The 107436-nt window shown below is 41.9% G+C and overlaps 4 protein-coding genes, 1 long non-coding RNA gene and 1 other non-coding gene across 12 annotated transcripts; 2 read left to right on the top strand and 4 right to left on the bottom strand.

The window, feature by feature from the left end:
* Window positions 1-4414: 4414 nt before the first annotated feature.
* On the bottom strand, window positions 4415-35543 carry LOC147267802 (vitamin D3 receptor B). The gene is made up of 10 exons (XM_086198860.1): window positions 35082-35543; window positions 34710-34784; window positions 18734-18881; window positions 17683-17813; window positions 16176-16372; window positions 15158-15257; window positions 14354-14534; window positions 11868-12019; window positions 10727-10843; window positions 4415-10099 (listed from the first exon to the last, which is right to left on the bottom strand). The coding sequence occupies exons 3-10, from the start codon at window positions 18877-18879 to the stop codon at window positions 9846-9848; spliced, it is 1278 nt and encodes a 425-aa protein (XP_086054986.1). The 5' UTR covers window positions 18880-18881; window positions 34710-34784; window positions 35082-35543; the 3' UTR covers window positions 4415-9845.
* Window positions 35544-44759: 9216 nt separating this feature from the next.
* trnaq-uug (transfer RNA glutamine (anticodon UUG)) lies at window positions 44760-44831 on the top strand. The gene has a single exon. It is a non-coding gene; the product is annotated as a tRNA-Gln (tRNA).
* Window positions 44832-45237: 406 nt separating this feature from the next.
* On the bottom strand, window positions 45238-76358 carry LOC147267799 (tensin-2-like). 4 transcript variants are annotated; one of them, XM_086198856.1, is made up of 27 exons: window positions 75792-76358; window positions 66849-66954; window positions 66724-66761; window positions 56245-56277; window positions 56116-56165; window positions 55843-56026; window positions 55564-55614; window positions 55309-55431; window positions 55161-55225; window positions 54451-54534; window positions 54129-54241; window positions 53985-54045; window positions 53545-53620; window positions 52766-52895; window positions 52099-52164; window positions 51866-51982; window positions 50425-51774; window positions 50150-50300; window positions 49183-50048; window positions 48972-49103; window positions 48244-48336; window positions 48044-48121; window positions 47778-47855; window positions 47471-47639; window positions 47257-47325; window positions 46980-47009; window positions 45238-46847 (listed from the first exon to the last, which is right to left on the bottom strand). In XM_086198856.1, exons 1-27 carry the CDS (start codon window positions 75900-75902, stop codon window positions 46703-46705), a joined length of 4569 nt encoding a protein of 1522 aa, XP_086054982.1. In that variant the 5' UTR covers window positions 75903-76358; the 3' UTR covers window positions 45238-46702. The 4 variants fall into 4 exon arrangements, with proteins under 4 accessions (XP_086054982.1, XP_086054983.1, XP_086054985.1 ...); XM_086198857.1 differs by lacking the exon at window positions 46980-47009; XM_086198859.1 differs by lacking the exons at window positions 66724-66761; window positions 66849-66954; window positions 75792-76358 and adding an exon at window positions 63356-63435 and having other exon boundaries at window positions 56245-56294.
* On the top strand, window positions 58913-61397 carry LOC147267800 (uncharacterized). The gene is made up of 3 exons (XR_015112075.1): window positions 58913-59038; window positions 60722-60883; window positions 61096-61397. It is a non-coding gene; the product is annotated as an uncharacterized LOC147267800 (long non-coding RNA).
* Window positions 76359-81205: 4847 nt separating the features above from the next.
* Window positions 81206-94758, bottom strand: eif4ba (eukaryotic translation initiation factor 4Ba). Of its 3 annotated transcripts, XM_086198850.1 has the most exons (15): window positions 94636-94758; window positions 92938-93078; window positions 91832-92037; window positions 90330-90446; window positions 90119-90173; window positions 89873-90019; window positions 89454-89585; window positions 89166-89348; window positions 88665-88923; window positions 88455-88543; window positions 86539-86791; window positions 86380-86417; window positions 82865-82994; window positions 82361-82433; window positions 81206-82163 (listed from the first exon to the last, which is right to left on the bottom strand). In XM_086198850.1, the coding sequence occupies exons 1-15, from the start codon at window positions 94646-94648 to the stop codon at window positions 82086-82088; spliced, it is 1914 nt and encodes a 637-aa protein (XP_086054976.1). In that variant the 5' UTR covers window positions 94649-94758; the 3' UTR covers window positions 81206-82085. The 3 variants fall into 3 exon arrangements, with proteins under 3 accessions (XP_086054976.1, XP_086054977.1, XP_086054978.1); XM_086198851.1 differs by lacking the exon at window positions 82865-82994; XM_086198852.1 differs by lacking the exons at window positions 82361-82433; window positions 82865-82994.
* A 1694-nt stretch (window positions 94759-96452) lies between these two features.
* Window positions 96453-100724, bottom strand: LOC147267797 (keratin, type I cytoskeletal 18-like). 2 transcript variants are annotated; one of them, XM_086198854.1, is made up of 7 exons: window positions 100174-100724; window positions 98581-98663; window positions 98192-98348; window positions 97382-97546; window positions 97167-97292; window positions 96844-97064; window positions 96453-96692 (listed from the first exon to the last, which is right to left on the bottom strand). In XM_086198854.1, the coding sequence occupies exons 1-7, from the start codon at window positions 100612-100614 to the stop codon at window positions 96653-96655; spliced, it is 1233 nt and encodes a 410-aa protein (XP_086054980.1). In that variant the 5' UTR covers window positions 100615-100724; the 3' UTR covers window positions 96453-96652. The 2 variants fall into 2 exon arrangements, with proteins under 2 accessions (XP_086054980.1, XP_086054981.1); XM_086198855.1 differs by having other exon boundaries at window positions 96816-97064; window positions 100174-100722.
* Window positions 100725-107436: the final 6712 nt, after the last annotated feature.

Genomic DNA, 107436 nt, shown 5'->3' with positions numbered 1-107436 from the left:
TGCTCCATGTGAGGGATTCACACTATGAATGTTTGAATGAGGTATTTAATATGTACACAATCAGTGTAGTAATTTGTGAGTTATTGGTTCAAATCAAGTGTGTCTCCATGACTGTTACTTGGCCAAAGATCGGCTCAGATCATTTTCAAAGATAAATTTATACATAAAAGCAGGTAATCACAAAGTGTTCTCAATTCTTCTTTTCATGAATTAATGAAATCAGAGCCATAAAAAACACGACCCGACTGGAGTAAAATTCTGTTGCGTGCGCGTTTTGTGTGTTGTGTGATATACATGCTTTGTATAAATATAGGGCAGGAAAACACGGAGGAAATGTTTGTTGGCTGTTAATGCAACTTTGAGCCATTATTTTCCAGGAGAACACTACCCTTTCTCTCTCTCTCTCTCTCTCTCTCTCCTCTCCTCTCTCTCTCTCTCTATCTCGTCTCTCTCTCTCTCCTCTATCTCTCATCTCTCACTCTCATCCTCTCTCCTCTCACTCACTCTCTCTCGTCTTCTCTCACACACACTATCACATCACACCTCACACACCACCACACACACACACACACACACACACACACCACCACACACACCACACACACACTGCTTCTTGCAGCTCTGCCCTCTTCCTCTTGCCTGGAAAATAAGGAGGGCACCAGAACAATGTGGAGCTCAGGGGGGAAGAGGACAAAAACAGCAACATACCGATAAAAGGAAAACAGTCTTTATTCTCCGATTTTTTTTCTCTCAGAGGTTTTTACCAAGTCTTGTACTTCTGTCAAATGTGGCACTCCTGTTGCACATCAGCTTCATAACAACAGGATTACTCACACTGCATGTTTGCATGCTATGCCACTGTTAGCACAACATGTGACTTCTCCTCTCATCAATGCAGGTTTGTTAATGTTCTCTCTGTATATATGTATTTTCTCTGTCTCCACCTTCAGCCTTCTACTGAATGTTATTTTGCCCCATAGAGGGCCTGAGAGTAGAGAAACATCCATGGGCCATGCATGCGTTCCTCACATTCTGAAGCTAAACCACATGGCTGCTTTAGCCCTAATGATATTTGGATGACTAGCATAACGGGCATCCAACTTCCATTGAAGTGGGCGCAGAATCAGTGGAGAAGTCGGCCTTTTAGTCGATGCATTGCATGACCTTCGTGTTATTAATCTAATAGCATCTCTTTTTTCCCTCTTAATCTTCTCATCATGCCTGGCTGTTTAGTTTGAAATAAAACTCCCTCTCTCTCCCTCCCTCACACACTCAAACACACACACACACACACACACACACACACAGAAAACAACACGCCCTTGTTATTACTGGAAAGTAACAACTGACATCCCGCTGCAAACGGGTATGTACCATATGAACAGTCATGCCCCAAGCTGGGATGCATAAATACAATCCTACAGTTACATTTCCCTGCGAGGTGGCGGTCTATCAGCCTGTACATGCTCAGTTTACGATAATATGAGGGCCCCACCCATTGGTATTAATACCCCTGAAGACAGATATACATGCACTGGAAGACCACCCTACCGTGATCGTGCGTGAAGCTACTCTGTGGTGCGTGAGTATGTCTTTATCTGGTAGCCATGACATGTTTGCCTCACCCCAAAGACCTAACGAAGTCAAGAAGTCTTCCAAATAACTGCCCTGGTGTAACCCTTGATGCTCTGCCGAGCACACAAACACACGCACACACACACACTCCAAGAAGTCGCACAAACAAGCAGATTGTCTATGTTATCATACATTTTATCAGTTGTCTTGGTTTTGTCACTTAATCATGAAACTTCACTTGAAATAAGTCGCATTTAATTTGTATCAGTGGATTCCACGGGTAAACCACATCGAGGTTAATTGCTTTGTGGAACACAGTTCTTAAAGCTGCATTAATGGATCTTCAAAATAAAAAACAACTGTTGGTGAGACATGAAGTTTCCAGTTAAGATACCAAACACTGAAATATTAGCAGAGGTTTAAAATTCGCTTACCTGAAGAATGGATGTCCAACAGTTCTGTCTCTAACTGTGGTTCAGTTTCTCTCTCCTCCAACTCCTGATGGAATCTCCTCAGCTGTTAAATGTTGTCTATTTGACAAATTTATAACCAAACACAGGGATTTTTCATCAACATAAGAATATTTGTTAAGGTGGCTTTAAACCCCCCCCCCCCCAAAAAAAAAGGAATTTAAAAAGAAGAACGAAGGGTATATGAAAAACAGTTATTGCTTAGTTAGCGGTCAGTAATGCATCCGTTACCAGTGAATTATGGTCTGGTAATCGTGTTAATGATGTACAGCAAAGACAGATGGAAAATCTGGGGAAGGTTAGGTTGAAGTGTTAAGATGTAATGTAATGCTTCAGGACTTTAAAATGACGGTCAAATAGAGCATTAATAAATGGTTATTTATGATCAAGTAATACTTAATCAGCACTCACGTGGCATTAACAAGCCATTATCAGTGCATTAGTGCCGCAAAGTGTTACTGAGAGATGTCAGTGCGTAGGAAACATGGGAGACATGCAGATGCTATTTATTCCTTCCCAATGTTGATTCCGAACGTGTGAGATATGGTTGGTGATCTTGTCCTCGTGTGATGAAAAATACACACGTACAGTTGATCTAACTAGCACTAATAATGTATGTATGTGTGATGTGATGTCATCGTTGCTGTAGGACCTGGCTCAGGTTGTAAAATATGAAGAAATAAAGAGAATGAAGCAGCAGAACTTGACTCATGTTAGATATCAGTTAATTCTTCTTCACCGCCCTGGTGAAGAAGAGTCGGTAAAAGCAGCATGGCACAACCTCCTGTGTAAGCTACTGTTTTAAAGCAGCGAAGAAGAGTGGATTTCCTGTATGTAATATTATGAGAAGAGGTTTCGGTGCTCAGAGACAGGACATTGAATCACCAGATCTAATAGTTCTGTTATTCTACCAGAGTTTGTGTAGTTTTAACCTCTTCTGTTTGTAACATTAATCAGAGCTAACTGCGCTAACTGGAAAGTAGCATGGCTAGTTTCAGGTCTAATCACTGATGTGGTATCATAGGTGCACAGATTTGCACGGAACGCTGCAGGACTTGTAGCCCGTATCAGAGGGATTTACAGGACTGACATCAGTGGGAACACCTTTTTTGGAGGGTGCAATAAATGGGTTTTGGCTCATTTAAGTGCAACTCATATTTTTAGATGAATAATTTAGACAAACATGAATGTTTGGCCTGTTTATCACTACAACCATCCCTCCTTCACATCACATCTGTTGTCCTTAAATCTGAGAGTTACTGGCTCACCTTTACACCCCTGAATGATGCATGAGCCTGCCGTTTGTCAGTACAGCTTATTACTTATGGACAGGGATGTGCTGCCAGAAATGCGTTCCCCGTGGAAAAGTACCGGGTGTACAGTTTGTTCTTGTTCTGTTGTCAGATAATGCAGCCAGAAAGCCCTCACCTAAGGGATGTTGCTGCAACCAGAGCCTATTTTTCCTTCGTCTAACCTCGTGCACAGACGCAACGGCTCAGCAAACCGCATGAGCGCAACCTTATCAGCAGGCAAAAGAAGTGCCTCTTCTTTGCAACAGGGCTGACAATTAACTGCCGTGCAATGACTGGATTTCTCTGATAACCTTTTATTTGTTCCTCCTGCACATTGCTTGTCACACAATCTCGCTGCATACATGACCTGCCAGAGAGATGTGCACGGAGATGAGCTCAAATCTCCCCAGGCATATTGTACATGTGTCAGATGTGTGTTGATACAAGTTTACTGCGTGTGTGTGATCGCCAGCACCGTTAAGTCTCTATCAACGCACCACTACCTTGTGGTGAGGTCGCCTGCCGTGATCTAACCGATGGCAACCGTTCCTGGTTATGATCTCTTTGTTGAATTTGGGAGGTCATTAGGTCAATGATGGCGTGCAGAGGCCTACCTGAAGAGACAGTGCCCTCTGGTGGCTGAGTGTTAGCATGCCACAAAAGACGGAACATGGGGGGAAATTTAAAAAAAAAAAAAACAACGAGAATTTTAGAGTGACTTAGAGAATAAGAGTTTTGAGTATTTCTGCTGTTTAATGTAATGAGAGGACACAATCCAAATTATACTGATAAGGAATTGCACTCTAATTTTAATTTGTGGGAATAATTACTATAATATGTGCACATACTTTTGTGTTCACTTGTAAAAAAAAAAAATGTTGAAAAAGGTAAAACATGGCTGCAGTCAGTCAGCTACACATACAGTAGCAATCTAAATTATAGCCGGTGTTGTAGTTGTGTGCACAGTGCTAACGTTCAAATATGGAAGTAAAATACTGTAAATATGGCCAGCAGCCGCTTGTACTTGTATGACTGAAGATCAGGTGATAATAGCAACACACAGAAACTCAATGTAATGTACAAGTGTTTATTTTTGATTTGCAAAACATCTGACAAAAATATTACATAAACACCAATTTATAATAGAAAAAGAAGATCTTTGAAAAAAAAAAAAAACAAGACAAAAGATAAAATTGCATTAGAATTTAGATGACTTAACTTTTTTTTTTTTTTTTTTTTTTTTGATAACTGGAGCCATAACATGCTGACCTACACAGGCAGTTTATGGCTAGTAGATTCATCAGTATGCATGTGTTACAAACATTACATTAAGTGCTTTTGTTGGTTTGGGCATTCAGTTTAAAGTGGCATGATTTTGGGTTCACAATGCAGGGTTAGATTCAATGCCAAATTCAAAAGTAGTACAGATTTATTTACATGGCTGACGCAGTGCTAAGTAGTAAGCCAATCTCACAGCCGGACAGCCGTCCAATTATTCATTGCGTTTCCCCTGCATTACACGGGTCATATGGCACACAGCTCAGGGGAGGCGTGACCATGGCAACCATCTTCCTCAGTATTCACTGATCAATAAAAACTCCTCATTCATTTCATTCAGTGTTTACCTGAAGCAGTTTGACATGAATACAAAAAAACTTGATTTCAATTCTCCAAGGTTGAGTAGTTGCTCTGTTAATAAGATACTCGGATCTGAATGGATTTTTTTTTTCTTTTCTGCTGTCTAATAAGTGCCGTAAAGTTGCATACGTTTTCAAAAAGACACCTTCCGATGAGGCCTGTCGCGCTGACGAGGGCAGACACTTTGGACGATGCCCTCATTATGTAGTGTCGATAACACACAACTTGGTGATGCTCAAGATAAAAGCAGCATTGCATGGATACTGAAGATGTCACCTCTCTTAACTCCCCTGGTTGACCAAACATCGGCAGGGAATGATGAAGGTGGGGGGAGCAGACTTTATGACAGCAGAAGAGGTGAAGACACGGAGCGCGAGGGTGCCGAGGAAACGAGTACGAGAGGACAAGGTGAGGATGGTTTACTACGGAGCCACAACCATGCTAATGATACACAAGTGGAGCGTAAACACACCTCTCACTTCTCCTACTGCCACAAAGTCTTAACAGGTTGTTCCTTCTTTACAGCTGCATTCACTCCGCAAAGTTCTTCTCCTGAACTCGTCCTTAAGAACTTAAAAGACAAGGTACGTTTCAGCAATGTAGATATCAGCAACCACGCAAGTATCCTTAAGACAGCGCTAAAGGACAACGTTGCAGAGAAGGAAACGCATTTTGGAGCAATTGCAGCCTGTTCCTAGCCAGTCTGGGCCCTGTTGGTCAGAGTGCAGGCACTATATTAAAAACACTCCTGGTAGTTTGTGCGTTAAAAAAAAATAACCAAAGGCAATGCTAAGTCTGAGAAGAAAACTGTACAAAAAGAAGAAAACAAACTATGAATGACTTCATTAGCTGGACTCTCCCAAAATCTGTGAGATATCTCTGAGGTAATCATTGAAGTATGACTCATTAGACAGCAATAAATACCAACATGAATACATATATTACAAAAGTAAAAACAGAGGCAAATGCTTAATGCTAAAGCAAAATTTGAGCTAAAAGAGGTAGGTTTTTTAGGTAGATTATGGTGTACATCCATTGCGGACACTCCTTTTTGTAAGAACTACATTGAGTTGATTCCATTACAATCCCTGTCCTGAAGGGAGGAACAACAACAACAACAACAAAAAAACAACAAAAAAAAAAAACAGACTCGAGAGAGCCTTGGCGCGGGAGATGGCCTACGGGTTTTCCTATGAAGGATATATGTGTTTTATAGACAGGATTTGTAATGGCAACAGTTTTACAAAAAAAAAAAAAAACAAAAAAAAAAAACTTCAAACATATTTAACAAGATAAACTGTAAAGCTTGCTGGTGATAGTGTACCATGAGTTGTATATTGCAGGTATTGTTACTGTGTTACGATCTTGAGGGTAACAGTTCCCAACAGAGATGTGATGCATCTCGTTTGTGGTGGATTTCCTTTGCTGCGCGGTTCGTCTTTGAGCAACAACCACGATGCAGAGGGAAATCTTTCTGAGCAGCCTTCCGTGCTGAAACCCAACAGGAGAACCCGAGGATGTGCCCACATTTAAGATCTGCATGTTATGTACAAATGAGAAAGAAGAACCTCCGGTCAGAACATCTGCCCGCTGGTGCGATGAACAAGTTCACTTGGCGGTGATACATCCCACAATTTTCCTGTTGGGTCTCTTTTTTTTTTTTTTTCAATTGTTTTTTTATTTTTCAAACCCACCCAGAGCAACTCTACGTCTACCCTGTTCTTGTGTGGAGGGAAGTCTCCCTGTGGCACTTACATGGTCACCAAACCTTCTACTGTATCGAACAAATCAACACCGCATCTCCATCTCAAAAGAAAACAGAACAAAATCAAACCCTATTCAGAAAAGTCCGCATGGAGACTTTTCATAACTTCAAAAAGTCAGTGTTCAGTAATTAAGCACAGCATACCGCCTCATCAACTGTAGTGATACTATACATATGAGTGGTACTGCCTAAAGACACTCAAGCCTTAAAATGCTCATATTTACCATGTGGGCTCATAATAAGCCACAGTGACAGAATGGAATTGATGGTTTGGATAAAGAACCCATACTGGGCACGACTCTCCTCCTGAATGAGTAACACACGCGGTCTCACACTACGATCTCTGAGGATGTCACAGGAAGCCCTAGGTGTGACATAGGAAGCCCGGGAAGCCAATCACAGGAACGGTTTAAAAATTTTCTGTGTCACAGCAAATAGAAGACAAAGGAAAGTTTGAGACATCGCGGGAGATTACTCCCCCCCCCCCTTTTTTTTTCTTCGCTTGAGCTCAAGACTCCAGCCAAGTGGCCTCTACTAAAAGTCATCTGCACGTGGCAGGAAAAACAAAAAACAAAAACAAAAAAAGAGACATCAGTTGATATAAATAGCATTTAAATTCTCTGCCGTTTGATGCTGTCCGATGAAGCGGAAGCCAAACATGACAGCAGAGCAGGCGTGAGTTCTTCCTTCAAACTAACTGGTCCAAAGCCACATGAATGTGTGTGTGTGTGTGTGTGTGTGTGTATATATATATATATCTATATCTATATCTATATCAATTCTGGAGTCATTTGCTGTCACATAATATGTCAGGTACGTAACGATGAGCTCGCTGCTGATCTATATGGCTTCTGTCAGAGAGTAGCACACTTTTACTTGTCCTATTTTGTACGTCAGTCAAACTCATGATAATTTGGCTGTGTAGATACACGAGTGTTCCCTGTGTAGAGTCTAAGAGCAGATCTAGTGAGAGAGTCACAAACACAATAAAGGGTCAGTACTGTATTTGCATATATTTTGATAAAATAAGCCTTGAGAAATCTCCACTGGATGACAGAGAAAACTTTTCCAGTATCTCTGCTTGATTCCTTGGTGGCAGATGTACGTTTTACTTCTTGAGGACTTTTCAAATTGATGCCTTTCTTCACTGGAATTATCATCACCAAGTGTTTTATGTTGAAAGATGAAAGTGTCATGTAAAATATGGACATAAGTTTAAAAATGTAGCTAATATACTGCCACATTCTTCTACTTTCTTAAGTGTTACTTCAATATCAATCATCTCAAATGACATTTTCCACATCTAAGTAACAAGCACTTGTACTTTTACTTCAATGCATTTGAGAGGTCCAACTTTACCACTGTGACTCAAGTAAATTCTGTGATCAGTACTTAATACTTTCACTGAAGTCACTCTGGCACGGAAACTATACTTTCACTTAAGTACAGATGTTCAGTACTTTGTCCACCTCTGGAAATATCTATAGCCCTATGTACAGCGGCGGACACGTTAGATATACCTGGTATTTACAGGATGCAGCCACTAGAGGGCTGCGCAGCATACATCATCAAACGGGAGGGCCTGGGTGAAGAGGTGCGCCACCTCCACAACCAAGCCCCCAGACATTCTAGAAAATCCACTTCCCAGTCAGAAACGAAAGGGGCGTGATATCTGTAGAGGTCTGAAGCAGCTTCAAAGCTCTAGGCCCACTGAGCTCACTGTATACTGAGGAGAAACAATTCATGGAATTGTTTTTAAAGTTGAAATGATGTAAGAAAAAAAACAAACAAACAAACAAACAAAAAAATCAACAACAACAAAAAAATAGAAAGCATTCATGGCAATTACATCCATATCTATGCCAATTCCAAGTATGATACGCAGCTATATATTAACACGTCAGGCCTCTTGCTTTGGCCTTGATTTTCTATTCCAGTTAGATTTGGCATTTTAGCCCTTTAAAATCTGTGATAATATAGATACTGTATATTAATACATAGGCTTGAGTAAAAGGTGATATAACAGTGCTTAGGATAAACATGGTAGCAGTTAACTATTTACAGGGATAGAAGTCAAAGAAAGAGAGAAAGAGGGAACAATTTTTAAAAGCAACAAGCCATAATGCGGGCCTGTTTTGATTGACAGTTAGCAGTGTAAAATTAGCTAACATATTTAGTGGCTAATTCTCACCTCAAAAACCAGACACCCCAAAAATCCAATCAAAATCTTGCTAAATTACAGATTATACTCCGTACTCGGCATTTTATAACCGGCACGATCCTTCATAGGTCGTGAGGCTAGTCAGAAAAAATGTTAGCATGTCGAGTGGCTGCATGTGTCAGAGAGAGCTATGGAGCAGCATGGTTGTTTTTAAAGGTATTGAAAAGCTTTTGAGAAAGATGACCATACCCCTTTGGTGAAAGGTCAAAAGCATGTGTTTTGAGAAAGTATACACAGTCATATACATACACTGCCTTGGAGAGAAGCAGATATAAACAAAAATGTTGAAACATCAAACATTTAAAAGTAATGTGGAGGCACTGCTTTTGCACGGATATACTGAAATGTCATTTCACTGTTTCTAAAGTGTTCTGTGTAAAAGTTGCTGTTTCACATAGGCGATGTAAATATAAAACAACCCCAGTAAAACCAAGAGGTAGCTCAACTGAATGGCTAAATGATAACTGAGTATGCTTGTAGTGTTAGTGTGTGTGCATACACACACAAACACACACAAAAATGTCCAGGCATTTGAAGCAGCTTTTTGTTGATTTAAATACAGACAAAAACAATGTATATAGGCAGAAGTTGTATGTATAGCTTAATTGTATTGAAGGAAGTTCCCTTGTTTACTGTCTTAACGTTTGCTTGCTCTCCATACAGACTTCTTTAGACAATACACCTACAAGGAGCAGTACACACACACACACACACACACACACACACACACACACACACACACACACACAGAACTTTCTTTCATCCATGCTTCATAATTTCACACCTCCATTTAGTCCATCCAGCACATCCTCCTCTCCCATCCTCTATTTTTATCTCGTCTCCAGCTTCCTATCCGCTGCTGAGGTTGAGACTGGAGACAGCTCTTAGGAGACTTCACTCCCAAACACCTCCAACACCAGTGGGGTGAGCTGCATGCTGTGCTCAGGCTGGAAGGAGAGTGAGCGGTACTGTTTGGAGTGCTCCTCGTTGAGGCTGCGCAGGTCGGCCAGCTTCTGGATCATCTTGGCGTAGAGCAGTCTTCCTCCTGGGTGGTGAAGCTGGATGTAGGCCTGGAGGGTCTCTGATAGCCGGTCTTGGAGGGCTTCGATCCGTGCGTGGTCCTGCACACCTGGGCGGTCTGCAGGTGAGGACAAGATAGTTAATGTCTACGAACAGAAATGCAAGTTATAGAAATGGATAATTAAAGGATTGAGGATTCCAGTTTAATGATGGAGTCACTAGATGCATCCCAAATAAACATGAAGTCATATCACACGCACATAATCACACACAATTCTGATCAGGTGGTTGGCTAATTTTAGATCAGGGGAGCACATCTATGCAATGTTAATGAGGAGCCTCAAAAGAGATGCAAATACCCAGTTACTTATACATGCCTGCTTGTATAACTACACATGCATAATGTATGCGCTATATCATCTGCAAATGCACGGCATATGAACAAATGTGTATTCAGATAAAGGCTAATGCTCACATAAGATGAGAAATCCTCCAGATGCGAAGATTCAATGTGTGTGTGTATGTGTGTGTGTGTGTGCGTATGAGAGATTCATGCTGTGTGACACTGGGCAACAACGCTTCACACATCAAACTGTTTGCTCATCTTCTGCCACAAAAAAACCCACAATGAAAATATTCTCTTTAGGAAAAACAAAGAAAGGAAACAGCAAACAGGATCCCTGATCAATTATTCATGACGGCCCTGGTCAGGGTTCTTTCCTCCACACGGCCAGACCTACAGTACCTGGAGAAAGTAAGCAGATGGCCATCAGCAGCACATGTTCCTCCTCGTGCAGGTTGAGCTTCTTCAGGCCCACCTGGAACTTTACCAGTGGCTCCAGCAGCTCCAGAGTATGGCCCGCTATCAGAGATACAACATGGCATTACGGTCTCTGCAGCACATACCAGTTCCACGCTAGATCATAGAGGGAAGAACCCCTGGGAATGTTACTCTCTCTCTCCCTCATTAATACTTCATCACGCCAGTGGGAAGCACTGATCTTTCTGATCTTTCATGTGTAATAACTACAAACTGCTGATTGGACACTTACTAGAAGAAAACTGAATTACAATCAACCTACACACCAGCAGCTTTGACAACAAAATGATCAAAATATCTCATAGTGAACGAACAGCCGCAGTCCACTGTTGTGGTGGAGACTGTGTTAAACCTCAAACCATGATTTGTTCAGATGATATTTAACTAATAAATTATTCAATTAATTTAAATGGGATCTCTCTTTCTATTATTCTATGCATGTGTGTCGTCTGTGTTAAGTATTCAAAAATGTAATGAGAGAAAGTTTGGCTTGCATCCGTTGTATTTTTAACAACGTGTATATATTCAACAAAAAGTACTGAAAGAGCAATTAGATCAATATAGACACGGAACCTTAGCTGCTATTGGTTGCTACATAACAAAGTTGTGTTCAGGTCAACTATAAAAGGGATATTTTTAAAACAGTTTCCGATCCTGGTCCAAAAAGTTGTTGTTTTGTGCATTGCGCAGGTCAGAAGTGACATTCTTTGGCTGATCCTACAAAAAGCACTCTTGTTTGAGAGGCAAATGAAAGCCATGCCCACAGGGGCTTCCGCAGACATGTAGGACTTGTTGAGGAGAAAAAAAATCTGCATTTGTGTCCTTCGCCTATGGGTACGTATACAGGCCGGAGCCAGAAACCATCTAGGCTCCCACACGAATGATCCAATCGCCTCCTTAATGCCACTTCCTTTTAGCGCTGAGGATAGTTACCGTGTAACACACACGTCCATTCTTAAATTATCAGCTGAGCAAAATTAGTTGATAAGCATGCATAAACATATAATGCTAAGCACGAGTTTGCTTGCCCAGCAGTGACTGTACACGTGGCAGCATTTCCACTGACCTTTGGTGACATCGCTGATCTGGTATTTGAAGTCAGGTGCACCGCAGCTCCAGGACATGTCCTCCAGATTAAAACTCTGATTGGAGCGCAGCATGATCACCTCAATGGCGCTGGACTTAAGCAGGGCAATCTGGTCCTCAGCAGTCAGCTCCCTGCAAGGAAAACCATCACTTAGCGTGTGTCAAGTACAAAAACAAAATGATCCTAAATGATTTAGAGTTTACTGAGTTAATGTCTAATGTTGAGTGTTGTCTATTGTTGAATCAGATGCTGGTAAACAACCAAGCAAAGGCTCTATTACAGAGTCCAAGTATCAGTCAGGAACTGGCCTTGGTTCTCAGTGGTGTGCTTTCTTTAGATCTAATTCATACTATTATGTTTATGAAGAGGTGAACACAGTTCAGGCTTCTAATCATTCATTAGTCATGTTAACCATCTAAATCAAGCACACGGTCGTCCATGATAATTCACCAATTACAGGCCAGTTACTCTTTATACTGTAAAGTGTATAAACCTCGACATGTTACGTTGTCCGCTTTCTGCTGGGGAAAGCTGCGCTGCGCATGAGCCTCTCATGTGATAAACATTTGAACTAATGGTCTTTAAAGCATCTGCGAGCATCGTGCGTTTGAGACGCTGAGGAAATAAATACAGCAGGCAAGCATGAGACACAAGCTGGATATCTGAAAAGTCTGCTGGGATTTTTTGGGACGTAGAACAAAACCTGGCAGGAAAACTATGTATGAACGCACTGGTCGTTTTTGGGACTGATGGCCTTGTGCTTTCATGTCTTCTTTCAGACTAGTGAGAAACATTCAAAGAAAATGAAGTGCGTACTTAAGTTTGGGTTCTGCTGTGGATATTTATTGAAATTAGTGCACGTTATTTGCATATCTAAGGATGCAACTTCAAAAACCGTGTAATGCAAAAATGAACGATCTTAATTTTAAGAAGCAGCTAGTGAAGTTTGAGTGTGATATCTTTTGTTTCATTACTCATCTGCAGTCTTCTATTATTTTACAATACCAATCTTTATTTGTCTGCAAGTTTGTTTTTCTCTCATCCTCTGAGCCAGTAATCAACACTTCAACGGAACCAAGACACATCAAACTTTCGAAACTGTTTTAAATCAAGTCATACTTGGAAGGTTGATTTATAACTACTTTTATTCGTACAAACAAATGTTTTTTTGTATTTAAAATGTTGACAGTTTTTTTTCTTGTTCAAGGAATTATAAAAATTCATCAAACGTTAGCAACGAGAAACTTAAAACGTTCATATCTTTGTCCTGGAAACGTTTGAGCAAGGGAAACAAATTCAATTAGTATATTGATGTTTAAACACAAAATTGTACAACAAATAATCCATTATTAATGACAGACAACAATATTAAGAAATATACTGTTAATCTGTTAAGTGATCAGCTGGGGAGGGTTCGTGGTGATATTAATCAGTGAAATTTCAGGTCAGGCCTTAAGAGAGATCATAAGGGAACACACATTCCAAAGGTAGTCCGACCACATCCATCACTCGCTGCCAGTGGGAATGACAACTTTCAGGAAATACAGGCCCTGACTCGTTTTAGCCTTGACTTTGGGGTGACCCCTGAGACACAGAGCATTTCTCCCTGTCAACACACTGTGTGACTGGAAGGCAACAGTCGCCTTCATTGTAAGGTAAAAAAAAACAATGACAACCCCCGCCAGTCATTATACATTTGACCTCAAATGTCACAAATAATGTGCTAGCTTACATTTTAAGAGCAATAATATACTATGTCATTTCCCTCTATGCAAATCAGGGGGAACATATTTTTATTTCCTAACAATTGGTGTTGACGATTCTACCTATAGAGTTTTTAGGTAGAATTGTCACCTGTGGGTGTAGAAGCAAACATGCCTGATGACTGCTGAGTAATAGAGGAGTGTCTACCTCTAAGTTTGGACAATCACCTGAAGTGCCAGTAAGAGGACTGTAAATGAATAACTGCCCATCAACTCACCATAAACATGATTATAATGTGAAGATACATGAATATACTTTCATCTATGGCCTTTGACTGTGGCACCACATCAACTAGAAAAACAAGTCGGCGTACAAAGTCACCAGAAAACATTCAGGTGAAAAGTCACTTTCAGAATACAAATGACAAAACACACAAAGAGGAGATGTGGAGGTTGTGTCAGTTCACTACAATAGAGTGAGATGGTAGTTTGCCATTTTTTTTTTTTGTAAAGACAGAAACACGGTGACACAAATGTTTGTCTTCTTTTCTATGTCACAGTGTTCTGTCAGTTACAAGCCTCGGGAGATTCAGTCAAATGCAAACCCTGACAGTACGACACCGGATTACACAAGTAATTATTCTACCCTAACACTTGTACAGTTTTTCTTGTCCTGCTGTAACTCGAGTGAAGCCATCTTTCTCCAGATTATGAGTCAAGGAATCCAATTCATCAGAGGAGTGTGTTGTTGTGCATATGTACCTGAACCCGGGGATCATCTTGGCAAAACCAATGACCTTCTGGATGCTGTAGGAGACCAAGTCAGCCAGATGGGGCAACATAGAGAAACTTGAGCCCTCCTCCTCACTGGAGTCGGGGCTGCTGCCCTGCTCCTGGTACATCATCAGCAAGTTGTTGAAGTTCATTTTGGTGTCTACTGATTCTGCAGAGAGGAAGATGAAAGCAGCAGAAAAAAGGAAATCACAGCATGCCAATGTCACACTTCTGCTCTAAATATGAAGGATCTGTGCTCAGAGAACAGGGAGAAATTATGAAAACAGCGGAAGAGGAGGGGGCTGCTGATGGAAGTGATTAGCTGAAAATGCACAAGTAAGGTCAGTAGAAATGAGATGACAGCCTTGAAAACATGTGAAGCCTTGAGATGTAGCTGGAGTTGTTTTGCGTCGTCTGTCTCCGCAGAGTGTTGGAAGTAGGCCGTGTGACCGTGTCCCTCGCTGTGTTCACTCCATTAGTGACAGATGAATTAATGAACTGATGTTTACTGGTGGGGTCAGGTGTCTGTAGAGTTCAGGTTATTCATAGGATTTCCACTCGATTCTGAGTAAAGCTGTGCAACGAATTGTATAAGCCAATGAACTGAGAGGAAATAGCTTAAGTATTAATAGTCTTTTTCTCAAAACATGTCTTCCCATTGAAGTTCATCTGTTTTCCTTCCTCCATTCAAAAGAGGGCTTGTTTCTAGAAGCAACTACGCAGGACACACTAGTCCAACAGTCAGTGTTTTTACTTGATTTAAACCAGGTTTTAAGGGTGAGCGGCTCGTACCTGGTGAGTGACTGAAGGAGTCAGAGGAGGCATCAGACAGTGAGTGGAGGGAGGCGGCTCTGCTGGCGCTACGTGTCACTGGGCCCTCGCGAACAGGAGGCTGGACAGGAGAAAAGGGCACAGGGAAAGAATGCTTTAGATTTATACAGTAAAACACTTCTTCTTGCACACTCTTCATCTGTTGTATTGTATAAATTATGAATTAATCATGGCAGTTATAAATGAGTAAATATTATTAAAGCTTTTAGCATAGCAACCAAACACACCCTGTTTCAGTACCAAAAGGTGTATTTTCGTGAGGTGATTCCAGGTCAATGTTTAAGTACAGGACAAACATGTATTTCCTGGGTTACAATATGTCTGATCTCCTGGTTCTCAACTGCCTGCTAAATCATGATAAAATAATTAAAAGAGCCTTCATTGAGAGAATTTTTCCTCACAAAAAGAAACCAGCATTAATAGTGATTTACAGTATACACTGAAAGATTCTTTTATTATCATGCCCTTTATTTTTACTATTTTACATCTGGCAAAATTTAAACATGAAGTGGGCCAATGTTGGCCCACGGTTGGGGCAACGCTACAGATTAGATCTCTAAGGACTGGAGGGTAACCAACAGTTTCAGAGGAGAAATAGAGGTGGGTGTGAAGGTCATGTGTAAACCAGAGGAAAGATGTTGACAGAGGTAGAATTAAGTTCTGCTGTGAGAAATCTCCACATTAAAATACTACGCAACATAAATCTCCTGCAGTGTAACTAAAATGATCCCAGCTGTTAAAGTATTATCAGTGTTTTTATTTCAAAGAGTCAAAGAAGAAACGTTCAGCCTGAGGTGGTGTTTGTGCTGGTTCAGGTTCATCAGAACTGCTTCTGCTTACACACTCATAAAAACTTCAGTCGTCTTTATTTTTACTTAAAATCCCACAGATTTGTTATCTAAGCTCTGCGGGCTATCTGAGTAAGTCAAGTTGCATACAGATGATTTGATGATAGGCATAAAAGGATTGAGACACACACCCTGAAGCGGCAGAAGTCAGAGTAGGAGTCATCATATGTTTTGTGGTGTGCCTCCACCAGAGTGGCGATGACCTGGCTCTGTTCCTCAGTAAGCCGCGGCCGCCGCGCCTCCCTCTCCGCTTCGCGCTGTGCCTCCTCATCCTTTCTCCGCTGAATTAGGTCCTTCTTCCTCTGCACTTCCTCATCTGTCAGAATGACTGGGGTGAAACAAAGAGGCAAACAAGTGAGTTACACATTCACACTGAAGAAATAAACAGACATGGAGAAAACTGTTTCGCATGAAAATTACCTACATTAAAAGTACAGAAAAAAGCGGCACACAGCTGATTAAAGACGGGCATAACAGAAAACAGGTGTAGCATCAAAATCAAAATGTACTTGTGTTTAACATTGTGATGATAGCTATGTCAATATGGTGTTGGGTGGGGGTGTTGTTATTCTCTGGAGGAAGAGAATGGGAGGGGACGGATCCATATGGAGACCCCTGCTGCACAGAACAACTGAGAACATTGTCTTTGTTCTGTTCGCTCCTTGTTGTTCTAGCCACTGAATTAGCTCAGAGAAAGAGAGAGAGCGAGAGTGAGCGCGAGAGAAGGAGAGAGAGAGAGAGAAAGAGAATGAGAGAGAGACAGAGAGAGATGGGGAGAGAGAGACAGAGAGAGATGGGTCTCCACAACATGCGGCTGTTTTTGCAACAGCAACAACAACAACAGCAGTGCATGCCACTGGCTCCTGTTCACATACAGTAATTCAATGTCAATGCCAACACTCTTGTGATATTCCCAGAAACACTACAGGGGAAAAATGAGCTGGAAAAAGGAAACCTTTGAATAAAAGAGGCCTGTGGACAATATCCGGATATCAGGAGAAAACAAGAAAGATGTACCTGCTATTTACAGAGCAGGAAAATAAACACGACTGTGTGGGGAGAAGATGCCTCGCTAGATTGTACATACCAGCAGGTGTTTAAACTTCAGATGGCGTATACTTACTGTATACAATATGGGGAGGCTCCACGAGTTCAAACAGAACATGTAAACATTGTAACATGGGTGAAAACCCAGAGATACTTGACCCGAGGCCAAATATTACATAATATTTACAAGAGCCATCATAGGCCCCCCAAACTGAAAACAGTTGTGTAAATTTTATCATCCAGCAGAGGAAAAAAAAGGAATGATTTATTTTTTAAATATCTTGAACATGCATATAATTCAAATACAACATATTTTATTAATATCTAAATTGTATATGTGTATGGAAGTCTTAGATTAGTGCTGCAATGTCAAGCGACATCTAGAGACGTCATGATTCAATCCTAGTAATTCACAAGAATCAATAAAATAAACACTTATTAGAATGATGCCCTTCACCTGGCAGGACAAACTAGAATTAGCCAGCAACAGTAAAATTCAGTGTTGTTTTTCCTGCAAGCCCCTCCTGAATGCATCCCATCAGCGGGCCAGCATGATGCCTTGAAGACATATGGGTCACCTGTCGTACTTACACTCTTTCATCATGCCAATGTCCACGCAGCGTTTGAGCCGGCATGCCTGGCAGTGGCGCCTGTTGTCCTTGGTGATGGTGCAACTGCCGTTAAAGGGACAGGTGAAGGTGGCCTTGCGCTTCATGCTGCGCCTAAATAAATGTACACATTTTACAGGCTTTTAAAATACAGATATGGCAGTTTCTGCAACATAGGACTGGAAGAACGTTAAGACTTAATGTGTGCATTTGAACATGTCTGAAACTACACTTACAACAGAGCTGGGAGTAAGGAATGTGAGTTCAACAGATGTAGCAGGCACTTGTGACAATCGCAGCAACAACAATCAAACAATGGAAGAACTGGATAAATATTTTTGCCCTTCAAGTGAATGAAAGAGCCAGAATATGGATGAGTGCCAGAAAATCCGGGGTAAAGGATGAGTCAAGCCAAGGGGTGACGCAAAGTGTAACGTTTTAGTTCGTGGTGGAAATGCATGCATGAACATTGATACATCGCTGAGAGGAAAAACACGCAGACACACATTAGTGAGAGTTCAAACAAGGGCCAGCTGAGAGAGGAGGAAGGGGAATGGTAAACATCCATTGACTCGATCCTCTCCGTTTTAGTATCAACACTGCAGAGAGGAACGTACGCAGATGACTGTCACACAGACAAACTCACTGAAGAATATTTGCTTTAGTTGTGTCTTCAGTTAGATTGAAAACTATAAAAGAGCCAGGAGGCACTATAGCTATAGGGACGGTCCATCCAGCTGCTGCTGCTGGTGTTAGTGCGATCATGGCAGCTACACAGAATTTAGCATATGTTCTTATGTAACTGTGGGTGTGAATTAACTATGTGTTCAAACCTTCGTATGCAAGCTAATGTGTATATGTCAATAACTTGGTCAATGTGCATCTTTGTATTTTCATCAGGGTGGTATGAGCTGTTGTGCTGGCCACAAAAAGCATTCCAGGTATTAGTGTGTGTGTGTGTGTGTGTGTATACATATCTACGTGTACTATATGCAGGTTTGCTTCCTCACTCACTGGTTCATGTGTTTTTATACCTGAAAAAACCCTTGCAGCCCTCACAGGTCATGGCATTGAAGTGAAAGCCGGTGGCTTTGTCACCACACACACCGCAGATCCGCGGCACATTCCTATCGAACTCATCAGGGGCAAGAGTGGATGTACTCACAACCGTGGGCTCCATCACTACACAGAGAGAAAGCACAGACAGAAACCGTAAGTGGAAAGCATATCCATACATTTCAATAAATGTTTGAATCAGAAACTTGGAAGTAAAATCAGAGCATAATTTGTACAGCGCTTTTCACAGACGTGCACCTGCTTTACAAGAAAACGACACAAGCAGAACCAGTCAGAACCACATATGACAGTCAATTTCAGAACACATAAGAATTATATGTGACAGAACACCCTTACACTCCTTAGTAGATATGTGTAACACATGAGAATATCAGAGCACAAGACATACAGCACACACAAATCAGGGCTGTCAATCGATAAAACAAAGCCAACAAGTACATGTTTAGTAATTAATCCATCTCAGTTCTTGTCAATTTTGACTGTGGCAAACATTTAAAATATTTCAGCTCAATTAGATGTTTGGAAGGGGTGGAAATCTTTTAATTTCTGGCTGACAGAAGATGCAGCGAAAGCATCTGGCTCTCCTCTGCTAGTTACACACTGCTCTACCTTGACAGCAATTAACTGTTATTTTCTTTGAGTTTTCTGATACCAAATTAATCAAAATGCATCTGTTATTTTGCCCACCCTAATATGAATCTGCCATTTTTGAGTTTTTTTCTGTTTCTTCTCAACAGAAAAGCAGGAAAGGTAAAAAAAAAAAAAAAAAAAAAAAAATCAACATCTGATGGTCATCCCGATTTTTCCACTATTCATTAATTTTGCCACCTTTTAGGAGATAAAAATGAATTAGACTGCCAACAACATTATTAGACAGAAGTGTATTTGCAAACATTTTTTAACTATTGTGTTGCACTTCACGAGAAAAAAAAGAAAAAATGATAAAAGTAACTGAATAATATTACTTCACCGTTCCATCATGAAATTTTCAAAGAAGTTATTTCATTTTTTTTTTTAAATCTTACAAGTCAGACACATTTCCTGCCACTTCTCTCCCTGCCAACCCACCTCAGTCCCTTCCTACAGGATAGACCTCCAGTTTCCAGTCTACCCTTTAGAGGTGAACTCGACTTCAGTGTTTTTTTGTCCAGCAGAAAGCAATCGGAGTCATACGAATGCAATGGAAAAAACCCTTGTTCCTCTCCAAAAGCTGGATCTGGGTTATATTTGATTACATAGTGTTCCGAGTATCTATTTCACTTAACAGCTTAGTGAGGGGGACAAAAAAGGCATGTCACCGCAAGGCTAGCATCCACATAAACAATCACTGTCCCTTTCACAAAGCTCCTTTCTCACTACACTATTTTCTTTGCTTCCACTGCAGGGTGAATGAAGGAGAAGGAGAGTCGAGGAAAGGGAGTGTCACTAAACCAGATACAAACGACAAGAAAGTCAGAGAGGTAAGAATCCGGCTGAATAATTCAAAATGTTTTGAGTGATCACTCCTTCTCCTGTTTCTAATTAAAACATCACTGTGCCTGCTCGAAGTCCTGTAAAAATAAAACCTCAGGCCTCATGTCAGTGGTTTTTTTTTTTCTACAATGGTAAATATTAACAGTATGTCTTTCATCTAAATTCTGCTTCTGGCCTTTTCTAATAAGAAGACACGTAGATCCAACTTTTATTCTAAACACAAAGTCAAAAGAAGGCGGCGAACAGAGCATCCAGTCATCGCCATACTGCCGTAGGCCTCATGGACAGTTGTGGTTCACAGCATGTTGACATCTTGGATCACTGCACCACATGCTCTAGCTGGGAACATCTGATACAACGCTGTTACACAACTGGAAGTAGCAGCAACTAACTGCAAATATTTGTGGAGGGAACTCTGCAAATACGTTGAACAGATCTCTGATAAACAACAGACAGTAGAGAGAGAGAGAGAGAGTCATAGGTAGACGGGAAAACCCTGCATCACTGAGCTGCAGAACAGTTCAGGCCAGCCGATGTGAAGAAAACACAAAGGTCGTTTTTCACATCATACAGAAGGAGAGAAACAGGCGTGGGTGGTTAAACCTATAAAGCCTGACAAATACAATAATTCAATTGCACTTGATAAAAGTACTAACAGCTGCTGTTGTACTGCACACTGTTGTTTTGTTATGATGACCAACTAGCCTCTAGTGACAGAACAGGCAAGGGCTTGTTCAACACCCTCTCACTTTCCCCCCAATTCTCTCAGTGCACAGTCTTTGTTTGTCTCCCGCCCACCCTTTTACTCATCTCTCGTCTTCAGACAAGTTCAGAGGTGATGTGCAAAAGTCCTTAGGAAATTACATAACATCACTCAAGGGGAATTTAACCGTGATCCATCATCACTCATATTAAAAGTAATATGATAGTGTCATGAGAAAGTCAAAATAAGGTTTATCTCTGGTCACGTCAAGATAAGGCCTTCAGGCTGTTTACTAGACGATAACACTTGCAATCTGCAGTGAAAAGGTGAAGGAACCCTTGCTCGGTTGTGCGACTCGAGTAAGAAAATAACTGCTAAGTGCTGTTAAACGTTGTTGGCTTGAAGCGATATTTCTTCTAAAAAGTGTTTTTTACATTTCAAGTACTCACAAATATGTGTTTTAGCGCACAAAAAGAAATAATCAGAAAAGTATTTTTAGCTTGACACTAAGTTTGGTGACTACCAACAGCCACAAAACTACTGAAGAGTCCAGAAATGTCTGGTGACAAACTCTCAGACACAATGTCTTGTATAATTCACATCTTCTTTCTTCAGCAGTATGCCCACTAATCCACAAAAACATTGATTTAAGCTAGCTAAAAAAACAAAATCAAAAAACCCCCAGCCCAACTACAACGCTCTGGTTAAGCATGGACGAGTGGGAGAAAGTTTGTTATTTAAATGCACTCAACACTCATGCTTTACACTACCAGGATCCATGTTTTAGCTCAAAGTGAGAATGTGGTCAACAGACATTTTGGACAGTTTTTCCATTGTTTTGTCATTGTAGTTTGCTATCAGTCACCATTAGCTTCAGGCTTTAGATAGGTGACTGTTTCTTTCTGAATTATAAACTCACAAAGAACTAATGGAGGAAAAAATGTTTCTGTGAGCCCAAGAGCTCTTTTTTTGGGGGGGGGGGGGGGGGGGGGGGCTTAAAAAGCGAAGTACTGCTTTAGGGCATCAGTTGTTAGTTATCCCTGGAAAATTCTACAGACATTTTGAAGGTGAGACATCTACATAGAGATAAACTTTATAGGCTAAAAAGATAAAGCGCAATAAAGATAGCTGGTTTAAATATACCGAATCCTAAGTAGGTGTAACATAATAAGTACAAGATCTTTAACACTATCATGTACTGATAGAATATTACACAATACTGGCCTATGTAACTTAGGACTGCCTACATAAAAGCATTAAATCTGACTCCTCCCTGCAGGCGCTCACACTCCTCCACCAGAGAACCAGCAGGGAAAACACCGTGTTTACCTCACTATGCCATCAAATGATCAGTGAATTTGGCTGTGTGATTTCATTCAGCTTTGACAGGCCATTACACTAAATGCACATTTGTATCGAGAGAGCGCTAAATAATTCATCAACTTATTAGACCAGATCTGTACTCATTGCAGTCTCAGCCACACAATACAAGCAAACAGCTGTGCTTCGGGCCTCTACAGACTCCTACCACTCTGGAATAATATACAGATTGTGTGTACGACTTTGGGCAGCATCAATCAAATCTGCCATTGTCATAAGGTACAGAGCCTGAGGCTGTAACACTGTAATTTCTGCTTACATTACAGGCTTGAGCTCTGCACCACGAAAGGCAATCAGGTATGGATTTTTCAGCTGATGGCTAGCTAATAGAAGCCGCTATGTATTTTATAATGACAGAGTCTGATGATCAGCATTTTATCCAATATGTGCTTGCACATAGATGATTTTACCAATTAAGAAAACACTACCATGTATTTTGATTGGCTTGATTGGTATTTTGAGTCACTTCCACCAGCTATTACTTCAAATAACAAATGAATGAGGAATGAGTCCTACAGCCTGGACAAACGTTAGCACTGCATTCAAAAATCCCCCAAAAATTGATGGAAGAAGTGTTTTTTCTTTTACTTGTCAGGGCTTCATCTTTGGCAATAATCACAGGTTTGAGGTAACCCACGGAGATGCTAAATATACACCATCCCCGCGGCACTGTTAGCAATGATCATCATTAAAACACAAAAAGAAAAACAGTATATTGATTTATGTTTATGATTCAATAATAGCTGCCAATATTAGACCCTGATGAAGGCATGAGGGGATTACCTATTAAAAGATCCTGTCTAATGGATCTGAGGTCTCATTAATCTTCAGCAGTTATGCATAAAGTTAACTAGTTGGATGATGCCTCCCTAGCCTCCTGGTTCAGATGTATAATATAGCCACAGAAACACAACCCCAGAAGTTGGATTCTGACAGGGGACCTTGTTACATGTGTTCCCCATCTTTCTCCTCTCTGTTTTTGTCATCTGTCAGCATTAAATAGCCCAAAAAAGTGTATTAAAATGGATCCTGATATATTTGAACAATAATAAACCCAATGAAACTTGGGTAAAAAAGCAAAAAAAAAAAAAAAAAAAAAAAAGGCAATTTTTAGTATCAATGGACCAGAAAGCCACAAATTCTATAACTCTCTATGAAGAGGTTTTGTAACCCAAGTAATCATCACATCATAAATCTAAAATCAAATATTTGCTTATACCATAATGTCGGCAATAAAAAGGTTGTAACCTCTGTTTTGGTCCATTCTGCTTTTTTTGGGGGGGGGGGGGTAAAGTCAGTACATTTGTCAATGGGATTATTTCTCTCACATGGAAACATGTTGTTAAATATTTCTCTTGAAACATTAAAGGAAAGCTTTATGAAAAAAAAGGCGGATCATTTAAAATATTTAGGAAATATATCCAGACGTACATGACAGATGACAAGTAGGCTACTGGTCTTTCTAAGCTCCCTCTAGTATTTTTCATTATTTTGGCCCCAGTCATGATTCAAAGGATGTAGTACTTGGTGTTCTTTCCAACAGACAAACTATCAAGCAGTATTAGATCGTACTGAATTTTGCAGAGCGGTCAAACACAAGAGTGCAATTGGATATGTAGCTTGAATTAAGATCGGGAAAAGAGCCCTGTTGTGGATTATAACATAATACCACTGGGAGAGGGTACTTTCCTGTAATGTTACAGATGTTAACAGAATGCAGTCCCTTTCCACTTGAGTCCATACTAAACAGACAACGATTGGTCATGGAAGACACAAACAAAAAACTTAATAAGCATGTTGTTTCAAGGAGGTTACATACTTTGGTGAAAAAAAAGACAAGACATTGATGACAGGCTTTACACTTCCGTCGTTAATAAAAACACAGACGAACATAGAGTTACACTAGTTGTGTGCATATGTAGTAGAGACCATCATCAAACAACAGCAACAAAAAAAAAAAAAGGATTGGAAGATTATTGTATTAATACGTCAAGGCTGGTTGCAGGAATAAATGGCCTCTGTGCTCATACACAGCTTATATCATGTCTCTTGATAATGGTGCATATTACAAGTACCATAGTAATAGCCAACCACTTAACATAATCCACATGTGACACAGAAGTGCAGATGGCAGATTGTGGATTTTAAAGAAGCATGTTTATTTCCAATTCTGACAAAGGCTGCCCTATTCATCGGAATTTTATTGAAATCCCAATATATTTAATATTTCACTTTTTGTTAAAGCTGTAGGTCACAGGCCTGATTTTTGGCAATCTCTGTCCATCTGTACGTCTCACTCTCGTGAACCTGATATCTCAGGAACACCTTGAGGCACTGAATTTCCTCAAATTTGCCACAAATATCAACTGGGACTCAAGGGTGAACTAAAAAGATTTTGTAGGGCAAAGGTCAAGCTCACATGAATGCAATATTTACGGAGTGCCTTGAGGGAATTTCTTCAAACTCTGCCCAAACGTCAAGCTGGGCTCGAGGATGAACCGAGAAGATTTCTGTGGTCAAAGATAAAAGGTTAATCTGACAGTCACACGTCACAGAGGCACAACAATCAAAATGTTAAATAATCAACTATGTGCACTACTGTCTTTTTTACTAAATTCGCCCACACTAAGCTTAGCTATACCACCTTATTCTAACTATACTGTTAGATGAATATGAGAAAAAACATTTGTGATTACTCTATTGTTTTGACTAACCTTTTGTAGCAGTAGGACCTGAGATTTTAGAGAACACAGTAATTTGTCCACGTGATTTTGCTCAAAAAAAGTAAATGATGATGATTCTTTTTGCTGGCCGTCTGCTTAGATATGCATGATTGGCGTCGGTTTAATTTGATAATATTTCTATTACTTGCGCAGTTCTCACACTAGTTTATGAAAAATACTGACTTTCTGAAGTTTAATGAGCTGTTGATTAAATGTGTGCTTTCACACAGGATTCCCTAGTTTCGTGCTCACATGAGCCACTGCGTAGTAGAAGTACTAGTGTACATTTACAATCAGCCATTCTCATATCTAAATCTAGTCTTTCTGGCTGCTGCTGTCACAGCGTGTCATACACTCAGCGTGTGTGCCAATTGCACACAGACAGATCAGCTGAGTTTTCATCCATTGCTTCTTGAATGGCTGTTCTGCAGCAGTCAAACAGAGGATGTGTCAACCCACAGGAGAGAGTAGTAAGAGTAGTGTGGGAGGAGAGTGGTATTTGTGAGTGAGGCAGGCCAGGGAAAAGTGGAGTGGAAGCTGGAGAGTAAAAACAGACAGGAATATATGCATATATAGACATGGATACATATAGCAAATGAGGGAGGGTGACCTCTTTGTCACTGGGACTTGGTGTCACAAAGCCCCAGTGTACCCTGTTGCGGACATGAGAGGGGACTAGTATTAGGAGTGGGCACACAGCTGTGGCCCAGAGAGAAGACATCAACACAAACAGGCCGTTTTTGTTATTCAAAAAGCTAGCTAAATATCCACAACTGTAAGCCCCTTCAATTGCTTTCTAAATATAAACAAATGTGGCATCTCTGCCAGCTCCTCATCTCCAGAGGCATCACAGGAAAAAAGCAATTTTATAGTATGATTTATTTCTGTTGTTTCAGTTTCATTTAAGGAGCTGATTTGTTTAGTGTGTGTGTGTGTGTGTATGTGTGTGTGTGTGTGTGTAGATCTGATACTTAATGCAAGTTTCTTTTGCACTGGAAAATAGTTGGTTGGAGACACTGGATGTGGTGGACTTGGAAGGAAACATCCCCCTGCCCACCCAATGAGTAATAACAAAATTATTCATATTTTAGGGTTTGTCAGAGACATTGCAAAAACTCCAACAATGTAATAACTGAGGTTCCAACTAATACTTGTTTCATGATCGATTTATCCAACAATTATTTCTCAACTAGAACAGCACTCAGAGAGCACAGACCTCTATGTAATGCTTCCTGAGAAATTGATGAAAATGTAGAGACAAAAGCCACTAGGTGCTGCTTTTATGATAAATGTGCATCTTGCAACCTCCTGTTTGACTGACATGTCTATGTGTGTGTGTGAGCTCGGATATGAATCGCACCCGCAGCAGGAGCAGCAGCAGCAGCTGCAGTGGCAGCAGCAAGGTGTTCCTGAACATGAGAAGCAGGACTCATTTCTCAAACTAATACCTGCTGAAAAAATGTGTTTCAACAAGAGTTAAAATAGAAAAAATGTCTTTCCAAGCAAGTCTTCCTACCATGCTGCGTGAGCCAATTTTCATGCAAGCAAGACAGGAAAACAGTGTAACAAATAAAAACAGTTAAACCATTAGGTGACTTTGCTTTGAAATGAGGTTCCCTTCTTTCGGTGGTTACACTTAATCATGCTCAAGGTTTCACAAGCCAAGTTGCAATGGCAGGAGATTCTGATGATCTCATAACCATGTTTTTTTTCCATTATGCAATCTTAAATAATTTCTTTATGTGATAATTCGACAGACAATCAGCACCAAAGACGATCTGAAGGAAGTTATTGTAAATAAAATTTTAATAAATACGGATGTGTATTGAGAGACTTGAATATGGGTGTCAGGTGAGCTTTCATGATATGCTACACCACAAAGTCTACTTTCTGGGGTTTAATGAGTAGCGAGTTGCGGACGCTTTGAAACCAAGAAATTACCTTAATTTTTCTGGCGTATGAATTTGCTCAACCTACTTACCATATGGGCGGTAACTAAATGAAGCACAACAAATAATTCAAATGAAATAGACCTATTTCTGTCGTCTATCATCAGAATTGGAAATTTTATTTTGCTGATTTTTTTTTTTTTACACTTTCATGCTCACACATAGTAACTTGTGAAAATTAGCAACGATGAGACAGAAATGACATCTTTACAGGCCAAAGACTCCACTACCAAAAACCTCATGAGCACTGGGAGGAGAGACAGGGGCACATTCAGGCTCCCACACCACACACCAACAGAGGCAATGAGAGGAAGAGCAGGTAAAGGTGGGAGGCTACTTGAGCCAAGGTTTTATGCTCAAGTTGCATCAGTGTGTACCGTGTGTTTTTGTTGAAATGTGAAAACAATCAGATTTCCAATTCAGTCTGTGGTTGTAGAGGGCAGGGAGTGTTCCTATTGCTAATGTTAGCACTTTATAAGTCTCTATTCTCTGCTCATGGTTCACGCCATCTGAATTTAATTTCACACTGTCTGACATCTAATTCTTCAAGTTGTCTGCAGGATATTCCTCCAAAACAAACCATCAAAAGCAAACTTCAAATCTACTCGTGGCCTGAGCTGATATAACCACCAAGACAGTGGCGTAGTCTTGTTTACAAAAGTGGGTATACTGAGATGATTCCCCGCCAACTGCTCTGACACACACACACACATGTACACCCCACTGTGACACCAAACAAGCCCATAACCACCACATAATCCCCAATGCATAATGTACATACATTTAGATGTGGTTTCACAGTAGTCAGTATTTTCTTTTCACAACAAAAATTTGAGAACAGGCTAAATTGTAGGTTACTATTTCCTCTCCATTTGGATTATTCTGACTACAATTAAACTAATAAAACAGTACAGAACATAGGTGTGTGCTTTTGAATGCCGGCTAACAATAAAAGAGAAATCAGAGCTATAAGAAATGGGGGGGGGGGGGGGGGGTGTCAATGTCATCTTAGTGAATTATAGCTTGAAAATAAGTAGGCTATCTTTGCCTTGACCAGCATATAGAAGAGTAGTTTTACTTTCACCAACTGCATCAACCCCCATCAATTTCTACTCCATAATATAATTACATTTGTTGGAGCCGGGTACATTGTTTAGCTGCTTGCCTTTGGCCAGTTACTAAAAGTATTTGTGGGTGTTGGGGGCCCGTGAAGAAGTTTAAATATATATATATATATATATGTGTGTGTGTGTGTGTGTGTGTGTGTGTGTGTGTGTTGGGGGAGTGCAATTGATATTACTTGCCCCTGATTGTTATCAGTTTTGTGTGTAACAGTGAATGGGATCCCAGGTTATTTAAACAGCAAAGGTGTCAATTTCATTCAGTTATAAACAAAGTCTGCTGGTCAAGGGCTCCTTTACACAGCATTTCAATGGCTGTTCGAAGACGTCAGTCACTGACACAATCTGTTACAACCAACTCTCTCTACTAAAGAGAAACAGCATATAGACACTGCCATTTAACACAGATTCTCTTTGGTAAATGTAAGCTGAGAACAGGATAAGGAAGCTCTAAATGGATCAAATGAGGTGTCACTCAAGACTGTATTTTGATGCCTAGTGTTTACATAAAAACAGAATTACAACAGCCAATACACATCTGCTGTTGCCAATTTGAAGTGCGCCAGCAGTCTTTGTGATTCTGGATGTAAAAACTTGTTTGACAATATTAAGGCCCTGACGTAAGGCCTTTTTGAGACAATTCAGGTGGATTTTCTAAAATCATTGTCGGACCGTTACCTCATCTTTATTCATTTTGTATCATATGTTGTTTTTTGTTTGTAAACAGTGTTGATCATTCCTGCTGTTTTGACGTTGTCATGAAATGATTTGGATCAACTGAAACAAAGACATCTTAACTGTACAATGGTATTTAACAAACCTCATCATCATAACAACTGTGCATCGTAGCGGGGACCGTACTTAACCTTCAGTCAGTCCTCGGTCTGTTTCTCGGCCAGTAAGATGACAGTAAGAAAACAAATTGTCCAGGGAAAGCAAGGTGGTGCAGTGGTTCGCACTATCGCCTCACAGTAAGAAGGTTCTGGATTCGAGTTCCCACTTGAGCACAGGATCTTTCTGTGGAGTCTGCATGTTCTCCCTGTGCCTGTGTGGGTTCTCTCTGGTACTCCAGCTTCCTCCCACAGTCCAAAGACATCCAGAGAGGACGAGGCTGATTGATACTCTAAATTGACCGTAGGTGTGACTGTGAGTGTGAATGGTTGTCTGTCTCTATGTGTTGGTCCTGTGATGGACTGGTGATCTGTCCAGGGTGAACCCCGCCTCTCGCCTGAAGGCTGCTGGGATAGGCTCCAGCCCCCCATGACCCTTATCAGGATAAGTGGAAGACAATGGATGGACAGAAATTGTCCAATATAATGAACATTTTATGACATTGTTAAATTGAAAAAATAATAACGCAAATAATAGTAGAAGTGGCTTTGGAACAAAGTTGATTTAATCTTTCAACACTCTGGCTAGAATTAAGGGAAAAAAACCCTTTTTCAAGGAGGTTACACAATCTGCATGTACAGGAGTACCTGCACTAATGAATGGTACGAGACAGCTTCCCTCATGACACTCATTCTTGTAGGTTTCACTTTTATAAGTGTAAAGTTGGATTCCCTACATTGTGTGAGTACTTCTACTACTACAGAGATTTCTAACTCTTAAAAATCTTTATCGTTTCACAGCCCTAGTTCAAATAAATTAAATTGTTTAAAAAATATTTTATCAGACAAAATTGATTTGATAAGTTCAAAGCTCCAAGGCTGCTAGTAAGAGTGAAAGTAAAGAGATGGCAGGGTCTGCAAGGGAGGCTGGAGAGCAGTGCCATGATGTTTCTCCATCCTAAGAAGCTGACAGAATGCCTCAGCACGGAGCCCCTCAACAAGAACACACCTTTTATCTGCTGCGAATTAACAGAATTACCACAGTACTCATGTCGACATTGCGCCATTTCTGAATAAAAACCAGGAGACCAGTTATCAGCTATGATGACGGAGGACTCAGGCAGGACTGTCTGAAGCCTGTTGGCTGTTTGGTGAGCAATGGAAGTTTATCTCGACTAAAAGACATCTCTGCACGTGACAATTCAATGTGCCTTTTCCTTCTATTTATCTAAATGTACATTGGTTACACTGCATGGCATGTTACGTACTACTGTGCTTGATAAGAAGTCCCTTCATATATTCCTGCATGGGAGATTGAGGCTTTGATGCTGGTTGTTCATCACAAGCAGCGTTACGGGTGTGTTTGATAATGTCTGGATCCTCATGATCTCTTGTTGGCTATTCTGTGCACAGAAGCTTAGAGCTCTTAATAAGATAAGGAAAAAAAATGTTTTTAGTGGGTCGGACACTCACCTGTGGCTATTTATAATACCAGCTAACTGGTTGGTAACTGTTAAATACTGCTGGTTATTGTTTGAATGGTCATCTGTGTCCACGACACTGAAGCCAAACCAGCAGCCACAGATTGCGATGCTCCTGTATTCTGATCTTTATGGTAAAACAGCCCAGAGAGCAGACAGGACCAGTGAGGAACATGAAAAGCGTAACAGAAAACCGAAGAAGCAAAACAAACAAACTTTGGGCCAAATTATGACACACACATCCAACTTCAAACTCCACTTCCTTACATCCCCAGCCATACACCCGCCAAGTTTGAAGTAGAGTGGATGAGCAGTTGTTAAGAGAAATGAAGGAACAGTCCCAGTCCCAACCATTAATCTTTAGCATTCATGACCTAATAGCTGTTATTTTACAGAAAGTGTCGCATATTTAAATCAAAGCAGGGACCGGCTCTTATGTCCCTGGATTATGGGACATGTGTGTCTACTCAGCCATGCTTTGAATAAATCAAAAGAGGAAAACATGAATCACTGCTCCAATGCATGCTAAGTAGTAAGCCTTGTTCTGATGTTGCATGATGATTATTACCTCAAAACAAAGTCATTTAAAAAAAAAGCGTATTCCGGCTGCAGTTGCTGTACCTCCAGAGAGTGTAAGATATTCCTATAGGGAGAAGTGCCAGGGTGGACCATGGCAGGATTCCAATACCACTCATAAGGTAGCTTATTTAGCTCTGTTCTACTCGCTATTTAATTTCCAGCAGCGCCATTGTCTGACTATGTGATTACCAAACAGGAAAGTGGTCATTGGTTTTCCTTGTCAGGTGCCCTGTTACTTACAGAAAACACATAATGAGTCCTCAGCTGAGAAAAAGATTTGGAACGCAGCCCAGATGTTAGATTAACTTTCATCAAAGTCAATAGCAAATTCAGTGACGCCTACCATCTAACAAACCTAATTAAGTGTTGCCATTAGGACCTGGGTGTTTAAATGAAATGTGATTGTGGACGGGGGCAAGTTATAATAAAGTGAGGGTAAAAAAAAAAAGAAAAAAGAAAAGAGGAGGGTCCAGACAACATTTCAAGGACGGATATCAGTTTAACTGCTCACAGATATGCAGAAAAGAGAGGGGAAAGCGGGGAATAAAAAAACCTCTGGCATCATGTCCCAAGAATGTCAGCAATGAACTTACAGACCACATCCCAACACATAAGAGTCAAAGTCAGAATCACATCCAGACCTATAACAGCACTGGAAGAAAGAGAGGGATTGCTGTGGAACGCCTGAGTGAAAGAAGGAGGCCCTCTCTGACAGTCTAATGAGCATCCTCTGTCTACATCACATGAAGCAATCCCACAAATGGTTCTGAAATTGTTACATGCTGCCAAAGTTTCTCTTAAAGGGGAAAAGAGAGTGGGAGAAAGATATGAAAGAGAAGGAGAGAAAAGACAAGGGGAAGCTGTGGAGAGAGTTGGAGGGAGAAGGGAGAAAACATAAGGCGATGTGTTTTACTGCATACCTCGGGCTGGGTCACTACGAGTACAGAGGAGACATAAAACAAATCAGTTCTGGAATGACCCGGGCTTCAGAGAGAACTGGGCTACAATAGAAATACATGGGCTGCCTATTCTCACATAAAAGCACAATAATCGTAGACAGGAGCGTAAAGAAAGGAAATGTAAAAATATTAAAGGCAGGGTGACGATGACGCGGGGCGAGGGTCATGAAAAAATAGCACGTGATAGAAGAAGTTTCATTCCAAAATTTTTACCCATTTCTTTAGAAAAAAAAGACCAATACACACAGATAGATGACGGGGAACAATGGGCAAAAAAGAGACAATGTGGACTAAACAACAACAAAGTAGACCGAATGAGTCTGTAATGCAGATAAACAAGTGGTTGAGCAGCAGACTAGTCCAGTCCTGTCCCTTTGCTTCCCTCTCATTCTCCCTCCCGCAGCCTCCACAGGTCTATCTCATGCTCTTTTCCTACGATTACAGGGAGCATGTTACAGCAGCAGTAACAGCACATGACACACAGGATGGGCTAAACTGGGGTGGGTGGGTGGGTGGGGGGGGTCCTATGTCCCGTGTCCAACCCTATAGTCTCTACAACACTCCCCCCCTGCCCAGGCCCCACTGCTGGCCTGCAAGGGGAGAGAGAGGTAGTGACGGCAGCCTGCCCCCTTATGCTGGGCCCCTTGCTGGACTCTGGAGAGGTTAAAAAGACGAGGCAGGGAGAAGCCCACTCAAACACACACCGAAAGTCCTGTTTATATGATGTCCTGGTTATGCTGAATTTGACAGGGAATGCACATTCTCACACACACACACAGAAGGCCATCTGGACAGAACCGGACAGATAACCAACATGTGGGTGAAATGGGTGCAAATGCAAACCAGTCAAAGTTACATAACCTCTATAGAATGTTGTCTGTCCTGAGCGTTGTCTAAAAATCTAAAACACAATAAATTGAAGTCAAGCTGAATTTATAAAGATGAAAGGAAATTAAACATACTACAATTTCATAAGTAATTTAATTTTCATTAACTTAGATACCAACATGCCAATTTATTACATAAACCCAAGTTAAAAAAAATAATGCATCAACATGTAACAAGACTATAATAAACCTAAATTTATGTCTAGAGGTTAACAAAATATGAGAACACATCTGTAACAATTGAAGTCTCAAATATTGACCATTAAAACAAATCCACCTTTCTGAAACAGATTCAAGAAAAATTCGACACTGTACACCTCACAAAAGCGGGGCTTATACGGTAAATGTGATCAAAGTGTGCCTTCCAAAGTGTACCCAATAAATTGGAAAGTGATGTATATAAATAGTGACCTACATTTTGTTTTCCAAGAAGAACTTGTGCTGCATGACCTGTTCCCTATTTACAGCAGATATTACCTGTGTGATGTGTTTGACCTAGAAACCATCAACCACAGGAGGTAATTGAAGACCCACATACATTAGGGGGGAACTTAACACTTCATTAGTTTCAAAGGCAACTGAACATATGTGGCAAACAGCATGCATGTGCCGAGGTACATACAAGCGGGTCTTTACAGCTAAGTACAACGGCCTCTTTCTTTCTATAGGGTTACATGTGAGAGGAAGCGACCACTTGCTGTAGTCACGAAAGGGGGGAAGGGGTGGGGTATTTCACTGTATAGGATACCTAATGGACTGTACCATCCCCATAGCACACAGCTCAATAAACAAGCTGACGCAGTGGCAGTCAATAAAGAAGCTAACCCATTTTGTAGCTTCCCATTGCCAGTAGAACTGATCATGGGTCTGCAAACTAACAGGTTACAGCACAAAAAAGACAAGGTACACAAAGTCTCTACTTCTCTTCTAAATTTCCACACAATTTAAATTGATAACATGTGAGTATTGACCTTACGACAGCTAAGATGTTGGGATGGGAATGCCTGTATTATCTTTTTTAAATATATGTAATAAAGCTGTTTATACAAAATGGAAAGAGGTTTCATGAAAAGACAATGATAGGCATAAGGGAAAGAAATAGAACACATCACTAGAAAGGCACGCAGGAATAGATACACCTTGCTGTCAGCTATATTTGTTGCTTTCTGAAGTCTTTTTTTAAAAGATGAGAGGGTGAAAGGTGGCCGTTACAAATTTAGACTCACAAAAGACGAGACACTTTGAGGCTAGGTTTTGTTATTTTCATCCAGCATGTAAAATCACAATGACAATTTAAGTTATTTAGTAGTGACAATAAATAAATGAAGAATAAAGAAAGAAAAAACATTCAGCTAAGCAATACTTGTGACGGTGATGTATAAATCCTTTCATCCTCAGATAAATTAAATACAAATTATATAGTAAAAATCTGCATTAAGCTGCGCCTTAGTTGGGATCCCTGCAGATTCAGCTTCTGTGTTTTATTATGTGTTTCTCTGCAGAGCATAAAACTGAAATAACACTGCAGAATGCGAACAACTAAGAAAGACTTTACTATTTTGACAATTTTTTTTAAACTTTTAAATAGCAATAACTCTTCTTATTGAGTTTCTATTCATCAAGAAATGCCTTCATACAAATGATGGGAGTAAATTAATTCAATACATCTTAACTATCACCATACAGCAACACACTTTATATAAAAAAACAGAACACAAATGCTTTAATTAAGAGCAATTTACGTTATGGCTTGTTAACATTTGACAGGAGGATTTCACAGCAGATATGACTACACACCATTACATATATGCATAGCTAGTTACTTAAAACGAAAGGAAAATGCCTCACCTGGGGTTTTAGCATGCCCTTGCACAATAGATGAAACTTTGAAAGCTTTCTTCCGTTTGTCCCAAGATGTTAATCCTGTTCAATACAAAAGCAAAATGGCATGTCGCAAGTCACTGAGTGGGCCTTCACCCTGGTACCTGACCTGCAATTGCCGTTTATGTAACGCTTAACTATTTTCAACAGCAACATACACACTCTCTGTTAATCATCACACAGCAGTTGACAACTTTAGTTACGTAACATTAGGCAAACAATGATTTAAAAAAACGACACGCGTCTAATGTGCGAAACCTAATACTTGTGTGGTCCCGGGTAAAAGAAATGAGTCGAGTCTGGACTTTTACATTCCTCCTGTGCATGCGACTTTCATACCTTAGCTCAACTTTTCCCCATTAAGACCCGAGCTGCTTTTAATCCTCTTTAGTGGTCGTTCGTCGTCGTCTTCATGCTCTTGCGAAGTGCGTCCACTCCATGTTGGCTGGGTGGGTGTCTCGGAGGAGAGAGGACAGGGTTCTAACTTACTAAACTCAGAAATATGAGGAGGCTTGAGGGGAGAAACTCGTACGCCCTTCCAGACGTTGACTCGCTGCTGGTAGCTAACGTTAGCGTGGTTAGCTGGCCGCTTCTTTAACCCGAAAACGCGGCGTCAACTTCAGCCAGCTCGTTAACCGTTCCACATCCGCGCGCCACGCAACGAACATTCAACGGAGGGGGGGGAAAAACGCTTCAAACGCAACGGGCAAAAAAAACCGCACGCGCTAACATAAAAGAACTAAATCACACCTACTATAGTGCGACGACAAATACCCCTCCTTCTCCAGCACCCAAATAGATGGCCATTACTTTTTTGTTATGCACCGCCCCCTTCTCAGGACCTCTAGGGGAAAGAGGGATTTCCCCCCAGCCCCTCTGTTAGCCAATCACAGGCGAGCTTGGTGTGTCTCTCCTGATATGATTGGTGACATTCCCCTCCAGCCGGGCTCTTATTGGTCAGCGTCGGTGCTGGTAAAACACGGAGCCGCCCACTCAAACAGGGGTGTGTCGTGACGTCAGAGGTAACGAAGAGGTAAACAACTTTGACCGCGTGAGGTTTAAAGCAACATCGTTTAGCCTCCGATCTCCGAATCAACCGAGACCCGGGGGATTACCGTCCTAACATTAGAGACGGTGCGGCGTCTCATTGGTGCAGATTGAGGCCATGTGTATTCTCTATTGTACCGGGGTGTCTTTGTTTTTAGCTACAGGCTCGCAGCCCCTGTCGCTTATGTGAAATAATGAAAAAAAAATCCATTGTTGTCGATATCCCACTGCGATAATAATATGAGCTACGTCTGCTTCAACGCGTTATGCATTTTTTTCTCCATAATATCTGTGACCTCCTGCAAATGTGTGCAGTCAGGCGTGTGTGTTGGAGGGGTGTGTCTACTCTGCAGTACAGTGGTAGGCTGGGAGGAAATGCTGCTGCATGGCGATGTTGCCATACATTTTCAATGCATGAGAGGTGGCCGAGCATGCTAAAAATAGACGATTGAACAGCCCATTACACCATAATGCTGGCTAAATATGCCCGTCTTTCTGTTGTCTAATATCTAATAATTTGCAATCACACATTTATTTCTGTGGCATTTGTTCGTGCATAGAGGAGGTCCGTGGAAATGGTGGTGGTGGTAGCGTGTGTGTGCGTGTGTGAGTATGTGGTGGCTCGAGGAGGGGGCCTGGGTGAAGGTCAGGGGTGTGTCTGTAATGTAAACACAGAAAAGGCGACAGATACGAAATGGAGAGGCAAAAGAGAGAGGAGGGCCTCATCCGGCCTCACATATCCTCTTTCAACAAAAATTGTTTTTAGACTCCTGCTGCAGACTGAATGTTCAGATTGTAAGAAATAAAAAAAAAAGATTTGGGATCGTGCGTACTGATCATGATATAAAATAATCTTTTAACCTGTAAATGATAAATTCTCATGTTATAAAGGGTCTTTTTTTCCTTCAATAGATTTTACAAATCAATTGGACATTTTAAAATACAAATGATTAAAATCCCATGTTCTGTCTCAGCTGTTTATGTCGATTCAAACTGATCTCAGCCCAATCCTCCTGACAACAGCAATGCACCAGATTGCAGCAACACAATATTGATTCAATGTCAAAAACAAATTAAGGCAAAGCAGGCTGAAGTCAAAAGCTTGCTTTTCTCAAAATATAAGAACAAATGAAAAAATGAAACCACATCATGGCTTTGTTATCGAACGTGTATCATGCAGGCTCACATGTGTCGTTAACGACTGCATTGATTGAAGAGTCAGCACTGTGTTAAAGCAACAGTAAGTTAGACATGGCTGTCCTGCTCTCTCAATCCCCTGCCAGCGCTCCGTTTCCTTCATTCCCTAAACATTCCAGTCCTTTCCACATTAGTAAGTGAAACATTTTGTGCCCATTGTGTGGCTAAAGAGTGCAGCCCACTCAACAATTAGAGTCACTCCATACAACCCTCACACACGTGCAAAGTCCACCGTCAACGACAGACTTGTTTATGTCCACATTTTTGTTCTGTTTTCACCACAGAATTATGCATTATGAACCTCCAGCACCTTTAGACACGTGTCACAAGCTTAGTAGCTGGTGATTCATGTACAGTAGCTGGTGGTAGTAAAGTGTGTGGGTGTTAGGTTCATGCTCATGGCGTGTTGATCCTTGTCCTGTGGCTTGGGCTGACTCCAAGTCTGGCACCAGCACTGGATTGAGCCGTTTTGCTAACAGGGATTTATTTGGCTCCACAACATCCATGTCAGACATGTTTTCTGACCCAGTCATTTTGTGTCCTCAAATACTCCAATGTTCACAGGCGGCTGCTGTTTGGAAACCAGGAGAGAAGAACTAGAACAAAACTAGAAACACTTGACCGACTAAAAACATGGGAATTAGTACTCGTGGCACCCGTGCAGCAGCATAAAATCTTAAGTATTTGATGTCATGATTTTCTACTGTGGAGGGGGAGTGTTGTCTCATGATAATGGTTTAATTTATTTAATTAGGGCCTGAGCCTGAAGGTACTTCAGGCGAAGACCCTATTATGTTTGCTCGTTTATCTTGTTATCCCAAGTCCAGTGAATTAAGGGTTATTATTCATGATGGAAATATAAGAATGAGGTGGTGAGGTGGTGTACAGTGGAACATGAAATCATGAAGTCCCGAAGGTGAGACATAGCACAAACATCTGTTCATATATTGTAAAATAATTAAGTAAGGCCATGAACAGTGATATCTTAATAGACATGGAACAGCAGAAGGCAAAAAATGACGTTTTACAAAAGCGAAGCAATTCCAGTTGTAAGCAGGTTTTAGAAGGTGTTATCTGGATCTTTATAGTCAGGTGGAACTCACCGTTCCACACACGCACACACACTTACGTGGCGCAATCATAAAACTTCAGTATTCCATCTCAATAAGAGGAAACTGTGATTACTGTCCCTCGCTGGAAGATTAAACGGACTCTGTTGCAGAATCAAGCTTAGAGGTGAACACTAGGATGAGTAACTGTCTGAGGAGGCTATTTTTGTCCTGATTGGTGGGTGAGCTTGAATAGATGTTGGAAAGGAGACTTTGTAACTGCAGCGGAACCGGACCAACAGCTCCTGAGACAGGCTGGACTTGCTGAGCTGCAGCAGGACTTCCTCGTGATGAAATAATGGTATGTCCTAGGGACAGCTTCAGGAGCCTGCGCTCAAGGAAAGCCTCGCTTTATCGCCTGTGTTCACCTTCAACCATTTGTATCTGCTGATGATTTAAGAACTATTTTTTTCTCCATTTTTTAATTGTCAATAATGTAATAACTGACCAATATTTACAAATAAATACAATAAGTACTTGTTTGGTATAAATCTGTTATATTATCAGGCATGTATGTAACTTAACAAATGCCAATAACATGATACATTTTATGTTCTTTATGTACAGTAATAAAATGTGAAACCACGAGTTGAATCGATTTACCATTATTCACTGGTTGAGAAACTATATAAATGTCATATCTGGGTCTGAGAATATCGGCTAATTCTGTGCGTATTTCACTTAATGTTAAAGTTACAGACTTCCATGACACCTTAATTTGTTTGAAGCACCTGATGGTTGAACTTATCTCCAGCCTTGCCTTTTACTGGTTAGTCATTTGAATACCAAATGAAGTTGGAGCACTTGTTTGCAATCACAGGCAATGACTCTTGTGTTTTATTTTTTAATCTTTCCCTCTCTGAGGATGCAGTGTTCACAGATCAAAACAACCACCGCTTTTTCCCCATGAAAAATGTAATCTTTCATGAACTGGCACTATTATCGCCATGTGCTCAGCTTTCAAACCCTTAACACAGTAAGTGATTCTCAACCTTTTTCATATCAAAGATTCTAATATTTTAGCCGAGACCACCATCTGATGGGATTAAGTCTCTGAGACTCAAATTTTAGAATATTTCTTATAGAATTCCCCGCTGCATTCATGTGGTGGGGGGATACAGTAACAGACAAACTATGATTAAAAAAGGTTTATTACTTATTACAGAAATATTATTACATTTCTATGAAGGTTTTTGTATCAGCTTCAGTTAAATTATCCAAAACAAGTTAATATTTGACTGGCTAACACATTTTGGTCTGTTATCATATTATCGGTTATAACGTGATTCACAATTTTATATTTCAAAATCAGAGAAAGTGTCGCCAGTAGGTCTGAGCCTGGGGGCTCCGCCCACCCACAGTTATTACCTGAGAGGACGTCAAGCCATATTCTGAAAGCATGATGAGCTGTTAGACGTCCTCGTGGATTCATTCCTTCTTTACTTACTCCAGTTTCTAATTTTCCATGTTTCAATTCCACACAACAGGCATTCACAAGCATGTGAAACACCATCCTGTCTCCACCCCAGTCTCACTGGATAAAACGGGCCAAACTTTTTCCCATGGAGGTCCAAAACTGAAATGTGGTGGTTGGCAGCAAACTAAAACGAACAAAAGTACTAAAATTCTCAGTTCCCTTGATTGAAATTTACTTAAGCTTTACAGCATCAAATAACAACATAACACTACATGTTTTGGTTGGAATAAAATGTAATTTTAAATCAATTTTTGAAGTGCAGGGAACTCTCAAACAACCGTGTTTGGCCACGCACGTATTACACAAATGGATTTTCAGACTGACATTCTGTGCTGTGTTGCTCTGCCGCCTGGTCAAATTTGGACAAAATAATTAATAATTGTAAAGTCTACATATTTTCAGGGCATTCAACTCCACGGGAAAGAAAACTGCATAACATAATATTATTATTACAACTCCATCTTGTGGTTCAAATCAAACCTTATGGTGGGCTGTTTTGGCCCATGGGCCCCACTTTGGGCAGATCCTAGTCTTTGGTTTGTTATGTAAAACTTGTAAGAATACTCACAATAGCAGCATTTATCCCATTCTCGTTATCTGAGCATCATTGTGTGTATTTGAGTTACAAATATGCCGACTGATGAACAAGAGTACCTCATCGGAACGCATCAGAGCTGTGTGGGACCACCAAACCTCCATAACATCACAGCCATCGGCACAGTCACTGTCTAAATTTTCATAGCTTTGTAAAAACAGATTTTTCCTGGCTTTGGCATAGACCTGATTTTCATAACATCATCCACCAAGCAGCGAGATATTACAAAAATAAAAGTCAGACACATGTGCACAGTCAGGAATAATAGGCAGCTTATGTAACGTTTTAGTGGAGAATTCCAGTCTTGATACAAACACATGGTAAGTGTATGAGGAAAATCTGACTTCCTGCCAACAACTTGTAAACTTGCAAAGTGTTTTAAGAGTAAACTTATTATCTGATTTCTCACAGTAATCCAAGAAGGACAAGGAATCGCCCTCGTTCTCATCAATAGACCTTAAGTGGCAAGAGTCAGCACTTTCTAGTCTCTCTGGATCACGTTAAACATGGAAATTCAGCAGGGCTCCGAGGATCCGTGCTCTCTGGATGCACTAAAAGTAAAGCTGTACAGCAGGTGATGTAAACAGCAGAGTTTCTTACAGGCAATAAAGTGCCAACCCTTCAGGACATTTACCACAGGAGATGCTTGAAGGGGGCCCACAAAATGTAGCTGAGACCACACATCCCAACCACAAACTGTTCTGTCTTTTACTGTCTGGAAAATATTACCTCGGTGGAGCCAACAGGTTCAGGGACAACGTCGTTCTCCGTCAGACTGCAACGTTTCTAACCACATATGTCTCTCATATACTGCCTTGACTCTTTGCATTGTTACTAACCATTTGAAATATGGATTGGACTAAGTAATTAAAAGTACCTCAGAGATATAAAAAGTCGTAACATGTTTAAATCAACTCACTGTGTTTTGTCGCAGAGCCAAACAAGCACAATATAATGAACTGAAACCATGTATTTATCACAAGCTTTTTACTAAAAGAACAATACTGATATGACCAGGCTTTCTAATAACCTGTATTTTAAATAACTTATTGTATATTCAAGTAAGGGGTTTTTCTTGATCTTGCTGTATGTATTTGTATTTTACTGTAAATTGAACCTTATGCATGTCTAAATGTTTTCTCGCGAGTCATAATTATGAAACAAAATTCTGATACAAACGTTTTTATAATCCATCATTACAGAAGTAAACAATACACATAATTGTGATAGTTGTCTCAATAATCCCAACAGAAAAACCACATGGATTTCCCATGTATCCACATGTAAGAAACCATTACCACATATTGCAACATGTGGGGAACATGTGGAAGTCATGTGGAAGTCACGTGATTGTTCTCTTTAAGGGTTTAGGGTTTAGTATTAGCAGGCCTTCAAAGCTTTGCATTGCGGCACATCTTCATTGTTAGAATTCTTTGGTCTTCTGCAAATATTTACTCAAGAGACCAAAGGTTACTTTTCTTTTTATAATTCATCAGGTGATAGTCAATAGGGGTTTGTACCTTGACACCTACGGTTCTTTGATGCACAGAAGAAAAAACACTGCAGTTCTGTTGTTGATGATCCGGTTCTCAAACTGAATAAAGTCAGGACATACATACTGTGATTCTTTCATTTACAGACTGAGATATCCACCCCCCCGCACGGTGAGCAACAATATGCTCTGACTTTTGAGCACCAGGTGGTCAACAGCAGCATGCTCCATCAAAGTCCCTCTAACTCCCTCCAGTGGGAGAAAGAGGGACCATGAGACATCTACCCACCCATCACTGTAAATACACAGTATTCTATTTTTCCAAGTGGCACAGGGGGAGTCTGTTGTGAATACCTGTGTGCCTGCCAACGTATTGCAACCCGCTGAGCAAGTTCCAGGGAATTACATTGGTCTTTCTCTCCAGCAAGTGAAAGTAAATATTAAATCATATTAAAGGATGTTATTCCCTCTTATACCCCCCCATGCATAATGTCTCTTTTTCCAGTCAACTGAACCAAGTGATGAAAGAAGAGCTGGATAGAATAGATAGACTTACATATGAGCTGGGGATTTCAAAGTATTTGGAGATGTTTTTTCTGATTGCTTTTATTTTGAAAAGCACTTCCCTAAAGCAGGGCTAAAACTCAAAGTAAATGATGAGTCAAAAGCAAAGACATTTTGATGTATAATAATGTTTTTGTCTGTGTCTCTGCCTCTTCATGTTTGTTTTATTTCACACGTACAAAACTGACATGTTGTCACTCTGCTGCTGCTAATAATAATCCATCCATCGTCATCTTCCGCTTATTCCTACACATTAAGGGTCGCAGGGGGGCTGGAGCCTATCCCAGCGTCAACGGGCGAGAGGCGGGGTTCACCCTGGACAGGTCACCAGTCCATCGCAGGGCCAACATAGAGACAGACAACCATTCACACCTACAGTCAATTTAGAGTATCAATCAGCCTCATCCCCAATTGCATGTTTTTGGATGGTGGGAAGAAGCCAGAGTACCCGGAGAGAACCCACGCAGACACGGGGAGAACATACAAACTCCACACAGAAAGATCCCGTGGCCGAGCCGGGACTCGAACCCAGAACCTTCTTGCTGTGAGGCCACAGTGCTGACCACTGCACCACCGTGCAGCATAATAATAATAATAATAATAATAATAATAATAATAATAATAATAATAATAATAATAATAATAATAATAATAATAATAATAATAATAATAATAATAATAATAATAATAGGGCTGCACGGTGGTGCAGTGGTTAGCACTGTGGCCTCACAGCAAGAAGGTTCCGGGTTCGAGTCCCGGCTCGGCCACGGGATCTTTCTGTGTGGAGTCTGCATGTTCTCCCCGTGTCTGCGTGGGTTCTCTCTGGTACTCCAGCTTCCTCCCACAGTCCAAAGACATCAAGAGGGGACGAGGCTGATTGATACTCTAAATTGACCGTAGGTGTGACTGTGAGTGTGAATGGTTGTTCGTCTCTCTATGTTGGCCCTGCGATGGACTGGTGACCTGACCAGGGTGAACCCCGCCTCTCGCCCGTTGACGCTGGGATAGGCTCCAGCCCCCCCGCAACCCTTAATGTGTAGGAATAAGCGGAAGATGACGATGGATGGATAATAATAATAATTTAGGGTGGAATGGCTCCGAGGTAGCGTGGCAGTGTAGTGTAGGAATTTTTCAACAAGTCATCAATCAGAGGGACCCACAGAGTCTATATTGCGCTGTTCAAAATCTGAAGAGGACACCTTCTAGTTTGTTCAAAAGAATTTATTCAGATTAACAGGAAATAATACAGAGCTCTGGAGATCGTCTTCCCCTATCCTGGAGTCAGCATACACAGAGGCGTCGTCCCTGGCGTTGGGGCAAGAAGTCCAACGATCTAACTATCTCTCCAGGTTTATGTGTTACAAGGAGGTGCTTACGTGATCGCTTCTGGGTGCAAGTGTGTATTTTTGATCTTCGTGTTATTTTGCAGAATCTTCTGTCTGACCGCGTGCCAGCACCATCTGTTCCCATCGTAGACTTCTTGTTGCATCTGTGAAGATCAAAACTTCATGCTACTGTAGAAATTCTGTGGACTCTGTTCTGACTTAATTAGCTTGAGGGAGTGATGCTAGCCATGAGCTACACTCCTGCTATTCCCTGTTGTGACCTTTTCACCTGTGTCCACTCTTATACAATCTGGTCTGTGCTTCACTGCCTTGTGTTTCCTGCCCTCTATTTTAAGTAAATATATGTATAAATTTAACTACAGTTTAAGCAAATATATGTATGGATTAATCTACAGTTTAAGCAAATATATAAATAAATTTATCTACTCTAGTTACCGAAGGGTCGCTTGTTCGATCCTCACTTCCCCCGGTGACCATGTGGACATATCCTTGAGGAAGATACTGAACCCCTAATTGCCCCTGATGGCCCTGCAACGGACCCGCGACAGGTCCAGTGTGAATCTCTCTCTCTCTCTCTCGCCCAATTTCAGCTGGGATAAGACAGCCCCCCCCAACACACACGCACACTGTGTGACAATGGAGTATTAGTATTAAAGACTGAAATTGTAGTTAATATTTATAACTATAAAATATGTTGCTGTCCCTTAGCGATTTTGTGCTTTTATTTTGAAAACCGAGCTTTTATTTTTATGTTAACCAAAGCGCGGATAAACCAGCAGCTAGCTAGATGTTGACCTCCATGTAAGCATAGAAATTCCTTGGTGGAACGTAGGGTAGACTTGTTTTGTTCGACCGTCTGCAGTTGTAGATGTATGGTAACTAATTCTCACGTCACCGTCTTGGATTCCGCTTTTTCACATACCACCACGCACACTGGCACGCTACTTTAGCTGGGGGTTAGCTAGATTAGCTTTAACTAGCTATGTTGTTAGCTTGAAACTCGGGGTAGTTGTGACGCTTATGAGAGTTTGACCACCTCACCAAGCCGATGTTTTGGTTTGACTAAAAAATGTATAGGTAATAATATAACGGAATCTTTAATGAAAGAACCACATGAATCGACCCAGAAAGAGCCAGATTTTGCTATGGTAAAGTATATATATCGTATTTGTAGGGTAATGGTAGCAGTCGGTCCCATGGTGTAATGGTTAGCACTCTGGACTTTGAATCCAGCGATCCGAGTTCAAATCTCGGTGGGACCTCATCCTTTTGCACATGATACCGATATGAAAGCCTTCAAAAAATTGCTAAATGACATACCAGTAACAGTCTCTAGAAGGCAGCTGTGGCAGAATTACATTTTAAACTCTTCTGCAGTCAATGCCCATTGTCCATGTGGTGGGGGTGTGATCAAGGATTATGACCTGATAAAGCCAATGTGCAAACTATATCTTTATATATATATATATATACGTATATATATATATACGTATATATATATACGTATATGTGTGTGTGTGTGTGTGTGTGTATATATATATATATACATACATATGTATATATACACGTATATATATACACACACACACATATATATGTATATATATACGTATATATGTATATATATGTGTATATATATGTATATATATGTATATATATATATATCCCGATCTGGAAAAAAATAAGCAAAATTTGTTGATAATGAAACATATAAATTGTTTTATTTTACCATTTTAATTTCCTGTCAAATATGACATACACAGCTCTCATACACCTCAGAGACCTAAAATATATTACTTCTTTTACATACAAATCCGTTATGAAAAATAATAGTTGTGATGAAGTCATCCACAGTTTGGTTTATAGAAAATGCAACAACAACAAAACAAAAAGAAAAAAATGGCAACTCTGTATTGATTTAAAAAAAAAGCAACAATAACCCTGGAAATATCTTTACATAAAACTCTTTGGCTTGAAGAGAAACTTGATTCTTAATTTATAATACGTTTGTTGTTACCAAAGACCTTGGCTAAAGAGTGATGTGTTTGTACATGTAGCCATGTATTTGGCAATTCAGTGGCCTGGAGAAATTGATGTCCTTTCTGGCTCTGTTATAGATCACATTTGTGGACTGTTTTCTCTCACTTTTCTTTGATTCCATAATATTTTTTTAGCGCCACGAAGGCTCGCTTTTCTTATTTATAGCTTCAAGTTCTGTCCACTATCCATCCGTTATTTTGAGTCTTGTAAGTAGCTTCAAACCACTTTTGTATTATAAAGTGTTTGACCCATTTTTTTCTGCTTATCACGTAACCAGGATTACATTTATAGCTCTGTGGCGTTGAGAACAAAATGCTTTCTGTCAAAAATGTTTGCAACCACAGAGTTCAAATGTTGTCAAAATAAACCCTCTCAAACTTCATGACGTCTCCCATTTAATCACTTACTTAATTCTTTCTCACATTTGCTCAGTAAAACGCTGCCCACCCTAAAAGCTCAACTTCACCCAGTCAATGTAGTTAGCCTTACAAGTTCTCAGAGTTATGGGTCTTGAACTGACAAAGACACCACCCCAACCCTGCTTGGTGACTCCAGAATGCAGAAAACATGGCTTCTTAATTCAGGAATTACAAAGAAATCATGTCAGTGTTTTTGTGACAGCGAGACATTGAAAGTATTTGAAAGGCAAATTCCAAGTTTTTGGGTGACGTAAGGCTTTCCAACACAACTTTTACATGCAACCACATCACTTGCTTTTGTGTCTAATTAAACTGTACCTTCAAATGTAAAAGAACTTTAATAACAATGTGTGCTAAATTGCTCTGTCTCATGCGGTTTGTAAAGTTTGTGAAATGTTGATAACATTGCACAAATAAATTGACAACTGTCAAAATACGCATTTCTTTAAATCTCATTTGGCAATTGTTAGGTCAGTCTTTGGCTTATAAAATATGTTTGCTTTGGAAGCTAAACTACTGAAATAGAAAGTGAAATAACTTGAGATGTCAGAGTTCTATTCCCTTATAAAAACAGTCACGCAGCTCAGCACAAAAGTAGCTACAGACACACTTCACTAAAAATATGTCAGATTCATAAGAAACGTCCCCTTGATCCCAGTGGTACAGAGCCGAGCTCATCTGCGTAGCTGCGGTCCCAGCATCACCTTGTTGATAAAGTTGACGATAGCCACAGCTGGTTGCTCAGGATCCATCTCTGCAAAGAGGTGACACACATTCTCCGTCGCACTGCCTGTCCTCCTGGCCACAAAACCAAACATCCTGCAGCAAAATTTAGACAGGAGGTCAAAAGGCAAGATGATGTTGTGCCATGATGTTTGAATCACCATTATGATAGCGATTAATTGCCATGCAGATTAGCAAAGAAGAACACGCTCTGACACAAGCACTTACTTGCATGACGCGCTATCACAATTAGTCCACCTGAATCGCGGGCACACAGACAGAGACACAGGCAGAGTGCAGGAATGAATGAATAATGAGGAAATGGCGACTGCCTGACAAGACTTGCAACAGATATCTAAAAAGCAGACTCTCAAACAGAACTTATATTTCAGAAAATATAAGTCAAGACAAAAAGTGTTGGTGCGGCGGCAGCAGCAAGCACACAGATGCTACCTGCAGTAACACGGTCAGCACATTTTTACTCTCTGCATGTTAAATGGCCCACCTCTTGTCTTGGGGGTCAAGACTGCTGAAAGTCACACTGCTGATTGGGTAGTGCCTCCTGAAAAATAGCCTGAACATAAACAATCATATGAGTCTTGTGAACTACCACACTCTACATCAGAAGTTTTACAAAATTAAGATCCGGCATGTCTTCCCACTGAACTGAAAGTGTAATGCTGTGGCGAACAAATAAGATTATAGTGTCTTATAGATACCTTCTTTGGCTATCTGTTAGAGTGATGCCCTGAGTAGACACTTTGAAGTGAACCACCGTTGCTACTGGACGAGGGCTCAAAGCCAGAGTACATTTGGTTGCCTTGGAAACTGCCTCAGGACCAGTCAACGATTCAGTTTCCACAGAATTCAGGTAGAGCACGTTGCAAGCTTGGCAATCAGAGAGATAACAAAACATTATATTACATTTCATTGTGAGCTGGCAACAATAAGGCTTGATCGGCTCCTGTTGGTCAAAAGGAAGAACTGCAACTATTGCGCAGTTGGAAGTGGAAGTGTGAGAGCTACCTGCTCCCTGCTTGAGGAGGTCGGCGGCAGTGCTTGTGCTTGTTGCACTCTGCATCTCCTGAAGCTCCCCAACCAGATCTGAAAGATTCAGTCCTCAGTTACATCACAGCACTTTAATAAATTATAGACGATCAAGTCTGCAACTGTTGAGATAACCCACAGCTGTTCCAATAGTACCTAGAAGTTGTTGTTTTTTTTTTGTGTGTGTAAAATATGAATATGAAGTGAAGTGAAGTGAGTGAAGTATGAGTAGAGATAATAGATACCTTTTTCTGGGATGCGAAGGGGACATGGCAGCGAGATGGGTGTGATTGAATGTTGGTACACCAGCGCAGATAAACTTCCTGATGAATAAACAGAAGGAGAAACAAGATAAGAAAGATTAGAGATTGAGAAGAGATACGAGAATCATCATAAATTTGTGAAACATCTCTCTGCAGTTGTATTTGTCTAGCACATAACTGACCGAAGTAGGACTCGTTCTGACAGCCCTTGATCTTCACTCCCCGTGGCCCGGTCTCGATGAGGAAGTGTCTCACCAGCTGTTCCAGAGGATCCCCTGGGAAACAGGAGAGGAAGGCGGGAAGGAGAGCGGGTGAGGAAGAAAAATAGCTGCTACTCCCAAACATTACAAAAACAGTTCATAGACGTATCATATCAATTTTCACTGTCCGTTGCTGTCAAGAACATTTATGTTTTTCAGTTCACACATGATTCCAATGCCTAGAAAAACAAAGTATAAGAATTCCGGAAGCGCATGAAAAATTATACACTGAAGCTGTTTAAACATTAATCTTGAAAGGGTTATTTCCATTAATTTGAGAATTTACTGGCATAATATGTTTCCTCACTAAAATAACAAAAATGTAGTCTAATTTCTTGAGTACTGCCATTACTAAAAGTATTTCCATCAATTTTCAAACCCAAACAAGGCTGTCACTTTAATCCAGGTGATCACCCATCAGTGGCGTCTGAGTCCCTCTGCACATGCGTCTGGTGAACTGCCAGAAGCTGTCATAAATGTACTTTTTTGAGTCAAATGTGTACAATGCAAATGGTTGATAACTGGAAAAAATGATTTCCGTCATCAGACAGCCGGATCTTAAAGAGCAGCTCAGATCATTGCCACAGTAGTTATTAAGCAACTGTATTACACCCCATGGACTGCATCTGTGTACAAATAACAATGGATACCTTTGCTACCTGTCATGTTAGCATTAGGAGGAGGGGTGGCAACTTTGAGAGCCAGGCCATAGGCCCCCTGGAAGGAGTTACTGTCTCTGATGAGGAAAGTCCCTGGGTCCTTGTCCTTCAACACTGCAATGGCTATGGCACAGAACAAAGACAGGGCTGAGGTGTTAATCAGTACTTGCAGTTACTCTCATGAACTACATTAAACTCTCACCTTGGTCTCTGGAGATGCCTGGTTTGTACCAGTATTTGGAACTGTCCTGGACAAACTTTGCATTGACCCTGACGTCTGCCTCCCCTCCACAGCTCGCCTGAGCAGATGCTCGCCTCTGCTCTCCTCCAGATGGGAGGAAAGCCACGTGGTGGGTGGGGGAAGGAGCTGAGGAGGCTCGCAGAAGAGAGGAGTGTCCATTGAGGGATCCTAGCGTTGATGAAAGGCGTTTCTTCTCTGGGAGTGGAGGCTGAATGGCGGGAATAGTAACTGCAGTGTACCCAGTATACGGGACATGGGGGACATTTAATAAAGGGTAATAATATGATGCTAAGGGAAAGGTTGGTGTATGATATCCATCAGGCACAGGTGATGGTGGTTTGGCTTCAGTTAAGCTGTCTCTATCCAGAATCCGTCTCTGTCTTGTTGGGTCTGTAACCAATGAGGAGCGCTGAGGAGAAGACTGAGGGTCTGGGGAGTCGATGGGAGAATTCGGGGAAGTGTTGGAAGGGCTACAGGAGAGACAGGTTGAAGGGTTCATGGATACACCTTTGCTGCTGTCCGCTAGAGAGTCAGCAGGAAGGGTCGTACCATTGAGTTGCACTTGGACTGGACTGATAATAATGGTGGCAGGATTGGGAGGGTCCACCAGGCCAGTGCCCTGGACATTTCCCATGATCTTGGCTTCTCCAGGCTTTCCATCAGAGGTCAAATACTGAGAAGGTTCACTCAATGGTTGTGCGGAGTTTCTGGATATGTTGGAACTTTGGGTTTGTGTTTCTGTTGGTACTTGTTGAATTGTTTCTTTGTTATTTGTATTTGATTCCAGAGGCATTTCTTGACTTTGTTGAGTGATATCAGTGGTTACACTAAGGAAAAGCCAAAGTATAGAAAAATTACAATCGCCTAAACATTTGGAGAAATTAAATTTCATTTCAACATAAGGAGTTGGAAAAAAAGAATCACCCACCTGTCTTCAGTGTGTGTGGGGCTGCTGCCACCAATAAGTGTGTAGTCATGATCAGAGTCGTGCCCGAGGGTGCTTGCTCGGTCATTTGAGTCAGATGGACTCTCTGAACCCTGAGACACATCTTCCTCCACACCAGTTTTAGTTGTTTCCACTTTGACAAATAAGATAAAAAAGGAATAAAGATAGAATATCAGGAAAATGGACAATACAAGATGCAATCAAGCACAGTATTTTCATTTAAAAGATAATCCTGGCTGAAGCCTATCCTCATTTACCTTTGTGATGCTCACTGTTCTGTTGGTCTCTGGCTCCTGGTGGGGTCTCTGGCATCCTCCCTCTCCCAGGAGAAGGACTGCTTGCAGGCAGAGGAGAGGCGGACCCAGAGTGGTATCCTGAGGCAAAACTCCGGCTCTCGTGGCTCTCAACTGGAGAGGACTGATAGGGAGAGCAGGGGCAAGAGTGGCGGGGAGCTGGAGGGGTGTGGTAGCCGCTGCTAGTTCCATCCCGAATGTCCATAAGAGACTGGGGGCTGGGATAGCTTTGGTGAGGTCCTAGGACAAATCTAGGCTGCTCTGGACCCTTATCCAAAGTGGCAGCGTGGCACATGTGAAATGCTGGCATGGCTGATTTGCACTGCCAGAACTCTGCGTCTCTTGCCACCCCCCATGGATTTTCACTTTCCCATGGTGGAGGTGCTTCTCTGGTTCGTTGTATCCCTGCCCCTGGGTCTGGATATAGTGGATGGAATGATCTGACTGAGGCTGACTGGTGCTCTCGCCTGCTGCAGCATTCCGGGCAAGGACAACCAGAGGATGGAGCTGGAGAGCCGAAGAACATTTCCCTGTAGGGGCTGGAGGGCAGCGATTGGTGGGCAAGATGGGAGGACGGGGCATGGCTGGAATAAGGGAAGATGTGGCATTCTTCTCCAGTGCAGAGTCGGTTGGAGACTGGGAGGGTGTGACTGTGTGGGTGGGTGAGTTCAGGAGTGGAATAAGGGAAGTAAGGCCTGTGGAGACAGGGCAGAGGTGGAGCTGGACGTTCCCATGGTAACTCAGGCAAAGGATGGGAGCTATGGCGATGGCAGAGTTCCATATGAGCCAAATGAGGTGGAGGAGACACAGATTTGGATGGTAAGGCAGGCAGTGTTTGACTTTTTGGATGTTTTTTAACACTGTTGCAACGTCCAAGACAGTGACCATTAGAGAAGCAGGGCTCTCGCTCCCTCACCGTGTCCCCACACCTCCCACCCACTCGACCACAACATGAGTGCTCTCGCCTCAGACCACCTGGACTTGATGGATCGCCATCATCTAAAATCTCGGTCTCTCTATCTCTTTCGCCCCCTTGTGGATTCTCTCTTGTATCGTTTTCTTCTGCCTTCCTTGCTGAACAGTCAGATTTTTCTCTTTCGGACTGAGCAGTGGAGGGAGACAGTTCCTCCACATGAACAGAGGAGCGACTGGACTCAGAGATGTGGGGCTGGCTGGGAACTTGTGACTTCACTGTCGGGCTGCTGGTGAGGCAACCGCTGGGTAATGCTGCTGAGGCAGTTGAGCCGGGTCCACGTCTCTTCCTCACCTGGGCATACAGGCTGCCATCCAGTGGACCCCTCGTATGAGAAATATCTGGTGGAAATGAGGCGGGAAGTATGATTTTATTTTTAGTTTGTTAAAATAAATCTTAGGCATGTGCACACACAGTTTTTAACATTCTTACTGTCCATGCTGTCTTGGTGGTGCAAGTTAAAATTCTCATAAGAATCCCATCTGACCACAGGATCTGAAGTGTTGTAGTCTACTTTGATGGAGTCATCCGTCTTGCGGTATTCATGGACTTCGAAAGCAGACATTTTGATGAGAAGCACGTGAAAAAGTTAAAAAAAAAGTATACAAGAGATTACAGTAGATGCATGAAAAGCACGAAAGTGACAGACAGACAATAATATTCACCTTTCATTTTTTCCGGCCCACTGGAGAAGATAAACTCCACTGTAGCATCAGGAGGGAACCTGTCATCTACAGAAAGATGAACATAAAGGTAATGTCTAAAATTTCACCATAATGGCAGTGAGTGATAAAAGCATTGAGTGAAAAATTTGGCGTGTGAAGTTAAAATAGCAAAATCATAAATACTGACAGAAGAAATAAATAAAAAGCTTCAGTAAACAGAACATAACAAGACCTGTTTCATCTTTTCTACTTTCCCTGCATGAGTGTGGGTGATATAATTTATACATTTGCATGCATCAGCAAGCATTCAGCTGTCATGAGACTGTTGTTTACTGAGCTAAGCTTTTCTGTTTTCTCTTAACTCATGCTGTCATTTGCTGTTTGTACTAAAACATACCAGCACTGATCTGAAATACAAGTTAGTCTTTTATTAAATACTTGTCAAAATAACATGAGGCAGCGGGGGGATTGCCATTGGTTCATTTATTATATAACAAATTAAAAACTATGTAGTTATAGTGTAATCTCAGCACTCCTACAGGGGTACACTACATGGCTTTCAGCCTTCTCCCTTCTTTCAGGCTCTTTTGATTGTCCAAAAACTGAAAATTACTCCTATTTGGTCTCTATGCCATTCCAATAAACTATTAAACTGGTGTTTTTATACCGGAGCAGCCGAGGTCTAGTTCACTCTTGCCAAACCACAGCTGGGCTCCGTGAACGGTGCAAGTGTGGAACTGGATCCTGAAGACCACTTCTCTCTCTGCGGCTCGGCTCCGTCGATGGTAGCACTTCACCTGAGATTGTTGACAGAGTGATGGGCAGATATGACGGTTCATAGGGTCTTGCCATTGAAAAACTCTTGGCAACCACAAGAGATGGTTGTAAATTAAATTTCCATCTGCTTTTTTATAGTGTTTTATTGTTTGATCATGTGCCTCTCGTGCGTGTTGTCGCTGTGGCAACCGAGTACCCTATGAGATAAATAAAGAACCTACACGTATTGCAGAGCCATAAAAGGCTTTTGAATGTTTTCAGCCTCTCAAAGATAAGTGCAACCAGTGTTTAAATGATTAATCACAAATAATGATTGTTAGTTTCGGTTAAAGAAAAATTAAAAAAAAAATGTAGAGGTGACACTTCATCCAAAAGCGTTTACTGTATATTTTTGTGGTATTGCACAAAAGGGTGTCACAAAGATGATTTGTTTCACTGCTGTATCACTTCTTTGTGACTCCAGAATGCAGAAAGAGCCAGCCATGTATGTAAAGAAAGTTAAAAAAAAACAAAATCTTGATGAGCTCAAGCTATATATTTTGGAGTACTTGAAAGATGAAATACACTATTTTGGTGATGAAAAGGCTACAATAAATAAAATTTGGTGCAGTGATTGACTGCATTTGTATGGATATTAATAGGATTTAAAGCAAATTGACATTTTCTCACCATGATGTCTCCCTTTAATAACAATGCTGGTTCCATAGTCACACACACCTTCCTTGCTCTGGAACTCTGGGGATCGCTAGATACACCCACCGCGCGCGCGCACACACACACACACACACACACACACACACACACACACACACACACACACACACACACACACACACACACACACACACACACACACACACACACACACAAAATAAAAAACCTGGCACTTTAGTTTAAAACATACATAAAACCAGTCCAGACATGTTTCAGCTGGGTAAAACAGAGTTAAACAAACATTAACTTTAATATAAGCACAGATCAGCCTGCACCTAAACAGAGACGGTGGTGTGTGTATAGTCAACCTCTGTCAAAAGAGACAATGTAACGGGGAGAGTTATGTGTGTGAGGTTTAGCGGCACAGCTGGATGGCATCTGGACTGTGTACTCACTAGACGCCTGAGGTGTAGACCAGCTGTAGGGACTGATAGATCTTGAGGAACGGGTAGAAACCTGCAGGTTCATAGCAACAGGAAGACTTCATTTTCATATTTGCAACACTTTTATGATATAATATCAGTTTATATAAAACTGACCTCCTCCTGCCTGAAAGTTGGGTAGCGAGGGTATAAGGACCTGGTGGAGGAACAGAGGGCTGCTGTTCATTTTGATGGTACCTGACAGCAGACCACCGAAGTAGTAGATGTACCTGGAGGGGAGAGATGAGGCGACAGAGGTGATCACACCAGACTTGGAGGATTTACAGTTAGGGATCAAATATGTAGATGTGTGTGTGTGTGTGTGTGTGTGTGTGTGTGTGTGTGTGTGTGTGTGTGTGTGTGTGTGTGTGCGCGCGTGCATGTGTGTGTGTGCGCGCGTGCATGTGTGTGTGTGTGTGTGTGTGTGTGTGTGTCCCACCTGTTCTGAGATGGCTGCAGGGAGGAGGAAACTTTGTCTTCACAGAACTTTCTCATGGCCAGTGTGGTGAGAGCCTGGTCCGCCCTGTGGACACGCAACCAGAATATCAACACATGTTTTACGACAGCATTTACCATGTCGGCATAAATTCACATGTAAAGAGGAAGAATTTATCGAAGAGATTCATCCTCTCAGTTGATCCTCCTCCTCTACTCAGACACGTGCAGCCCTCAGCTCAGGTCTACCAATGAGTATTCATGTCCTAACACGCACATCTTTGATAAATGCAGTTTATATCGTGAATCTGAAATCTTGCTTTCCTAAATTGTCACTGGCGTTTTTAGTTACAGTTAAGGAGCGTCATGGGGGCTTAAAATCATGCGGGCAGGAAGTAGTTTCATTTTGTCTCTGCTATAGTGCAGGACAACATGTAGATCAGTCCGAGACACACTGTTCCATCTTGCAGACATATTTAAAGCTTGTATAAAATCATGGCTTATAGAACAGCAGATTCTTTGTCCCTACTATTATTTTTTTGCCAAGCCATGGTTAAATAAAGTTACTCTGTCCAGTGGAACAGTGTACATCAGACCTTCTTCAGGTTCGCCTTAGTTTCAGGTTTTAATTTTACACCAGTTCTTTAAGGACAGTTTTAAGGTGAATGTGGCTTCCTCACTAAGATCTGTTGAATCAATAATGCTGCACATTACCCAGCTGATATCTTGCTGTAGTGCATGTAGGCAGCCACGATGACACCCGTCTTGCCTTTGTTTCCCTGGTAGAACATTGATCAAAGAGACTGTGAGATTGTTTTGTTTGCACCGCTTTCAATTTTTCATCCACTCCGGTTGCACAGACCTTGCAGTGGAGGACCACTACGTTATGTGGATCAGCGGTCAGCCAGGTCTCCATGGCCTTACACACAGCGCAGATCCTGTCCAGCGGTGGAGCGTGAAGATCAGGCCAGCCGAAATCCTGCACCTGAACCGCAGGGGAGGCATGTGATGAAAAATATGGTTTTCGATCTTTCCAGAAACTTTAAACATGGAATGTATTTGCCTGCTGATTAATTGTGCTTTACCCTGAGCAAAATATTTCTAACATAAATCACACCTTTGGGTTCAGCCGGCAGATGTCATGTCTCTTCTCAGATAAATTCAGGAGCTGAAAGAAAGAAGAAAAACAAGTTTAGCAAGCAAATCAAAGGAAAAGTATAGGAATGAGAGAATGTCTCGATTAATAGAGTTTTTGATAGTTATAGAAACTAGTCAATAAAACCTCTTTTTTATGTTTTCATGAATCTTTTAACTGTCACATCCAATTTTGACTTTTTTTTCAGGTTTCGGAGTCAAATGTAGTTTTACTGTATTGTTATTAGTTTTCGTGACTGACCAGGAACTTGTCTTGGTGCTTGGATTTCAGCATGGATGCCACTTCCTGTAGATTCCTGCGATATCGCATTTCCTCCAGGTGTGGCAGGAAGAAGACTGAGATGATCCTCTCCGTGATATAGGTGAGGTCAAAGTCGTAGTGGCACTCCATCACATGCTCCATCATTTGTTCCCCACTTTTGCGCCTGAACATTGGCCAAAAAGTTAATTGTTACTGATTGACTGTGTGAATCTATTTCACACAACAAATGTTATCTATTCGTGTTTACAGTACTTTTGAATGGATCCTCTTTTCTTCACTGACACAGATTTAGTGGAGATGAGCTAGGAAGCAAACAGAGGAGGAATCGTGGTAAAGAAGTTCTTCGTCAACTAATTCTAGACAGAAGATGTGCAAACATACCTGGTCTGGTGTTGAGGGGCAGGTGGGAGACACCTGGAAGAGAGAGGGGGCTGGAATCACGTGACTATACAGACTCTTAACCTCAGTGGGAGTAGAGGTGCACCTGAACTCACTGACGCAAACTTATAACACAGTCTGCATAAAATCCAACATATGAACAGGTACTTTTGCTGCAAATATCACTCATATCTAAATACATCTGGTACGTACTAGTAAAAAGTTTTTTTGTTTTTTTTTAGAGGAACACGTGGGCTGCTTTCTATGTTCTTTTTCTTTTACTTGAGTACGTTTTTGAGCCAGTAAAGCTTCCACAGTCACAGGTTTTGGAGAGGAGCCACCTAGAAATAAATAAGCACTGATGTCCGTCTTTTGACCAGTCATGTGATGATGATAATAATAATAATAATAATAATGATAATAATAATGATAATAATACCAATGATAATAATAACAATAACAACAATAATAATAATAATAATGATAAAAAATAATAATATGGCGAAAACTCAGAACACAAAGCAACTTGTGCAGTCATGCTATATTTTATTTGTAGAAATCTTTTTTAATTCAAAACCACATCTCAAAGTGCGAGCAACCATCTAGTCTGGACAAATAATCCAATTTTTTTCTTTCTGTCACTAGCTTGCACACAGTTAAAAATAACCTAATTGTACTTGCACTTAAGTAATATTTGCAAAGTACTTTTTTTTTTTTTTTTTTAGTTTTATAGTTTAACATTTAACCTTGAGAAGGTTTCTCAAATGTTAATCTTAATGTTTTTTAGGTACAGAACAGACTGTAGATTTTCAGTACTCAGTAATGGGTCTGAATTTCTCCAAAAAGGCTCATGTAATTTTTCTTAGAAACTGATGAAACCGGAGGAAATATGAAGATAAAATAGTCCCGGATCTGCCCCAGAACTGAACAGTAACCCCTGCACCGACCATCCACCAACTTTAATGAAAATCTGCCTCATAGTTCCTGCTGACTGACAGACAGATAAAGGGCACTGCAAACACAAGTCTTTAGGGGAGGTCACATGCCAAGTGATGTGTCGGTTAAGAGGAGAGGAGGGGATGGAGGGATGGTGGGTGGAGAGATGAGGGGGACACTGACAGAACGTAGTAGCTCTCCTGTCATCTGCAGCATCTTGTTTCAACAAGAAGCCGTCAGCACAGATTTGGCTGCTCACTTGACGGTTTGTGACACATTCACCAACTGGTACACAAAGACTGACACACACACCAGAACAGAGCAACAATATATACTGAGTACTTAGTGCTTAATCATTGATTATTGTATTATCATTGTATTGACTTGTGCTGAGGAGACAGTTGATTCTCAAAGGCATTTGGTAATTGGTGATGATTGATTGTATTTCTTTGGTGAATAATGAAGGAGCAGATCAAGTTGACTGCAGGAAGACATGTGGCACACAATCCTTGTTTTCAGTCAATGAGTCAAAACTTAACCAAACACACAAATACACACAAAGTCACTCAAAGGCTGCAACCACTTTTCCACACATGGACCTGGGCTCTCTCTGTGCTCTTGACCTCTATCTTTACTCATGAATGATAGTTGACTTTAAAGAGGGAGAATCTACTCGAGGCTGCAGCCATCCTGAGGGAAAGTCATGTGATGTTTCACTGATTCATATTTTGGTCTCGTAAGATGAAATTGTTTAAATGGAAACTAATCCTTCCACAAACAGCAAGGAGGAAACACCCAGTCACATTGATAACTGCTCTTTACAACAGCAAATGAGCTACAGAAAGAAAGGAAACATTCAGTGCCACTGCGCAGCTAACTGTAAACCTTGAGTTTAGCTGCTGCGCAGCTAACTGTAAACCTTGACAGGTGATACCATGTCACCTCTGAACCTCTGAACTGAAGTGATTGACAGCTGACTTGCCCTCTGTCGCTGGTGGATGGCTGAGTGCTGACACATGTCAAGCAACAGGTTAACAAGTCGTACAAGTCTGACACTCACACATGAAATGAAGTGATAACGGTGACTGAGCAGAAATACACTCATTATAGTCGCAGTTCCCTCAACGCACACGCCTCCACAACACTCCTCAAACACTCATCACACACATTTACACTCAGTATCACCTCGGAAAATGAAATCAAAGTCCTTGTACAAGTGGCATAAACCCAAATCACAGTCTAATTAGTGAACACAGGACTCACACTGACAGAAAGTTTTGGAGAGTGACAGAAAGAAGCATGTGATCCAGGGAGGAATGAGTGTAAGAAGGAGAGAAGGGGAAAAGAGCTGAGAAAGGCATGCTGTAATTGGTTAGTGCATGGCAGAAGGAAGTCAAGAGAATTAGCTACCGCTGAACTGAGAGATGAAGTCAGTGCGAGATTATTGTCAAGCAGGTCTGAACACCAGAATCAGTCAGCGTGCCAATCAGTTCTTCTCTCGTTCCGCTACAGCCCCAGTATACGATGTGTACAAGGATAGAGCACAAACACAGCATAAAAGTTAGAGAAGGAAATGAGAGGACATGGAGATTTAGCCAGAAGGGGAAAACGCTTCCCCTTAATAGGTTTAATAATGGTAGTTAAGAGGATAAAGTGGTCTGCACCAGGAAGGAACAGTAGGAGGCAGACACAACATACTGGTGTATACCCCACACGCACACGCACGTAACACACACACAAAAGAAGAGCATGCTGGACCTGCAGGCGGAGAGCACTGACATGCAGCATACAGGCAGATGAGGAGGACAGTCGAATCAACAGGAAGCAATTTGCAACAGGATGTCAGCGCTGGTCAACACAGGTTCACTCGTCTACAAACATGCTGAGTGTATCCACGTGTCTTTGGTGGCTCTGCCAGCTGCAGGGTCTTCATTAATGCATGTGGACTGTATGTTGGAGCCAGTGGGAGCTGAGCCATCTGGTTCAGTTTGTCATGTTCATCAGTTAGCTTTTACTGAGGCGCCAATGACAGCACTCGATCCGGCCCGAAGGGAACGACTGGCTGTCTGTCAGTGGAGCTGCTCGCTTTGGTGCCTCAGTTCGACTCATTAATCAAGTGGCACGTTGTTTTTTTGAGCTAAAAAGGCAAATATTTGCAGACCAGTTTTGATATTTGTCATGTTTATGAATTAGCTTTTATCGCCTCACATATTACTCATATATATGGGCAGGCAGGGGTGAAATTAACTTACCAATAGGTTTTCAGGAGCCTGTTATCACCCATTCAGCAGCAGGGGCTTGTTTTTGACTTCCATAATGTTTTAATCTATGCAGATGTAACAGTCAAATTAGAGCTGCAGTTAAAAAGGAATGAGTCCTAAAACCTGAAAACAAGTTAGTCGAGTGTTGGCTCCCTTGTTTGAAGCTTAAAGAGGTTTTTGAACAGGATTTTGGAAGAAGGTTGAATCAGGTCTGCAGTTAGCACACGCTTAAGATATTTGAACTTCAGTGATTACCAGAGTTGTGTTTTTTGAAGCTTTTATGTGTCTCAGGCAGCTGCTAACAGGTGGCTAAATGAGATGACATAGGTTGTCCTGGACAGCGAGCTGTAGTGATGTGTCCGTCGCATAGGTCGCTCATATCCTAACATTAGCTTTGTGCTTCTGGTGACTGTATTTACACGACAGCAGTGATCATTTGTTTGCCTCACAACTTTTTCTGTAATAACCCATCTAATTGTTTTGGCTGAGAGATCCCAGGGGATGCCACTCTGGGTTTGCCTCCAAAAATAGGCTACATCCTAGTGGACAGAGAATAGCAGGAGGAAAATATGGAGAACTTTTGGGAGACACTACTGGTGATTCCTCTCATGCAGCTTTTATGACCCCGAGAGGAAAGTGCAATTAATGCTCCACACAAAACCCCAGAGGAGTACCTAGATGGCTGTTAAAGGGCAAGACTTGCCTAAGAGGACATCAGCAGGCATGCTATTCCTCAGTTGGCCATTTCCTGCATTTTTATTGATTGTCTGGCTGCCTGATGGTGACATTTTTATAATTTATTTTTGTGCTACATACATGAATGTGATATAAGTCTTAATTGGTGAACTTATGCGGTGCAGGTGGAGGGATTTCTTCCCCACTGGATAGAGACAGACCAGCTGTTTCCCCCTTTTCCTCATCTCTTTGCTAAGCTTAGATAAACTAGACTAAGCTAAGCTGCTGGCTCCAGTTTCATAGAGAACTAACAGAAAAGCATCAGTCCTCCCTTTTCATTCTGGGCAAGAAGGCAATAACACTTAACTAACATAATGTCAAACTGCTCCTCTGGCTCTGGGAAATAGTGGTGGGAATATTTTTGTCTCTGTGACACACAGTAAAAGCATGTCCTGTCAGATGACAGATTAATCAACATTAATTGGAGCCGCACATTAAACCTCCGCTGGATCAGCCATAAGCGTTTTCCTGTTAGATAATCCCTCCACTTCTGCACACATCATTGCCATTTCACTGTCACATCTTGAATTGTCACTCCTATATTCCAGGGAGAGGAAATCCAACACAGAGATCAGCTGGAGCAGCTGAGTCATTTATGGGGAAACGTGCATGTTTGAGACGCGGGCGTTGCTTCGGCCTGCCATCCACGAGGAGCTCCTTTCATCCTGACAGTCAACTCAGAGCCGACATCACACTTTGCAGCGGGAGAAGTGAGTAAGCCTTCCCATTTGGAACTGGAGAAGCAAAAATAACTGCGGCTTATTCCAAATTCCATAGTCTCACAAAAGATCCACTAAAATAAAACCTCCGGCCTTTTTTTTTAACAGCAGAGAGACAGTTTAGGAGTGGCTGTGATGTAGAGGCTTCACATTAAAGGATGACATCTCTTTCCCCTCTCATTATCGCTCTGACTCTCTCTCAGCTTTGATCACTCATTTCTCTACTTCCTACCCCCTGCAGTCTGTCACTCCCCTCTGCTTCCCCTTCTTTCTCTCACTCTCTGGCCTCAGGACAGGATGACCACCATCATCATCCCCTGAAAAAACAACATCAGATGACAAAGGACACCTTGATGGACATCACGCATAGCTGGGTGAAGCCTCTGACTGGCCTGGAGAAGATGTAGAGCAAGTCTCTAAGCATATAACAGACAGAGCTTAGAGGGAAGACTTGAGGAGGAAAGAGTAGACAGAGAGATGAAGGCAAAAAGCGAGAGTGAGCGCTGGATGGGAGAGACAAGTCAACAGCTGAACATGCCTCCTGACCACTGACAGAGCACTGAGATGTCACACAGCTATTTTGATCAGGATCCTTATTTTAGACCACACCACCCTCACAACACTTAAAGGCTCATGTCACCTTTTTGTTCCTCAATCAAATCCTTTCTTTTCTTCCCTGCAGCAGCAGCAGCAGTGAGGTTTTCAGGTGTTGACATCTACCACATGTGCATCAATACACAAGCACACAGATAAAATGCAATAGAGTTGTGAAGGACTGAGTGCTAAAATGTGGAGATAAGATAAGTTTGTATTGATGACCGTCCAGCTCCCTCATTTTTAAAGCCAGCAGGTTTTTCATAAAATGTCTGAAATAAAGTCTGTACTCAATACGAGCTATTCTAACATTTTGTTCTGTGGGATGAAATATACCAGTGAATGCATTTCTCACAAATTTGAAGTGTTTGTCTGTGTGTCTTAAAGATGCAAGTTGCTGACGAGTGGCTGAACAAGACAAGATGTTGCAGATATCTAACAATTTCACACAAAGACAGAGGAAAGATGGAGCTTTGTGGTGGGGATAAAGAAGTCACATGTCCATGGTGTTGTTCAGTCATAGCATAACGGTATCTTTGTACCTCTGTTAAATTATTGCTTCAGAAATCACAAAAGTGGTGTCATTTCTGGAGATTATCTTGCTAAACAAAATGTGCAGGTCTGTGAGTCTTCTGTTTGCCACAGAGCTTATTTTCAACCGCAACAGTTCAATGTAAAAAACCCATTAGCTCAGCTTGAGTGAGCCCATGGTGATGCTAACTTCCAGATTAGCCTATAAAATTACATCACCCCTGCAGCACTCTCTTTCACCTGAAGTTATCATTTTGTGCCTCCGTCTTAAACATGAAAGTCTATACAGGAAGAAGACACATTGGGGGGTTGGTGTATATGTACATATTGGCATAGGGTCTCAGGAAATTAATCCAAATGGGTAAATATAAACACTATGTTCGTGTGTGTGTGTGTGTGTGTGTGTGTGTGTGTGTGTGTGTGTGTGGGTGTGTGTGTGGGTGTGTGTGTGTGTACATAAAGTCATGGTCTCTTTAATATTGATAAGATGAGGAGAGCAGTTAAATCAACCTCAGTAATTATAAGTACACTGTAAAGCTATAAATAGTAATTGCAGCATCTTTTTTCAAGTAACACAGAAGCTCATCCATCTACAAAATCAATTTCCATCCCACTGAGTTTTCTAGTTTTGTTCAGCTACAAGAATGTTGGAGAGCATGTCCAACTGGTTTGCCTGTGGTGAGATAGAAACAATAATATTATGTTGTTGTTGTTTCTTTAAACGTCTTAAAGATAACTAACAAGAACAATGCTCAGAATATTAGAAGAAAAGCGAACCAGCTTGGAAGTTTTAAGGTACAAAGGACACAATAATTGCTACACCAATTCATAAATCAGCATGAAACATTAGCAGAACAGCTGCGGTGTATAGGCAGCTTGTCCCCATCTGTATATCACTAGGCAACATTAGGATAGCAGATGTATAGATAGAGAGAAAGAGTGAGTGAGATAAAGAGAGAGAGCAAGAGAGGGAGAGTTGCAGATGTTGCAAATACCATTAAAAAGTAGATGTTGTGAATTCCTTTAGTAGTATTAAAAATTAAAATCAATGTATTTTTTTGTAGGTCACAGCAAGAGTCTCTTCTTCATTTTCTGAGCTTGCCTTAATCACAGTAAATCAAATCCTCTTTCCGGGTAAAGCAAAAACACTCTGGCTGCGGTTTTAATGAGATAATATGCACAATCACATGCTGCATTATCAGAGCAAACGCCGTGAAGAGGCTTATAGGTTAGTCTGCTACTCAGAGAAAAGAACACATAGTAAATTTCACAAGCATATTAAAAGTCAAGACTGACATGAAAAAACTAAATATAAAACAGCGCAGTGTGTGTTTTTACCTCTCAACAAGCAGCTTCAGTCTTTCCCCCCCGCCTCTGAGCAGTCCTGTCTGTAGACTGTGATACACAACCTCCCTCTCCCTCCCTCAAACACACACACACATACACACACATACACAAACTCAGCTCGCTCCCTCTCTCTCTCTCTCTCTCTCTCTCTCCAACTCACTTTACCTCCCCCCTCTCACGACAACACACACATGCACTCTCCCCACTGTGCCAGCAGCACTCACATCATAGCTTCTCCCCTCCCGCTCTGCCTGTGTCATAGGCTACGCACAGAGACTGTAAAGCATGTCAACTGTGTAAGTGCTCTCCCCCTGCACGTGTGCTTACACACACACACACACACACACACACACACACACACACACACACACACACACACACACACACACACACACATCAATATGGCACATGCAGAGACAGGGCAGCACTGCAAAGTTACAGGGTGTCCATGATGTCCAGTGACCTCTCTAGCAGGCTGCAGGCTGAGAGAGAGAGATGACAAGAAGCCTAATAAATGTGGCAGCAGCACAGAGAAACAGTAAGAATACAGTAAATTAAATGGACAGGGACGGAAGGAAACATATACAAAGGGTAACATGTTGACAGTTCTGGAGATAGTTTAAAGTTAGCATGACACAATTGTAAAAGGATTTGAGAATGAGAAAAAAAACACCACATTGAAGATGGAAACTTAAGAGTGTCAGAAAAGTGAGGAATTTCACGGAGATTAAAGGAGAAAAGATGATGACAGTGATGCACAAGAGATGAAACAAGCTAAACAGAACGGAAGCAATATGTTGACATCTCAGAGACGAATACGAGACACAGTAGGAGGGAGGAAGGCCACAATTTGCAGCCTTGAACTAACATCCCCCTTTATTTATGAAGACCCCCAAATGGGAGTGATTAACCAACACACCCACCACACACACACACACACACACACACACACACTCAGTCAACCTCGCCAGCTGCCTCTCCCATATTTGTGGCGGCGCTCCGATCACTCACTGGCAAGCATCTATGGCACTCCTGTTATTTTCTATATTTACCCCCCTCTCCTATCCAGATTGATCAACGTCGTGTGAGATGATGACCACTCTGGTCCAGGCGCCTACCCCTCCTGCAAGTTGTTTTTGGCCATTGCCATAGTGACAGAGAATGAGTACGACAAAAAAAATAATAATCCCATTTTAATGCATGCTGCATGCTGTGAAGGCACAACAGCTGGTAGTGTCCAGTTGTGCACCACGACGGTGTATGTGCGTGTGTGTGTGTGTGTGTGTGTGTGGGGGGGGGGGGGTACAGGATTTGAGGAAAAGCGATGGGTTCCTCTGCATGTTAGAGGGCAAAACGTGCTGGTAGGTGGGATGTGTGTGCTGCAGTGACGTGAGGAGGCACAGTTACAGTGCAGCTCATGAGCTCATTCTGTGGCGTTTGACACTGAGCTGCTGTGAGCTGAGGTCACATGAGGGCAGAGGTGACTGCTGCCAGCGGTTCGACATAAGCTCTGGACAGAGGGGGAGCCTCTGTGTGTGCAAAAATGTCCTTTTGAAATAGAACGGTCCACGTCAAGTCAGAGTCAGACTCTGTACTAAAAACTCATTCTCCTGCATTGCAGCCTGATCTGTTTAAAGGATCATTCCTGCATTTTTAAACCTGAGCCCTATTTTTCCATATTTTTTGGATTCAGATGGCATTACATTCAAATACCAAGAACGCTGAAAATGGCAAAAGTAAAGTAACTCCACAAACGCATTTGTCTGTGCCAGTAAAACATTCAGATTTAGATTTTACCTGACAACATTATGTAAAGGATTCCTGAAGTGAGTGCATGTAAAAGAAGGCTCACTCTGAAATCTGGCTTGGGGGTGAGCTGTAGTGGAAGGACAGCAGTGTGAAAGTGAGTTAGAGTGAGAGGCATCAAGGGAAGAAAACAGAAATTGACAACTAATTGATGCTCCATCCTTGATGATGCAGTCATCAACTATGTTGAGGAGCAGGACCATGGATGTGATGACAACTGTCAGACAAATAAGAGAAGAAATGACAGTATAGAGGTAAAACCAATCATTGAGCTGGCAGTATGTTTCAAGTATTAACGTGGGAGGTCAATCAGAGGAGGGATCATTTCCATAATGTAGTCAGATATTTCTAATAACAATCTGAGCCAGGAGAAAACAAGAACTTTGCCCCCTGGGCAACAATTTCACAGTCGGTATTACGGATGTTCTTACTCACTATTGTACAAATGATTCCAGTCACTCGGTCACTATGAATCATTGAAACTCCAACACGTGAGAAAATATGGCCCCAATCCACCTGTAGCAAAATAATCCTCTCAGGTGTTTTAAATGTATTGCTGCAAATTCTAAAAAGAAACAAATGACAAGATTCTCTTTAAAAACAAGTAAACAAAAAGAATCCTGAAAGACTAGAATTGTTGCAAGGGAAAGATCATTTCAGCTGCTCCAAAAATATCTGTCTTGTTTAAGCTGTCCTGACAGACAGGTCTTTGTCAGGTGCTGTCTCCCTAACGTGTCCTCTCTCATCGTCTGACCCCTACCTCTCAAACAGTCTGCACAGACAGTTTAAAGCTCATTACTGCCCCCTGCTGATTCGCATAGGAACATCCAGCCATCCATCCAGTTTCTTCCACTTATCCTGTTAAGGGTTGCGGGGGGGCTGGAGTCTATCCCAGAAGCCTTCAGGTGAGAGGCGGGGTTCACCCTGGACAGGTCACCAGTCCATCACAGGGCCAACACATAGAGACAGACAACCATTCACACTCACAGTCACACCTACGGTCAATTTAGAGTATCAATCAGCCTCGTCCCCTCTTGATGTCTTTGGACTGTGGGAGGAAGCTGGAGTACCAGAGAGAACCCACACAGGAACAGGGAGAACATGGAGACTCACACAGAAAGATCCTGTGCTGGAGCCGGGGTTCAAACCAAGAACTTTCCTGCTGTGAGGGGACAGTGCGAACCACTGAACCACCGTGCCGCCCCATAGGAGCATCTGAAATCACAATTCTAATCAGTTCTGGATTACTCTCATCGGGTTTAAAATACGTCCCTCTTTAAGAGGCACAAATACTTTACATCAAGCTGTATTACAACGTCAGTTTGATCTACTGAGACTTCATAACTCCGTGGGGTTGCTGCTGTGTGACGTTCCCACACTGAATTACTCATAAGAACCTGGCTGGTTGCAGTTCAGCAGAAGGGGGGGCTTCTTGAACCAGACATCTAGGTCAGTGCACATCCACTCAAAACTGGCATCATATTGCTGCCCAAGAGCCGCTGACACAGGAACGCACTTTGCTCACAAGAGAACGAAAGAGATGCACAGCCTACCTTTACTTCACATGTCTTGTGAACTGCAACCTTGCACTCTGCAAACAACAGAGTGGGCAAAGAGGTGAGGAACATGTTTAACTGTGTATTTGTGTGATCATCTCCTGGCAGGGATGTGAACTCACCCTTGCAGACCACCCCGGGGTTGTCTATCATCTGCTTGCACACATCACACAATCGACCCCTCCTGAAACTCTTCTCTGTGAGGGTGTGGCTCCCTGCTTTGGCTCGCTGCAAAGACACAGGGAATTTGATCATTCGTACAGTTTATTAATAGATTCATACAAGATATTAAATGCCAAACATTCAAGTTGAACATTGCGCTGAATATGTGTGTTTTAGAGTTTGCTTTATTTTGTCGAGGGATCTGATCCACCTGAAATGCTGGACATCTTCAACTGTCATCCAGTGTGGCTGCTGTCAGCATGCACGCATGCGTGCACGCGCACACACACACACACACACACACACACACACACACACACGGCTGATGCCCACCCAACATTCATCCTCCTCCACTACAAACAGCTCTCAGATCACGCCGTGTTTCGAGACATCCTGTTGTCTTGTCTTGTAACTTGTCCTAATTCTGTCTGAGTCAGCTGCTGTGAGGCAGCAGCTGGGAGACGATATAAAAACAGCAAATTTTGAGATGTTTTAAAGTAATTCTTCAACCATCTAGATGTGGAAACATGGATCCATTTTCTTCCGCTTATTCCTATTAAGGGTCACGGGGGGGCTGGAGCCTATCCCAGCGGCTACGGGTGAGAGGTGGGGTTCACCCTGGACAGGTCACCAGTCCATCACAGGACCAACACATAGAGACAGACAACCACACACAGGAACAGGGAGAACATGGAGACTCCACACAGAGAGATCCCGTGCTGGATCCGGGACTCAAACCGAGAACTTTCCTGCTGAGAGGTGACAGTGTGAACCACTGCACCACCGTGCCGCCTACTGCGGAAACAGTAACACATTAATATGCTCTGATGGGAGCTGTGAACCAAATCTACAACAAAACCTAACACAAATGCAGACATTAGAACTCCCTAAACCTAAAGTGCATCTTATGTTCCTATGAATTGACATTAAAGCGCTTGCTTACTAATCTCTCTGCAATTCACGGCAGATGACATTAGAATGTACGGCATTATTCCCACACTACTGGGAGGAGACGTCAGCAGAGCTGGCTACTTCCATTTAACCCTTTGCTAACTTGAATGGTTATAAATTATTTAATGATGCAGCTCTTATAGACTTCCAAAAATCCAAATCATATGGACCAAATTCTTAAATGAGTCATTTTGTGGAGGATGTGTGGCACTCCGAGCAATTTATCCATCATTACTGCCAAAAAAGAAAAAAAAAATAGGCCATGAAAATGTCCGCTTAGCCCTCTGCTACTATGAATGTGGAGCAACTTAATTGGGCGGCTTTTTAAAGTGACATGAAAGTGGAACTGAAATGAGTCATGTTACAGGGATTATATGACGCTCTGAACAATGTATCCTCTGTTTTTACAGTCAAAACAGTGACAACCAACAAGTCTAAAGCTGAGCCCATGATGTAATGTTGGGCACTGTTGCTTTGAATGTTGGTCTAATAGGTCCGTCTTTAGGTCTCTCTGCCTGGACCACTAGATCACGAGAAGTTTCTTTTAACTCTGAGGTGGTAACATGCCGGGCTAATACGGCAGCTGTGTAAACACATTCTGTGGACGAAGCAAAGCAGAGCAGAGCAAAGGAAAAAGGTAATCGGACATCGACTGGCATGAGCTGAAGGTCTCCCAACTCCTCTGGCAACATGATTTCATCACGTCTGAAGAATGCAGAAAGAACCAGACTATTCTATTAGTTTGAAGCCAATGGCTACCAACTGAAATCAATGGCAAAAATATTTAAAAATATCTGATATTATCTTCTTTTACCAGTCTTACCTTATACTCAGTAATGCAGAAACACTTCGATTTGCACTAAAAACAAAACCTTCTGGTTTATCACTCATCCGAGCTCATAATTTATATTCACATCTTTATTTTTAGATCAGTTACAGTGTTTGTGAATTACTGAGCATACAGCTGGATAAAGAAGATGCTGGTTATATTGGACAATGTGCTTGAGAGTTTGTAAACAAACATTTTTGGAGAGTGAGGGTGTTAGTAGTTGGTGGTTATGGTGCACCATCGGCTTTAAGCTAAATATATGTGGCTGAAACTTTGTTTGTTGTGACGATTTGTTAGAGCCAAGCATTATAAACTTTTTAGGTGACGCGCACACACACACGCACGCACGCACGCACACACACACACACACGCACACGCACGCACACAGTCATTTTATTTTAAAGCTTGTTTTTATTTCCATAAATGCAAATGCGTATGCAGCCCTGAATCATCATGGATTTTTGTTTTCATAAAGCAGAAGTGGGAAAATATTTGTTGAAAGTTATGGCAACGCCCTCACAAAGAGAAGCACATTAAACCATTCAATGTTTCCTTGGGCAGCAGAGGAGGAGGAGGAGGAGGGGGCAGCTGGAAACATCAGGAGCAAGATGGTGTAAGCTCTCGTGTGTGTGTGTGTGTGTGTGTGTGTGTGTGTGTGTGTGTGTGTGTGTGTGTGTGTGTGTGTGTGCCTGAGAGGCTATGGGAGAGGTCGAGGATGCAAAACATCAATCTACACAAACTCATGCTTATTCAAGCTTCAAGGCTCGATACATGTTCTGTTTTTCTTTTTCCGATGCATGAGTTTTCCAAACAGGAAGGGTCCTTAACTATGGAGGTCACACTCACAAACACTGAACTATCCCAACAGTCTGTAGGGTCTCACTTTTTGCTCTGTCCTGAAGAGTGAGGGGGAACGAAACCTTTCACTGCAATACATTATGAAAGAGCCATATCCCTTAAGTGGAGGGAACGCAGTCTAAATCCTTCATGAATAGAGATGTATAATTCATATATTATGAAGCTCTACCTTCAGCTTTGTGGGGTTACATAATGCAGACATAGACACAGACGATGGGCTCACACACTTCATCATCTTTAAAATAACAACACAGAATTAGTTTCTCGCTTCACTGAATCTTCCTAAATTAACACTCAAGTGTTTATAATTCACTTGCACTCTCACTTGACGCTGGAAAATGTATGAGGCGGCAACATTTACACATCATTAGCTTTATGTGCTAATCACTACTTTATTAACTGGTCAGAGATTTAGAGGAATAATTTTGATATTTTCCAAATATTTTAACACAATACTAACAGCAATCTAGAGTACTTTTGTTCCCTTTATCTTGTCCCTCGTACTAAGCTTCTGCATTCATGTGAATTATCTACTGAAAGAGACTTGACTTTGTTATGCATACACGGTTGGCTTGTAAATATGAAAAGACAGACAGTTAGCTTAGCATTACCTTCGTTCCTGAAACAGTTTGTAGCAATTTTGTAATGCTTTAAAAACATATCCAAACAAAATATGATACTCAACCCTTAAAGACCGCATAGATGAGGGGTAAAGTTTGCAAGCAGGTCTGCTACATCGCTTACATCTGAGCCGCATGCAACTGTGTGTTCTGAGAGGGCTTTTTTTCAGGCTAACCTGTATTCTCCTGGTGATTGCATCACCAGAAGTTTCCTCACACATTAGCCTTTGCATGTAGGATCATAGATGCACAATTATATATATATATATTCATTTTCATGACAAAACAGAAAAACAACAACAACCCTCTAATACAAGGATTTATAGTTTAGAGTAGTTCCTTTCATCTTAAATACCTGAAGGGCCATGTTGTCTTGAGCAGAAGGAAAAAGGACAGACCAGCTGTGTAGAAAAAGAGAGCTCCTGTGTTCAGTGTAGAAGCTTCGATTGGCCAAATTCTCAGCAGACATTTTATGTCATTGCAGGGTAAACATGTGTATTGATGACATTAATTAAAGCCTTGGTATTATACATGCTGGCTCACTGGTTTACTGTACACACTAAATGGAACTAATTAATCTAATCAATAACACCTGTGTTTATCCTGCCAAGATCAGTCAAAATGGCTGCCGTGAAACAGGTCTATTGATCAGGAAAACGTGATCTGCAGCTGCATTGCATCACAGTTGTGTCTGGGTATTTTGATGAGCTAATTAAGGCTATCTATTTCCTCCTCTTTCTGCTAAGCTAAGCTAACAAGGGGTAGTGTCATATACAGATAGGAGCATAGTCTTGCATTGGACTTCCCTTTGTAGTTTGTATTTCTAAAAGGGTTTGATGTAATTAACCATAGCTGAATGTTTTCAAAACCCTGGTGAATTTCAGCTCCAACATGTTTATTAGTAAACTAATTAAGGTGATCTGTTTCCACTCTTTGGCTAAGCTAAGATAGCCGGCGGTAGCTTCCAATCTACAATACAGTTATGAGAGTGGAATTAGTCTTCTGTCAGCAATTTATTCTGTATTTCTAAAAGGGTTTAATGTTGTCAGTCATGGCTGAACATGTAATAATCCAATGTATTTTAGCTCTAATATGTTACTTAATGAACTAATTGAGAACTTGTGTTTCCATTCTTTGTGCTAAGTTAGCTGGTGGTAACTCCACTTCTAGCATACAGATACGAGAGTGAAATCAGTTGCCTCTTGGCAAGTTATTCTGTATTCCTGAAAGGCCTTAATGTTGTTAACCATAGCTGAACATGTCTAAATAGCCAGATGTATTTCAGGTGTAACACATTCATAAGTGAGGTAATTAAGTCCACTGTAAGTAGAAAGCTAAGCTATGCTAAGCTAACTTGTAGTAGCGTCCAGCATATAGAGAAGAGAGTGGTGTCAGTCTCTGAGAATAAATCTCTATTTCTAAAAGTGTTTTATGTTGGTAGGCCTTGCTGAACATGTTATTGTAGATAACACATTATCTTTAAAAGCTTGTAACTTGTAACCATAATGGTTGTACATGCTGCATAACCATAAATCAGCTTCATGCTTGCTTCAACAATGAGAGTGCAGGAAGCAAGGTTTTGAATTTGTGCTCTGATAAATAAAGGGCTTCAGTTATATAATACATTCCCTAATGCAACTATAATGTCGGTCTTCTGTTATATCTGGTCTCCAAGCTGAACTGATGAAGGGATGGGACACATTACAGTGATGCTGCATGTATTGATCCTATCAAAGCAGCAGAGAATAAAGTCACTGCCCTATTGACATCATGTCATCTGCCTCTATGATGGATGACTGCTGCTATAAACTGTGGTATCCAGTGAATGTTTTAAATCTGGATATGAGTGTGTGCGTGTGAGTGTGAGAGTGTGTGTGTGAGAGAGGGGGAGGGAGAGAGAGAGAGAGAGAGAGAGAGAGAGAGGAGGGTTAGTGGGAGAGGAGGGATAGGGGGATTTAGCTTTAAGCCAATAAAGCTGACAAAAGAAGGGCACATGAGGGGAGCGGGATCATCATCATCCCCTGAACCCTTTTACATGATAAATGTTGTTACATAACTCGAGAATTCTGGAGGTTAAATCAACTGGGCTTACAGCAGCAATTTAGTTGGTCCCCTCACACACCTGACCCAGGATCCCCTGCTGCACCATTTATTGCCTTTGACCACAGTGGCAAAAGTTGTGGTACAACTTTTATTAGAACCATATTCTCAAATTCTTCACAATGAAAGGAAGCAGCAATCCACTGAACAATATCATTAAAGAACAATAATAACTATTAATACACCTTTAAGGCTAAATATAAAGGGATTTTTTCCCCCTCCCCAGATATTGCAAGAACAACAAGCTTTTTATTGCTGGAGTTCAGCATGTCATCACAATTATACATATGAACTCACAAGTCCTTTGGTATTTGGGTAATTTCAGGGGTTTTCCATCTTTATACAAGTGTATGTGTATTTGGATTTTGCGGTTTTCACATCTGTAAAATCTGGATTCTGCTCAAATACTTTGAAATATGCTCTTTGCACACATCTTTTAAATGACAGCCTTGAGACAAAACTTGAGTGAATTTGTGACAGATTGAGGGCTACAGCTGATATTTGCCAGGTTAATTCCTTTTGAACAAATACTTTTGACATTTCCTTTTGCATTAATGCAGGTTGTTTAGTACTTTGTTATGTTATTACTTTGATGTGGTGGTTTTCCATTAATTCAGCCTGAGTAAAGGGCACTGCCTGGTGGTCAGATACTGACAGTGCAGCTCATCCTCTTTTTATAACACAGATGACGGCGACGGCAACAGTTCTTCACACACACTTTTAATGATGTAGTAGCACTATTTGTGTTACAGCTGTTACATCTGTCAGGCGTAGTCGTCTACCAACACCTCAAAATGTGAAAACCATCTTTTAACTCTGCTAACATTTTTCATTTCAATTTAAGCTAAATTTGCATAATGAATCACATTTGCTAATTGTAATCATATTTTACAAGTTTGAACTGTTTAATAAGATCTCAGTGCTAATATCAGGGGCAATGAATGTGTTGCTACAGTGGAGGAGGAGAAGAAGTGACAAACACACCTGTATGATCTGATGCCACACATTTTTAAAAATGGAGGTGAGGAAAAATTACAGTTGTGTACTTATGAATGTTCCATCAATGATACATTTGACCTCAGAAGTACACTATTGGTCTTCAACAGGTCAGATGTGCACCATTTGACTGAAAGATAGGGTACAAAGAGAGCTGAAGGTACTTTCCTGCCAGCAGTAAGTAGTTTTACTCTTTAGGTACACACAGGTACCTCTATTTCTGAGCGTTTATAGCCCTCATCAAACAAGAGAGAGAGTCCAATTAGTAGAAATGGTCTCGATGTCCTTTGGTAAATGGAAAGGTGCTGGGGAAACTGAACATGAACTGCATTTAGTTGTTTAAGTGCGTTCAGGATGTGTTGGCAGGTGGATGCAGCAGCAGTAAAGTCAGACAGGAAATGAAAACCTGAAATCTTTATTCTAACTAGAAACATGTAAACAAGATGTCAAGAGCAGACAAAGCTAACAGGCAGAAGTTATGGGACTAGGACACAACTGGACGGAGGACATAACAAGAGACAAGTGCAGAGGGAAGGGAGGCAGCTGATTGGATAAGAGGAACAGCGCAGACTGATTAACTAACGAGGCACAGCTGACCTCACAAATAGGAGGGAAACTCATGACAGCGGGAAGTAAAGCATAAACACAATCGAGAAGTCCTTTCAAAATAAAGCCGAAATGAACCGAAATAGAGTTCAAGACTGCCACAAACTAAAAAGTACATGCAACTAAATCCAGAAACTGAAAATCAGTCCAAGCAGGGCTTCGAATAGTTTCAGTTTATATGCATCTGAGAGCAGTAAAGGGGAACTTTTTTTGAGTGGATGTTGGGTCTCCAAGGGGTCTTGTGGCTATCAGCAGGGTTGCAGTATGTCATTGCAGTATTACAGGACCCCACCCAGTTTTTTTGCAGCCAAAGTCTATGTCATTCTCCAAGCATGTCTGACCACTGAGCCCCGAGCACTTCCACTTCCAGCATGGCGACAAGAAGAATCAGGCACCAATCCAAGAAGAATGGACCTCTTTATGACAACATGAACTTTAGATTTCTGCAGCAGCAGCTAATAACTGTATGATATATAGTTATTAAAAAAAAGAAGATTGTAAAAAAAGAACAAGACTCTATGGCAATAAAATGGTGATTCTCATCTTATCTTTCATGCAACTGGATGCAAAAGCACTTATAATTTATCAAATTTATACTCTCAGCTCATGCATTCAAAAGTTAAAAATAAACACACACACACACACACACACACACACACACACACACACACAGTAAATGAATGCAGAGTACAGACACACACACCCCCATGCTAAATGCATTGGACTGTTGGCCTGTGTGAATGTTATTTTCAGTCACACCTTACTAGTGATGACATACAGGAGAGCAGAAACCACAACAAACACACCACACACACACACACACACACACACACACACACACACACACACACACACACACACACACACCAGTCAGGAAGGGACGAGAGCAGGTGGCAATCCAGGGGTATTTTTAGCAGTGTGTCTACACGAGTCAGCACAGTCAACTTGTGAAAATGCTGAAAATAAGTATGTGTGTGTGTGTGTGTGTGTGTGTGTGTGTGTGTGTGTGTGTGTGTGTGAGTGTGCGAGAGAGAGAGAGTGCGAGAGAGAGAGAGGGAGAGATAGACAGTAAAACAGAAAACATTCGCTACAAAATAACATGAAGAAATCCTGGCCTGTGTGAATGTCACACACACACACACACACACACACACACACACACACACACACACACACACACACACACACACACTTCTCCTCTGTGGACTCCACCCACCCAGTTGGGACTATGTTATCATGATTTGGCAGAGCCCAGCACACACGGACATTCATGTTTTTGTTCATTGTGCAACTATACAAAATCACACATTTCTCAGCCCTGAGGAACATTTCTGATAGCACCATTTCAGAAAAGTAAAGGGTGTGAATTAGGAATGATTCTGTCCTGCATGCCGGGGTGTGATTTAGTGTGTTACATGAGAACACGCAGGCGGGCCCTTTTTATTTTCGACTTCATAAAACACGTGGGACAGAGGTGGTTTGCTCTTAAATCCATACATGTGTGCCATTCTTAAGTTGAGCCAGCAGACAGGCCGACGGCGGGTCAAAACCAGGCCGTAACTTATACTGCTTCCTCTTGACCCTTGACCCCTCGAGACATGATTAACAGCGATCAAGGGGATCATGCCACTCGTTCACCACCAGAGACCCTTTTGCATACAAAGACACCCATATAAGAAGTTCCTAGTGATATGTTTCCTGAAAGCAGCAACTAGTATTTATATTGGAAGCTGGACATATCAACATGATAGAGAGCTGCTATGTTGAAATGTGGTGGTTAGATTCCTTTGCTAGTCATGCACAGTTCAGCAAAGTCCTGCCGAGTCACATGACAAAGCTACATCCCCAGACATCCTTCAGATTTAAATGTTCCTCCTCTGTTATTAAAGTTACAAATAGCCGAGCAGTAGTTATGTTTCCCTGACGACCAGCTACTCACTTACCTCAGCAAGCTGGAGGATTTCAGGAAGCCCCTCAGGGTCTGCCTTTATGGGGATTCCTGCTGTGTCTGGTCCATGTTTCTCAATCCTGCTCATGCTGTGAATGCACCCCATATTTCCAGCTTGTATTTACTCCGGCCAGACAAAGTGCTTCACAGCAGAAGGTCCTTCTCCCTTCTCCTCCTCCTCCTCCTCCTCTCAGCACTTCATGTCTGAAGGGCCTCCTTATGTTTCTTGGGGACCAACATGTTTCTTCTTCCCCAGCGACTCCTCACACCTCTGCCCTTCTCCCTGACAGCTCGTCCTGCCTTCAAATGCACCCGAGATGACTTTTTCCACTTTCGCCTCTCCTCTTACAACCCTCTGTCTCCCCCCTCGGAGAAGTCTCACCCAGCACACTCTTCCTCCTCTCTCCCCTTACACTCTTCTCTGGATCTCCTCACGGTGCAGGCATGCAAGCACACACTCACCACCTCTCCCTTCCCCCTTTCCACTTGCCAGCACCTCGCCTCACCTCCTCCTCGCCTACAGACCATCAAATGTCTCCTCACAGACCCTGCAGTCTTCCTCCCTCACTCCAGTGGGCTCTTCTTGCCGTCTCTCCACAGGGGAGAGAAGGGGGCAGCTGTTTTGGCTTGTTGATGTCAGGCCCTTCCCCTCTCCTTTGGCTCCACTTCAGCCCCCTCTTCTTCCTCACTGGGGAGCGATTAGATTCTTTCAAACACGTCACCCCTCCAACTTCGCACATGAGAACTTCAGCGTACGGTGAGGAGGTGCTTTAGTCACGCACGGAGACGTGTCAGCCGAGATATTTTTTGTAAACAACTGGAACAAACAAGCTGTACTTTCCTCTGCCAATCAAGATGTCTCATTCTATCCCTGCGCAGCTCTTGGCTGCACTGTCCTCCACCACTGTTTGATGGCAGACACATGACAGGAACATTACTGTCCTCTCTTTATTCCCTCAGTCACACACTCGCGCTCTCTCCTCTCAGATGAAAACAATGATCAGCTCTGTGCTTAAACCTCTCAACAACTCTCCCTCTCTACAACACACGCGCACACACACGCACACACACACACACACACACACACACACACACACACACACACGGCTGTATTTCCTCCAACTATATTCTCCAGACAGAATCAAGCTTTCAGCAGGGGGTTCATGCTTGTGAGAGGAACATTCCCAACAATAAGCTCTTTCTGATACCGTGTGTTCAGCCACCAGTTGATATATAAAGCAGTCTTTGGTTGTAACACTGAGACAAATCTGACGTGAGCTATTAGACGGCACGCCATTAATATATAGTCTATCAAATTTCGAAGAAGAAAGTCACTGGAAATTGGAGGAGCAGTTGACACATCCCTGGGAATCAACAGATAGTAGACTGTGTATTTCAGATTTACTAGGCAGGATCAGTAGATGCTAATCAATACTATAGTTTAAATAAGTCACCGCCAGACCTTCAAAATAAAGGTGCAGGAGACCGGCGGCCGCCAGTTCCTCTAGACGGTCGAAGCAAATGGAACACACCATTGTTTTCATCCACAGTAAAAAAAAAAAAAAAAAATCAAAAAAGAAATGATGCATTACATTTAATTATCATGTTATATTATTTGCTTTAAACGATCCAAGTATCAGTAGAGAACATTTATTCTCTTAATATTAGTTCTGAGCTTAAAAGTGAGGGAGGGAAAGACTCTCCTGTGTGGACCAGCTGCTGACTCACATGGTGATGGGAAGCACACACACACACACACACACACACACACACACTGATGCTTGACCGGTGTTGCTTATTTCATCATGAACAGGCTACTGTGCAGATTTACATTTTCTACAGAAACCATGATCCATATTCAGGAGGGAGGTGTTGAGAAAACATATGCAAGATTTGGAGCTGGAACAGCTTTTTTCTTGGACTTGTCAAAGTAAGTTAATTGCCTTAAGCTGTTGTAAAAGTTATCATGTTATTTTAAGTTTCTAATTGTTTATGTACATTTTTATTTTTCTCATTCACACACAGTCAGCTTCTTTTTGTCTCTCCCATTTTATGTTCACCAAGTGGCCACTAAGGCTCACTATAAACAATATACATTAAAATGAATCAGCTGCTCTTCTCACACACACACACACACACACACACACTGAGGTCAAACTGCAACATAATGAAGTGACACACTTGTGAATATGCCAACTCTCCAGTGTGCTGATGTAAGTAAAGAGCGGCCTGTTTTTAAGGGTCCACAAGGGTCTAATAAAGCCAAGTAAATACCCCTCTTGTGTGTGTGTGTGTGTGTGTGTGTGTGTGTGTGTGTGGGATGTGAAACTCAGCAGGATCCACACCAGCTGCCCAGCCCTCACCAGGAGGCCTAGACTGAAGAAACACGGTGAAAACGCTCAGCTTCACAGACCACACCAGGAGAACATTCTGCTGAGAAAATTCTTTGTTGTTGTTGTTGTTGCTGCACATAAAAGTGAGGATGATGCAAGTCTCCTTCCTTGGACTGACATAGTTTCATGGTTGATTTAGCACGCACTCTTCCAATGTGTAGTGCCTGGTTAGGTTAATGTAAAGAATACAGATGAGCTGTTTGACACGTTTGCAGAACAAAGAATGGTTCCGTTTATATTTATCACAGCTAAACCCCCCCAGTCATGTTTCCTATTGCTGTTTGGCAGAGTAAAACATTATAATGCTCTCAGTATTATTGCATCACTTTTAAAGAAACATATTCATTTGAGGAAACTTTCAAGTTTTACTTATTGTAAAATACCTTCCCAGAATATCTTCTTTTTGTGACAAATTACTTTTACAACATTGCTAGCTGACCATGTACTCCTCTAATTAGATCTCACCGGTGAGATGTTGACTGGAATAAACTGTCAACAGATCAAATAAACCTGACCTGAGTGCAGCCTTCGATACCATCTTTCCATCAGCATCACCCACACTCCCCTGGACTGGTTCACATCTTACCCCTCTGGCTGTACTCAGTTTATTCAGCTCAAGTATCATAAATCCATCCCCTCCTCCTTCACCTCTGCCATGCCCCAGGGCTCTGTCCTGGGGCCCCTACTCCGCATCATCTACCTTCTTCCCCTCTGCAATATCTTTTGCAAATTCAACATTCATTTCCACTGTTATGTCTATGACACCCAGCTCTACCTCAACACCAAACCCTCGTCCTCTTTCCCGCCCACCTCCCTCACTCACTGCATCTCTGAAATAAAACCTGGTTCACTCAAAACTTCCTCAAACTAAACAGCAATAAAACCGAGGTTCTCCTCATTGGCACCAAATCCACCTTTTCCAAATCCGACAGTTTTTCTCTCACTATTGATAATTCCACTGTCTCACCTTCCCCCCCCCCCAAGTAAAGAGCCTTGGTGTCATCCTGGACAGCACACTATCCTTTCAATCCCACATCAACAACATTACCCCGTCTGCCTACTTCCATCTAAACAACATCAACCACCTCCGCCCCTTCCTTACCCCCCAAACTGCCGGCATCCTTGTTCACAGCCTCATCACCTCCTGCCTGGACTACTTTAACTCTCTCCTCTTCGGTCTCACTCACAAATTCCTTCATAAATGCCAACTTGTCCAGAATTCAGCTGCTCGCATCATAACTCAAACTCCCTCCATCCACCATATCACTCCCGTCCTCCAACAGCTCCACTGGCTCCTGGTTCAGGTCCGCATTCAATTCAAAATCCTCCTGCTTACATTCAAGGCATCCACAACCTTGCCCCCCCCCCCCCCCCAATCTGTCCGACCTCCACCATCTTCCGTCTCTCTGCCGTGCGCCTGTCAATCCCCTCCGCCCGTCTCACCACCATGGGGAGCAGGGCGTTCAGCCGCTCTGGAATTCTTTACCACCCCAGATCACCCACTTCAAATCACAACTCGAAACTCATCTGTTCAAAACTGTGTCCAACTTCACGGAAATATCTGTGCCTCTTTGCTGTTTTTAGATTTTTTAAAAAATGTGAACTGTACAGTGACCTTGAATGTCAAGAAAGGCATCTTTTAAATAAAACTATAAACATAATAAATTATAAACCTCAACTTTTAAACCCAGCTTCGTTGCATTTCTCCTTATTCATAAATGTCTGAATCTTAAACTTATCTAATTTGACAACATTCCCAGGCACTGAAAAATTCCTACATTTAATCCCTTTTTGTTTTCATGTGGAAGATACAAGTTTTTGCTTTATCATAAGGTTCTTTCCCCATTCCCTTTCTGTCTGAATGAGATCTGCTTACCACTTAGATCTTCATTTGTCATCATCAAACACCACAGCTTCAACATGTAGATTTTCTGTTCTCTAAGCTGTTGTATGATTATTTTTTTGATTTTTATAACCTGTGTCAGCTTAATAAGGTTAAGTGAAGAATTTAAAAAGTCCTGTGGATACAAGGTCTACACATTAGGGTGCAATTTCACCAATTCTTGCACAATCAACACCCCCCCCCCCCCCCAAAAAAAATCCTGAATTGCTATCTAATAAATATCTATATGTACATTTAAGTACACTCACTATTGTGTCAGAGCTGGATTCTTTGGGCCTCATTCACAAAATGTTCTTAAAGTGGACATGTAAGCCCTCAGTTCAGTCTTGAAGGCAGGAAGCGAAGCCTAACGGTGATTTGTCACAGCTTGTTCTCAACGACTATTGTGTTCATCTTGTAACATTACTGTCTCTGTCAGACTGAGAGACCGACAGACACAGGAGGCTCACAGAAAAGGTTGCGGTTTGTGGGAAGAAACGTGTGTCAAAACATCTTAAGAATGAGGCACAGCAAACACACACACCTCTACCAAGGAGGCTATGCAGAGAGAGAGGATGAACATAGCAGCATCAAAATTAGCTCAACAGATCAAACATCCACTCCATCTAAGAGATTTACGTCCAGGCAGACCGATCAAGAACCACTGGAGAGATTTTAAGGTGATCATGCTCGTCTTTCCACCTCACTTCCAGAACCAACTGCTTCGTTTTGGAGACCATCTGGATCAACAATTAGATCCTGGACAGTTCTTGGCCACTAGCAGGACATGACTATTAGCAGTGCTCGTCTCCTGGGTAGAGGTATGTGCTCTCAGTGCCATGTAGGCACGTCCCCCCCAACATAATTACCATTTCAATATTATTCTTGACAACAGACATGACTTTTGTAAGCCTGTCCCCAATGTCTTGTTACTTTATCCTCTTGAACCCTTTCAGCCCACATTCACTCTCACGTCACCAAAGTGCACTTTGAGAACCCCGGTGAGAGTTTTGGTAGAGGACCAGTAATGTGACCAGGCCAGACATTCCCTAAATATTAGTGTTCTTCACTTAAGCAAGAGTGAATGATTTAGGCGGCGGCTGTGAATCTACAGACGGCTAGAAATGAGACCATAGAAGCCTTTAATTGGTGCGATTATTTCATCAGAAGGTGTAGAAAGAGAGACACAGAGAGAGAGAGCAAGAGAGAGAGCGAGCGAGAGAGAGAGACAGACATCTGTACAATGATCGGGGGAGAACAATAATGGCACTTGACTCAACTCACGAGGCGGCTCTGCTTCTCTTTCCATCCTGATATACAAGTTTCTCCTGCAATATTGGATCTTCATGTGTTACACAATCATTCGGTGTCAGACTGACTCAGTTCATTGATTTTTTTTTTTGATGGTTCATACATAACTGGAAAAAAAAAGTTTTACCAATGAAAGTTAGTACTGGAAGACAGGATTTATGACTTCTATCAACACAATTGCTAAAAGGTGTATTTACAAATGTCTAATAAAAGGGCTTATAACAAATAGAAGTGTTGCATTTTAAATTTAAGTCAGTGATCCGTAATTTAAAAAACAAAACAAAAAGGAGGGGTTTTAGTAAGCTACATCCCATCAATGATCCAACTTTACCCAACCTGTGATCCACAAATATACAAATTCATTTTTCCCCACTTTTTCCATTTATTTATTACAATTAATTCAATGTTATCCATCACTTTTCCATGAGTCAGCTACTCCTTTTTTCCATTTAAAACAAGTCCAGTATGTGACTATTCTTTTTTAGAACCTGAAAAGTCCTGAAGGCGGGGCAGAAGAGGGGTGGGTGGGTGGGTGGGGTGGGGGGTATGGTTTGAAAGTAAAGGACAGGTTGGAAGGAGGAAAGGAGGGAGGGGGTGATTGTCCTCCCAGGAGCCTCGTCCATGTGAGGAGATTTTTTTCATAAGCTATGTGACATATTTATTTTTTTTGCGTTCATCTGCTCCTCTTCTTGCCATCTTCTCCTTATGCGACGTCTTCGGTGTCATCTCCTTCATCTCCATCCATTAGCAAAGCGGCGTACTTACTGGCTGAGCTGAACTTCTGGAAAAAAAACAGGACAAATCAGCAGAACCGATGAGCACAGGAGACGGTGAAGGCCTCACGGTGGCTGTTCATCCACTGCTAAGAAACTACTACAAACGTACAAGGGGAGCTCTGGTTAAGTGCTTTGGGAAAACCTTCTACTGAGTATTAAAACTTTGCACTAGTCAGACGTTGACGCCCAGTAAAGGACTTACAGGGGTTGGGGTTTCTTCGTATTTCTTTGGCTCTGGTGGTGGTCTGGAGTCTCGGTCTCTTCTGTTATCCTTTCTACAATCAGAATGAACCCTAAGGTTAAATTTATTGGCAGGGCTCTCCAGTGGAAAGATGACCCTTGCTGTGAATGCTCAAACACGCACAAATCTAGAGACAGAACACTACCTTGATGGAATTGTATATCTACAAGCTGCTTGGCAACCACTTCACCAAGTGCTCAGTCCTCACTTTTCAGAGAAGAGGAGGAAAAACAATGAAATGTCCAAAATTTAACTTCTAAATTAGGCTGTGCGGTTGCCGTTTTACTGCCGAAACTGTTCAATGCTGAGTCTTAAGTATCGTATGTGCACACCTTTAATCCTGCTGTGTCCACAACACTAGCAACATTGAAAGCATGATGAAGATAGGCCACTCTTTACAGATGCCCTGATAATCCTCCCTGACTTAGGTACAGCTCTGGAGTTGCCAAGCTTTGGATGGCTGACCTGTCTGCCTCCTTTCTTCGGTCTCTGTTGGGCCCCTCTCCTCGGCCCCGCCCTGCTGCAGGCCCTGCAGGCCCCCCTCGTGCCCGTGGGGGCCCCCGGTCCCGACGCACACCGTCAGCCTTGTTCTCATCTTAAAGGAGAAGCCAGACAGTTGAGAGAAGTGATGGACTTGATACAGTCGACTACACTCACAACACACTGCAGCATCAGAAGCCACCGGCTTGGATTCCAAACCTGTTAGTCACTGGTGAGGGGCCAAATAAGAGGAGCGCAGCCACTCCACTACAGGCTGAGCCGCTACAGTCTCACTCAGGTCTGAGGGTTGATACTGGCTGGCAGGTTGGGTCAAAGAGTCCATGAGAATTCACTGTCTGATACAACCCTGCAGATATTCCATCGCATCTGGGTTGGTTTGCTTGACTTTGAACAAGGGGGTTTCTGTTTAGCCAATCCAAAGTGAATTATCTTCCACTGATTGTCACTTTGAGTATTCAGCGCCATAATTCTTTCCACAACGAGCACCAATTCTTCCTGAGAACAGTTTTCCTGCACGTTTCTCTCGATCGTTGAATAACACGAGGCGATGTGAGTTTGTGCTCCCCTTGTAATGAACTCGTCACGCTTACCTATCTCCTCCCTTCTACGAATGTCTCCATCACTGAGAAGCACACGAGGTGGAAAATGAGGGCAGCTACTCTACGGAATCAACTGGACCCCTTAAATCAGAAACCTGATCCTTTCCTTTTCTGCTGATGACACATTTGACTTAAAAAAGAAAACAAAAAACCCAATTATAAATCCATGGATGAGGTGTGTGTGATTTGCTAGCCGTGTGTAAGCAGCATGGATGTCTAATAAGAGCTGGATACAGGAAGCCTGCTGGGTGTTGAAGCCCGTTTGACATAGTGGCCAAATTGTGTAATAACAACCATGGTGACTTGTGTTGCCCCTCGAGCAGAGATTCTCAACCATCACGACCTACCGCCTACTCCCACTAATTTTTTTTATTTATATTTATATATATATATATATATATATATATATATATATATATATATATATATATATATATATATATATATATATATATATATATATATATATATATATATATATATATATATATATATTTATATATATGACATGGATTAATAAAAAAAAAATATTCCCACTGATAAAAAGGCAGGAGCCCTGGAATTAAATGAACAAACAAAAAATACATACATGATTCGATTCTGAGAGATTCTTTGAAGTTCTACGAGTGCGAGCTTCAACAACTTTTCCATCGGGCAGACGACCACAGGCTGATGTTAACGCCTCAAATTGAAATTAAGGATGATATTTTGAAATGGATGATAGTTACAAAAACTGAGCTTCAACTCTTGAGGACTCCACAGCTGATCGGACGGCGTTCGTTCCCCGTCCCAGTGGTTGTGAAACCCCGCCACAGAGTGCGAGCACCATTTCCTTTATGCCCTGAAGCAACCCTTCTTCAGCCCCGTATCCACTTCTCCATACACATCCATGGCTAGCAATGGTGCGCAAATCACCTCCAGTTAACGCGCCCCCCAGGACCACACCCCGCTGATGTCGGTGGCAATTCAGCATAGATTTTTCAAGAGCAAATATTTAAATACACAGAGCTTCAAGTGTGTGAATGTCTCTGCAGGTTCAGCAACTATCAGATGATGAAGCTGTCAAGTCCACAAGTCCTTCAACCAAAGAGACAGCTTCCATTTAGATGTGGATCGCAGTCTCAGAGGTTTTGAGAAAACTTTGAGCATTATGGAGGGACCCAGATTCTGCAATCATGCACTGTATTATAAGAGCTTTTCATCCTGGAGTACTTGCTTCAAAATGACTGTAATTTTGGAATGTGGAACAAAGGGAATTTCATTTCCTCTATCCAGCCGATTCAAAAAGAATTCATGTAACTAAAATAGTCTGGGTGTGATGGTATAGATATCAGAGTGTGATGTGTGGAGCAACAGAAATAGAAGTAATGTTACTGCAGGTCACAATTCAATACCACCACGCCCCTCTCTCTCACTCACTCACTCACACACACACACACACACACACCAGCAATGCCTACAAGTGGAGATCAAGAAATATGATGTATTTGTTCCACCAATCTGGTAGATAACAAAACTGAATTTCTAAACCAATATCCCAGAATTAAAAGCTAAATTAATAAAGTGCATGATGTCATGCTGAAATGGCAGTGGAATCAAATACAGTTGTTTTAAAGGGCATTTTCCTCCTCTAGGTACCCAGGGAGTGCATTTATCACTGATCCTGCACCAATTCAACACCTGTCTTATTGCTCATCATTGTTCAACCCACACCCTGATTGTGCCTGATTATTTAACCGGAGCAACATATCAAAATATTATTGCACTTGCTCCCCAATGCTAATTCATATACTGTTGATAGGAGAATTTAAGTTATGTCTTTGCAAGCTCTTTTGAAGCTATTCATTTACTGTCAATGAACGTATACTATCTTGTGAACAGAAAAAGCAGCAACACTAGTTTCCTCAGTAGAGTTCTGAACCACTGCATCATGCTACAGTGACTCATTATTGTTTTTCAAGCGTAAAGTGCTACTACAAGATGATTACAGCCGAGCACCAGCTGCTTAGCCATTTCAAAAACTCCTTTATAGAGTACTAGACTGACAGGTTGTATTGGAGAGCGGCGGTACAGCTAACAACAGCCCATCATCTCATTCTGTTCAAGCTGAGCTCAAAAGATTTCAGGCCTCACACCATGAATGAGTGGAGATGCTGCTTAGTCTACAAGTAAGCGCAAACATTTCTGGATGAGAGCTATTAAAGTCTGTATTCAATCAAGGGATGAATCAACAAGAATCGGTTGCATGACGAACCGGATTTGTTAAGTGCAGAACAACGTACAGATCTCTAAAACGTCAGTAAATAACAGGACTCCTTTGACACGAAAGACCAAGACTCATTGGTATGACTTGTTATTTGAGAGGAGCTTAGCATGCCAGCATGCTTCCGGTCATGGACACGCTGTGGATATGCACGTGAAGGTGCCAATATCTGCTTTGAGCTCAACGTATGGAGCTGACAGACTCAGGGTGGTTTAAGTATAGCATAGACAGATGGAAGTCTCCTACACTGGATGACATAAGCGGTTTTGATTAAAGTAAAAACTTTTCATCTGCCTCTTCCTCAGGCCAAACTACAGCTGAATATCTATGATTAGCAAAGTTGTCTCTTCGTTTTCTGAGATGCCATATTTAACATATCAAAGGCTTGCTAACGCGGATGCTGACTTCAGGGATTGCTAATGTAACACCAGGGTGTCTGTTTCCACAGACGTCAAATGTCTTCCTTGTGTATTTAATTTTAAAAATATATTTTACACTATGATGGCCACATAAATTAATTTAAAATTATGTAAGAGTCAAACATTCTCGAATTGAAATCCTAGGTTGGTCAACAGTGAGGTTCAGGTAGAGCATCACAAACTCCTCGTGGGCCTTACCCTTTCCAGATCCCCTTTCATCTGCAGAACTCGAGGGGCTGAGGACAGAGTAAAAAATAGTCAAGGCAATGTTGACCCCTCTGATTAAGACTGTAACATGCACTTGGTTTGACATGTCTGTTTCCTAACTGTTCATCCCCAAGAGGATTGTCATCTCACCTCAGCTTGGGAGGAGCAGAACCACTTGGGGAGACGGGGGCTCGCCCATCCCCCTCACTAGAACCGATGCTGGTGGCACTTCTCTTGGTCCATGCGTTCTCCTTAGGAGGAGGTGCAGGCATCACCTTCAGCGGCTCCTTAGAGCTGCTGGTGGACGAAGGCCGTGAGGGGGGTCCAGGGGATGAGGGTTCATCTTCTCTCCCACTGAAGACCTCATTATCCCCAGAACGCTCTCCGTCTCGACACCGTGACACTGGCAGGTGAAAACATGATTGAGTGACATCTTTCAGATAAAGGCTGCAACTATCGATTCTTTTAGTAATCGAGTAATCTATCGATTATTCTGGTGATGAAACAAGCAATCGGATAAGAAGTATTGCACATTCTGCAATTTTTTCAATTATATTATTTTTGCTTTATTTAAGAGCAATGGTGCTGTACAAAAGAGAAAATTGGACAAGTCTCTTACATGGACAGGAATGAAATGCTAATGTAAAAGTACAAACTAAAGTAACTTTACTTGACTGTACGTTTACTTTTACCATTTCACTTTACTTTTTACTGAAGTACAAACAGGGTCCTACAGGGGATTGGTTCACCAATATGCCACCTTTTTCCCCTCTTATGAGTTTGCGTGTCTGGATTTCGTAATCAAATCACCAATAAGAGAGCCATGAAAGTACAACAAAAGCAATAAAAATGTGGATTTTTCCAAAAAGCTTCAAAAATTACATGCAAGATCTTTGATTGTAATTAGGATCTGAGTACTTTTTCCATCACAACAGGAAAGTGGTCAGTGTTTCAGTGACTCTCCGTAGCTCAGTATATCATGTTTTAATTATGGAGGCCTGCCACATTAAACCACCAGCACCACAACGTGATTTTCTATTTTTGGAGCTGCGCATCTTTCTTGGTCTGCCTAAAAGGTAACTCTTCATTAGCAAAACTCTCGCGAGATTTGTGTCCTTTTTTTCTACCAAAATAATCAAACCCACACAATTGTTCGTGGGTCTTGGGTTCCCTTCCAGACACGACGCTCTCTGTCTGTCTGTCAAACTAATGACAGCAGACTGTCTGTGGACAGCAGGATATTACACTTTGCAGTGTTTCACACAGACGTTTTTGTGTGGACACTCAGGTATAGTGTGTGACCAGTTTTGGCATTTTCATTTTTTTTTAAAAATCAGTTCAAGAGGACGACGGCATCCGCGATTGATGAGTGATCAGTCTGCCCTCCCTCACCTGTTCGCTCTGCTCTGAGGAGGTCTGACAGTTTCTGACAGACACAGACTTCAGTCTAATGGAGAGGCCTCTGTACATAGTTGTTTAATCTTTAAAGCACACCTGGTTGCTGTCGATGTCATTCACCATCACGTTGGTTTCCACTGTTTTAATATACTCTGTCACTAACAACAAGTCTCCTCCACATGCAGCTTTCTGCTGTGAAAACTAAATCGCGGGTGAATTCATGCATGGGAAACAAAAATAAGCCCGTTGGGTTCTTGGGTGACGTCATAAGACATCCTACTGATGAAGAAAGTCAACAGTTTACACAGACGGGGTAAGAGACATGCACTGACCTCCTGTGTGTGTGTGTGTACGGCATGTGCATGTATGGAGGAACTGTATCGCATAGAGAGGAGAGACACTGAAGCCGCGTGATGATAAATCATATCAAAACTTAAACTTATCAATATTCTGGTCTTAAATAATTCAGCCATTTAATACCATATTTAGGTGTCCATCCCTGTGTGCAAAAGAGTAATTTTGCATCGAGGAATTTTAGTAATCCGCTACTCGAGGAATCGTTTGAGCGCTATTCCAGATGTGAAGTTCTGATTGCACAAGGCTACTAGGCTGCACGATCACATGGGACAGAGCATTAACATGTCAGAATGATGCTGAGGCCTTCTCACCTCTTCCTGAACCGCTTCCTTGCTGTGAAGACTCACTTCCAGTGCGAGATCGCTCAGTATGAGTTTCCTCATTGCGCCAGCTTGGGTCTCTAAACAGAACAGAAATCAGAAGTCAGTTACTGAAACTTTTCAACAAACATATTTAAGCATAAATGACCTTTAAAGAACACAAACGAATTTACATTCAAATACAAAAATTGATCCCCAAACCTGTCTCGCATCTTTCTGTCAGGTCCCCGGCCCTTGTCTTCCTCCAGCTGCCTCTGCAGCCTCTCTTCCTCCTTCTTAAGCCTCTCCTCTACCTCCCTCTCCTTGGCTGCTGTGTCAACTGGTTTGGCACCACCAAAGATGGAGGAGGCCCTGCTGCTGGAGGTCGGAGCTGCAGCCGGGGAAGTTCCACCACCGCTACCTTCCTCGTCCTTGGGCACGGTGCGGGGCTTCAAATTCAACTTGGGTCTTTGCTGTGGAGCTGTGGGAGGAGCACATCAACAATTCTTTGATTTGTCCACCTCAGCCTGCTGCAAATTTCTAGCACTTAAATAGAAAAACTGGTTTACTCCAGTGTGAGTCTTATCAAAACTCTAATATTTATTATAGCAGCAAATGGCTATACAGGTATTTTGATTGGGTCTGAAAAAAACTTGATATGTCCCAGTTAACAATGACATAACATTCCAATAAATGTAAAAGCCACCAAACTGATACACTCACCTCTCTCCTCACGCTTGTCGTCCCGTCTCTCATATCGATCTTCGCGGTCACCATAACGGTCTCGGTCACCATAACGATCCCTGTCTCCATAACGGTCATTGCTACCCCGACTATCATCATAGTCACGGCGGAAACCACTGCCGAAGGCACGACGACCGCCTCCACCACCACGTGAGTCATAACCTGGAGAGCAGAGCAAAAGGATGAGGATGGAGGTATAGAACGACACAAGCTGGATGCTGCAGCGACACGCCACACGTGACTCGAGCACATCTTCATCCAACTCACCTCCTCTATCATAATCTCTGCGGTCTCTGTCATCATAGCGTTCCCGGTAGCGGTCTCTTCCACCATCATAACGGTCGTTGTCCCGCCGCGGACCATCTCTGTAGCGATCTGATTCATAGCGGTCTCGTGATCCTGCAGGAAATGAGAGAACATCTGATTTACTAACTACACGACTGACTGTTTCACTTGTGGCATGTGAGTCCATGAGCCTTACAAACCTCACGGTTCCTGAAAAGATCTCAAACATATTTTGAACACTTTCAACTGCAGTGTTTGAGAAGCTGATAAATGGAAAGTCTGACTGTATTTCACTGACATCAGTAGTTTTATGTATGTTGATGTAAATGATCAATACTGGTAGGAACTTCAGCTTGGAATCTGAACTAAATATAAAACAAACTAATCTTGTTCTGACTTACTCTCTCCAAAGGCATCATCTCTTCTGGGAGGTCCATCATCGTTGTCTGCACTGGGCCGGGCCCTCCAGTCACTGTCTGTCTTGTCGGGACCCATGTCTCCCATTCGTCCACCCCTATCTCGACCTCCCATAAGTCCGCTGTCTCTCTCTGACACGTGAAATAGTGACAATGTTACATCATATAATGACAGGAATCACACTACCAGTGAGACAAAGTCAAAGCAAAATGAAAAACAGGGCTTTGTACCTTTATCATTCGACTGGTCTGCAATGTCTACACGGATCCTTCGATTCCCGAGGTTCTGTTGGCATCAAGAGGAGAGTGACGTTATAGCACATTAATAACTGAGTTTGGGTTTTATCGTACATAATGAAGGCTTTCTTTTGCTTTTGCCCTGTTCAAGATCAAATCAAAAAACATAAAAGAAAAAAAAAATTTCATTATTGCATACTCTCACCTCCTCGTTGAGACTCAAGGCCCTCAAGAGAGATTCCACATCGTCAAACTCGGCATAGCCAAAGCCCTTCAACCTCTCTGGGTTACTGGGTTCCCGAGGCAGACGCACTGCACTGATCTGAAGAAATGAATCAGAGAATGAATCAATATGGGCTCAGAAGACCCTGCTTCTGTTTAGTTTAGTAAACATAAAAAGATGAAGAACAAAACAGCTGGTATGAAGAGGATTAATGTTCATGTTCCGGTGTAGTTATGACAAGTGAGCTGAACGAGCTCACCACCATTTGCCGGTGTGCGTGACTGTAACGGTTCTAATCAACGAGTCCTACATGACTATGATTAAAAAGGTCTGAGTTGACATTAGAGAACTTTAAGGAGGTGATTTATTCAGAAATGCAGAGTGAATATTGCCTTTGCTGAATTTCATGTCAAACGTTAAATAGTTCTACTTTTTCAACAATCTGCTTTTAGAAGCTTTCTGACTTGAAATTTTAGACTTCTGCAGCCCCAAAATGTGACAGTGGATGGTAGAAAATCTACAAGACCAGAAATCAGGTGGTATGAGAGCTTACAGATATACACCAAACAGAGCAGGACCACTGGAAATCAACTGAAGCTAATAATTCTGACAGAGAGAAAGAATGAAGTTTTAGAATTGTCTCTGAATCTTCCCAGTATATGATGCAGTGCATTTAATGGTCTCACACACCTCTCTCTCGCTTTACAGCGCTGCCTCTCAGCAGTAACTGTACGACAACCTTGCCCTCTGTTGGAAATGTATGTTTCCATTTGTGTTTTAAGGGAGCAGAACTGACCCTCCATGACGACATTATGTCAGAGGGAGATATGGCTAAAGATGTGAACGGTGTAAAAAACAACATCAACAACAACCAAAACAGAAACGAGTCCCGGAACTCAACTTGTCAATGGAATGGATACTATAAACAAAGTCAGCCACATCAGGAAAACCCGGCAGCACAGGAAGGATTTCTCCTGTCACCAGAGTGTCAGTGTGGCTCGTGTCACAGAAGGATGAGAACGAGAAGGACATGCTAATAAAACCAAAACAAACCACTGTTGGCCACGGCCAGGTCAGCTAGTAGCAATAGCAAGAATTCAGAAACATACTGGCTGAGAACAAATGTTGGAGCTGCAGAGATGCTTCTTGCTTGTTCCGCTGAAGTACAATCAAACTTGGCAAGTAAAAACGCTTTGAAGGGGGAAAAAGCACCATGGGAGGATGTTTATTACTCTGCTGATTAAATTTGTTTTAAATTGCAGCTGATATTAAGTCTTGAGCTTTAATCTAGTTTACAACAGCCGCTACCAGACTTTATTATTACAGAGGTACTCTGACTCTTAATATATTGTCTAATACATGTAGTTTTGAGGTACAGCTTGGCGGGAGAAGTAACTTTCAACTAAGTGTGAGGTTGCGTCCCATTTGTGGGACCTTGCAAAAAAAGGAGCCAAAGTAACTGTAACCAAATGTGAAAGACTTACTGCCAAACCGCGGAAGAAGTCTTTGATAGATTCCTCAGTGACATCATAGGGCAGGTTGCCCAGAAAGGCCGTGTAAGGCGGGCTGCGAGGCAGTCGAGCACGGTCAATATTGGGTTCACGGGCTGAGCGGGGTGCTGTGGGAAGGATGGAGCGGTCAATGGGTGGTGCCCGGTACGTATCCTCTTCCGTGTGCCATGAAGTTGAGACTGGAAAGACAAGCAGAGGGAAATTATTAAGCCAAATCAAAAATGTCATATCTGCCCACAGTTCAGCCAGGTAATTCGTTATATTTCAGATAGGCAGATAACGTTAAGTATATAAACATTCATTATTATGCATATCAGAAAAATATATTCATGAAGACACATACCAGTGTCAGAATATGGAATAAAGAAGACAAAGTTACAGAAAATGTCAATCTGTCTCTTTTATTCATGTGATTTTAGTGTGATTAGCATGATTTACAATATGTTCGACCATATTTGCAAATCCTCCTCTCAACAACAATGTTTCATTGTTAATATTATGTAACACCGGTGGAGTGATACTATTTCAATGTTTTTCACTATGGATTTTTACATTACCGTGCATTTATCCAGGGGGGTAGGCCAGGAATCCTCTGAGTATCTGTGTTCGTATTCTTACTAGCATTTTGAATTGTGAATGAAATAAACAAAATAAAATTGCTATTTTTTTGTATTCCATTTTCAAAATGACGCTCCTGTCGTATGACCGTGTGCAAACCAAGAATGGATAAACCATTTAAGCTGTTTACAGTCAGAGGAACAACAAAGAAGCAAACATAAGGTTTCTGGAGTCATACTGCAAAAATAATTCCCATGTGTTCTGAAGTAGCACCCTTGTATCTGCAGACACTGAGTACTGCTATGTCTAAACTCAAAGTGGTCCTAAGTGGGATCTACAGCACAGTATGCTGATCTGCTTAGAAAAATCAAATCAAACACATAAATCAATCTCCTTTTTTTTTTTTTTTTAACTCTGTCAGGCACTTTCCTTTTTCCCCAGGCAACTGCAGAGGAGCCAGAGTCTTGACTCTCCCACCACTGGATGTAAAAATGTGACATGAAGACGTAGCATGTGCTCACCATCTCCATCCAGGTCGTCCGTCTCATCGGCCCAGCTTGTGGTTTTAGTCGGGTAGCTGGGGGCCACGCCGCTGCCTCCGCTATCTTCTGCCAAGAAGTCAGTCAGAGTGAGGGTCTTCCCCTTCTTATTCTTCTTCTTAGCTAAGGGAATCACAGAGAGAACACAATCAGGCATAGATGATATACTTGCAAGGGTGAAGGCACATCGATGCCCATCAAGACCATCCAAAGCCTTGCTACACCCTGCTGCATACATCTGTTAAGTAGCTTTTACAAACTGAAAGGACTTGAAAGTCTACTTGTGTGGGCGGCTGCATATCTGCCCAGACAAGAACTATTTGTAATGTTGAGCAGCGAGATGCTGCCCAGCCAAGGCAGGCTTGTTGATAACAAAAACACTGATTTTCTTGGAGGAAAGAGTGCTCTGTCTGTCTCAACTGTCACTGGAGAGCAGGCCAGGGAAGGCTCGTCTCCATTTGTTCAGCTCAGTCAGCAACTGTGATGTGTTGTAACCTCTGAGCTGAATGATTCAAGGAACCTGTCTAGGAGTCACAATCAATGCATCCACTGCAGAACATTCCTCCTACAGTCGGTCTGAATGGGACGCATTTGAGAGGGCAGGTCTGGTTTGTTTTGGTCTGGGGCAGAAATCGGGGGGCAGCACAAAGCAGGTTGCGAGCCTTATTGTGAAAATCCCAGCTGTCATGACATTCTTTGGACGGTTACAAAACCAGAGATCAAAACAGACGGTTCACAACTCTTGGTCACGATGCTGGGTCATTGTTTACATTTCAGGGGCTGATCGCTTAACCTTCTACTCATAATTTAGGTTACCAAACAAATGTTATGTCAGCGATTCGCACTGATACAAGACGGTAACTTTGTGCTAACTTTTCTAGGAGTAGCGGCCAAAAGTGAGCTGTAAAACGCAGGTTAGACTTCTAGTTTGCCATACGTGAGTCACTTTTATCTTCATGCTAATTTGGTCTTAGTCAGCAAGGGACTGCTGACGACGTGAGTGTCCCTGCTTAGCTGGCTAGGTTTTAGGGCCTAGCGCACGCTGCAGCGCGTGGATCCAAGTGCGCCATCGTCGTAGCAAGACTTGGCCAGAAGGACAGGGCGCTTCAAAGTTGTGAAGCTGCCATGGATGTGTTAAGGATGCAGCCAAGGCGACACAGCTGCCCCGTTTGATCAAGCGGCGATGCCAGGGAGCCCGGCTGCACACGTGGGGAGACTCTTCGGGCAGCCCGGACTTCTCGGCCCAACCCCTCCTCCACCCAACGCGCTTGCGCCCGGTGCTTATCTGCTCTGAGCGCCACGGCTAGCTCAGCTACGGACATACAATGTGCAAGCCCTGCACGCAGTTTGTAACACGTCACACATTGCCTACTACTTGCGATGTTAAATAAAGCAGAGTCTCTAAATGTTACTAGAACTGTGTTGGTAAGAAAGCATCGCTCTTAAGCGCTAGGGGAAAAAAATGTTTAAGTCGCTGCTTCGTTCATTTGCCTTCCTTCGGCTGCTACGTCTTTACCGGGCCAAAACAAGCGGAAAACCTATTTACTCGCCTGGGACACCGACACGGAATAATCAGACAGTGTATTACCAACCTCAGACTCAAAGTGTTCAACTATATCATGGTTTAACCCGCTGAAATTCCCCCAACCGGCCCTATCCGTTCACCCACATAAACCTCACCTGACGCCGCCATGTTGGAGAACGAGTGCGTAGTAGTTCCCGGATGAAGGCGTCAGAGGTTTATTGTCGGGAGCGCGCATAGCCGTTCATGGAACGTCTCCTCCCTTGTTTGCTTACTGACCCACATCTCAGCTCCATTAAGACCGCCGTCTCCTTTTTATATCTCTGTCATATATCTGTCTCTGACTCAGCTATCTTAGCTCACTTTATCCTTTAAATCTGTGGAAAACTTTTATGAATCTTTAACCACTGGCTCCATGCATGGGCTATGTTTAACTCTCGAAGTAATTCACATGGACTATTCTACAATTCAACTCGTGAGCACTTAGAGATCACATACTTTCACCATTTTTACATGAAGGAGTAGACTGTTGGTGCTGAGGTGCAAATATCACTCACTGTGTCCACTAGATGCCGCTAGAGAACATAGGATTACGACATGCTGTCTTGCTGTCCATCATGTGAAAACGAAACTGTAATTTTGATGTCAATCAAATGTTTGTCACCTCAGACATACTCCCTGTAACCACTAGGTGCCGTGATGGCTATTGACTTGAATTCAGCTTGAAGACATCTTCAGGCTGAGACTCTCATCAAACGTGAATTTTAGGAAACAGAGTGGAAACATCGGCTTCACGTCTAGTGGTAAATTGTCAGAATTGACTGCCTCGCTACGGTAACACTGTTTAACCAGTTCACAGTAACACATCACCGAGCACAAAGGTCATTTCTGTCCAAAACTGACACGAATGTGGTTGAGCCACGAGGGGGGATTCCACTGAGTGTGAAAAAACACATCATTTCCTGTTGCCACCATGTGATTCTATGACTAATCTGCCACCAAATGTAATGGGTAGTCATGCATGCTACACCCCTCTGCCAAATCTGGTGAAAATCATCCTCATACTGAGAACATTTCCTCCTGGTCAGAGTCAATTAGTCCTGCTATAGTTACTAATGCCTGGCTTCTTAACCTGTTCAGTGACAATGACCACAGAGTAGCTTCTTCTGATTTTAATAAGTGACCAGAGAATCGCCAACAGTTGGACCTTAAGGTGCTTGTCAAGTAAATAAGTATCGTCTTGACTCTCAATCTAAAAACCACAATGCTTAAGCAGAAATATGGAGGCCCATATTCATATTTTTAATTCAAACTGTGGAGTTTCCCACAAGGGATTAATAAAGGATTTCTGATTCTGATTTATGTCAGGATAATTCCTGAAGGGCCACATTACTGCACAAGAGGGAGGAAAAAGACCCTCTTTTTTTGTTATGTCACACATGGTTACTGGAAGAGGAGTGTGAACAACACCAACTCACTGGGAATGTAGCATGGATCTAAAGTTATAGTTCGACGTCTGGACAGAGGAATCGTTCTTTCATGGCAATATGACCAAGGTGGTAAGGACTCATTCTCTCCTGGAAGTGAGAACAATTGCCTCTGATTTTGCTACTGATCCTCATTCCAGCCACTCCACACGCCACTGATGCTCAGACTGACGGTGCCATCGGACCACATTGTCCTCAGTGTGGAACAGAGTAACAGTGTCAAATGTTTTCAGGTATTTTAACGGTCCTCTTTTGATTTGACTTACATGATAAATAGGCTTTTCTAACATCATGTTAATGTTCTAGTTCTATCAACATGTTTATGTTCCCATTTGACCTCTAATAATGATTCATAATATGGCAAAATTCATTTTTTTTTAACTTAAATGAACGCTTATCTAATTGTGAAAATCCTTCTGACAGTATTTAAATTCTAAGAACACAAACATGCACACATTCTGCAATGACAAACGCAGACAAATCAAGACTGTGGGTGAACAATTTTTTTTATTGTCTGTTTTTTTTTGTTTTGTTTCGCTGCCAGCTCACACAACTCCTTTATTCCGAATCATATTTGTGGTCATGGTTGGTAAAGGGCTCGACTTTGTTGAGCCAGTGAGACATTTGTCCCATTCTACTCTTGTGGGTCGCTTTCATTTTTGGGATGTCTGAGGTTCTTTGTTCCAAACTAGCTTGTGGCCGACATTTCATCCAACGCATCCACGAGCCTGTAAAACACAAATGAAACAATTCAAGTTAACCAGATGAGGATCAAACCATATCTACTGCCTCATGCCAGAAAATAGTTTTATGTCAGCGTGCAAATCTGGATAAGTAACAGCCATCATCACCTTGTCTTCTTCTCTATGTGACTCTTACTTGAAATCTCCACCATCCAACAGGCTCTTGTAGGTGCCGATCTCAGCTTCCAGTTTCATCTTGAGGTTGAGGAGCGCCTCATACTCTTGAGTCTGTTGTTGGATGTTTGCACGCAGGTTTGTGAGCTCCTCCTCCAGGCGCATAATAATTGTATTGTACTTTTCCATTTCCATGTTGTTACGAAGCTCTGTGTTGCCGAGTGTGTCCTCTAAGGAGGCTTTCTGATAAAGGATGAGAGAGGAAGAGTGAGAAGTCTCTAAAACGAATCTTCTTCTTAATTAGATGAAAATGAACAACCATGTGTTTTACAAATGAGTGCTTACTAAGCTCTGTTGGGATGCAAGTTCAATTTCAAGGGTCTGTATCTGTCTGCTTAAGTCGCTCCTCTCCATCTGGGCCCCCTGGAGCGCTTCTGTGTTCTGTGATACCTGCGCCTGCACATCCGCCGTCTGAAAACAACACGAGGAGGAGCACATCAGCCCAACAAGATCAGGACTAGATACATTCATGATGCCTCATTCTATCACTCGAGCCGCACCTGATTTTCGTGCCATCGTTTCAGCTCCTCTGCATTCTTCAAAGCAATCTTCTCATAGTTGCCTCTCATGTCCTGCATGATCTGAGCCAGGTCTTGACCTTTGGGAGCGTCAACATCCACTTGTACGCCAGACTGAGAGATCTGATTTCTCAGCTCCATCACCTCCTACAGGATCGACAGACAGAACACACAGATGCACAGAATGAGAGTCCTGCTGCTACGCACGCGTGTCCCCATCTGGACAGTAACATAATCTGTAGTTTGTGATTTTGTCAATTCTGTACACAAGGAGAACTTTACTGTACGGTAACTTAAAATTTCATACCAAACATTTGAAAGAGAAAGCTGCAATCTGTAGAGTTCCACAGGGGTGATACATTTTGTTGGCTGACCTGGTAGTTAGTTTTGCTATGCGTCCCCTCATCTCAAATCCAAACGGATTTTTTTTTAACCAAATCTTTATTGGTGACCTAAACATTGGCAACAAATACAATAGGATTTCACTGTTGATGCCAATTGGAGTTTTACATTGGATTTTGGATTATTGCAGAAAGTATGAAATTACAGAAAGTGTGTGTGTGTGTGTGTGTGTGTGTATGTGTGTAGTAACTAGAAGGTATAACAGTAATATGTCACAAATGAATGCTTAGAATATGGATTTTCCCAGGCAGCAACATTGTAGGAAACATTTGGGATAATGTAAGTCAGCAGGAATAAAGGTCAAGTTGTTTATATTATTTTCATAACTTTAAAAACAATCAAAACTTATGATTTGGGAAGCACCATGATGAATCTTTATTTTATACTCACATTCTCATGATTCCTCCTCAGGAAGGCCAGCTCCTCCTTCACAGCCTCAATCTCATTCTCGATGTTCATTCTGCTCATGTTGGTGTCGTCAATGACTTTCTTCAGCCCAGCGATGTCAGCCTCCACAGACTGGCGGATCGCCATCTCATTGTCGTACCTGTGGGTGTGTACAGACAGGTACTCCATTACAGAGCTAACAAGATGGAATAACTCATTGTGAAACTTATGGCATGAGACACTTGTCTCAAGACGAAACTTTAGCGTAGAGATGCCCGTCCTTGACTGTCATCATACCCCATGTAATGAGCGAGCTCATACGCACCATACATATAGACTAAACGTATAAAAACTACATAAATCCCAAAGGGATCAGAAGTCAAACAACCTACTTTACTTTGAAGTCGTCAGCTGCCAGACGGGCGTTATCAATCTGGAGCACAAAACGAGCATTCTCTGCTATCTTGTCGAAGATCTGGAACAAAAAAAATGAAATAAGACTTGTGTTAGTTGACATTTTTGGGCTTGTTTGTGAGAGAAGATCAGTTGAATGTTTTTTAAACTGTTTAACCACAAGTGCCTTCAGTGTGAAGCGTGAATGAGCTCTGATGATTTGGCGCTATGGACAGAATCGTTCCACAGATGTGCAGACATGTGATTTGAATCAATATGTCTTATGTAACAACAATCCAGAGTCAGTTTACACAAAGGGGCCACAACATTGTTGGAGCAGTTGTAACATTCCAACAAAATCGAAGAACTTTTGAGCGAAGAACAGGAAGTACAGATGTTTCTCTGCCAGGACAGGATCTGCTTTAGTCCATCACTACTGGAAAATGAGTTTCCTCTGTGAGAAGTATTTTCTCTCGGATTCTCGCGCAGCTGCGCTGTCTGTCCACATCTTTGTCCATATGTGTGCAACGATGGTGAAGTTCTTTGTGGGTGAGTGTGTTTTATGAGACTTTTTTTTTTAATGTTTCCATGGTATCCTGTTTCAGAAGAAAAGAGGAAATACTTGTCCCTTTTGTATGAGGAGAAATAGTGCCACCATCAATGTGCCGTTATTCAGCACTGAAGAATTGGAATTTGGAGAAGAATGTGACATTTGACTCTGCTGACTGGAACTGATTGTTATACAAGCACTGCTCACATACATCTGTGCACGCTACACACTGGCAGTACGAGAACCTTTTGTGTGTGTGTGTGTGTGTGTGTGTGTGTGTGTGTGTGTGTGTGTGTGTGTGTCATGACCACACATACACACTCATGCTGCCAGTTCAACATCCTTTGTGTGTGTGTGTGCATGCGTGGGTCTGTGAGTGTGTCATGACCACACATACACACTCATGCTGCCAGTTCAAGATCCTTTGTGTGTGTCTACATACACACTCATGCTGCCAGTTCAAGATCCTTTGTGTGTGTGCGTGCATGTGTGTGTCTGTGAGAGTGTCATTACCACACATCTGTTTCACATTGAAAGCCTCCTCCACCAGAGAATGCTTGTAGAATCAGATTTACGACCACTTGGCTTTTGTCTGCTGAAGCTTGTTTGAATGTTTCTGAATGAGTGGCTCATGTGGATGCCCTCGTGTTAGTGATTCATCAAAGGAAGTTTCTGACCAGTTTCAGGATTTTTTTTGGGGAGGGGGGGGTAAAACCCAGCAACCACACCCTTCATTCTCTTGCATGAAATTTGATAATCTACAAAAGAAATGCTGCCCGTTTCAGAATTCACCATTGATGTATAACGTGAGGCTCAAGAAATACATGGAGCTCAATAATTCAAACCCTTTTACAACTTACTGGCCCAAGTAGTTAGAAGAAAGTTTTAACATTTTGATGTTGAGTGGAATCACACAGTCACTGATCAGAGGTTAATGTGATCAAACACACTTCCCCCTCCTGTATCAAAGCTTCATACAAGCCAGCAACTTCTCTCCGCCCTCCTGTTCATTAAAGCAACCTCTACTTTATCTGATGCTCACCTGTCTGCGTAGGTCGTCAATGATTGGATCATACTTGCTGTAGTCTCTCATTTCGGCCCCCCCCTTCTCCAGGGCCCCTCTGATCTTCAACTCCAGCTCCTGGTTGGCCTGCTCAAGGTTCCTCACCGTCTCCAGGTAGTTGGCCAGACGGTCGTTCAGGTTTTGCATGGCTCCCTTCTCGTTGCCCAGGATCCTGGCACCGCCGCCGCCACCACTTGATGCCATCATGGATCCCCCAGGACCACCAAAACCCATACCAGCACCCATTCCACTGCTCAGCTTGAAGGAGGTTGCAGAGCTCATGGGGCCACCAGGGCGGAGGGAGGATGCAGAGACGGAGGAGACCCGGGAGCCCTTTCCACCAGCACCCCCGTAGATACTGGTAGAGCTGTACTGGGGAGTGGAACGGGTCATGGTGATGTTGGATCTTCTGTAGCTCATTTTGTAGAAGTAAAGGTTGACAAAGAGTAAAGTGAAAAATGAGAAGTGGAGGCTCACTGCTGGCTGGCCTAAAAAGTGATACTGGCAGCGGGAAGTGGGGAACTTATACTCCTCCTGCTGCTCTCCCTCAATTGCAGCTGGCCTCTTAGACCCTGCCCACTTTAACATGGCCCCATTCTTCCTCTGCTGCTCCCCTCCCTGCTCTCTCACGCTCTCATTTACCCACATGTTCCTGTTTTAGCCGACAGTGTTTTTTTTAATCTCCTAGGAGATTTGTAAAGCATATTTTGTTGCGTAAACACACAGAAACATTGACCAGATCTATAGTGATTACGATAGTTGTCAAGGGGAAAAAAAAGAAACATCCTAAAGGAGAAGGCTGAAATCAAGACTTAAAGGACAAAATATTCTTGGCAAATGATTAACTTTGTAAACATGCAACAAAATTCCTTTGGTTTACCCATAAAAGGCATAATGTGTACCATTTGACTCCAACTTTGTGGTCAGCCAGGCACACAAAAACCAGATCTAGTCTGCCTTCCTATCTTGACTAAACTGAAAAGGAGATAAAGTAGCTGCAGAACCGGGTATTATTTCGATTTGTTTACACTCGAAATGCCACGACAAAGCTTTTAATTTAGAATTAAAAAAAAAAAACTATTTATTTGCGTAAATGCAATCAGAAAAACAGTGAGTGACAATAATATTTCAACACAGACAACGGGTTTACAGCAGTGACAATGAGGCCTGGCATGTTTAAAAGGAAACTTGAAGACAGCAGCTTCAAATATACCCTGGAGGCTCTGCTAGCTGTGTATAAAGATCAATGGTTAGCTGATACCACACCGAATACAATCCCTGATCCCATCATAGTGGCCTTTCTTTTCTTCTTTGTCTTGATTTGTTTTGGCTATCAAAGCAGTATCTGATGTATTTGTTATTAAAAGTACCTTTGATATTTCTCTTCATGAACCCTCTGTTAACCAGTAATACACAATTACCCATAAAACTGTACGTCTTAAACATTATCTTTACTAATCTCAAGTTTAAAGCTGATTATGAGGCAACAAATGGCAAAATATGATCACAAATCACATCATTAAGTTTCAAAAAACATTAGGTGTGGTCCCAGAGAGTTGTTAGCTTCAGAAAAGTTGCTAACAGAGTCAAAGGAACTACTGTGTGCCCCTGGTAACAACCCAGTTCTTTTCAATTCTGAGCACACACTCATGGTCGATCATGTTTCAGTGTTTCTCACCCGTCCCACCACATTGTCCCGGCCCCTCACTGTGCATTTATCTATTGCACTCTTTTAGTAAACCTCAATAAGAAGAGAAAGGGAGCAGCGAATAGCAAAGAAAAGGAATCACTAATGAGCTTGTGACCAGTAGAGAGGAAAGGGAGGGCGGGAGGGTGATACAAAGAGGAACGGTGAATTAAATCAGTGTGACTCAAATCTCATGACAGTGTTGCTACTGTCTTGTTAGTTTGAAAGTGTGGTAACAACATTTGAATCAATGCTGGCAAAACATTCATGAAAACAAGAATTTTTTCTGGTACAAACATTTATGCCACAGGAATACATTTTTGGAATTCTTACTCTAACTAAGTCTGCAAATTAAGTTTTTTTGTGAGTGATAGTGCTGATTCAATCTTTCCAAAAAATGTAATCTGGATCTGAATTGGACAGCTTGCTCTTAGTAAGAAGGAATCTTCTTGTCATACGCATATGGAAAAGATTAAGACTTTTAGGACGTGTGCAGTCAAAATGCTAGCCATACAGTAAATTTGTTTATTATTAAATTCACATAATTTGGGATCTTGTAGAGATTATAAATGAAAGTAAATCCAAATATAGTTTCCTCACTGGATACGTTAATAAGGCATAAAACAGACTCAACCACATGACTGTAGGACACTGATGGCCTAAAGGTCAGAGGTCAGCAGGGTCTTGCCCCAGACCAGTAGGACAGGCAGCATTTGCTCATACCTCTTGAGCACTCTTGAAAAGAGCCCTCTCAGGGACACTCCCCTCAACCATAAAGGTAAAAACAATGTAACTCCTCAAATAGATATATGTCATATAGAACATACTGTGTACTGACAACCCAATTTGCAATGCACTTTAAAAAATATACGTTTACTTGTTTCATAATTGTAATTAAGCAGTATGACAAAATACAGAAGTGGTCACTTTCATGTGCAAATAATGTTAAAGATTTAAGTCCTATGACACATATAGTATAGAAGATAAACATGTATTTTGGAGGCATTCTTCTATTCTTTTAAATATTTTTTTCATAAAACAGGAGTTATGTAGAAACAACCAATAACAGCCTGGCAAGTGTAGCCCCCCCCCCCCTTTCTCCTCAGATTACTTTCTTGCTGTTTCAGTGCCATGTGAGTTCTCTCAAATACATACTAAGTCAGAAATACTGATTTGCATAGATGCATATTCATATTTCTGCATACGACTCTCTGTATTGTGACTCATAAAAGAAGGAATGTGCGGGTCACGCAGGGATCTTCTCTCTCTCTCTCTCTCGATCACTCCCTCAGTCACTCCCCCTCTACACTAGAGAGACTGTGAAGGGTAATTTATTTTTTACTGCGATCCCTGTGTATTCCAGTTTAACGGCTGATACCACTGGGCGAGTAGGGGGCCACACATCGGACGATGGTGAAATGTGTCGACTAAGAGATATTTTCTCTGCGGGATGTGATGTCCATCTCTGATGCAAAACCATTTCACAGGAAGATATAAAAGGAGCAGTCAACCCACCACCTTTAATTCATGGAAGTAAAGCCCTTTAAGGAAGAGCTTATACATATTTACATGTTATACACCCAAGCCTGTTTGTAGGTGTGTGTGTGTGTGTGTGTGTGTGGGAGGGCTTTTAGTGTCAAAAGCAGCAGGACAATGTTTCAAGATTCAAAATGGAGGAAAAAAAAGCTGTTCATGAAGTCAAAAGGAAGTGAGGTTATGAGTCATCATCACTCCCATCTGAGCTTGAGGTTAGCAACTTGAGGTGTCAGTTGGCATGACATTAGATACCAATATAACACACCCAAAACTTTAAAAAAAGTCTTAGTGTGGGCACCAGGTGTTCGAAATAAGAATGAAAGGAAATGAAATGAAGATTTTTCTTTTACTGAGTTTTCAGCCCCCACCCCAGTAGTTGTAGGGGATTGCATGTGTGATTAACGGTCAGGAAATTCAAGTCCCCCATTGAAATAAATCTGATTATTTGGTGCATCTGCTGTACTTTATGTTTCATGCTAAATGTTAGCATGCTAACAAACCAAACTAAGATGTTGAACATTATAAAATGCACATCTACAGCATATAGCCTTCTAATTGTGAATGTGTCACAACAGTTTTATAAATATCCTTTAGCAAGGACCAAAATTCGTAACCAATATGACTTCATGTTCAATAGAAAACAGATGATATACACACTACTGCCCCTCCCCTGCAGCTTCCTGGGCTGAAAACATCCACTTCCACTCCCTGGTCACTGGGGGGCATGAGTCTCAAAGCAAACAACCTTCAGCAATGTGGGAGGAGAGCACACACACACACACACACACACACACACACACACACACGCACACACGCACACACGCACGCGCGTGTTTTGTACCTTTCTCATCGACTTGCGAGAGTGACTACATGTGTGTTCCCATTATTTTACAGGCCTTGGAGTGGATGTTCCTCTAGATTTTGCAGGAGCCTTTGTGTTTGAACAGGCATGCGTGAAAAGCAGGAAGTGAGTTTTATAACTGATGTGAACGATAACTTTGAGGGCTTAGCAGGAACCCTCCTGGACACTACAAAGTCCAGCTGCATGAACACCAAACAAAACCAACTCCATGGGCTATAGAATTTGTCTTCCCATGTTTACCATATGCACATTTTAATGCTCTATTTTTAGTTAAGAATATCACCATGCATTTTGATTAAAGCACTGTCACGCTCATTATCACCATGTTGTGAATATACATGCAGGAAGTCACATTTTATACTGTTCAGCTAACTTGTTATCACGCACCTTCTTTTTTCCCACCCGTTCATCTCAGCCATTCTGTGGGTGCTTGAGAAATAGTTTTGCTTCTTATCTTTGCTAATTATTGTGTCATATCCCCCTGCAGCTCATCTGCTCCCCACCCCTCCTCTCTGACTTGTAGCATGTACGTGTCTCTTTCAGCACATTCCTGACTTGATGTGTCATGTAGCAGCTTCATACAAACCAAAACACCACAGTCTTCTTAAGAGCCTTAAGGTCAGTCAGATTAGTTTCTAAAATTACCCTCCTACTGCCCTAACTAAGAATGGCTGATGAGAGAAGCACCCTTATTCCAGTTGAAACCATCATTTTGCAGTAATCAATTATTGTATTCGTAGGAGAGCGTCAGTTTATAAAACACTACCCAAAAAAAAAAAGGGTAAGATGTAAATATATGTTTGCCTTCAAGCAGAGCACAGCAGCTCCATTGTGAAGAGGCACGTCACTGTTTGAGGAAAGCCAAGAAAAACATGAATTTGTTGTCTGGTCCAAAGAAAGTCACTCTCAGGTTGTTAACGTGTTCTTTCCACAAAACAGTCCCTCTCCACTTATTCACGTTGAGCTGCAGAATACCTAGGGATTTGTTCTTATTACTAGCTGGGGGATGTTGCTTTTCTGTTTTGTTCACCCTATAAAATGAGGGAAACAAAAGAAAAGGGGTGTGGTTCATTGGTCGAGTGAACAGGAAGATTGTTCTAGTGCAAATTATTCCACAGGCATCAGACCACTCAGGAAAGATTGTGAGCTGTAAATCTACAGAGAGACGGACAATCGAGTCCAAGTCAAACCTCAATTCTTTGGTCTTAGGTACAATCTCCCCCCTCTCCTTTCCAAATTTAGAAGTGTGGTCGTAGCACCGAGTCCCCTAAATATGTTTCTCTCGGTTTAAACGTTAGCCAGCAGAAGAGAAGGGCCGTAGATGAATAGTCACCAACTATTGAACACCATTGTAATCCACTTCAATGGAAACCACCCAGAAAGTGCATTTCCCCTTTCAAATGCTCAGAAATGTGTCTTCACAATGACATATTTTCAGCACAGCATTATTTCTTTGTAACTCCATAACGCAGAAAACATGGCCACGTATATTTAGCTCGACGCTAATGGTGACCCTCTTGACCAAGCAAACGAAGCAGATGTTTATAGCTCAAATCAAAATGTTTGTGGATTACTGAAGGCACAGCTGGATGACGAAGACGTGGATTTTACTGGACGATGTGCTTGAAAGTTTGTAACCAGACTTTTTTTTTAATTGTGAAATGAGACAACAACAATACAGACAATACAAACCAGATGTTTCTGGACAGTTTGGCTGCTTTTAGATGTGTTTGAGGGGGCTACCATTAGCTACAAGCTAAATATACCTGTCTGGCTCTCTCTGAATCCTGGAGTTGCAAAGAAGTGATGTAGGATGGAAAAAACTTGAGGAGCTCAGGGCACCTATTTTGGAATACTTGAATGGTTAAAAAAAACACTTCTTGGTTGAAATACTGCTTTATCGTTCCACAGAGCTCATAGCAAGCTAACTTACAGTGGACGCGGACCAGCGAACAGTTAACTAATGGTAACTTTCACACTACCCAGTGACTGGTTCATTCTGATGTTTTCTCAGGTGATTAAGTGTGATGTGGTTGATCGAGCATCCTTTAATTCAACATCACAAACCCCGCATTTCATCACAGTTCATTCATTTGCAGTTGGTTGTTTGTATTGTCAAAAGTTATGTCAAATGGCACAGGTGTGTTGCTGTGTGGATTTGGCCGCGCCCACCTGTCAGATGCATGTGGACATGCATGACGGGAGAAGATGACATTCATGTGTTCAGATAGTTCCTCAATCTTGATGCAGCAAATTCAGATTGTTAGCAGGTCCCAACGCCTGAGTGCGTTGTCGGGAGGAGAACAAGTTTAGTTTCAAGTTACATGTCGGTTAAGTGCAACGCGAGTGAAAAAGACTAAGGTGGGGTTCAAGAAGAACTCTGTTTGCACTTCAGGACGCTGATATAAAAGGAATGTTCATCTATAGTTCCTGTGTGTGTGTGTGTGTGTGTGTGTGTGTGTGTGTGTGTGTGTGTGTGTGTGTGTGTGTGTGTGTGAGCGCGTGCATGTTGCATGGTTTGCTCTATTGATCAAAGCCAGGAACCTCATCCAGAAATCTACATGGAATAATTGTGCAATGCTCTCACATTAAACAGAGGCTTTATCATGCATGTTTTAAACGGTGCCACCTGTGAAAGTCAATCTTTTGCATTTTCAAAACTTTTTGTGAGCGAAATATTCATTTCACAGTTTCAAGTCACATTTTCCGCGGCATGACTGCTTAACTGAGTGATGGATGTTATGATAGAGGAACACATTCAGTGGGTAAATCCGGTTCTCCCACAATTATGCTACATACAATCACAGCCAACAGCACATCACACTTGGCAAACAAAATTTGCTTAGCAATATGTCACCTCTATGAGACCAGTGGTAAAGCAGGAGAGGAGGTCATAAAATGATGTGGCCTTTCATTATACCCAAGGTTTGACATTATATTCTGATGTGTGTGTGTGTGTGAGGGCAGGACTTAAGCCACTTTCAGGGCCAAAACTGGACTTACTGTAAGACCAATTAATCGGGAACACTGTGTTCATTTGGGGACAAAAGCTGCACATGTCCCCATTTGGTAAAACACAGATTTTATGCGTCAGGGGTAAAGTTTTGGTACTTACTAAAGTCACTAGGAAATGAACTTAAGTAACTCAAACTACCTG

Source organism: Aulostomus chinensis, chromosome 3 (assembly GCF_037954235.1).
Source record: "Aulostomus chinensis isolate RoL2024-O1b breed Wild chromosome 3, RoL_Achi_v1.0, whole genome shotgun sequence".
NCBI lineage: Eukaryota > Metazoa > Chordata > Actinopteri > Syngnathiformes > Aulostomidae > Aulostomus > Aulostomus chinensis.
Note: the sequence above shows the minus strand (reverse complement) of the source record. Positions and strands in the feature narration are given on the sequence as shown.

Bases quoted from the DNA above. Each gene is read 5' to 3' on its own strand.
- eif4ba (XM_086198850.1), bottom strand. The intron at 90,447-91,831 runs GTAAGTCTTTCA...TCATTTCTTCAG, and splicing joins ACTTCTTCCGCGGTTTGGCA to ATCAGTGCAGTGCGTCTGCC. The intron at 82,164-82,360 runs GTAAGTCCTTTA...TTTTTTTTCCAG, and splicing joins ACGAAGAAACCCCAACCCCT to AAGTTCAGCTCAGCCAGTAA.
- LOC147267802 (XM_086198860.1), bottom strand. From the start codon at position 18,879: ATGGAGCCCACGGTTGTGAGTACATCCACTCTTGCCCCTGATGAGTTC. The intron at 12,020-14,353 runs GTACATATGCAC...TTTTCCTTGCAG, and splicing joins AAGATGATCCCCGGGTTCAG to GGAGCTGACTGCTGAGGACC. The intron at 10,844-11,867 runs GTCAGTGGAAAT...TATCTCTGATAG, and splicing joins GATCAGCGATGTCACCAAAG to CGGGCCATACTCTGGAGCTG.
- LOC147267797 (XM_086198854.1), bottom strand. From the start codon at position 100,614: ATGAGCTACAGAAGATCCAACATCACCATGACCCGTTCCACTCCCCAG. The intron at 98,664-100,173 runs GTGAGCATCAGA...TTTTTGTTCCAG, and splicing joins TTGACGACCTACGCAGACAG to ATCTTCGACAAGATAGCAGA. The intron at 97,547-98,191 runs GTGAGTATAAAA...TCGATCCTGTAG, and splicing joins TGAGGAGGAATCATGAGAAT to GAGGTGATGGAGCTGAGAAA.
- LOC147267799 (XM_086198856.1), bottom strand. From the start codon at position 75,902: ATGGGGTGCATTCACAGCATGAGCAGGATTGAGAAACATGGACCAGAC. The intron at 66,762-66,848 runs GTGAGTTCACAT...TGTTGTTTGCAG, and splicing joins CCCCGGGGTGGTCTGCAAGG to AGTGCAAGGTTGCAGTTCAC. The intron at 55,432-55,563 runs GTGTGATTTATG...CCTGCGGTTCAG, and splicing joins TCTGCCGGCTGAACCCAAAG to GTGCAGGATTTCGGCTGGCC.